This window comes from Melanotaenia boesemani, chromosome 21 (assembly GCF_017639745.1).
Source record: "Melanotaenia boesemani isolate fMelBoe1 chromosome 21, fMelBoe1.pri, whole genome shotgun sequence".
In the NCBI taxonomy this organism is placed as follows: Eukaryota; Metazoa; Chordata; class Actinopteri; order Atheriniformes; family Melanotaeniidae; genus Melanotaenia; species Melanotaenia boesemani.
The window spans coordinates 29,869,119-29,991,014 of NC_055702.1; the positions used below are offsets into that span (position 1 = coordinate 29,869,119).

At 44.5% G+C, this 121,896-nt stretch overlaps 2 protein-coding genes across 3 annotated transcripts in view; one reads left to right on the plus strand and one right to left on the minus strand.

Annotated features, from left to right (window-relative positions):
* The window catches only part of mtr (5-methyltetrahydrofolate-homocysteine methyltransferase), a 119,857-nt gene extending 79,944 nt beyond the window's left edge, over positions 1 to 39,913 (minus strand). Inside the window, exons 1-14 of the mRNA XM_041973173.1 lie at positions 39,666 to 39,913; positions 38,937 to 39,148; positions 38,775 to 38,864; positions 36,970 to 37,039; positions 36,790 to 36,882; positions 31,684 to 31,790; positions 31,448 to 31,507; positions 28,290 to 28,384; positions 28,097 to 28,197; positions 27,927 to 27,988; positions 19,993 to 20,060; positions 19,832 to 19,911; positions 19,552 to 19,664; positions 18,571 to 18,711 (exon numbers count right to left, since the gene is read on the minus strand). Of these exons, the coding sequence (XP_041829107.1) occupies positions 18,571 to 18,711; positions 19,552 to 19,664; positions 19,832 to 19,911; positions 19,993 to 20,060; positions 27,927 to 27,988; positions 28,097 to 28,197; positions 28,290 to 28,384; positions 31,448 to 31,507; positions 31,684 to 31,790; positions 36,790 to 36,882; positions 36,970 to 37,039; positions 38,775 to 38,864; positions 38,937 to 39,148; positions 39,666 to 39,708 (1,335 nt within the window). The 5' untranslated portion in view covers positions 39,709 to 39,913. The remainder of the gene's footprint in view (positions 1 to 18,570; positions 18,712 to 19,551; positions 19,665 to 19,831; positions 19,912 to 19,992; positions 20,061 to 27,926; positions 27,989 to 28,096; positions 28,198 to 28,289; positions 28,385 to 31,447; positions 31,508 to 31,683; positions 31,791 to 36,789; positions 36,883 to 36,969; positions 37,040 to 38,774; positions 38,865 to 38,936; positions 39,149 to 39,665) is intronic.
* Positions 39,914 to 59,600: 19,687 nt separating this feature from the next.
* tmem94 (transmembrane protein 94) lies at positions 59,601 to 119,496 on the plus strand. Of its 2 annotated transcripts, XM_041973171.1 has the most exons (32): positions 59,601 to 59,733; positions 61,577 to 61,958; positions 69,746 to 69,865; positions 70,513 to 70,640; positions 73,950 to 74,086; positions 74,657 to 74,862; positions 79,126 to 79,277; positions 79,624 to 79,726; positions 80,407 to 80,493; positions 86,517 to 86,633; positions 95,876 to 95,932; positions 99,614 to 99,718; positions 100,482 to 100,655; positions 100,732 to 100,953; positions 101,138 to 101,450; positions 101,630 to 101,803; positions 103,162 to 103,264; positions 103,353 to 103,561; positions 103,644 to 103,825; positions 111,086 to 111,218; positions 113,483 to 113,598; positions 114,030 to 114,129; positions 114,274 to 114,382; positions 114,460 to 114,649; positions 114,724 to 114,801; positions 114,885 to 114,970; positions 115,095 to 115,176; positions 115,326 to 115,489; positions 115,631 to 115,725; positions 115,813 to 115,906; positions 115,995 to 116,165; positions 116,893 to 119,496. In XM_041973171.1, exons 2-32 carry the CDS (start codon positions 61,935 to 61,937, stop codon positions 116,963 to 116,965), a joined length of 4,104 nt encoding a protein of 1,367 aa, XP_041829105.1. In that variant the 5' UTR covers positions 59,601 to 59,733; positions 61,577 to 61,934; the 3' UTR covers positions 116,966 to 119,496. The 2 variants fall into 2 exon arrangements, with proteins under 2 accessions (XP_041829105.1, XP_041829106.1); XM_041973172.1 differs by lacking the exon at positions 95,876 to 95,932.
* The last annotated feature ends 2,400 nt before the right edge of the window (positions 119,497 to 121,896 follow it).

The window sequence follows — 121,896 nt, forward strand, 5'->3', positions numbered from 1 at the left end:
CTAAAACAATAACAATAATAACAAAATAACAATATTGAAAAGTCAAATTGACAATTGAGAGGGTGTTAAAACCAAGAACTCAGGCAGTGAGATGTAAGTGTAGTGTTTGATATCACTACTCAAGTGTATGATTCTCTTGGTATGTCTGTCAATTGAGGCCTTTCTTCATAGTCTGTGCATTTGCAGAACCAATGTAATCCAAGAAAGTGGTCCAAGTGTTGTAAAACAGTGAAGGTTTGTCTTTAGCACATTAAGTCACTGCTTCCAGAGGGATACGTTCCATTATACTTTGTGTCCACTGTGAGAGTTTAGGAAGTTTGTCAGCAATCCACTGAAGCAGAACGGACCTTCTGGCACTAAGCAAGAGCACATCAAGCAGTCTTAACGAATGAGGTGGAAGATTCAGACTGGAGTGTAATCCGAGGATACAAGACATAGGAGATCGAGATCGTTGCCAAATATTGCAGAGTTCTCTTCGCATACATTTCTTCAGAAGCTTCTAAAAAGGGGACAGTCAAAAATACGATTGTATGTACCATCAGAGATCTTGCATTTGTTACAAAGTTTGGAAAATGTAGGGTTAAATTTATTCTATAACACTGGTGTAATCTGGAGCCTGTGTATAATTTTGAACTGTAATTCTTTAACTTAATGAGTGGATAAACAGCCAGAGGAACTCAGCCATACAGCTCCCCACTCACCATCTGCAATCACTACACCTAGGTCAGCTTCCCAGAGTAATTTAAGATGCCCTGCACCCCCTCCTGGACAGAGCATTATAAAACCTGGAGGTCAATTTTCCGGGCTTGGGATCCTGCAAAAACCTGGCCTCTGAGGAGATCAAACTATGAATCTGCAGATACCTGAATAGATGTGAGGAGGGGAGGTCGTGTTGCTCCATTAGCTTGTTAAAAGATTTTATAATACCATCCGCCACAAGATCCCCTATAGTACAAATACCTTTATACAAATGCACAGTTGTTGAGACCAAGGGGATAAATCAGGATTTAAATGAATAGGGGAGAGGAGAGAGTGAATCCTCTCGAGACTGTATATTGTTAACAGATCTCCAAACCTTCAATGTATTTTGGAGAAGAAAATTGCCCCTTTCTTTGTCTGATACTTATTTCTTAGAAACATATATTACATATAGTGGGGGTCATTTCTAAAACATTCCCAAAGATGGTGACAGAGGCAAGCTAGCTGGTAATATTTAATATTTGGCAACGATAGCCCTCCTTCTCCCAGGGGAAGTTGCAATTTTTGTAATCTTAATCTGGCCCGTTTATTCTTCCACAAAAAGAAAGATAATGAGCTATTTATATTGGAAAGTGACTTTCTAGTCAAAAGAACAGGAACCATTTGGAAGACAAAGTAAACGAGGAAGTATGTTCATCTTAAAAAGGTTCACTCTACCTATAAGAGATAATAGGAGACAAGTCCAGTGGGCCAGGTTCTCTTTAATTTTATGGATCAAAGGTAAAAATGGCCTTATAAAGGCCAGAAAGGGACAGATAGATGATCCCAGATGGTGACCATAGAAAAGAGTCAGCGCTGGACGTGGAGATATTAGGTGTCAGAGGTATAACCTCTGACTTCGAATAATTAATGTTGTAGCCCGAAAACTGTGCAAAAGTTTTTATAATCTAAACACTTCTAGCAATAGATGCCTCAGGACCACTTAGAAAGAGCAAGCCATCACCAGCATAAAAGGAAACTGTATGGTTTGGGGGGGGGCTATATTGATGCCTGCCACCAGAGGGTCACTCCGCATTGCCCCCACCAAGGCTTTAACGGCAAGTGCAAACAGAAGAGGCGAGACTGGACTGTACCCCAAAAATTCAACTGATAGCCCCATTTAAAGAGGAGATATTGTTAAAATCGAAGTATAAAAGAAGGGGCGAGACTTCACCACGAGAAATCTTACTTTCAGGTGGATAAGAAGTACATTTTCTACGCTCGACGGTCAAAGGCTAACTAGCACCTAGCAAGAGCCGACTTAAAAAATGGCTGATTTGGAGTTAATCTTGCAAGAATTGAAAGGATTTCGACAAGAAAACAAAGAACAGTTGGGGGAAATAAAAGGCGAAATATCAAAGATCAATGCAAGAATGGAAGAAGTGGAAAGTCGTATAGAAAAAGCCGTAGAGAGGAGACAGACTACAGAGGAACCAACAGCGGAGACGCTAAAGCTATGCGTGAAGCTAGACGAGAAGCTAACGGACTTGGAGAGTCGCTACAAACTCGAAAATATAAGGATATACGGGGTACGTGAGGGTGCTGAGAAGGACTGTACAACTATGGCCGCCTTTGTGGACAAGCTGCTCCGAGAGGGTCTGGAGCTGTCTGAGGACGTGCCGGACTTGCACATTGAGAGAGCGCATCGCTCACCAGGCCCTCAGCCACCGGCGGGAGCGCCTCCGCGCTCCATATTGATGAAGTTTTTAGGTTTTACAACCAAAGAGATGACGCTCCGGAGGGCCTGGCAGAAGAAGGGGTTTAAGTGGAAGGACAATCATATAAACCTGGATCATGATTACCCACCACGTATTATAGGTAAACGGAGGGAATACGCCAAAATTCGCAAGGTTTTGAAAGAGAATCAAGTTCAGTTCCAGACCCTGTTCCCTGCCAGGCTTCATGTGAGACATGAGGACGGGACTCAGGTATACGACTCAGCAGCAGATGCTGCAGAAGACCTCACGAAGAGAGGCTAAGCGGTCAAGACGATGAAAACACCGGAATCACTTATGGAGCGGATTAAACAGCTGACGTGGACGAGACCGGACCAACGCGTAAGGAGGAATGCACCAGAACCAAGCCGCGACGCGACATACAAAGAGAAGCTTCGCGCTTTCAGGAGACCTTCTCCAGGCACAAATGTGGAGTGATGTTCGGGTCCGGAGTTCTCCATGTTGTATTTACCCATCGTGAATCACTACAACCACATTGGTGACTGTTGAGTGGGTGAGTAGACTGTGGATTAGGTTAAGGGGTTCAGTTGGGACAACCTTCATGACACTGTGTTAGCCAGTAAGGACCCCCTCTACCTCACACAGGAGAGGGGTCTTTGCCTTATAGCGCCTCTCAGGGTCTATCTATCGTTCAGACTCCCACATAGGGAGTCACATGCTGTATTTTTTTGTTTTGTTTTTGTTCAGTCTCATTTTGTTGGATTTTTCCATGTTTTATATGAGTGTTACATACAAGCTGTTCATCCTCTGCTGTTCTGTGAAGAGAAGGGGAAGAGTACCATGTTAATTAGAGCTGTTAACCTCACTGGTAGGCTGCAGGTAGGAGGTGCTGCAGGTAGGTGACGCTGGTGGCAGGTAAGTGTTGTGGGTGACGTAGTTCCGGGGAGACGGCAGATTCAAACTAGGCATGCCCAAACATTTATACTTTCATTCAGTTGTATTTTGTGCCAGCCTAATCAAAATATTCTTTAAAGTAGGAAAATAGTGTCTTTAAAAGGTACACTCTGGAGCACAGCAGGGAGGATTTGGCCAGCCTGACAGATTTTATAGATCGTTGATACGACAGAATAGTCATGGGGAAACCAAACAACACGTCCACCCCCTCCACCTCATCTAAATCCAAGAGACAGCGAAATGAGGATTCACCTGGAGCTACACCACCGGGGAACGACTCAACGGATGTTCTGATCTCTATAGATAAGAAACTCAGTAGTTTTGATGCATGTTTGAGCCTGGTAGAAATTCTCCACAAAGAGTTCCAGGCGCTACGTGAATCATTAGAATTCAGCCAGAAGCAGGTGGAAACTCTGGCTGTAGAAAATGCTGGTCTCAGAAAGTCGGTAAAATCCCTCACCGAGGGCTTGACCCGTCTCTCGGAGGAAAATAAGAAGATGAAGGAAACGGTGATCGATCTGCAGGCGCGGAGCATGAGAGAGAACCTGGTATTTGCAGGGATTCCAGAGCAGATGGAGGAGGACCCTGAGACCACGGTGAAAAACTTAATCAAAACCCACCTGAAGCTCCCGGAGGAAACGGTGAAAAACATCTCCTTTCACAGAGTCCATCGGCTCGGCGGGAGGAAACCCGGGTCCAGCAGACCAAGACCTATTGTAGCGAAGTTCGTCAGCTTCAAACAGAAGGAGCAGGTGAAGAACCAGGGCCACGAACTGAAGGGAACCAACTTTGGAGTAAACGACCAATATCCGAGAGAGATTCTGGACCGACGGAGAGTCCTGTTTCCCATCAGGAGGAAATTTATCGCTGAAGGCTCTCGCCCTGTCATCGCGGTGGATAAATTATTTATTAATGGACAGCTGTACCGCGACCCGGACATCACTCCGTGGCTCTACTGACTTGGTATGTGCTTTAATTTTCCTGTTTTCTCACTAGATCATGTTATATCCATAAAACTGCCATAAAAGATAATTTAGTTAACAGTAAATCCACTGCTCGTCTCCACTACACTGCTCTCAGCACAGATGAGTTTTTTAAATTACTTTTAATTAATAACACTTTATCATTATATTATATACACATCAGCCCTTTTTATGATTCACAGGATCACACACAGAACAGCACAAGCGCACACACATCCCTGTCACAACCAGCTGGCATACACACATGCACGCGGAGAAGCAGTGGGATGCACGCACACACGCTTCAGTAATATGCATATAGCCTCATTTCTGTGGTTGGTTCATGAACGAACTCACATTTGTCACTTGGAATGTGCGTGGAGCTGGCACAAGGGAAAAGGTTAAATTTTGACATAGATAATACAATCATAGATCCAGAAGGCAGATTTATAATAGTTACATTATCTATTAAAAATGTTAAGTTATGTATCGCAAATATATCAGGTCCAAATGTAGATGATCCTCCTTCTTTCACTCCCTCTTCGCCTCACTCTATGGTCACTCAGATAACACATTAATTATAGGAGGTGATTTTAACATTATACTGGACAAACATAGTACCACAGGAGCTCATCGAGTCTGGAAATCCTCAGAAACTGTAAAACAGTACATGAAGGATTTTGGTCTCTGTGATGCTTGGCGCTCTCACCATCCCACACTAAGAGAATACACCTTCTTCTCTTCAGTTCACCATTCCTATTCTAGATTAGATTATTTCTTAACTAGCAGCTCGCTGATGAATGACATGTCAGAAATCAAGATCCATCCTATTAGCATTAGTGATCACGCACCAGTATCATTCACTCTGAGAAGTAAGAGCAATAAACCAGCAACTAGAAACTGGAGATTTAATACGTCATTACTTAAAGATCCTGAGTTTATCAGCTACTTTAAAAGAGAATGGTCCTTATATCTAGAAAATAACGACTTGCCAGAAACTTCAGCGTGTGTTCTTTGGGAAGCAGGAAAAGCAGTAATGAGAGGGAAAATTATTTCCTTTTCTTCTCATAAGAAAAAGAAGGAAACTTTGAGAATTTCAGAGTTAGAACTCAGAATTAAATCCTTAGAGGACGCTTACCATGTCTCCCCAGAAGAACACACACTAAATGCTATAAGGAAAGCTAAACTTGAACTTAATGACATAATAGATAAAAAGACGCAATTCTTGGTGCAAAGACTTCGCTTGGAGAACTTTGAGCATGGCAACAAATCTGGAAGGTTCCTGGCTAATCAGTTAAAAACAAACAAGGAGAAAACAACCATCTCCTCTGTCAGAGATCCAGAAGGAAACATCAGCCACGACCCTGACAAGATAAATAACACTTTCAAAGAATTCTATAAAACATTATATACATCACAACTAACTACAACAGATGACAATATTGATAAATTTCTTAGTAACATCAATCTTCCAAAAATAAAACATGAAAATAAAATGGTCTTGGATTCCCCCCTTTCAGTCGGCGAACTCCATGAAGCTCTCCAGCATATGCCCAACAATAAAGCTCCAGGTCCAGATGGTTACCCAGCAGAATTCTACAAAGAATTCTGGACAATGCTGGCACCCACTTTCTACAATATGATATTAGAAATAAGGGAAAAACAAAAAATACCTTCAAATATGAACCTAGTCAATATTACTCTACTATTAAAACCAGGTAAAGACCCGACACTTCCATCCAGTTATCGTCCAATTTCATTAATAAATGTAGATCTCAAAATAATTAGCAAACCTTTGGCCAGAAGAATAGAAAAAATAACCCCTCTAATAATATATCCTGACCAAACAGGCTTTATTAAAGGTAGACATTCCTCTACTAACATGCGTAGATTAATTAACATCATAGATTATTCTACTCTACATAACCTGGAATCCACAGTAATTTCTTTAGACGCAGAAAAAGCATTTGACTGAGTAAACTGGAAATTTTTATTTGCAACGTTAAACAAATTTGGGTTTGGGTCATCTTTCATAGATTGGATAAAAATATTATATAACAACCCAAATGCATGTGTGAAGACCAATGATCAAACTTCTCCAAGCTTCTGTTTGCAGAGAGGAACCAGACAGGGCTGCCAGCTTTCTCCATCACTCTTTGCTATTTTTATTGAACCCCTAGCTGCTGCCATAAGACAAAATAAAGAGATTAAAGGAATCCATGCTAAAAATATAGAACACAAGATAAGTCTTTATGCTGATGACGTATTACTTTTCCTCCAGAACCCACCGACGTCTCTCCCCCAGACAATCACACTTATTAACACATTCTCATCAATATCTGACTACTCTATTAACTGGTCTAAGACTATTGTTATGCCCATCAACTGTGACCTACAAAACATACCCAATACTACAATACAGTCTGGAAACATTAGATATCTAGGCATAAACATTTCCCCCAGGCTATCAGAACTAACAAAGCTAAATTATGTCCAGCTACTTAAAGCAATAGAGGATGATCTCTCATGGTGGAGGCGCTTACCCATATCACTCATGGGGAGGGTTGCCACAGTTAAAATGATGGTTCTATCTAAAGTAAACTACCTGTTTTCAATGATACCCACTAAACCATCCTCCAGCTGGTTTAAGTCACTGGACTCACATATATCTAAATTTTTATGGAAAAATATGCCATCACGTATCAGTCTAAAAACTTTACAACAGACTAAAGATAGAGGCGGCTTGGAGCTACCCGACTTTAATCATGTTTTCTTAGCTAACAAGCTGCAGTATATCTCCAAATGGCTTAAACCTAGCAGTCTGGATGAATCATGGTTAGATGTAGAGCAAGCATTGTGTGAGGATGTGTTTATCTCTGACCTGCCATTCATCAGCTCAACCATCAAAACACATAAGTGTTTTAAAAGCATCAATATCAGTTCCTCCTTAGTGGCTTGGTGGGATTTTCTAAAAATAACCAAATCCTCACTTTTTCCATGTAAGTTTACACCCCTCTGGAACAACCCTGACATCCTGCAAAACAAAAAGCTTATCAATTTTACTCAATGGAAAAATAAAGGAATAAAACAGTTAGAACATATAATAGAAAATGGAAACTCCTTCTCATTTAATATTCTCACTTCACAATATGGAATCAGTAGCAAAAATTTTTTAGAATATCACCAGCTTAAATCTATTATATGTAAAAAATGTACCATTAATCAATTAAACTTACAGCTACCTATTAGGGTGGCAGAATTCATGAATCTCAATGCCCCAAAGCTATTATCAAAAACATATAGACTACTATCTAAACTAGAAGACTCAATCTGTCTTCCAACTTCAAAATGGGAGGGTAACTTATCCAGTAACTTTAATAAATATAATTACACAAATATGTTTAAACACCTTTAAAATGACTAAGAATTCAAATATGCAACTAATACAATTCAAAATTCTGCATAGAACTCATTATACAGGACAAAGGATGTTCAGGATGGGTCTGTCACAATCAAACATCTGCCCACACTGCAATGAAAACACACCTGACAACTATCTCCATGCCTTGTGGTCCTGCACACCTGTCCGCAGGTTCTGGCTTCAGGTATGTGTGGACATGTCAACATGGTTTAAATGTAATATTCCTACAATCCCTGCACTATGTCTACTAGGTGAGTTGGGTGACATTAATATGGTTATTAACTCTGCACACATGATACGCACAGCATTATGCATCGCAAACAAAAAACTATCCTTGTGAACTGGAAAAACAAAAATAATCTGTGTATTCAGCAGTTTAGGAATCTCTTAGTTGACCACATCAGTAGTGAGACAAAGTCTGCCTCCTCAAAGAACTATTTAGCTGAATCTCATTCCCTCTGGTCCCCTGTGCTTAGTTCCATCACTTAGTGTAGGTGGAGGACTGTGGACCGGGATGCTTGTATGTAGTGTGTGTGTCTATACTTTGGATGATGTTTGTGTGGATGTGGGGGTATGTTTGTGTGCGTACATATGCATGTGTTAGGATGAGTGGGGGTGTGTCTGGGGAGTGAGAGTGGGAGGGTTTGATGCTGTGTGAGTGTTTATATTGTGTGGGTGGGGCTGAGAGTGCATATATGAGTTAGGATGAGTGGGAGTGTGCAAGGAAATAGGTGTGTGCATGTGTTTCTGGAGCCATGCGGGGTGGAACGGAGGAGACCATTCAGTAGTCTCCTTGGATGCACCCCGTGGCGACTCGCCTCTCAGTTTTAATTGCACCAAGACACCAAAACACAAGAAACACAACACACAAACAACACCTGGGGGGGGGGGTTGCTTGGGGCTCGCTGTCCTCTGGTCCGCCTGGGGTGTCCCCAAAGGGGCATGGTGGGTGGGTTGGGTGTGGCGTGACTGTGTTGTGGTGAGTGCTTGTGGGTAAGGCACAGGGGAGGCTGTGAGTGTGGGGTTATATGGGGTGCAGATTGGAGTAGGTGGGGAGTGGGCTCGGACATTGGGGTGTGTGCTGGCCTACGCCGGGTGGTTGTCTGGGGGGGCCTGGTCCTCCTAGGCATGTTGCGGGCCCTCTGCCTTTGGGGGGTGGGGCGGCCGCCTCTGGGCTCCTGGGGCTGGTCCTTGGCGAGGCCGGCGGCTGCTGAACTTGGCCCACTGGGACCTGTGCCCCAAGACCGTGGGGGGCTCTTGCTGGGGCTCTCCTCTGCCGCCCTTCGGGTGGGGCTGGAGTCATCTTCGTGGTGGGGTGGCTTGGGTTGGTGCTCCGGGTCTGCTGCTGAGGGCTCGGGCCTCTGGCCCTGGTCTGCCTCTGGCCTCCATGGAGGCGTGGTCGCATTTGCATGATCTCACTCACCACTCTTCATCACTGATCATGCTGACACAGTCACTGAGTTGTCCAGTGGGTTTTAATACTAAGCGACAATTATATTTTTATTATTTTTTTAATTTTTCCTGTGAGTTAGTATCTGGTCGCTGTTATGTCTTTTTGATTTGGTTATTATTTAAAAACTCTTGATGACTAATTTTTTTCTGTGTGTGTGTTTCTGCTTTTGTAAAAGTTGTAGGAAATTTTCTGGTGTGTTCATGTACAGGTGTAACAGTTTGTTGTCTGGTGATGGTGTGGATTGAAGGGTCGTTTCCTTCTGTCTGTGATCTTTTTGTCTCCTTTCTTCTTTCCCTTTTGCTCTTTTTGCTATTTTCCATCTTTTTCTGTCCCCTCCGGTCAGGTCCAGCAAGATTACATAGATTCCGTGATTCAAAGTAAATAAATAAATAAATGAATCAGATTATCAAGAGGAGCCTTACCCATAGGCCTCCCCTTGGCAGAGCAAATTTGTTCAGCACGATACAGAAACCAGATTATCATTTTGCTGCTATGATGCTGGACAGGACAAGTTAAAAAAAAATCTCACTGGTAAACAGCTCTAATAAACAATGTTTAGATGTCAAACAGGCCTATAAAATTTGTCTCACTTAATATAAACGGTATACTCAATCCAATTAAAAGATGGATAATGTTGTCACAATTGAGACGAGATAAAGTCCAGATAGCATTCATTCAAGAATCTCACCTTAGTGATACGGAACATGCTAAACTGAGTAAAATGGGGTATAAAAAAGTGTATTTCTCCTCCCATGGCTTGGGAAGGCGGAGAGGGGTGGTGATTTTGTTGTCCAGTGTGGTGGATTTTGAATACATATCTGAACACAAAGATAAAGAAGGGAGATATATCATGGTAAGAGGTAAAATAGAAGGTGTTCTGGTGAGTCTTCTTAATGTATGCATCCCTCCCGGTAGTGACTGGTCCTTTTACAAACATATACTTGAAACTATGACAGCTAAAGGCCAGGGCATTGTAATTTTGACAGTTCAAATGGGAAACCTGACGCTAAAAATATTAGTAAAAAAATGAACAATTTTATGAAAGTATTAGGAATGGTGGACGTATGTAAAGAAAAAAACCCAACAGCTCGAGACTATACGCATTATTCTGCGGCACACAATGTAAATTCCCGAATTGATTTATTCTTGATGTTTAAAAAGGACATTTTTAGATTGGATGGGTGCGAAATTGGTACTCGTACTTTCTCAGATCATAGTCCCGTTTATCTATCAATTGAACTTAATAGTAGGATCAAATCTACTCTTTAGAGGATAAATAAGAACATTTTAAACGATAAGGAAATCAAAGAAAAACTGAAATCAGAAATCAAATCATATTTGGAATTTAATGACAATGAAGAGGTCTCGCCAGCGGTGCTATGGGACGCTTTAAAAATAATAGCTATCTCCTAGAAAGAAATTAAGAAATTAAAAAAGCAGAAATTGAAAGACTTACAGGACAAGCTTAAGGAGCTACAGAAAGAGCATACAAATTCTCTACAGGAGACAACTAAATTAAAAATAAGAGAAGTGAAGAATGAGATAGACAAAATAAACACACATGAGATACAAAAGAAGCTCCTTTTTACAAAGCAACAGTACTATAATACAGGGGGGAAAGCACTGAAACTTTTGTCATACAGATTAAGAAAACAAGGAGCGGAGAGGACGGTACATAAAATAAAAAATCCACTGACAAATAAAATTGAAACCAGTCCTGAGAAAATACAGAAGAGTTTTGAGGAGTACCACCAAAAACGATATTCTCAACCACAACTATGTGACAAGGACCAAATTGATGCCTTTTTGTCTTCTTTGAATTTACCAAAAGTCACAATCGATCAAAATGAGAAACTAATTTCAAAAATAACTAAAGAGGAATTTTTATCAGCAATTAAAAGATTAAAAAAGGGGAAATCTCCTGGTACTGATGGGTTTAATTCAGAATGGTATAAAAGTACGCAAGATCAACTAGTGCCAACATTATTAACTGGGTACAGGAGACGAGAATAATTCCCTCTTCATGGAGAGAGGCCATAATTTCTACAATTCCTAAGGAGAATAAGGACAAAGTGGAATGTGGAAATTATCGTCCCGTAAGTGTACTGAATATTGATTATAAATTGTTCACCTCTATATTATCTAAGAGATTAGAAACCATCTTGCCAGGACTCATAAATAGAGACCAGACCGGTTTTGTTAGACAAAGGCAGACTCAGGACAACATCAGAAAAACATTACTTATCATGAAGCATGTTCCCCAACACAATTTGGAAACTCTTATAATAAGTTTGGATGCAGAAAAAGCGTCTGATTCAGTTAGATGGACATTTCTATGTAAAGTATTGGCCAAATTTGGTTTTCACTCATCTGTGATTGATATATTTGCCGCACTGTACAACCAACCTACTGCCAGGATTAAAATTAACGGGGATCTGTCCAAATCTTTTACTTTAGAGAGAGGGACGCGACAAGGGTGCTGTGCATCCCCGCTCCTCTTCGCTCTGTTTATGGAACCCTTGAGTCAATGGATAAGGCAGAGAGCGGACATCAAAGGTGTTAAAATGGCATCTGGGGAACAAAAACTGGCTCTTTTTGCAGACGACGTGTTGATATTTTTAACACAACCCACTCAGACACTTCCCAACTTAATGGCTATGCTGGAGGACTATGGGTCACTTTCAGGGTATAAAATTAATATTAATAAAACCCAGGTACTGAAACTTAACTATAACCTGCCAACTGAGATTAAAAACGCATACAAATGGAAATGGGACATAAAATACATAAAATATTTGGGTGTGGCTTTGGCAAAGGACCCATCTAATATGTTTGATGTCAACTATGGGCCTTTAATTTCAAAGATGAAGTCAGACTTACAAAGGTGGAACACTGTCCCCTTCCTGAACCTATATTCCCGGGTGGAATCAATTAGGATGAATATTCTTCCACGTATATCTTTTCCAATGTCTACCAATTCATATACCACAGAAGTACTTTCATGAGTGGGACAGGTTACTGGCCAAATACATCTGGCAAGAGAAAAAGGCAAGCATTAAATACAAAACATTGCAATTGAGGAAAGAAAAAGGGGGAATGGGCCTACCTAATTTTCAGGGATATTACTTTGCTACTCAGCTTAGACCTCTGATCTGTTTATGCACACCAACCTATTCTGCAGGGTGGAAAGATGTAGAGGGCACTACTACTGCAAAAGGTATTCCGATAATGGCTCTATTGGCGGATAAAACATTACAAAGCAGCATTAACATTACAGACGATTTTATGTATGGTGCTCTATTAAAATCCTGGAATCAAACCATTCAAATCTGTAAATTTGGGGAAGTGGGCTACCTATTATTCTTTTATCCCCAAGGGGGCCTTTGTGAGCTTTGAGACGTTACAGAACAAAAATGGATTGGATCAGGAAGACTTCTATAGATATTTGCAGGTTAGGCATTATTTCAATCAAAACCTTAAAGCAACATGGGGAAAAATGTCACTTAGGTTTCTTACAGACGTTTTAACACTCACTAAATCCAGATCACCGAATAATATCATATCTAGGTTGTATAAAGCCATTCAACAATGTAAGCTGGCTGACACAGAATACATTAAGAAGAGATGGGAAGGAGAAGGTACTATGTCTATTTCTAATGAAAGTTGGGAGAATATATGTCAACTACAATGGACCACTACAGGGTCCAACACATGGCGAGAGTTCTGTTGGAAGAATATTGTGAGGTATTTTATTACACCGATGCAGAAACAACATCGAGGTGGTGGAGATTCATGTTGAAGACTCTGTGGGGCTTCTGGGGCTAACCACTTTCATATTTTCTGGGACTGTAAGATTTTAAAACCTTATTGGACACAGATATGTGAACATATAAATAATGTTTTTGGTACCAAAATATCCTGTAGTTGTGAAAATGTATATTTTGGTGATGTAAATGTAACAAATTGGAGAAACACAGATTAAAGGTTATTTGTGGTGTTACTGGCAGCGAGCAAGAAAGCCATCACAAGAAAATGGCTAAAGGCGGAGCCCCCCACCATAGATGAATGGGTCAACATAGTACACAAAATTAACGTTATGGAAAAGTTGTCTTCCTCCCTCAGGATGCAAAAGGACAAATTTGACAGAATCTGGACCAAATAGAGTATGTAAAACCTATAAGGCCGGACTTTGTGTAAAATTGCTATGATTGTGGAAATCTGCTCTTACATATTGGATGATAGGTACTCTTCCCATGTATGTTTTGTTCATACTGTTGAAAATGTTTTAAATAAAATAAAAATTATAAAAAAAAAAAAAAAATATGGCCACTTGATTCTGTCAAAAGCCTTCTTGCTGTCAAGAGAGACTATGACAGCCTTGTCTTTTAAATCAGCACTGCGTTGTACTAGGTTTAGCAGTCTCCTAACATTATTGCAGGAATTACCTCCTAAAATAAAATTAGTTTGGTCCACTAAATAAGGTGTGGACGAGTATACTCTAATCTTCTAGCTAAAGTTTTCGTAATAAGTTTTCTATCCACATCCTGCAGAACAATTGGTCTGTAAGGGGAACAATCTTCTGATGGTCTACCTTTTTTCAGAATCAGTGAAATGTTAGTGTCCATCATAGTAGTTGGGAGATGACCAGATGCAAACGAGTGAAACAACATTTTAAGCAGGGGATTGACTAGCCAGCTCTGGAAAGATTTAAAAAACTCAGCAGCCACGCCATCAGGCACCAGGGCCTTGTTGTTTTGCAGGTCTTCAATAGCTGACTGTTCAACAGCTCTCTCTGGCTCTGAGAAACTTGAGGTAGTTTAATTGCTGATAAAAAGGTTTGTTTGGGACGTTGTTCTTTAGACGACATGACCAGAAACAATGGGGAGTGGTCTGAGAAGACTATACTACCCATTGAGCATGAGACCACTTTATGGAGGATATAATTTGGTGTGAAAAAAAAGTCTATTCTGGAGGAGGATTTGTGGACCTAGAGTAAAAAGAACACTGTTTATCTGTAGGGTGGAGGGTCCTCCAAGTGTCACTAAGACCCAGATCTCTGCAACAGCCCAAAAGGGTCTGACCAGCTTTCAAATTAGATTGTCACCTAGTGTGAGATTTGTCCAGATGAGGATCAGGACAGCAGTTACAATCCCCCGCAATTACTGAAGACTCGACAAGCCAGTCTGAAAACAGAGAGAAAGTCTCAATGTAGAAGTCAGGAGAACACCCTGGAGGGGCATAGGCATTTAAATATGAAACCTTGTCGCCACAGTGTCCCAGAGATCATTACATAGTGCCCAAATGTATCCCTGCTAACCTCCACCTGAGTAAGATGCAAGGTTTTATGAATTAATATTGCAACCCCTCTGCTCCTTGATGTGAAGGAGGAATAAAAGACCTAGCCAACCAATCTCTTTTTAATTTTTGGTGTTCCTCGTTATTTAAGTGTGACTCCTGAATACAAGCTATTTGAATCTTTTCCTTCTTTAAAAAATAAAAAAAATTTCCACTTAATAGGACTCTGGATCCCATGTACATTCCACGAACAAAATTTAATTGTTGCACTATCCACCTTAGCCACACGGATTTTGAGTGGAGAGATGTATAACTGAAACACTCACAGGAACATGTTCCACACCCAAGGTCAACTCCAGATGAGCATTAACAAAACTACAACTGAAGAGAAAATGTGAAGCATACAACTATGAAAAGATGAACAACAAAAATAAAAATGAATTAAAGGAAAAAATAATAATCCTGACAGGCCGATCAGCACACACAAACAGTTCGATATGACAGGTTATCACACAGATTATACTACAAATTTGTAAAATTAAAAAATAATAAAGACGTGACCACAGAATAAGACAAAAAAAGAGAAAAAAACATAAGGTGGTCTGAAATATAAGTCATAGTCACAAACGGAGGCGCCACAATAGTTTGTAGTGTCACATTATCGAGCAGAGATGGGCCAGATCTGTCAAAATAAAAGGAGCGACTCATCACCAAACACAGGGCTGTGGTGGATTATGCGCAGCCGTCAGCTCTAATGACGGGTTCACAAACCCGGACGGCCGGGCTGTAGATGAAAAGGGAAGTCCAGAAAACAAAGAACAGAAGAAGTAAGAGAGTAAATACAAGCCTCTCATTGTTGAATGGAAGCTGCAGCCGTGCGGGAAATAAGAGGCTGTATTGGACATTGGCAGCCCAGAGTTTCTGCTTGATGTTGCTGTAAGCAGCCCTCTGTTTAGCAACATGGTGAAGTCTGGAAAGATGTGCACCTGATGGCCATAGAAGATCATAGCAGCCCTCTCCCTCGTGAGCCGGAGGATCCATTGTTTAACCTGAAAGTGATGCACCTTGACAATCGCCGGGCACAGGGGTCCTCCCGATTTGGGCTTGGCCACTAAAGAACAGTGGGCAGTATCCAATAAGGCTCGGTCCCAGAGTTGTCAATAACCAGCAGCTCGGCAAAAAAGCTGGACATAAATTATGTTATCTGGGACCCCTCTGTGTTTTCTGGAATCCACGGAAGCACGCCGTTGCTTTTGCTCAGTGCTTCATATTTGGCCTCGAGCTCACTGACTCTGGTATATCTTGAAGTGAAGATTCAACATCCATGAGATGAGAGGCATATAAGTCAACGGGGGACTGGAGAGTGGCCATAGAACAAGTCTCGTTTCGAAATGATTTGATTAGCCTGAAGTCCCATCTTCCTCCATGGTGTCATTCATCGCCATGTAGTGTCTGTGGGTTAGCTTTAGCCATCTCCGTGTTCCGTGTCTGGCGGACCTTATCTGCTCGTTCCTGGCGTGTACTGCCTTTCCCAGTCATCTCGTGGACCTTACTGACTGAGTTCAGATCATGTAGAAAAACGAGTAGTTTGTAAATGTATTTAAATAGAACGTGCAGGCGCTGGTCAGGGCGCGTCTACTTCCTATTCATGCTCCAGCTAATAAACTGGATATGTGCTAAATAATTTCAGTATGTTTTCAGGGCTGAACTGTGTTGCTTTTCTGTTTTATCCAGCCCTGTTCTTCTGGAGCTGTGGGACAAAAAGAGTCTAAACTTTAATCCTGCAGGAGTAAAAACATGTGAGTCTTGATTTATTTTGTAAGTCTCCCAAGAATGTGTTATTTTCTCAGGACCACCAGCACCACTTCAATCTAACTGAAGACTTTCATGGCCTAAGCTGACCGGGCGTGTTGGACATCTGTCTCCTATTCTTGGTTTTTACACCCTCAGCAAGATTCAGACAACCAAGTTTACACAAACTCTTCCTTCCTGATGTATTATCACAAGTCTTTAAAAACAGAAGTCACTGCCTTTGTTGTTGATGGCGGTGCTGTGTGGTGGTGATACAAACGTTGTGTTTGTTGGACTTTTCACAAAAACACCTCTCTAAGAACGTGTCCCGCGAGTTCACCAGGACACCTGTCCAGGTGAGCGGTGGCTAACTGCTGAGTCTGGGAAGCTACTTTAAGCTTCCCAGACCCAGCAGATTTATAATGATCAGTCACTCTGCACAGCATCGCTGTGAATAACGTGCACGCTCCTGCCCACAAAGCTTGACCATATCACGAAGTCCAGAAACAAGGACATGGAGACAAAAAAATGTTCACGTAATGACCCGAGAAAACCACAACCAGATGCCGAAGCAACGCTAGCAACGCACCATGCTAGAAACGCAACACGCTAGCAACATACCACGCTAGCAACACAACACACAAGTGACGCACCACGCTAGCGATGCAACATGCTAGCAACGCAACACGCTAGCAATCCAGGACACTAGCAACGTACCAAGCCAGCAAAGTACCACGCTAGCAATCACCACACTAGCAACGCAACACGCTAGCAATCCAGCACACTAGCAACGTACTACGCCAGCAACATACCACGCTACAACGCACCACGCTAGTGACGCACCCCGCTAGCATGGCAACACGCTAGCAACGTACCACGCTAGCAACACAACACACTAGTGACGCACCACGCTAGCGATGCAACATGCTAGTGACCCAATACACTAGCGATTTACCATGCTAGCAACACAACATGCTAGCAACACACCAAGCTAATGCACCGTGCCAGCAAAGCACCACGCTAGCAATGAACCATGCTAGCATTGCACCACGCTAGCAAAGCACCACGCTAGCAATGAACCATGCTAGCAACACACCACGCTAGCAACACAACACACTAGTGACACACCACCTTAACGATGCAACAAGCTAGCAACGTACCACGCTAGCAACACAACACGCTAGTGACGCATCATGGTAGCTATGCAAGACGCAAATGACACAACACGCTAATGACGCACCACGCTAGCGATGCAACATGCTAGCAACGAACCACGCTAGCAATGCAACACGCTATCAACGCAATACACTAGTAACGCACCACACTATCAACGTACCACGCTAGCAACACAACATGCTAGTGACACACCACGCTAGTAATGCAATACACTAGTGACACACCACGCTAGCGATGCACCACACTAGTGACTCACCATGCTAGTGATGCATCACGCTAGCAATGCAACACGCTAGTGATGCACCACGCTAGCGAACAATATAAACACAGCAGCCGTTCTCAACACACAGCATGGCTGATTCAGCAAAGACATGCAAGAATACGTTGTCAGAGGAAGAAAGAAGAAAGAGGGAAAACTTTCACTCTGGAGTGATGTCAGAGGTCAGATAGGGGGTTAAGCTGGATTTATGCTCGTGCGGCGTCTGCGTGCGGTCGGCCACGGCGTAGCTGATGCTGGTGAGTTTGCTCTCCACTCGAGCGTAGAGGGAACGCATCGTTTTGATGTCGTGTTGCTTTAGTTTCTCCTCCTAATCTCAAGGTGGCAGCAGGGGTGGTAATGGCCAGTAAACTCACCAGGTTGGAGTTCTTTTGATGGTTCAGTTCGGTAGGTGTTTTCTGTTTTAAAACAATAACTTCCAGTATGGTTAAGTGTCTTCATGAGCTTGTGGAAGCAAATGAAGAAATAATTCGATCAGCCTAATCAACTTGATCCAAAATGGCGGTTATTACACAAATTCAGCAAGAAGATCCAGAAATCCGGAAACTCGTAATCCCAAATTGACCACTCATAAGGGAGTACTTCCTCGTAACAGTCTGCATAGCAGGGTTGCACGTCAGGTCTGGAAGAGTTGCGCGTCAGGCTGTGCAGCGCCTACAGTGGCAATGCCGCGCAAGTATAAATCCACCTTTAGCCGTCGTTGGGGGGGGTCTGTAGCGCATCTTTAATCTCCAGGGGGAAATTATCATTTTCAAGGACTCATCTCATACTAAAATATTGCACAATATATAATATCAGAAGAACATTAGTAGTTTCTAAACTCCTACCCGTGCGATATCTGGCTCAGAAGCAATAAAGTTGCAGAATCGGGCCATCGCTGTTTCCCCCTCCAACATGCCTTCATCCATGTTTATATCCAGGACCTGGGCTCCCATCTGCACCTGGACTTTGGCGATGGTCAGAGCTTCCTGGAGAGAAAATACAAGATCCCACATGTAATAAAGAGAAGTGTAGAAACAGAGACAGCTCCAGTACCTGTGAAGCTGAGAGAAAACCGTGACCTAGGAGCCAAAACCGGCCCGCCACAGGGTCCAATTTGGCCCGCAGGAAGAATAAGGTAAATATGAAAATAACATAAGATATTAACTGCAATAACTTTTCAATAAAAGGAACTATAATAAAAGTAATATTCTAATAAAAGTAACTGATATATTAATTTATTTAGCCTTTATTTTAAAGGGGAGTCCCTTTGAGATTACATAATCTTTTTTTCAAGGGAGTCCTGACCAAGACAGCAGCAGTCTGTCCAGGTTCCATTACAGACAGGAAGCATTAAACAACCAATCAAATACCAAGATGCTCCAGATGCAATAAAATGTTCATTAAAACCTTCTAACATAGCAGATTTTTATAATGTAATAAAAGTAACTAATACTGCAATAAACATTAGTAAAAGTAACTAATGAAAGTAACTAACACTGAAATAAAAGTAACTAATATTTTTAGTAACTGAAATCTCCTATGTGTCCAGGTGAGGTTTAATATGTTTTATATTCAGAAGTTGCATGATCAGTTAGAAAGAAGTTAACCAGCATCAGTGTCACATGACCTCATTTTATAACCACCTGATCTGGGGGGCATGGTAGAAAACGTTTGGGAACCACTGCATCAGTCTGAGTCTGGGAAATATCTAAAACCTGCTGAACATGATCTGGGGAGCTGGGGTCTGTCTCCATATATAAAAACAACCCGTACACACAGAAACAATCCTATATGGTATTACTACTAACAGTAACGATCGGACACACCTCGTAGTGTCCAGCCATGATCAGTTTGGCAAACCTGCGTGACCCCGCCACATTGCAGCGCTCACCGATGTTTACAAAGTTGGTGTAAGGACCGATTCTGAACGCCTCCAACCCTGAGAAGACAGAAACTTTTTGGTTTTCCTTTTAAAACACATTCATTCAGTGTCAATGTACAATCTGACTGACAGTCCACCTCTTTCTATCTATGATCGGCAAACATTTAAAGCCAAACGCTGCGCTAAAATAGGACCTGGAGAGTGTTAAGAGAGGCTTTAAATACCAGACAGCAGCAAGTAGTCCTGATAAATATCAGCAGCTGGGACCCTGGGATGGCAGGATTTCACCGCTTCACATATGGCTCTGTGTGGGGAGAAAGGGTTGAAGTTCAATCAAAGTAATACCCAGAAAAAAACATTCAGTTTTTAGAAACATGATATGGACCTGATGTGCAGAGGAGTGGTCCCACAGCACCCCCCCACAATGTTCACCAGTCCTTCCACAGCAAACTCCTGGAGACACAACACAGTCCTACATGTAAGCCAGCACAAAACGACCATGCTTATATTCACACACACACACACACACATATCTATATCTATATATACATATATCAAGATATACAATAGATGCATATATCTATATACATTTTATATATATACACTACCATTCAAAAGTTTGGGGTCACTTCCCTATTGAATCCCATGGCAAAGTGACCACAAACTTTTGAACGGTAGTATAAAGAGAGAGGTTAGAGCAGTCAAGTGATAAAACTTTTAATCAGATTTATAACAGCTTACAAATTAATCATGATTAATCACCATTCGTGACTACGCCTGAAATCTGCCTGTTTTTACTGTATCGTATGAACAGAATGAGTCAAAGCTCACTTGTGTTTTTCTTCCCTGTTTGACATCAGATGATCACTTTGGTTGTAATAATCTGTTCAATATTACATAAAATCAGGACCTTATGAAATGTATCTCCTTTGTGCCCTCCTCTTCCTGGTCAGGGCTCCTGGCCCCCCATCAGAACTTTTCTAGACCCGTCCCTGCATAGCTGAAGTATAAACCCGGTCTACCACCAGCAGCTACTGTGTTAGAGAAGGTCCTGCTCTGGTTGTATCTCAGAACCTGTTCATAGTGTCTCTCTCCACATTCAGCCCCTAAATGATCAGACCTGAGTCTCCAACATCTGCACAGCAGCAAAGATCTAGAGGAGACGTCTCCTTGCTTCCTTTAGCTGTTTTACCCTCACCAGATATCTGACCCTGACCTGTCTGCATAGATGTGTTTGATGACTAGTAGATTTTACAGCTCTGTCACTAGCAAACCTCATTAATACTGACAACGGACTCAGCGATCACTGCAGAGCAAATGTGTGACAGCAGGGTAGTTGCTGCGCTTACAGTCAGACATTCTGACGTCTATGAAACCATTCCACTCTCGACGTGGCGCTGACCATGTAGCCGCCACAGCTGGGCCAATGCAGGGGAAGCATGATTCTACCACAGTGCTTCTCAATCCTGGTCCTTGGGGACCACTGGCCTGCATGTTTTGGAGGCGTCCATCTTTAACACAACTGACTCAAATGAATGGCTCGTTAGCAGGCTTGCAAAGAACAAGCAGTTAGTTCTGTTAATCTGAATCAGGTGTACTAGAGCTGGAAAGAACTAAAACATGCAGGGCAGTGGACCAGGATTGAGAACCACTGTTCTACCAGACCAGAGGATTCCAAGAATGTGGTCTAAACAGCAAAGAGCAGAATATGAACTTCTAGCCTAACAGCTAGCTGAATGTGCATTTCCCATGAGCCTTGGAGGTACCTTGGTTCTGTGGATCTGGAGAAAAGTGCCATTAGGAAACTAATGTTCTGTTAAAGTTACCTGCAGAACTTTGAGTAGAAACTGGTCTGAGACAAGTCCAGAACACAGGACATGCTTAGGTCTGAGTTTTTGTTCCCAGGATGAAAGATGAAAAAAAAAGGTAGAACTAATGTAATAGAGATATTAAAGATAACACATTGGATTTATACTGAGGCCTGATCTCACAGGGCTGCAGGCTGAAGACGGAAAAATAAAAAAGGACAAACTTTATTATATTAAAAGTAAAAGCCGGACTTCCGGTGGAGCGGCAAAGATGGAGGCAGCATAAACACTGAGCTCCCCTTCCCCGCGATTTAAAAGTTAACTTTCTTGGCATAGTAAGGTACAAAGTTCAACTACGCAAAACCAGACAAGATAACTATGCCTAAGTGTAAATACAGGAGTACAACTTCTGCTGTTAAGCAGCCTTTAGCAACCGCAATGAGCAAACTCCCGGAGGAGGACGCTAGTAGCAGTCACTCTTGACTCAGAAGCTACACATAGTGCTAATGATGCTAATTTGGAGCTAATCCTCCGCGAATTGAAATGCTCGTGTCGGGAAAACGCCGAGAGCTTTTAAGAACTGAAAGAGGAAGTGAGGAATATTAGTACCAGAATGAGTGAAGTCGAGGCCCGTGTGTGTGACATGGATGAAAGAACGATGTTGGTAGAAGAAGCCACGACGGAGCTAGCTAAACAACAGAGTAAACTGGATGCTAAGCTAATGGATTTGGAGGGGAGATCAAGACGGGAAAATGTACGCATTTACGGGGTGCCAGAGGGCGCAGAAGATGACTTGAAGTCAGTGGATGCGTTTCTGGAGAGTTTGCTGAAAGGGGCTTTGGATACTCTTCAGTCTACTGACTTAAACATTGAAAGAGCACATCGCTCGCTCGGACCGAAAGCACCGCCGAACGCCCCTCCACGTTCTATTGTGGTCAAGTTCTCGAGCTACAAGGTTAAAGAGGAAGTATTGAGGCTGGCCTGGCAGAAACGGGGTCTCTCTTACAAGGAGAAGAGGATAATATTGGATCACGATTATACTCCGGAAGTCCTAAAACGCAGACGTGAGTATACAGAGGTGAAAAAACTGCTACGTGATAAAGAGATCCGTTTCCAAACCCCTTACCCTGCCAAGTTGAGAGTGTTTTTTGAGGGGGAAACCCGCATTCATACCCCAGCAGAAGAAGCCACGAAAGACATGGTGGAGAGGGGTTTTGTTGTGTCAATAGTCCAGACACCCACTACTGCTCTGGACAAAATATCAACTCAATGTGGCAGAGAGTTAAGGCCAGGGATGGCGAGAAGAGGACGGAGGATGCATCAAGAGATAGTTACAAGAAGAGACTTGCTGCCTTTCGGAAAGAGTGAGGTTCTCCCACCGGGCCGTGAGTAAGATTTGTTAAGATTTCTCAACGGAATAATACATTGACCGTAGTTATGTGGAGAAAGTGCCAGGTTAATCCAAAGTCAGGATTTATTCTCACTGCGGACTAGGAGAGCTGTTATCCATGAACGGATAACATCACAGGGGGGGGGGGGGGCCCTATGCCAGAGAGGTGTGGGGACTACCTTCCCAAACCCACCTACCAAAGGGATACACCGAGGGTCACAAGGACGACCCCTGCCTTGGAAGTCACGTTTTTGTTCAAATTATCTGCTTCTGTTGAAGCATCTGTTCTACAAGTTTTGCATGTTGTGGTTTTGTGTTTTGTTGTGGTTACAGTTAATTTGATTTTGGGTAACAACGGGGGTACAGTGGTAAGATTGATGGTCCAAAAGCAAAAGTGTAAATGGAAAGATCTTCGTTACTGAAAGTGGTTTCGTACAATGTAAAGGGTCTCACAAGTCCGATTAAAAGAGCTAAAATTTTAACTAAAATGAGGTGGGACAAAGGTAAAGTTCTTTTTCTGCAGGAGACGCATTTAACAAACCAGGAACACTTGAAACTTAAAAGACAAGGTTATAATCAAGTTTTCTCTTCTTCATATGAGTCAGGGCGTTGGAGGGGAGTGGCAATTTTGGTTTCAACTGATGTTACTTTTGAAAAGATTTCTGAAATAATTGACAAAGAAGGACGGTATATGATGGTCACTGGTAGACTGGGTGGCATTGAGGTTACCTTTTTTAATGTATATGTCCCTCCGGCATCAAACTGGGCGTTTTATAAGCATGTTATTGATCTAATGATAACCAAGGCCCAGGGGTTGTTGATTAGTGGTGGGGATTTCAATCTGAAATTAGATCCTATAAAAGACACTTCCAAGATAGCTTGTAAGTCTACCAGTGCCCACAGTAATCGACTGCAAAAGATGCTGAGAGAATTTGGAATATGTGATGTATGGAGGGAACTGAACTACTCTTTCTACTCTGCGGCTTACAGGACTTATTCTAGGATTGATTATTTTTCCATGTTAAACAAGGACATTGGTAGAGTGAGGTCTTGTAAAATTGGTGTCATGGACATTTCAGATCATAGCCCAGTCTATTTGAATTTGGAGGTGAATAGGGAGAAATTGGTCTCACTATGGAGGCTCAATACAAGTATACTTAGGGGTCACGTGAGGAACGAATTGGAGAAAGAAATACAAACCTATTTGGATGATAATGATAATGAGGAAGTATCTCCAGTGATATTATGGGATGCGTGTAAGGCTGTTCTTAGGGGCAAAATTATAGCCAAATCTGCATTACAGAAAAAACTGAGAAATGAACAACTTAAAGGACTAACACAAGAACCACGAGACCTTGAGAGAAGAAATATAGACAAAATAGATGCAGAGACAATAAACAAAATTAGGGAAACAAGAAGTCAAATTAATGAAATACTCTCAGCAGATATACAAAAAAAATAAATGTTTGTAAAACAGAGATATCAGGAAGTAGGAAACCGTTCAACAAAACAGCTTGCATATAAATTGAGGAAACAACAGGCTGACAGAGATATATACAAGATTAAAGATCCAACCTCTAAACAAATCAAGTATAAAATGGAAGAAATAAGAGGATGTTTTGAGACATATTATCAGAATTTGTATTCTTCTCAGGCTCGGGATAATACTTTCTAGGAAACATTACTAAAATCATTGAAATTACCTAAAGTCTCAGATGAACAGAATAAGAGCTTAACTGCGGAGATAACTAGTGAGGAATTACAGAAGGCAGTAAGATCACTTAAGATGAACAAGGGCCCAGGTACTGACGGGTATTCAGGAGAATGGTACCGAATTTACTTAAAGAAGTTATCTCCGATTCTATTGCGGGCATTCAATTGGGTTTTGAAAAATGGTGTGATCCCTCCCTCTTGGAAGGAAGCTATGATCACAATGATCCCAAAAGAGGGCAAGGATAAATTAGTCTGTCCCAATTTTAGACCGATTAGTCTGCTAAATCAAGATTACAAAATATTTACATCAATATTGGTGAGGAGATTGGAAGTAATTTTGTCTGAAATTGTTCGGTTAGATCAGACGGGGTTTGTAAAAGAGCGGAAGACACGTGATAACATCAGATGTACTCTACATATTATTGACCATATTATTACTCAGAATGAACAAGCTGTGATATTGGGGCTGGATGCACATAAGGCCTTTGATTCGGTAGACTGGGTCTTTTTACAGCAGGTGTTAACTGAATTTAGCTTTAATAACACATTTGTGACAACAATAAAAGCCCTGTATCAGAATTCCACGGCCAGAGTCAAGATCAATGGAGGGCTCTCAGGCCCATTTGACATACAACGAGGTTGCAGGCAGGGATGTCCCATTTCCCCCCTGCTTTTTACATTGTTCATTGAGCCCCTGAGTCAATGGATTAGACAAAATAACAGAATACATGGGATTACTATTAACCAGGAAGAGCACATAATAGCTCTCTTTGCGGACGATGTGCTATTATATGTGCGTCAACCCAGTAACTCACTCCCAGAGATTTTTGAGGTCCTGTCAACATATGGTGCTTTATCAGGATATAAAATTAATTCCAGTAAATCTCAAGTTCTGACTTATAAGTACACACCTGACAGTTTATGTAATGCATTGTTCGAAATTAATTGGGAAGCAGACAATTTAAAATACTTAGGAATCATTATACCAAAAGATATTGATGCCATAGTTGCAGTGAACTACGATCCCCTGATAAAAGCTCTCAAATCAGATATAGCTAGATGGAATATGGTGCCGTTTCTGAGCCTGGCCCAAAGAATTGAAGCAGTGCAGATGAATATATTACCGAGGTTGTTATACTTGTTCCAATCCATACCTGCTGAGCTGCCTGATAGTATGTTTCAGGAACTCGATAAAATTATTTCAAGATTTGTGTGGCAGGGCAAAAAACCCAGGGTTAGATATAAAACACTACAGTTGGCAAAGAATAGAGGAGGGCTCTCGTTGCCTAACATGCAAAGCTACTTTCAGGCAGCCCAGATAAGCCCCCTGATTGACAAATGTGACCCATCATACAGGGCAAGATGGAAGGAAATCGAATGTGCAGAGTCCAGTGAAATTCCTTTACAAGCAGTGATTGGTATTGTTACCCTCAAAAAACCCGTGGACTGACTCGTCAATTAATACCTGGTTCAAGACAGTTAAGGAGTGTAAGGAGCCATACTTACCAATAACTTGGATTGCTTATGACCCGAGATTTAAACCCAATATTATGGATGACAAATTAAACAGTGGGCAGGGCATGGGCTTACAATATATGATGATTTATATGATAAGAAAGGAAATCTCAAAAATTTTGGGGATCTTAAAAATAATTATAGTTTGGATAATAAGGATTTTTACAGGTTTCTCCAAATCAGACACTACTTAGAGAGAACCACAAAACGATGTTTAAAATCCCTTCCAGGAATAATGGGTTTTTTCCTTAAAGCCTACAGAGCTGAACCGAGATCAAAGGTCATTTCTAAGTTATATACTGAAATACAGAGTATGGTGGGCACAGACACAAAATACATAAAGGAAAAATGGGAAAAAGATGGAGGCTTTACGATTCAGTGGGAAGAATGGGAAGAAATATTAGAAAGCAATTCGAAATGCACAGCCTCACTTTCTTGGAGAGAGTTTGTTTGGAAGACTATAATACGCTTTTTCAAGGTACCCTCATAGGGGGCATCTATGGGGAGGGATACCTCTTGCTGGAGACTGTGTGGGGTAAAACAGGCCAGTCATTATCACATATTTTGGGGCTGTCCCAAAATCGCTTCATTTTGGCTTCAACTTAGAAATAGTATAGAAAAAGTAATAGGGGTGCCTCTACCACATGATTTTGAGACTTTGTACCTCGGGAAGAGACCGGCCCAGTTAGTGGCACTTAAGAAAAAATATATGTATAACATACTGCTGGCTGCTGGGAAGAAAACTATAACAAGGAAATGGCTCACTGATAGTGCTCCTACTTCTGAAGATTGGATCAGTGTTGTCCACGATATTTATGTAATGGAGAAACTGACATATGCGGTGAGACTTGAGCAAGACAAGTTTGATAAGTATTGGAAACCCTGGAGATTGTTTGTAGAGCCAATTCGGTCAGATTTTTGCTGAGTGTAAATGACTGTACCTACTGTAACCCTGTTTTATTTGTGACATTCGTTATTAATTTTTTATTTTTTACTTCTCTCTTTTTTGTGCTATATGTCTGATTGCTTGTGATCTGTTCTCTTAGAGTTAATACATGCACAAGTTCCCCCTTTTTTTTTTTTTTCTTTCTTTTTCTTTTTTCTTTCTTTTGTTTTTATACCAAGAAAATATTGGACTGTATAAGCCTTTGTTGAACAGAGGTGTATTTGGCATTGTGTATGTTCCTAATAAAAAATTGAATGAGAAAAAAGTAAAAGCCACAACACAAAAAACCTTGATCCTCATGGTCCTGAGCTTGGTTCTGGGTGTGTGGAGCTGGTTTGAGTGAGTGGAAGCTGGGGATGGGGGGGCATGTCCATGGGTACGTTGATGTGAGGAGGTAAACCTCGTATTCAGTCCTGGTGGAGGTGGGAAGCCAGTGGAGTAGATGGAGAACGGGCTCACATGGCCCTCAGCTGCAGTTCTGGATGTGTTGCAGCCTCTGCAGGCTCTTGCTAGGGATCCCAGGCAGAAGTGAGATGCAACAGTCCAGTCTGGAGGAGATTAAGGCATGGAGCTTGGAAATGTGTGGACATGTGGTCTTTTCTTACAGCGTACTAACCCAAGGCAACTCTGTCTCAGTTCCACGTTGTGGGGCTGAAGTCGGAACTCAGACAGTGATGGAGGTTCTGTTGTTATAGTAACCGTATCCTAGGAGGCTGTGGCTGGTTCATTCAGGCTCATACAGCATAAATCCACTCTGGAAAAGGCTTTGTCTTTTCTCTACAATGAAACCACCAGTAAGCCAGCATCTAGGAGACGGTAAGTCCCACGGCAGAGCGCCTCAAGTGGTCAGGAAAGGTAAAACAAATAAAAGCCGCTGTTCAGGGCTGCGCCATCATCTCACCAGCCCCACCACTACTGAACCTTTTATTAACAGAAGAAAGAGTCACCTTCAGATGGGAGGCTGTTACTTCAGGACTTTCATCATAACCTCCAAATGCATTGGGAAGACCTGAAAGTACACAGAGATGACATCAGAGCTGGCTGTGTGCTGATTGGATGAAAGCAGCTGGGTGTGGACATCGCTGTTACTGTAGTTCATGTGCTGAGTGCTGTTTACCTGCGTTGGGATAACAAATGATGAACGCCGGGCTGCTTTTTCCTATGGCCTCAATGAAGGGCCTCATTTCTGTGGCCCCCAGGGCACAGTTCAGGCCGATGCTTCAGCACAATGAGGGACAAAGAGCTGCGTTACTGCCAAGGCTGGGGTCAGGACTACTTTGCTGCTGCTGAAGGTAACACCAGTTACTCACCACAGAGGCTTAGCATGGGACAGACTCACTACAAACGCTTCTCCAGTCTGACCCGACAGGGTTCGTCCACTCCGGTCCACTATGGTCCCCGAGATCTGCACAGCCGTAGACAACACCCACAAGGATTAGTTCGAAAAACAGGATTAAACGTTTAGTCTCCCAGTAAGACCAGAAGAAACTCCTCCATGATCTATCTCCAGTAGGCTGGATTACTGTACTGGTCTTTAACAGGACTTCCCAGTAAGACCAGTAAACATCTGCAGCTCATCCAGATGCTGCTGGAGTTTTAACCAGGACTAAGAGATCTGAACACATCACACCAGTTTTAACATCTTTACACTACTTGGTCAACTAGTCCAGATGAGAGTCCAGACCAGGGTCCGGACCAGGGTATGGACCAGAGTCCTTACCAGGGTCCAGACCAGGGTCCAGAGTAGACCTGGAGCAGCAGGTAGGTGTTCTGCTGCAGCGGAGATGAAACTTTACATGCAGGTGAAACGTTTCTCTCTGCAGGAAACTGCTGATTTCAGCTGATCTGCTTCCAATCATTTTAATGTAGTTTATAGTTTATGGTTTTACTGTAACTTTTGTTGCTGCCTTTTCCTACTTTTAATGCTTTCTTAGCTCCACCTGTAATGCTGCTCATGTTTTATGTGAAGCAGCTTGAATTGTCCTGAGGGGTATTGCACAAAACCAGAATGAAGAAATCCAGGATAATTAAGCAAGCCCAGCTTGACCTAGCTTGCGCGGCCTATCCTGGCTTAATTGGTTGCACGTTTGCTGAGCCAGGATGAGAAGGTGCGGCTAGGTTAAGCCAGGTGAAGATAGTTGGGATAAGTGTGTGTGCACGGCATACTGAAGCAGACCTCGCGATCGCTCACAGAATCACCGATGGGGAAATGGATAAAAGTCGCGCGTCCTACGTCACGGCCGCTGAACAACAGCTCCTGACGGAGTTCTCTGACGAAGTTAAGGATATTATAAGGAAAAAAGGCAACACCAATGCCATAAGTAAAGAACGCGAGAGAGCCTGGCAGACAATATCCGACCGGCTCAATGCGTAAGTAGTCAAAAACTGTACAATTAATAAACAGTGCTCCACTGGAACTGTCATAATTAGGCTACAATTAAAGGATTACTTTTCAAATCCACTAACTGTTGTATACTTTAAGAGTGACAAGCAGGTGCATGTTACTCAGGAAATGTAGAGTATGATTAGGTGCAAACAATTATCCACAATGTGTCATTTAATCTATTTTCCTCATGTAACGTTTTTATCTATTTTATCTTTCTGTCCTTCATAAAGGACAAACCTGTCTGGCCATAAAAGGACCTGCAGCAAGAAAAAATTAAATATAAGAACATTTTGCAGGCTGGTAAGTGACTCCAAAGTAGATAACCGTGAACAAATGAGGTGAATAGATGAGGTGTCTGCTGACATGTTCAATGTCTGTATGATTGTAGCAGTTAAAAAAAGGCCTATAAACTGGCACAGGGGGCGGCCCACCAAGCCAGGATGTGACTCCAGCAGAGGAACTGGCCTCCATTTAAATAAAGGGAGGCCAGTGATGGAGGGGATCCAGGGAGGGACAATAACTGACTCTGTCCCAGCCACAGAAACTGTCCGCTTCATACAAGGTACACAAAGTACTGCAATTCTACTGCACATAGAACACAATCAAATATAATATAGTGTCTGACTTTGGATAACCTTGCAGTGTCTGGGAACACAATTACACTTTTGGAGCCACCAGAAGATGATCCGGTTAGTACAGTGTCTCGAAATCACAGGCTTGGTATGTTCTGTGAAATCTTAATCCGAGTCCTCTCGCTGCATGTATACGGCAGGGGGAAGGCACATCTGCAGCTGCAGAATGCACGTCTGCAGATGAGGAGACTGTCAGTGGAGTCCAGAAGGCTTGATGTCAGTTTTATGGGATTGGCCTGCTTATTTATTCCATGAAGGATATGAAGTCAGTGATGTGGTGCTAATAGAAAATGTGTAGCAGGACCCGGATGCTGCACAGTCTCCTAAGCGGCCTGGTAACATTGTGAGTATTGGCTAAAGTACATCTACGTTATGCACAAATCCTGCTGTGCTAACTGACATTTCCTTTACAGACTTCACAAACTGTCAGAACGCTTTATTCAGGGCACCTGGAGAGAGAGAGAGAGCTGGCAGATGTTAAAAGCTGACTCAAAAAGAGCAAGCTCCAAGGAATGGAGCTGGATCTTGAGATTAAATGCCGGACACTCAGAAAACTGCTGGAAATCCAGTAACCGAAAATCTGTATCTCTCAATGACATAGTCATCTCCAAAGGCCAGGGGATGTGAGCTGTCCCTGAAGACTCGTTCACGTCTGAATGCTCTTCTGAGGATGCGGGCTTCCTCGTCCAGCACATCCTCCGAAAAAGGGCAAGCCACTATGAAGAGGGAACAGGTGGAGGGGAGTTGGACCTGAATATTCTACTTTGCCCTCGTCACGGATTTCTTTGAATACACCTTTGTAACCTCATCCACTGTGTTTTGTAATCTCAATTAATGCAATAAAACACATATTTATAAAACCTCTGACAGCACTTTGACGAGCAGTCTTCATTAGCATAGCAATATAACACTTGGCCTGAGTAATAATACTACAACTCGAATCCATATAAAAAGGCTGTTGCGATTACGAACAGATTTGGATTAAATGTACAGTGACTGTATTTGTAATATTTTAATACTGGATGATTAAAATGACGCGCCATACTTAGGAAGACCATGGACATGCTGTAAAACACATTAATTCCTCACAGAATTGACGTTGGACATGCAGGTGACTCGCTAGGATTAATCTTAGCCTGAGCAGTTAGCCTGGTCTGGAGCAGGCTAGCTGCAGCGGATAAATCACCACAGTAACTTGGCCGGGTTTAGTTTGAGCTGCTTTCATGCAACCGACTTAGGGCTAAATTCAGCCAGGATAACCAACATATCCCGGCTTAATCCCTTATCTTGGTTTCGTGCAATACCCCTCTGGACATGAAATGTGCTGCAGAAATAAACTGCCTTTTACCTGCACATGCACAACTAACGTGATCACATCTAAGGTGAATCTGCAACTGCAGACAGACATGGCTCTCGGTTTGTATCTGATCAGAATATTGTAAAGACGTACGAATATTGGCTTTCTTTCGTAGCTGTTTTCAAACAGCATGTTGATGGCGAACAGGGCAGCCTGCAGACAGAGAGGAAGAAGATGTCAACATGGAGTAGAGTGGACTCAGATAAACTACGTTAATATGAGAAGTACACCATAAACTGCTGAAGATTCCAGTATTTTATCACTAAATATTTCATAATAAAAGTACATGACACAGTGTATAATACGTATGTGAGTCAGAAGAGAGCTACCTTAGCATTAGCAGTGTCAAAGATGGTTTCTACTAGAAGGACGTCGACTCCTCCATCCAGCAAGCCTCTGATCTGCTCCGAGTACGCCTCCAACAGCCCATCAAACGCTGGTAACAACAACACACCTGGATTCAGCCTTTACATTATCCATGAAGTTAGTAGCAGGTCACACTGAGAACCCAGCTGGATACACATGTATGTACACTACATCTATACACAGCTATATACATACATAAGCACACACACACACATATATATAATATATATATATAATGTCGGAATGCAGCACAACATACCCACAGAGCTGAGGAGGAGGTACAGAGGCTGCAAGTCAGGATCTAAGCTAAAGGCTGCTCGACGACGTTTTAAGCCAGTGATCCCCTCTGTACTAATGGGGAACGTCAACTCACTACCTAACAAGATGGACGAGCTGTTGGCACCGAACAATCAACAGAGTTATCGCGAGTGCAGCTTATACATCTTCACAGAGACATGGCTCACTGATGCGATACCAGACGCTAATGTGGATCTACCGGGTTTCACTGCTGTGAGAGCTGACAGAGACATTAATGCCTGCGGTAAGAGCAGAGGTGGGGGGCTCATCATATATGTGAACAAACGTTGGTATTGCCCAGAACATGTCTCAGTGAAAAAGGAACTGTGTTGCCATGACTTGGAACTGTTAGCCGTTAGTCTGCGGCCATATTACTTGCCGAGGGAGCTTAGTCACGTGATCGTGCTCTGTGTTTACATCCCGCCCAGCGCGGAAGCATCAGCTGCCTGTGAGAAGATACACACAGTAACAGCAAGGCTGCAGACAAAGCACCCCGAGGCGTTTATGGTCATATCTGGGGATTTTAATCATGCTTCCCTGGACTCTACCTTGGCCTCCTTCTACCAGGCTGTAGACTGTCCCACAAGGAACAACAGAGCAATAGACCTGCTGTACTCCAATGTGAAGGATGCCTACAGAGCCACCCCCCTCCCCCCACTTGGAAAGTCTGACCACAACCTGGTTCACCTACAGCCACAGTACACCCCCCTGGTCAAAAGGATGTCTAAAACCACACACTCGATCAGGAAGTGGTCACCTGAGGCAGAGGATGCCCTGAGAGACTGCTTTGACATCACTGATTGGGATGTACTGCTGAGACAACATGGTGAGGACATAGAGGAGCAGACTCACTGTCTGACGGACTACATCAACTTCTCGCTGGACGTAGTCTCCCCCAATAAGACTGTCCGTTGTTATCCAAATAACAAACCTAGGATAACACAAGATGTCAGAGCTGCCCTCAACAGGAAGAGGGTGGCTTTCATGAACCATGACAGGGAGGCAATGCAGTTAGCACAGCGGGAGGTGAAACAATGCCTGAAGGTGGCGAGGGACACCTACAGAAGGTGGAGGATAAACTGAGTGAGAGCCGTATGAAGGAGGTCTGGGGTGGTGTCAACACCATCACAGGCTTCAGATCAAAGGCCATAACAGCGGGGGGGACAGTGGAAGAAGCAAACAGGCTGAACATCTTGTTTAACCGCTTTGACCAGCCCACTGTCCCCCCTCCCCCACTGCAGTACACATCCTCCCTGACTTCATCCCCTGTGCAGCCCCCCTGCCAACCTTTACCCCTCCCCCCATCTCAACACCCTCCACACATAACAGCAGAACAGGTGAGGGGAGAATTGAGGAAGCTCCACCCATGGAAAGCAGCAGGCCCTGACGGAGTGCCTCCTCGTCTGCTTAGGACCTGCTGAACTGGGGGAACCACTCCAGCATGTCTTCAACCACAGCCTACAGCTGGGGAAAGTTCCTACCCTGTGGAAAACATCCTGTATTGTTCCAGTTCCAAAGAAAAACCGTCCTGGTGAGATGAACGATTACAGACCGGTGGTACTTAGATCCCAGCTGATGAAGACGATAGAGCTGCTCATCCTCAATCTCCTCAAGCCCCAAGTGCAACAGGCCCAGGACCCCCTACAGTTTGCCTATCGTGCAGGTGTGGGTGTTGAAGATGCTATTCTCTACCTCCTACACCATGTCCAAGTACATCTGGATAAGGGGAGGGGCACAGTGAGGATTTTTCAAGTGCCTTCAACACAATCCAGCCCCTGATGCTTCTGGACAAACTGAGGGAGATGCAGGTGGACCCCTGCGTGGTGTCCTGGATTGGTAACTACCGCAGACCGCAGTACGTCAGGCTAAAGGACATCACATCTGACACTGTTATTAGCAGCACAGGAGCACCCCAGGGGACGGTGCTGGCCCCCCTCCTCTTCACACTCTACACCTCAGACTTCTGTTACAACTCAAAGCTGTGTCACATCCAGAAGTTTGCAGATGACACATCGTGGGGTGTATCAGGGATGATGGAGAGGACGAGTACAGGAATCTGGTCAGTGACTTTGTGACCTGGAGTCAGATGAACCACCTCCAGCTTAACACCTCAAAGACTAAGGAGCTGGTTATTGACTTCAGGAAGTCCAGCCCACAACCACGTCCAGTGACCATCAGGGACGATAAGGTGGAGATTGTAGACAACTACAGGTACCTCGGGTTGTGGCTGGATAACAAGCTGGACTGGACATGCTGTACAGATCACCTGTACAAGAAGGGCCAAAGCCGTCTGTACTTCCTGCGAAGACTGAGATCTTTTAACATCTGCAGGAAACTCCTGTGGATGTTCTGTCAGTCCGTGGTAGCTAGTACACTTTTTTATGCTGTTGTCTGCTGGGGGGGTAACATGACAAAAAGGTGTGCTAACAGGCTGGAAAAACTCATCAGGCGGGCGGGTCTGTGGTTGGCATGAAGCTGGACTCCCTGGTGACAGTGGCAGAGAGGAGAACACTAAAAAAACTACTGGCTATTGTGAATGATGCCAGTCACCCTCTGCACACTGTCATCAGTGCACAGAGAAGCCTGACCAGTAACAGGCTGCTCCTCCCCAAGAGTAGGACCAACCAGCTCAGAGACTCCTTTGTCCCCCGAGCCATCAAACTGTACAACTCTGCATTAGGCAGGAGGGGGAGAAGGAGGGGGGGGAGGGAGGGGGAGAAGGAGGGGGGAGAGGGAGGTGTGCAGTCTGCCTGATACAACACATGCACAATAACCCATACAAACAGTTGCTATAACTTATACGTGCAATAGTGAACTGGGAATCTGTACCACCTCTACTGTGTGCAATGCTTGTTTTTATTGTTTTATTAACTTATCTTATTGTTATTATTGTTATATCTATTGCATTCTACTTGCCTCTATTTTGCTTTGTACCTGTATATATTCTGTTTTGTGCTTGTCCTGCTTTACTGTATATATATATATATATATATATATATATATTAGTGTTGGGCAACTATTTAAACTTTTTAATCACACTGTAATACACAAAATGTCTCTTTCCTTTAAAAGAAGGCCTACAACTTTATAAAGAAAATACAGTAAATTTTGGTTTACAAACATCAGGGGTCTGCAACCTGCGACTCTGGACCTTCCACAATGTCTCTTTTACTTTCCATCATTTTCCACAAATATCTACGTCCCTTAGAAGAAAGTCTGTTTATCCTCTTTTTATAAAGGTTTTATGTTTTTCTTTATTTTAAAACCTAAAAATGGAAATAAAAATGTGGTTCTTCTTAAATGACAACAAATGTCCTATAGTAGTAGTAGTAGTATAGTAGATATTTATCAATAATTCTAAGTTGTCTTTTTGAAAAGTCTGGTAACATCTGCGTCTCTAAAGTAGTTTTATTTAGCTGGCTGAGGGAAAAATGTCTCTTTGGATTGGAAAGGCTGCAGACCCCTGCACTAAACACATAAACAGGTTTAGCAGCAGTTTTCTCTTTAAACACCAACAGTTAAAATATTTCTTCATATATGTTTATAAAATCAAATATTTACGAGAAAGAAGGATGAAATGTTCAGGATTTACTAACTAAAAGGTAAAAAGTCAGCAGGATGGATTTAAAGCTGTGAAGCTGCTTCCTTCTAAACACAGAAGGAACAATATGTGATGAATATCAGCATCAGGTGAACAGACAGAAAGCAGGATGAGAATCTCACAGCTTCTAGATGGTGAGGAGAGAGAAATATTCACAATATGCACAATAACTTCCATCCATGCAGCTTCAGTGTTTCATTATGGATATAAATTCTCTAAACTTTCATTCTTAGCTTGACTGTTTAGCTTCACCTCTGCACCTGCAGCCTCCGCTACCGGGAGTTAAGGGTTAACATCTGGTTTCCGGGTGTAGCATCAGGTCTGTAGATGTAACTATAAACATGTGTGGTATCCACAGAAAGTCCAGAATCTCAGCTACCAGCTCAGTAAAACCATTTCTATCACCAACAAACACAGTTAAGACAGCAATAATTAAAAGACCAGGTACACAAAGTCTGAAAAACATGTAAACACAGATGATGTTTCCCCATGAACACGAACAAACGGCTCCTCTACTGAAAGCTCACATCTCACAGATTCCACAGCTGGAAGTTTCATCTTAATATGACCAAGATTCACCGAACCAGAGGCAGAAGAAGACCCGATTTATGCTTCACGTTTGTAAAAGTCAGAAAACATGTTTTACCTTTGTTATCCTGCCTAAATTAAAATCGCATTTATTAAAAAAATAATAATAATAAATAAAGTTTCCCGTCCAAAAATCACAATGTTCTACCATCTGCAGGTTTAGACAAAGAGAAACATCAGTTCTTCTTCTTTCTTAAGTTCCAGACAGAAAACGTGTCTTCATGTTAATAAAGCCGCTCTCTCCTGATTACATCATCACCGCTGCAGCAGGGAAGGAAGACATGGACGCCATGTTTCTGTCATCAAAGCCAGCGGCCAGAAAAAAAACAAAAACAACCTTAACGTGCAATTAAAAAAATAACGGTGTTAATAAAACGTTGCGTTAACGTGCCCAGCGCTAGTATAAATATACAGAAAATTGTATGTATGTATGTATGTAGACAGACAGACAGACAGATAGACAGATAGACAGATAGATAGATAGATAGATAGATAGATAGATAGATAGATAGATAGATAGATAGATAGATTTTTCCAGTGTAATGACAGTCAAATTCAGTAAAAAATATGTCTCTAATCTTACTGATGTTCCTGAGGTCTGGTCTCTCCACACTCGGTGACACAGAGAGGGTTTTATTGGTGGGACCCAACGCTCCGGCTACATATCGTTTACTACCTGTTAACACACAAAGGTTACAGCTCCTGTTACACACGGAAAGTCCAGTAAACACTAACTGGCTGTACTGGTGATCAGTCCACCAACCAGACTGCTTGGTGACATCGTCGGCTGCCTTCCTCGCCAGCTCTGCTGATGTCCTGTTGAGACGATATGCCTGCACAACAAACAGTCCGCCACATTATCCATCTATGGTTACCATGGTTACCATGGTACCAGTTTAAAAGCACACATGGGCCGAGGTACTACACTCATACGCTAACATAACTCCAATCTCTCACCACCTTCACATCTTTACAATAAGAATAAGTTCATAATATGTTTCATTATTCTAATTATTAATTATTCTTATTCCTAATTATTTATATGATTTAATGATTTGATATGTTTGAATCAGATTTACTATCAGCTCCCATTTCATATCATATCGCTAGATTCTTGCCAATACACACCCCTAGTTAGCAGTAGTAGCGTTAGCAGTAGTTAGTGTGTGACCTATGGACAGCATGATAGAACACACAGAACACAATGTATGTAGACAGCTGTCATTTTAACAGCTTATCAGTGGTTAATATGTTACAGAGGTCCCTCCACTGGCTATGCCTGCATGGGTGACTGGTGCCTAGACCTGTTTCTGGACTGATGACTGGTACCTGGATCTGTATCTGGGCTGGTATCTGATACCTAGATCTGTATCTGGGCTGTTAACTGGTACCTGGACCTGTATCTGAGCTGGTATCTGGTACCTGGATCTGTATCTGGGCTGGTATCTGATACCTAGATCTGTATCTGGGCTGGTATCTGGTACCTGGATCTGTATCTGGGCTGGTATCTGGTACCTGCATCTGTATCTGGGCTGGTAACTGGTACCTAGACCTGTATCTGGGCTGGTATCTGGTACCTGGATTTGTATCTGGGCTGGTATCTGGTACCTGGACCTGTATCTGGGCTGGTATCTGGTATCTGGACCTGTATCTGGGCTGGTATCTGGTACCTGGATCTGTATCTGGGCTGGTAACTGGTACCTGGACCTGTATCTGGTACCTGGACCTGTATCTGGTACCTGGCCCTGTATCTGGGCTGGTATCTGGTACCTGCACCTGTATCTGGGCTGGTATCTGATACCTGGACCTGTATCTGGGCTGGTATCTGGTACCTGATCAGTATCTGGGCTGGTAACTGGTACCTGGACCTGTATTTGGGCTGGTAACTGGTACCTAGACCTGTATCTGGGCTGGTATCTGGTACCTGGACCTGTACCTGGGCTGGTATCTGGTACCTAGACCTGTATCTGGGCTGGTAACTGGTACCTAGACCTGTATCTGGGCTTGTATCTGGTACCTGGATCTGATCTGGGCTGGTATCTGGTACCTGAACCTGTATCTGGGCTGGTATCTGGTACCTGGACCTGTATCTGGGCTGGTAACTGATACCTGGATCTGTATCTGGGCTGGTAACTGGTACCTGGACCTGTATCGGGGCTGGTAACTGGTACCTGGACCTGTATCGGGGCTGGTATCTGGTATCTGGATCTGTATCTGGGCTGGTAACTGGTACCTGGACCTGTATCTGGGCTGGTATCTGGTTCCTGGACCTGTATCTGGGCTGGTATCTGGTATCTGGATCTGTATCTGGGCTGGTAACTGATACCTGGACCTGTATCTGGTATCTGGACCTGTATCTGGGCTGGTAACTGGTACCTGGACCTGCATAGGTGCTGGTATCTGGTATCTGGATCTGTATCTGGGCTGGTAACTGGTACCTGGACCTGTATCTGGTATCTGGACCTGTATCTGGGCTGGTAACTGGTACCTGGACCTGTACCTGGGCTGGTATCTGGTACCTGGACCTGTATCTGGACTGTGTGCTGCAGTCAGGCAGACCTATCTTACCAGGTGCTGTAGGCCATAATCTGCCTGAGCGATGGAGGTGCTGCTGAACGTGTTGGTCTCCACGAAGTCGGCACCAGCCTGCAGATACTCCTGGAACCACAGACCAGACTCAGAAACCCGCTAGCTTAGCATGAAGCTAACTGGCTGCACTGGATGAAGTACCTTGTGTATTTTATAAATGATGTCAGGCTGAGTGACACTGAGGAGGTCGTTGTTGCCCTTTAGGGCCAGAGGATGGTCTTTAAACTCGTCTCCTCTGAAATCCTCCTCCAGGAGATTGTGCTGTTGGATCATGGTCCCCATCCCACCGTCCAGGACCATGATCCTTTGCTGCAGCAAGGCTCGCAGCTCCTGCTCCAAAGGACAGCTCCATTCTGGGCAGAAAAACACCACGAAAGCAGTTAAAAACCAAATATGTATGAAAGTTACTAAACTCCCATATCCCAAAGACATCTGAAGAGAAATGCTCCTTTATTTAAAGACTGGGCTGAAGCCAGGAGGAAAACCTGTCCCCGTGCCAGCCCATAATAACCCTGCTGATTTATACAGGGTCGGGGTTCTGCGAGTAAAACGGGACTGGAAGTTGCAAACTGCACCAGTTTGAAAAGTCCTGATGAATCTTCTCTGACCCGGTCTGCTAGACTCGGTCTGCTGGACCCGGTCTGCTGGCAGACTTCAGACCTCTACAGCTGGTGGTTTCTGTAAGGGTGGGGGAGCAGCGGAGGCTTCAGCTGGAAAGAAAGTACAGGTTCTGCCTGGGTCGTGGATAAACGGGTCAAAGTTTAGCCCCGTCAGTCCCCGTCCTGCAGTCTCGTGTCTGTGACCACGTTGCCGTGGAGCAGCTCTTCCTCCTCTTCCTCCTCCTCCTCTCTAACAGCTGTCGGGGTTTACCTGTCTCTGAGGAGGTCTGGTGACAGGCGTTAGTTGGAGACATTTGCTTCTCAAGGCTAGAACTTAATCCCACAGGTCGTCTGAAGCCCACGGGGACAGACTGTCACGCACCGGTAGTATTCCTGGAGCGGTCGGTTTGAGGCGGAAGTCGGATATGGAAATGACGTCACATCCCAGCTGAGCGAGTTATTGGTGACAAAGTCGAAAATTAACTAAATCAACGTGAACGGCTCGAGGAAGCTGTTTGTTTGGCTCGCGCTGGCTCTTTACAGAAGGTTCTTCAGCCTGTCTGTGGACGTCGTCACGGAAGTACGTGACAGTCTGTCCGCCTGGCTTCAGACGACCTGTGGGGTTAAGTTCTAGCCTTGAGAAGCGGATGTCTCCAACTAACTGAACCAGGACTATGCATCAGAGAAACTGTGACGGTTTCTAGATGAAAGAGCGCGCGCATGCTTTTTCTAGATATCTCTGGTTGAAAATATGTTCTGTAACATCTGGGAGCTTTTGGAATATGAACTTGGTCATTTTTTTTAGAAAATACAGCTCTGATTTGGCAAAGAGAAGAAAAGCTGTGGAAACAGAAGTGTTATGTTAGATTTAATGATTACCTCCAGAGGTCAGGCAGGCTGGTGTCTGCTGAAGGACACTCCCTGTCTATCTACCACTGCACCACCCCGTCTATCTACCACCTCACCACCCCGCCTATCTACCACCTCACCACCCCGCCTATCTACCACCTCACCACCCTGTCTATCTACCACCTCACCACCCTGCCTATCTACCACCTCACCACCCTGTCTATTTACCACCTCACCACCCTGTTTATCTACCACCTCACCACCCTGTCTATCTACCACCTCACCACCCTGCCTATCTACCACCTCACCACCCTGTCTATTTACCACCTCACCACCCTGTTTATCTACCACCTCACCACCCCGCCTATCTACCACCTCACCACCCCGCCTATCTACCACCTCACCACCCTGTCTATCTACCACCTCACCACCCTGCCTATCTACCACCTCACCACCCCGTCTATTTACCACCTCACCACCCCGTCTATCTACCACCTCACCACCCTGTTTATCTACCACCTCACCACCCTGTCTATTTACCACCTCACCACCCCGTCTATCTACCACCTCACCACCCCGTCTATCTACCACCTCACCACCCTGTCTATTTACCACCTCACCACCCCGCCTATCTACCACCTCACCACCCTGTCTATCTACCACCTCACCACCCCGCCTATCTACCACCTCACCACCCTGTTTATCTACCACCTCACCACCCTGTTTATCTACCACCTCACCACCCTGTTTATCTAACACCTCACCACCCTGTCTATCTACCACCTCACCACCCCGTCTATCTACCACCTCATCACCCCGCCTATCTACCACCTCACCACCCCGTCTATCTACCACCTCACCACCCTGTTTATCTACCACCTCATCACCCCGCCTATCTACCACCTCACCACCCCGCCTATCTACCACCTCACCACCCTGTTTATCTACCACCTCATCACCCCGCCTATCTACCACCTCACCACCCCGCCTATCTACCACTTCACCACCCTGTTTATCTACCACCTCATCACCCCGCCTATCTACCACCTCATCACCCCGCCTATCTACCACCTCACCACCCTGTCTATCTACCACCTCACCACCCCGTCTATCTACCACCTCATCACCCCGCCTATCTACCACCTCACCACCCCGCCTATCTACCACCTCACCACCCTGTTTATCTACCACCTCACCACCCTGTTTATCTACCACCTCACCACCCTGTTTATCTAACACCTCACCACCCTGTCTATCTACCACCTCACCACCCTGTCTATCTACCACCTCATCACCCCGCCTATCTACCACCTCATCACCCCGCCTATCTACCACCTCATCACCCCGCCTATCTACCACCTCACCACCCTGTCTATTTACCACCTCACCACCCCGTCTATCTACCACCTCACCACCCCGTTTATCTACCACCTCACCACCCTGTCTATTTACCACCTCACCACCCCGTCTATCTACCACCTCACCACCCCGTCTATCTACCACCTCACCACCCTGTCTATTTACCACCTCACCACCCCGCCTATCTACCACCTCACCACCCTGTCTATCTACCACCTCACCACCCTGTTTATCTACCACCTCACCACCCCGCCTATCTACCACCTCACCACCCTGTTTATCTACCACCTCACCACCCTGTTTATCTACCACCTCACCACCCTGTCTATCTACCACCTCACCACCCCGTCTATCTACCACCTCATCACCCCGCCTATCTACCACCTCACCACCCCGTCTATCTACCACCTCACCACCCTGTTTATCTACCACCTCATCACCCCGCCTATCTACCACCTCACCACCCCGCCTATCTACCACCTCACCACCCTGTTTATCTACCACCTCATCACCCCGCCTATCTACCACCTCACCACCCCGCCTATCTACCACCTCACCACCCTGTTTATCTACCACCTCACCACCCTGTTTATCTACCACCTCACCACCCTGTTTATCTACCACCTCACCACCCCGTCTATCTACCACCTCACCACCCCACCCTGTTTATCTACCACCTCACCACCCTGTTTATCTAACACCTCACCACCCTGTCTATCTACCACCTCACCACCCCGTCTATCTACCACCTCATCACCCCGCCTATCTACCACCTCATCACCCCGCCTATCTACCACCTCATCACCCCGCCTATTTACCACCTCACCACCCTGTCTATCTACCACCTCACCACCCCGTCTATCTACCACCTCATCACCCCGCCTATCTACCACCTCATCACCCCGCCTATCTACCACCTCACCACCCTGTCTATCTACCACCTCACCATTCTGTTTATCTACCACCTCACCACCCTGTCTATCTACCACCTCACCACCCCGTCTATCTACCACCTCATCACCCCGCCTATCTACCACCTCATCACCCCGCCTATCTACCACCTCATCACCCCGCCTATCTACCACCTCACCACCCTGTCTATCTACCACCTCACCACCCTGTCTATCTACCACCTCACCACCCCGTCTATCTACCACCTCATCACCCCGCCTATCTACCACCTCATCACCCCGCCTATCTACCACCTCACCACCCTGTCTATCTACCACCTCACCATTCTGTTTATCTACCACCTCACCACCCTGTCTATCTACCACCTCACCACCCCGTCTATCTACCACCTCATCACCCCGCCTATCTACCACCTCATCACCCCGCCTATCTACCACCTCATCACCCCGCCTATCTACCACCTCACCACCCTGTCTATCTACCACCTCACCACCCTGTCTATCTACCACCTCACCATTCTGTTTATCTACCACCTCACCACCCTGTCTATCTACCATCTCATCACCCTGTCTATCTACCACCTCACCACCCTGTTTATCTACCACCTCACCACCCTGTCTATCTACCATCTCATCCCCGTATCTGCCACCTGATCACCTGTTTACCTGCCATCTCATCCCCCTGTCTATCATCTCATGGCTGTCTATCAGTCAGACTGGTCTGCAGCGGGGATCTGGTGGACCTCCAGCAGGCTGGGTGTCTGCTGGAGGTCATACGGGCCTCCAGCGGCGGGCTGGGGGTGTGTGAGGGACTCTGGTGGTCCTCCAGAGGCTGGATGTCAGAGACTCTGTGAATCTGATGAGTTGGGACTTGCAGGTCGGAGGAGATGTAGAAGCACAAAGCTGAAGGTTTATTAGTTTGGTCTCGTTAAAAGAATGGAAATATTTTAATCTGTTTACACGAAACACTTTCTCACACACTTATTTACTTTCTTTATTTAATCTTTTTCTTTCTTTTATGTATGTTACCAGAATGTCTTGTTATTTTCTGTATTTGCTGTTGTTCCTATTTTTGATTGTATTTCCTAGTGAGTCAATAAATAGAAAAAAAGTTTTTCTTGATAATAGAGCACACTTGTTTTTAAAGAGCTCTAATGTGTGCAACTTGTTTTTGTTTGGCACAGCTACCCAGATAGCAAAATGATTTGGCCCGGCTCTGTCCCAGAGCCCACCAAAGATCTGGCCTAGATCCGGGCCGGTACCGTTGTGCTAAAGGACACTGATCCATTTTTCCAAACTGAACTGGAACTGGAACTGAACCAGCTCTGGGCCAGATGTGGATTCTTAAATCATAATTAAGCCCCAGTTGTGGACCAGATCCGATATGGTCCTGGTCCAAGTTTGGGCCAGATCCGGCCCAGATTTGGAAAACAGATCCATACCAGTATCTGACTCAAGTTATACGGATCCAATAGATAGTTCAGTTCTGCATGATAACCCATTAGTCTGAGTCTGGTGTGTTGAAGATGGGAACATCTAAAACCTGCAGGACCGTGGCCCTCAAGGACTGGAAGCCCTGCACTAAGACCATAACAGCTGTAGCTGTAAACATGGTCAGAAATCTGCTTTTTCTAGGTACAGATTTATAATCTTACCCTGAAACAGAAATACTCTACAGGTGATGTCCAGAGAAATGGTTCCGTCTCAGACCTTCTGACATGAACCATTAAACCACAAAAGTTCCAAATATAAATCACAATGGGAGACAATTGACAACTGTACTACAGTTTTTTCTAGTACACCAGGAACAGCTTGTTTTTACAAAAATACCTCAAGATCTGACTGTTTTAAGTTTTCAGATCTTTATTACTACAATCATAACAACAGGACAGGGTTCTATAACACTGATCAGGAGCCTCATTTCTAAAGCTGGTGTAGGTGGCGTAATAATGTCGGTGGCGCCCTGGTTCCCGGGGTGTGCAGCTGCAACATCGGGGTGTGTCCTGGCCTACGCCGGTTGGTTGTCTTGGTTCACCTAGGCATGTTGCGGGCCCTCTGCCATTGGGGGGGGGCTTTGGGCTCCTGAGCCATCATGGAAATGATGTGATGAATATGTATTACAGGCGTCCACCTGACCATTTATAGCCACCGTGTGGGCGGGGCAAGGCATTTCCTGCTTAAGAGTTGATTCTGGTTTATTAACAGAAACAGGTGTAGGGCTTGCATGCACATGCTTTGATAAATCTGAAAGTAGAAGTGCAGCATTTCCTTTTTGCACCGCAGACGCCGCCTGTAGTTCACTTGTACAGTGTACAGTTTGATAAATGAGCCCCTGGTCTTACTGAGAACAAATACCAGTCTAGGTGCTTCCCCCTGAGTTTTCATCCATTCAACACATGATCTACACTTCAGACTTCTGCTCACAGTTTTCTCTTCTTGCTCTTAGATTGTTCCACAGTTTTCAAGTGTAAGAGATTCCGCCAGAGTTCTCATCACTTAGTTACCCATAAAAATCCAGACAAAAAAGATTCAACACATAATGAGCTGGTTTTAAACTACTGGTCTGGATCACTGTTGGAACACCAGGCCTGCCTGTACACCTGCAGGAAAGCTGTCAAGATAAATGCATTCTCAAAGGTTCAGAACACCAAAAGCAGATAATTCTGTCCTATTTTCTAATATTGTCTAACAAGTAAACCAAGGAACTTTAATATCACACATCTGATAAAGTTGGTATTAACTGATTCGCATCCAAAACAGGAAAACATTTAGGGTTTGAAACAATTAGACGTGTGATGGAAGCAGAATGCTGTGGCTCAGCTTGCAGAGGTCTTCTTACCACTACCTGGACACCAGGTGTGTGTGTGTGATGGCCTCTAATACACTAAACTAACATGGACAACCAGTAGGTGCTGACTTCGGCCACGTCGCTCTTGTTGGAAAAATCAAAATGAAAACGTGCCTGTCTGACAGTTAGCCATTAGCTTTCCTGTCCTCACCGTCTTCCTGTGCATAAGTTTGCCATGTTCAACAACCAATCAGAGTGAGCAGTGAGCTCTTTCCCCTACAGCAGCACCCAATGGCCTACTACGTCAAAGACAGATGTTCCCCAGAGTTCCAGATGTGCCCAACCACCCATTGTTAGCTTTGTGTAGAAGAGGTTAAAATGTGCTCTACAAGGATGGAGAATTAACCAATTACATGCAGCAGGTTATTATGCTACATTCTTATAAAATCCATTATTATCTTCGCAACACTAATACAAACCAAACTTAACAAACAAATAATTCTTTATAAATACCCAAACACCTCAGAAAAGAAAAAATAAATCAGATTTGGGAACTAGAAGCAGTCGCCTCCTGATTTCTCTGCAAAAATATTAAGACAGGTTGGAAGGAAAAGGCGAGGAGTGGTCCCAGCTGAAACCCGGCTGCATCCTGACTGAATCCCGGTTGAATCCCGACTGAATCCCAGCTGCATCCCAGCTGAATCACAGTTGAATCCCGACTGCATCCCAGCTGCATCCTGGTTTAATCTTGGCTGCATCCCAGCTGCATCCCGGGTGAATCCCAGCTGTATCCCGGCCGAATCCCAGTTGAATCCTGACTGAATCTCAGCTAAATCCTAGTGGAATCCCAGCTGCATCCCAGCTGAATCCCAGTTTAATCCCAGCTGAATCCTGGCTGAATCCCAACTGCATCCCAGCTTAATCCTGGCTGCATTCTGGCTGTATCCCAGCTTAATCCTGGCTGCACCGCAATTGAAACTGTCATGGCCCACGCTCATCCTCATCCCATACTTCCTGATGACTATATTTGGAGTCACCGCTATTAGGACGGCGCAGCCGGAGGACATCAAGCCATCATTTCATCCACATATAAACACCACACGGACCTCAAGTCATCGCTGGATTATACTACTCATCGTGGTAACCAGTCACCACCGGGCTTTGAACAAAATCACCGTCCGCAATAAATAACCTTCTCTCCCTGATCGACTCTGCATTCGAGGCCCTACTGGATTCCACGGTCTTCACCAAACTCGACCTCCAAAATTCCTATTATCTGGTCCGCGTGAAGGAAGGAGACGAGTGAGACCGCCTTCAAGACCCCCCTAGGCCATTTTGAGTACCTCGTCATGCCCTTCAGCCTAACTAACGCCCCTGCGGTATTCCAAGCCCTCGTCAATGACGTGCTCCGAGACTTTCTCAACCGGTTTGTCTTCGTCTACCTCGATGACATCCTGATATACTCCAAGACCCTGTCCGAACACAAAAAGCACGTCCGCTTGGTTCTCCAGAGACTACTTAAAAACAAGCTGTATGTGAAGGCGGAGAAGTGTCATTTCCATTCAGACACAGTCAGCTTCTTGGGCTACGTTTTCACGAGCGGGCAGATGAAGACGGACCAGGCGAAGGTTCAGGCGGTTCTGGACTGGCCCACACCAGACTCTGTGAAGTCTCTGCAGCTCTTTCCGGGCTTCGCGAACTTCTACTGACGCTTCATGTAGAACTTCAGTCTGGTGGCAGCTCCGCTCACAAAATTGACTTCCCCCAAGATGCCCTTTCACTGGTCGGACAGTGCAGACTCTGCCTTTCGGGAGTTGAAGTTCGCCTCTGCTCCGGTACTCACTTAGCCTGACCCGTCCCGGCAGTTCGTGGTCGAGGTGGATGCTTCCGATACTGGGGCAGGGGCGGTCCTGTCCCAGCAATTGGAACAGTTGGGCCAATTACACCCGTGCGCCTTCTTCTCCTGGCGCCTCTCCCCGGCGGAACGCAACTATGATGTGGGGGAACGCAAGCTGCTGGCCGTGAAGTTGGCGTTGGAAGAATGGCGCCACTGGCTGGAGGGAGCAGCTCAACCTTTCATCGTTTGGACAGATCACCGCAACCTGGAATACATTCAGTCAGCCAAAAGGCTGAATTCTTGTCAGACCTTGGAGAAGGACGTCCGGGAGTTCGTGGCCACCTGTCCGGTTTGCACCCTGGGAAAGACCTCCTCCCAGGCTCCCGCGGGACTCCTAGGTCCGCTCCCCATCCCCTGGAGGCCCTGGTCCCACATAGCGCTGGACTTTGTTACCGGACTCCCTCCATCCCGAGGTAACACAACCATTCTCACCATAATAGACCGGTTCTCCAAAGCCGCTTATTTTGTGGCACTGCCCAAACTGCCCTCTGCTTTGGAGACCTCTGATATCATTTCCGACCATGTTTTCCGCCTTCATGGCATCCCTGCTGACATTGTCTCAGACCAAGGACCCCAGTTCGTGTTTCGGGTCTGGAAGGCATTCTGCACGGAGCTGGGTTTCAGCTCAACCCTGAGTTCAGGGTTCCATCCTCAGACCAACGGTCAAGCAGAACGCCTTAACCAGGAATTGGAATCCGCCCTGCGCTGCATGGCTGCCGATAACCTCTCCGCCTGGAGCAGCCACCTGTGGTGGGTGGAATACGCTCACAATTCTCATGTCTCCTCAGCCACAGGTCTCTCCCCCTTCGAAGCATCCCTGGGTTATCAGCCTCCTCTCTTCCCGGAACAGGAGGCTGAGCTCGCTGTCCCCTCAGTCCAGCGGCATCTGGGTCGGTGTCGCCGGCTGTGGCGGGCAACCAAGGCGGCCCTGGTCCGGGCTGTGGACAAGAATGGGAATGGGAATCTGGAATCCCAGCTGCATCCCGGCTGAATCCAGGCTGAATCCCACCTGAATCCTGGCTGCATCGTGACTGCATTCTGGCTGCACCCAGGCTGAAACCAGACTGCATCCCGGCTGAATCCCAGCTGAATCCCTGGCTGTGTTCCAGTTGCATCCTGACTGCAGGATGATATTAGAAAGCAGCTCCCTTACTTTCTAATGAGCCTGTGTTTATGGTGCACTCATGAATTACATTTCAGAGGAATAATGGGGGGAACAAAGTTGTACAAAGAAAAGCACCTGGAGTTTGGTTTCTTGGTGATTGTGGAGGTCTGAATAACCACAGAGCAACAATCCTTTAGCAGATTGGGTCAGAACCAAAACAAAGTGGATTTAAGAAGAAAATTTGATAAATGAAGAGAGATTTGTCAAGAAGAGATTACATTAATGTAAAAAAACACCGAGCTTCACACCCTATCTCTAAGGGAGAGCCCGGCCACCCTGCGGAGAAAACTCATTTCGGCAGCTTGTATTCGCAATCTTGTTCTTTCGGTCACTACCCACAGCTCGTGACCATAGGTGAAGGTAGGAACGTAGATTGACTGGTAAATCGAGAGCTTTGCATTTTGGCTCAGCTCCTTCTTCACCACGACAGACCGATGCAGAGTCCACATCACTGCAGACGCCGCACCGATCCACCTGTCCATCTCCTGCTCCAATCATGAAGATTAACTTCATATAAAATATAAATAGACTATTAACTATTTACCTTAGGTTTTCAGATTTGTCTTGTCTTTTAATATTCTGACTTCACGACATGGAATCAGCAGCACTAAATTTCTAGAATATCACCAGCTTAAATCTATTATATGTAAAAAATATACCATTAATCAATTAAACTTACAGCTACCCCAAAGCTATTATCAAAAACATATAGACTATTATCTAAGCTAGAAGACTCAATCTGTCTCCCAACTTCCAAATGGGAGGCTGACTCATCCAGTAACTTTAAGTTAGTTCATAAATATAAATCTTAAGTACACTCTTACAAATAAAGGTTCCAAAAGGGTTTTCCATGAAGGACACAGGTTCTACCCAGAACCATTTGTGTCTGAAAATCCTTTTTCATTGAAAGGGTCCATAAAGGGTTCTTCAAGGGTTCTCTGTAAGAGTATGGGTTCCTATAGGAACCCTTTTTTGGGAGAAAGAGTTCTTCAAGCCTTGGTGAAGGTATGGGTGTTAGGAGATCATCACCCTCAAATACTGATGTTTTAAAAAGTATTTTTAATGTATGTGTCTGGAATGCTCTCATCGATTCATTTCACTGATTCTAACAAAGTCTGAAATTTCATGTCTTGTCATAGACTAGTTAAATGTATTTTATTTAGCAAAACAGTGTTCCAGGACTGGCTTTGGAACCCGATCTCCATGATAGACAACTGTGCTGACCAGTCAGGTGAGTTAAATCATGAGGCTGACTTCCGGCACCATTTTTACAGTAGAGCCAATCAGAAGGCACGGTGTAGATGAGACAGGATGCACAGCGAAGCTCGCTCAGGAGGCAGAATTTTAGGGGTTTGCTTCTGCCAGTTAGCCTGCAATTTAGCTGCCCTCTTAGCCCATATTATATTTGAACATAAAGTTTTTAGTATTGATTAATTATGATTTTGTTTCATATAAAAAGTGTCTCATTAATAAAGCAAAGCAAAGAAAACTGAACATGTTATGGTTCTGTCAGAGGGGGCGGGGCTACTTTCAAAACTTAACATAGCTGGACCACAAAGGCTCATGGGAGATGCAGATTCAGCTGAAATTGAACCTTTTTTTATTGCTGTGCTATACACTTGAGTTCTGTGCTCTAATTTTTGTGCTGTGTTAACAATTAAACAATGTTATAAAGTTCTGCCCTGTTTGAATTTTAAAGTTGGTACCATGAGTGAAACGGACAGTACAGGAAAAGAAACCACCACCAGCGCCCTTGTTCTGTTGAAGAAATGGGACAAATGGCTCTTTGAAAGGAGTTGGGTATTGACAAGCCATTCCTTTCAAAGAGTCATTCAAAAGACTGGCTTGTTCTAACAATATCTTACAAAAGTTCTCAATATGTAAGAATGACCAACAATCAAAATATGTACCTATAAAAATCTACTCTTTAAGATCAAACAATTATAGGATAAATATAGATAAAAAAGGATAAGCCTGAGCAGTCAGTGCAAATTCTAGTAAATATTTTGGATAGAACTCACAGTATTTGTTTCCAAACAAAACTCTCTGCCCATAGATGCTTCACATGAATGGAGAGTGTTGGACATCAGACCTCTATGATGTCACATGTTATTTATTTTATTTTCATTTTACTCACCTGTACTACTTCTTATTTTCTTATTTATTCATTTATTTATTCATTCAGTCATTTTTAGCTGGGGGGGTTGGGCTTGGCATGTGTGTGTATAAGTGTGTGTGTGTGACTGTGTGAAAGATTTCATTGAGTGTTTTTATTCTTGTGTTTTTAATCATGTGAATAACTTTTTGTTGCCTTATGGCATGAAAAGCGCTTTATAAATAAAGTTTTATTTGATTTGATTTGATTTGATGAAGGCGGTGTCAAATATATGTATATAAAAAGAACGGCTCACAGCTGTGAATCGGTTTCCATTGTTCATTTAAAAGAATCGTTCAAAAGAATCGATTCATTCATGAACGTCACATCTCTGTTCTATTCAGAGTTGTGACCTCCGTTGACTTAGTTGTAAGAGCGGGCACGTGGGTCATGGGGCCTCCAAACAAACCCCGCTGCTAGACTCTACTACAGAACAGAGCAGCGACCGTTTTACTGAGGATGAAAACTAAATGAACACATACACGTTTGGCAATGAATGAATTATGTTCATGTTGATTTAAGTGATGATCAAGTTTAACAATAGATTAAATAAGTGGAACCAGCACAATGATTTCATACATTTTAGAGGGAAATATTCATCTCAACCAACAAGCTAGCATTTATTAAAGGGGTCTGGGGTTCGGAGATCTCTGGCCTGAAATAAAATAATTTAATGCCCATGACCACACTTTTTCAAACTAAACAAAAAAGATGGGAGCCATGTGGTAAAAGAACAATATCTATAACATATAAAGACAAAATACATTTAAACAAAAACTTCTCACATTGAACAGACATAATTATTTTAATGCAGGACGTCTGACAGAATGTATATGCATTTTCTTGACTTATAAGCCTGATATTGCATCGACTTCCCTCTGAAAACGAATGGAACGCAGTCTGATCTGGTGTTTGGAACTATCAGACATCTACAGTAACCCGGAAGTGTCGCGACTCTGAGTATATTGAGGGCTCTGCTCTCACTGGTGGTTGGTGGTTGCTGAATGGCCCGGTCATGGGGGGCGGCCTCTCCTGGCCTGTCTTGCCCTGAGGGACCTCCCAGGGAGCGGGGGTGCCTAATGCCACTAGAGGCTCAACATCCAGAAGGAAGTTTGCTTCCCTCTGGACTTACATCCCCAGACCCCTCTTCTTTCTGCTCTCTCTCTCTCTCTCTCTCTCTCTCTCTCTCTCTCTCTCTCTCTCTCACACACACACACACACACACACACACACACATAGGGACTTGGGAGGTGTGCACGCCATGCGGGGTGGAGCAGAGGGGGCCATTTAGTGGCCTCCTCGGATGCATCCTGTGGCGACTCGCCTCTCAGTGTTAATGATGGAACATCAGTGGCTCAAGTGGTGGAGCAGGTCAACCAATGACCGGAAGGTTGGCGGTTCGATTCCCACTCCTGCAGTCATCTGTCGTTGTGTCCTTGGGCAAGACACTTAACCCTCCTTGCCTCCAGTGTTGGCATCACTGGTGAATGAATGTGGATGAATTTTTGGTGATGGTCGGAGAGGCTGTAGCCATGTTTCCGTCAGCCTGCCCCAGGGCAGCTGTGGCTACACACATTGCCTAGCATCACCAGGTATGAGTGAGGAGTGGATGAATAATGGATACACAATGTAAAGTGCATTAAGTGCCTTGAAAAGCGCTATAAATCTAATCCATTATTATCATTATTAATTGCACTTAGACACCAAAACACAAGAAACACAACAAACAAACAACTTCTGGGGGGCGTGTCATGCAGTGTATGGCGGGCGGGGCCACTAAGGTGTTGTCTGGTGACGGTGTGGATTGAAGGGTCGTTGCTTCTGTCTGTGGTGTTTTTGTCTCCTTTCTTCTTTCCCTTTTGCTTCTTTTTGCTGTCTTCCTTCTTTTTCTGTTGGGTTTTCTGACCTATCAGGTCCAGCAAGATTACATAGATTCCATGATTCAAAGTAAATAAATAAATAAACGAATCACGTGTCCTGACTGTTGTTTGTGCTTATGCACCAAATAGCAATTCAGAGTACCCACCCTTTTTGGAGTCCTTGGAGGGGTGTTGGAGAGCACTCCTTCCAGGGACTCCCTCGTTCTCCTGGGGGACTTCAATGCCCACATGGGAAATGACAGCGAGACCTGGAGGGGCGTGATTGGGAGGAACAGCCCCCCTGATCTGAATCTGAGTGGTGTTTTGTTGTTGGACTTCTGTGCTCATCATGGACTATCCATAACAAACACCTTGTTCAGACGTAGGAGTGTCCACATGTGCATTTGGCACCAGGACACTCTAGGCCGCAGTTCGATGATTGACTTCGTATTGTCGGACTTGCAGCCGCATATCTTGGACAATCAGGTGAAGAGAGGGGCGGAGCTGTCAACTGGTCATCACCTGGTGGTGAGTTGGCTCAGATGGTGGGGGAGGATGCCGGTCAGGCCTGGCAGACTGTGACAAGTGTCGCGACTCTGAGTATATTGAGGGCTCTGCTCTCACTGTCTTTCTCTACCTCCTCTCAGTCCCCCCTAGGCATGTGGGGGGTGTGTGCCTTCTGGGGTCGGTGGCAGTTCATTGGCTGCAGTCCCTGTATGGCCCAGTCGTGGGGGGCGGCCTCGCCTTGCCTGTGTTGCCCTGGGGGACCTCCCGGGGAGTGGGGGTGCCTAATGCCACTAGCGGCTCAACATCCAGAAGGAAGTTTGCTTCCCTCTAGACTTATATCCCCAGACCCCTCTTCTTTCTGCTCTCTCTCCCTCTCTCTCACACACACACTTAGGGGCTTGGGAGGCGTGCATGCCATGCATGGCCTCACTCCCAGCACATTGCGGTCACTGCCCCTCAATTTTAATTTCAAACAACACACACTTCATAAACAGTCAGGAGCAGGGTGGGAGGGGGTAAAGGGGATCTATCACATCCCTGTTCCCCCTGGGTGTGGCTGGGGGCGGGTGGGGGGAGGTGGTTGCCCCAGGGGCCTGGACCTATTTTGACTGCACTGTTGGGCTGCTGGCTCTGGGGGGTGCCCGGTCTGCCGCATTTGTGTGGGGTGGGGGCGTTGCTGTGGGTGGCGGTGTGGACAGTGCTTGGGGCCCGCTGTCCTCTGGTCCGCCTGGGACGTTCCCCACGGGGCATGGTGGGTGAGTTATGTGTGACGTGACTGTGTGATAGTGAGTGCTTGTGAGTACAGTGCAGGGGACGGTGTGAGTGTGAGTTATACTTGGCCCTGCTTTGCTGCTGTACAGATTCTTCCTGCTTTTGCTCTCCCTGCTGCTGCATTTTTCCTTTTTTTTATTTTGATTTGTACACTGATTTTTCCTCTTTTTTTACCTACAAACCCACCCACAGTAGTTTTTTGATACCTATAAGTCGCTGGGACTAAAGAATTTTTACCAGAAACCGCAACATCTTTCATAGCTCTTTTATCTGCAGCGCTCCGTGTGCACGGCCTACACACAGCTGAAGCCTACACATAGCACTCAGCTAAAGCTAAGTAGCTTGGAAAGTAGTGATGGTAAGTTCCACTCTTTTCACTAACCCAGGTCTTTTACTCTCGAACAGTAAGTGAACGAATCTTGAATGAGTCATGTCGTTCATTTTTACAGCAGGTAGCGTTGTAAAAAAGTCCGCGATTCTCAAGCAGTAAATACTGAAGGCAACAAAACTACTGGTAATGCCACAAGCAATTCAAACCATGTGAAAACGTAGGGAAGCAAATACACACTACAATGAAGTGATTTGTGTCCTACATCCTCCCTGCCATTGTTTAACAGTGCAACAGTGACTCGGTAGCTATCACGTGACAAACGAACAAGAGACCGAGCCGAGAGCGAACGTACTGCTGAGCTTGATACAGCTTGAGCTGTGAACGAACGAAGAAAGACCCGTTCAGAGACCGAGTTGCCTGTCACGTGACAGAGAGAAGCACTAGAGAGACCAATCCGAGAGCGAACGTACTGCTCGCCAAACAGCCTGAATGATGAACGAGAACGAGACCGAGAACGAGACCGTGCAGCCCGACTTGCTGTTCGCCACACAGCCTGAGCAGCCTGGCTGTCACGTGACAAAAGAACGAGGACCTGAGGATGGACCTGAGCGAGTCCTGAACGAATCATTTCTGTTTCCTGTCCTGACCTACTGACTGAGTTTATGTAGCTGCCTGCCATGTGGCGAGAGGAGGTATCGCATGAAAATGAACGAATCGCTCACTGAGAGGACCCGTTACTCCCGAGTCATATAAAGGATTAGTTCATACTGAACGAATCGTTCGTGACGACACATCACTATTGGAAAGGTGCTAACGCTAGGCTAACAAGCAGCACGATGCCTTCCATCTCCACAGACAACTACCAAGACCTATTTAAGAAAATAACAGCGATGGAGGCGAAAGTTTGTCGCCTTGAAGTCAATATTGAAGTAAATGGACGGTGTGGAAAAGAAACAACCTTTTCATTGACCCACAACAGCGGAGGTGAGCAAGCTAACAGATGGCTAAAAGGCACAGATAACACTACTAAAAAAGAAGCAGCCTCTATAAATTACAATAAATCATCGGGTAAAAATCCTCCCTGGAACTGTCTTGGTGTAAAGATAAAAAGTAAGTCATGCCTTCTGGAAAAGGGAGGACAACGTATCACAGGCCGATGCAGCGAGCTGAATTCTATGATGAGACCGAATGGTCTCTGCTCCCTACAAAACAAAGGTCCACTTTTACCCCTCTACATGGTAGGAAACAGGACTGGACAACCCAGACTGGGAAAGCTGACAACAAACCTCCAAAGCACCTGAATGTGGAACTACAGAACAGATTTGCTCTGCTTTCAGATGACTCTGGATCTTCACTGAACGGCCATCTATCCCAGGACTGCGAGGTGAGGACTAAAAGCCTGTCAGAAAGGAAAAGGCCCCAGGGAAAACTAAAGGCTGGACCTGAAACTCTCATTCTTGGTGATTCTACTGTAAATGATGTTCAGTGGATGTGTGGAAAGAACACCAAAGTCTGCAGCTTTCCTAAAGATATGATCAGTGACCTGCAGGAGAGAATTCTGGAAGCCGTGGCTGATTACCCAGATGTGAGAAACATGGTTCTACATACAGGATCACATAATGTGTCCAAGCAACAACCTCAGGTTCTGAAGCAGGACTTTACTGGACTGTTAAACACAGCGAGCTCTCTGAAAACAGCTGTTTTCATCAGTGGACCTGGTCCTCCATCACAAGAGGAAAGATTCAGTAGATTACTGCCACTAAATAATTGGCTTATTTTAGCATGTGCTGACAACAAACTGCATTTTATTAATAATTTTTACATCTTTTGGGAACGCAGACATTTTTTTAAGGCAAATGGATTAAATTTGAACAAGTCAGGGGTGAAACTTTTCACCTCCAACCTTTTCCGCTTCCTCCGTCATCCCTCTGTATTCAGTGCCAAGACTGGGATACAAGAGACTTTTTCTCATAAGATAGACCAAACAAAACCCAGAGGAAACCCAGAGGAGGATCTGCATCTGCCCCCACTCTGCCTCGAAAAACAGACATCAGCAAAGACAAGAGGATGGATCTTTATTTGCCCCCAATCCCCTCAACAGCACCAAAAACCAGGACAATGATCCTTCGCCCCACCAAACCCCAAACAGGTCATTGTTGCCCATACCCCCCCATCTGAAATCCACTAAAGAGATGATGGACCAGGTCCATGCCTGACTCAGATCTACCCCCCAGGCCAATATGTTTCTGCTCCCCATAAACCCCCCACCACAGTGACTTTAAAGTTCTGCTGCTGGTCTAGAAAGCTCTGAATGGTTTAGGACCAACATACATCAGAGACCTCTTGACCCAGTATGAACCTACCAGAACCCTCAGGTCATCTGGATCCAGTTTCTTATCAGTTCCCAGAGTCAGAACCAGACATGGAGAAGCTGCATTCAGCTTCTATGTTCCACATGTCTGGAACAAACTCCCAGAAAGCCTCAGATCAGCTGAAACATTCAGTTTTTTTAGATCCAGGTTAAAGACCCACCTGTTCTCTGCTGCATGGACTAGTTTTTATTTACAGTCCAGATCTACATTTGTGAGTGCTGAGGTGTAGTCTGATTACTGAGGTGTATTCTGTTTACTGAGGTGTAGTCCGATTACTAAGGTTTATTCTGTTTACTGAGGTGTAGTCTGATCACTGAGGTGTATTCTGTTTACTGAGGTGTAGTCTGATCACTGAGGTGTATTCTGTTTACTGAGGTGTAGTCTGATCACTGAGGTGTATTCTGTTTACTGAGGTGTAGTCTGATCACTGAGGTGTATTCTGTTTACTGAGGTGTAGTCTGATCACTGAGGTGTATTCTGTTTACTGAGGTGTAGTCTGATCACTGAGGTGTATTCTGTTTACTGAGGTGTAGTCTGATCACTGAGGTGTATTCTGTTTACTGAGGTGTAGTCTGATCACTGAGGTGTATTCTGTTTACTGAGGTGTAGTCTGATCACTGAGGTGTATTCTGTTTACTGAGGTGTAATCTGATCACTGAGGTTTATTCTGTTTACTGAGGTGTAGTGTGATTACTGAAGTGTAGTCTGATTACTGAGGTGTAGTGTGATTACTGAAGTGTAGTCTGATTACTGAGGTGTAGTGTGATTACTGAGGTGTATTCTGATTACTGAGGTGTAGTCTCTTTACTGAGGTGTATTCTGATTACTGAGGTGTAGTCTGATTACTGAGGTGTATTCTGTTTTAATGAGGTGTAGTCTGATTACTGAGGGGTAGTCTATTTACTGAGGTGTATTCTGATTACTGAGGAGTATTCTGATTATTGAGGTGTAGTCTGTTTACTGAGCTGTAGTCTGATTACTGAGGTGTACTCTGATTACCGAGGTGTAGTCTGATTACTGAGGTGTACTCTGATTACTGAGGTGTATTCTGTTTACTGAGGTGTACTCTGATTACTGAGGTGTAGTGTGATTACTGAAGTGTAGTCTGATTACTGAGGTGTAGTGTGATTTCTGAGGTGTAGTCTGATTACTGAGGTGTAGTGTGATTACTGAGGTGTAGTCTGATTACTGAGGTGTACTCTGATTACTGAGGTGTAGTCTGATTACTGAGGTGTACTCTGATTACTGAGGTGTATTCTGATTACTGAGGTGTATTCTGTTTACTGAGGTGTAGTCTGATTACTGAGGTGTAGTGTGATTACTGAGGTGTATTCTGATTACTGAGGTGTATTCTGTTTACTGAGGTGTACTCTGATTACTGAGGTGTAGTGTGATTACTGAAGTGTAGTCTGATTACTGAGGTGTAGTGTGATTACTGAGGTGTAGTCTGATTACTGAGGTGTACTCTGATTACTGAGGTGTAGTCTGATTACTGAGGTGTAGTCTGATTACTGAGGTGTATTCTGTTTACTGAGGTGTATTCTGTTTACTGAGGTGTAGTCTGATCACTGAGGTGTAGTCTGATTACGGAGGTGTACTCTGATAACTGAGGTGTATTCTGATTACTGAGGTGTAGTCTGTTTACTGAGGTGTACTCTGATTACTGAGGTGTAGTGTGATTACTGAAGTGTAGTCTGATTACTGAGGTGTAGTGTGATTACTGAGGTGTAGTCTGATTACTGAGGTGTATTCTGTTTAATGAGGTGTAGTCTGATTACTGAGGGGTAGTCTGTTTACTGAGGTGTATTCTGATTACTGAGGAGTATTCTGATTATTGAGGTGTAGTCTGTTTACTGAGCTGTAGTCTGATTACTGAGGTGTACTCTGATTACCGAAGTGTAGTCTGATTACTGAGGTGTACTCTGATTACTGAGGTGTATTCTGATTACTGAGGTGTAGTCTGTTAACTGAGGTGTACTCTGATTACTGAGGTGTAGTGTGATTACTGAAGTGTAGTCTGATTACTGAGGTGTAGTGTGATTACTGAGGTGTAGTCTGATTACTGAGGTGTAGTCTGATTACTGAGATGTATTCTGATTACTGCGGTGTAGTGTGATTACTGAGGTGTATTCTGATTACTGAGGTGTAGTGTGATTACTGAGGTGTAGTCTGATTACTGAGGTGTAGTCTGATTACTGAGATGTATTCTGATTACTGCTGTGTAGTGTGAACACTGAGGTGTAGTGTGAACACTGAGGAGTAGTGTGAACACTGAGGTGTAGTCTGATTACTTAGGTGTAGTGTGATTATTGAGGTGTAGTTTGTTTACTGAGGTGTGGCGTGAACTTTTCTCACTCTGCTAGGCCCTGTGTATGTGTCTAGTGAAATCTTGATTAATGTAATTGTATGTCAGTGGAACTCAGAGACTTTTCAGGGTTAAATCCAGTTCCACTGTTTCTCTCACATCTGTGTTTAATCTGTGTCGTCCAGGTGGAAATCTCCTCTATAGTCTAGTTCTCTGTGCAGGGTGGTGGATCAGCAAGCCGGTTTCCTTCATGTAAATGTGTAAATCTTCTACCTTTTTTTGTATTGCAAATAATTGTCACTTTCATGTCCAAGATGTTACAGACATTGAACTGAATAATGAGAATAATGTATTATAAATATATTATAATGTGTTATGAAATTCCTAAATATTGATTTAACATAAATACTTTGTGCATGTGTACATTCATTGCACCTATCTGTTTATTTTCATATGAAGGTCCATGGTTACAGCTCCGCTATCTTTGGCTGTAATTATTCATTATCATTATTCATGAATATTATTCATAAGTATGCATTTTCATAGCCACATCTCTGGCGTTTATAACGAACCAAACCCATTAAAAATCGCTATAAAACTGAGCAAGTTCTGGTTATTTATAAAGTGCATGCACCATTAAATCAATGTTATTAGTGAGCGAGCTGACTGTGGCAAGATGGCCGCCAGAGCGGTCGAGACTCTTTCCTTTATTGTAGATATCTATGCGTCTCTCCCCCAATGAGGCGACGTCTAGGTATATACATGTATATGGTAGTGGCTTATTTAAGTCATCATATGATATCATAGACGCCCTCGCCATCATAAACTTATTCAAGTGATTTATCATGGATGTGTGAATCCTACTTTTGTAACAGGGTCAGTAGAGGGCAGTAAGAAGTGTTGTAGTTGCTTCTACAACCGCATTGAAAGTGCAACTATAGCGAAGAAGAAGATAACTACCGAAGAAGAAGAACCGCTGCGTAACGTCCGTGCTGCTGTTCGGGAAGCAGATACAGTTGATCAGTATCAAGGGAAATGTGGACATTTGGAGGGGCATGGAACAGGTAAAGGTGAGTTATCAGTGATGTAGATCTCTAACACGTAGAAGATATAGAAGTAGAAGATGTAGATGTTGTCAGTGCAGATGGATGTAGCCTCTGTTAGCATGTAGAGGACATCCAGCCGTACTCAGCGTCTAGACGAAAAATAAAATAACCACAAACTCTGTGACAAACTGCTTTTTAGTTGTTTCTATGTTCACATATTGCATGTATTGATTGATTTTAAATAAGATAGTAAAGCATTGGCAGCGCTGCAGCAGACATGCTCTCAGGCTGCTTTAGCATGTTGAACTTTTTATCCTAAAGATTGTAATTAGGGCCCATGGGTCATTCTTGACCTATGGGCCCATTTAGTCATGTTCTGGGTTCCCATGGTGTGATGTTCTGGTTCCCATGGTGTGATGTTCTGGTTCCCATTTAGTCATGTTCTGGTTCCACATGGTGTGATGTTCTGGTTCCCATTTAGTCATGTTCTGGTTCCACATGGTGTGATGTTCTGTTTCCCATTTAGTCATGTTCTGGTTCCACATGGTGTGATGTTCTGGTTCCCATTTAGTCATGTTCTGGTTCCACATGGTGTGATGTTCTGGGTTCTCATGGTGTGATGTTCTAGGTTCTCATGGTGTGATGTTCTGGTTCCCATTTAGTCATGTTCTGGGTTCCCATGGTGTGATGTTCTGGTTCCCATGGTGTGATGTTCTGGGTTCCCATGGTGTGATGTTCTGGGTTCCCATGGTGTGATGTTCTGGTTCCCATGGTGTGATGTTCTGGGTTCCCATGGTGTGATGTTCTGGGTTCCCATGGTGTGATGTTCTGGTTCCCATGGTGTGATGTTCTGGGTTCCCATGGTGTGATGTTCTGGGTTCCCATGGTGTGATGTTCTAGGTTCTCATGGTGTGATGTTCTGGTTCCCATTTAGTCATGTTCTGGTTCCACATGGTGTGATGTTCTGGGTTTTCATGGTGTGATGTTCTGGTTCCACATGGTGTGATGTTCTGGTTCCCATTTAGTCATGTTCTGGGTTCCCATGGTGTGATGTTCTGGGTTCTCATGGTGTGATGTTCTGGTTCCCATGGTGTGATGTTCTGGGTTCTCATGGTGTGATGTTCTGGTTCCCATTTAGTCATGTTCTGGTTCCACATGGTGTGATGTTCTGGTTCCCATGGTGTGATGTTCTGGGTTCCCATGGTGTGATGTTCTGGGTTCTCATGGTGTGATGTTCTGGTTCCCATGGTGTGATGTTCTGGGTTCTCATGGTGTGATGTTCTGGTTCCCATTTAGTCATGTTCTGGTTCCACATGGTGTGATGTTCTGGTTCCCATGGTGTGATGTTCTGGGTTCTCATGGTGTGATGTTCTGGTTCCCATTTAGTCATGTTCTGGTTCCACATGGTGTGATGTTCTGGGTTCTCATGGTGTGATGTTCTGGTTCCCATGGTGTGATGTTCTGGGTTCTCATGGTGTGATGTTCTGGTTCCCATGGTGTGATGTTCTGGGTTCTCATGGTGTGATGTTCTGGTTCCCATGGTGTGATGTTCTGGGTTCTCATGGTGTGTAACAGAAGCTTCATCCCTCTCAGACTGTTCGTCCCCCTCCCCCCAATCTCTTTCTCCTGTGTCATTGAGCGCTGTCCGCCAGTTGTCTATGAGGACTGCTGTCTCTGGAGTTTAGCTGCTTTTTGTTCCACACAAAGCTGTTTATGTCTGTCAGTATATTCTGGGCCTCAGTCTGCTAAGCGGGGCTGTTTTGCTAACAGCTGCTGCTTTTCCTGACAGACAGGCTCAGATCTGTAGACAGTATCAATGGAAAAGTTATTCCAGTATAAGATGACGTATTTTGCTTTTTGTCCACAGACGTCTTCATGGATGTTATAAAGAGGATCTCTGTGCAGCACCTTAGCAGGAGTTAGCTTGTCACAAAGCCTCCCAACCTGCGCTTGCTGCACCCTGCAGGTGTTGGCGTTTCTCCTGTTACTCTGGCTGAGGTGGCAGGTCAGGAAGTGCTACCAGGTGGGTGAGCATAACTTCACTTGCCTACCCTGTCCAGCTTCTTCCAGCCTGAAGTGCAGCTCAACAGACAGACGGAGGGTCCAGCTAAGAAGCTTGGGGAGGAGCATCCAGTCAATCCAGACTTTTCAGGGTGTCATTGACAAACCGCCCAGGTGGCGTTGGCTGGAGGAAGAGCAGAGCATGTGGAGTGACTGTGGTTGCTATGGAGATGCAAGATAACAAGAAGGTCAGTTTGAGTGCAACGCTCAGCATAAATTATAGGTGTATCCCACTTCAGGGTCGAAGTGCAGATTCGTCATCCACATTCGTCATTGTGGTCCGAATCCACCCTTCAAATCCGCACTTCATCCTTCGCGGTGTCTTTCCTACCAGAATTCATTTCGCATGAGATGGTGGCGAATCAGCAACCAATCAGCAACCAATCAGCAATCAAGTACAAAAACAAACAAAAAAAAAGTTTTTTAAATGGTGACATTAAAATTCTGTAATATTTCATATTCGTGGATTTTTAAGGAATTAATAATGACGTGTGGAAAACAACAGAGCCTCAGAGCGTGTTTTTTTTTTTTTTTTTTTACTGTCGGTGTTGCCGGTCAGTTTTAATGTTCACTGAAGTGTCCTGTGAGTAATTTCAGAGGTTTAAGTGATTCAACGTCTTGTGTTGTTGTTGTGGGAAATTCTTGTTGTCTAGGTAGGCTGTCCCATTTCACGAACATTAGGCAGACTCCGAAGTGTGCAGACCCTTAATTGGAACACACTTAATATTTACATACTCCATGTACAGTATTTATGTGTGGAGGCGGGTGGTGGGGTAGATGGGATCTTTAGGATTTAGAATGGCCTTCATGCTGCCTGACAGGGTTAGGTTCAATCATATGAACTGGGGATGTGATACCCCACCATTTAAGTTGATTCAATATCCTTACACAGCCAGTGATACATCAATCATAAAATGAAGTTGATTCATCCCTGTTCACGATACAGTTCCATTCATCCCTGTTAACGATACGATTCCATTCATCTCTGTTAACGATACGATTCCATTCATCCCTGTTCACGATACGATTCCATTCATCCCTGTTAACGATACGATTCCATTCATCTCTGTTAACGATACGATTCCATTCATCCCTGTTCACGATACGATTCCATTCATCCCTGTTAATGATACCATTCCATTCATCCCTGTTAACGATACGATTCCATTCATCCCTGTTAACGATAGGATTCCATTCATCTCTGTTAACGATACGATTCCATTCATCCCTGTTCACGATACGATTCCATTCATCCCTGTTCACGATACGATTCCATTCATCCCTGTTCACGATACAGTTCCATTCATCCCTGTTAACGATACGATTCCATTCATCCCTGTTAACGATACGATTCCATTCATCCCTGTTAACGATACGATTCCATTCATCCCTGTTAACGGTACCATTCCATTCATCCCTGTTAACGGTACCATTCCATTCATCCCTGTTAACGATACCATTCCATTCATCCCTGTTAACGATACGATTCCATTCATCCCTGTTAACGGTACCATTCCATTCATCCCTGTTAACGGTACCATTCCATTCATCCCTGTTAACGATACCATTCCATTCATCCCTGTTAACGATACCATTCCATTCATCCCTGTTAACGATACCATTCCATTCATCCCTGTTAACGATACCATTCCATTCATCCCTGTTAACGATACGATTCCATTCATCCCTGTTAACGATACGATTCCATTCATCCCTGTTAACGGTACCATTCCATTCATCCCTGTTAACGATACCATTCCATTCATCCCTGTTAACGATACCATTCCATTCATCCCTGTTAACGATACCATTCCATTCATCCCTGTTAACGATACCATTCCATTCATCCCTGTTAACGATACCATTCCATTCATCCCTGTTAACGATACCATTCCATTCATCCCTGTTAACGATACCATTCCATTCATCCCTGTTCACGATACCATTCCATTCATCCCTGTTCACAATACGATTCCATTCATCCCTGTTCACGATAGGATTCCATTCATCCCTGTTCACGATACGATTCCATTCATCCCTGTTCACGATACGATTCCATTCATCCCTGTTCACGATACGATTCCATTCATCACTGTTAACGATACGATTCCATTCATCCCTGTTCACGATACGATTCCATTCATCCCTGTTCACGATACGATTCCATTCATCCCTGTTCACGATACGATTCCATTCATCCCTGTTAACGATACGATTCCATTCATCCCTGTTTACGATACGATTCCATTCATCACTGTTCACGATACGATTCCATTCATCCCTGTTCACGATAGGATTCCATTCATCCCTGTTCACGATAGGATTCCATTCATCCCTGTTAACGATAGGATTCCATTCATCCCTGTTAACGATAGGATTCCATTCATCACTGTTCACGATACGATTCCATTCATCCCTGTTAACGGTACGATTCCATTCATCCCTGTTTACGGTACGATTCCATTCATCCCTGTTAACGATAGGATTCCATTCATCCCTGTTAACGATACGATTCCATTCACCACTGTTAACGATAGGATTCCATTCATCCCTGTTAACGATACGATTCCATTCATCACTGTTCACGATACGATTCCATTCATCCCTGTTAACGATACCATTCCATTCATCCCTGTTAACGATACCATTCCATTCATCCCTGTTCACATGAATTATATAAATAAATATTAAAGCTGTCAAAAATAAGGCATTAACTGCGGTAATTTATAAAATTGAGTTACATTTTTTTAATGCTTCCTCATCGCCCACACCTTTCCCGGTGAGAGGGTTGCACAACTTTTCCCGCTGTTCCGTACTAAATTCCTCCTCCCTCTTCTGTTGCTCCGTGACCAGCTGCTGGTGATTAGCTGATTGGCGTTTCTGTCGCTAGCGTCTTTCGTTACATTTGTTTAGTTTTCATCTGAGAAGGAGGGAAACTAGTGGCTCGTGATTCATCTCATATTTACCTCCAAAGTATTGTTATTGGACATGCTAGCAACAGCAAAAATCGATCAGTCTCTTGTCAATCAGGTCCTTGTTGCTTTCAACTTAAGCTGAAAAATTAAAAAAGGTTGATAACAGCCTATCTCTATTATATATTGTTTTTTTTTATTCATCTTACTTTTCATGAGCTTTTCTGGGGGGGTCTGGGCTCTCCCACTCAGAGCCCTCGATATACTCAGAGTTGCGATCTCCGTTGATTTTGTTGTAAGAGCGGTCACGTGGGTCATCGAGCCCCCAATAGTACCAAAAAATCCCGCTGCTAGACTCTACTACGGAACAGACAGCAGCGATCGTTTTACTGAGGATGGAAACCAAATGAACACATACATGTTTGGCAATGAATGAATTATTATGTTAATGTTGATTTAAGTGATGATCAAGTTTAACAATAGATTAAATAAGTGTAACCAGCACAATGATTTCATACATTTTAGAGGGAAATATTCATCTCAACCAACAAGCTAGCATTTATTAAAGACCAGACATGATGCTCCTCATTAGCCTCTATATTTCTTACTGATAACCATCCTTACAATACACTTTAGTAAGGTTAAATGATCAGCTTGTTAGGGCTTACTTTCATCTATTAAAGCCAGCCGTGTGGTAGCATGTAATGTCCCAACAGTACTGGACTTAAAGTCAAAGACACAATGCAGACAACACCAAAGATCCTCTTCAGCGGGACTGTGTCTCTCAGCTGCATTTCAGTGGTTTGTATGTAAATCCAAATCTGCAGCGTCTGTCTTAAGCTGGATTAAAATAAAAAACTTGATCATGCTTAGTTTATGTTCTTCCCTTTTTGTATTTTATTTTAAATGATGCTTCATATATTCTTATTTGAATGTCTTTGTAAAGCCCTTTGAATCACCATGTTGGTGAATTGTGTTGTACAAATAAAGTTGCTTTGCTTTGAATGTAAAAGGAAAAGTCTCATTAACAACTTGGTTTAACTAAAAACTCACCTGACCTACTGGTGGGACTGGCACCGACAGGACAAGAAAACAAGTGAAACCTTAAAAAAACAAACTTTTTATTAACATAAGACATAAGACAGTAAAGTAAATAAACCAGTTTCAGTTTGCATAATGAAATCATAAAAATAAACCTTCTGTCCGTCTGAATAAGGTGGAAGCAGGACCCAAATAGCAGAGGTGAAAACTTAAAAAACAGAGCAAACTTTATTGTTCACAGTTTGAGCAGCCGGGGGGGTAAAAGGACAATATCTATAACATACAAAGACAAAATACATTTAAACAAAAACGTCTCACATTGAACAGACATAATTATTTTAATGCAGGACGTCTGACAGAATGTATATGCATTTTCTTGACTTATAAGCCTGATATTGCATCGACTTCCCTCTGAAAACGAATGGAACGCAGTCTGATCTTGTGTGTGGAACTATCGGACATCTACAGTAACCCGGAAGTGTCGCGACTCTGAGTATATTGAGGGCTCTGCTCTCACTGGTGGTTGGTGGTTGCTGAATGGCCCGGTCATGGGGGGCGGCCTCTCCTGGCCTGTCTTGCCCTGGGGGACCTCCCGGGGAGCGGGGGTGCCTAATGCCACTAGAGGCTTAACATCCAGAAGGAAGTTTGCTTCCCTCAGGACTTACATCCCCAGACCCCTCTTCTTTCTGCTCTCTCTCTCTCTCTCTCTCTCTCTCTCTCTCTCTCTCTCTCTCTCTCTCTCTCTCTCTCTCTCTCTCTCTCTCTCTCTCTCTCTCTCTCTCTCTCTCTCTCTCACACACACACACACACACACACACATAGGGACTTGGGAGGTGTGCACGCCATGCGGGGTGGAGCAGAGGGGGCCATTTAGTGGCCTCCTCGGATGCATCCTGTGGCGACTCGCCTCTCAGTGTTAATGATGGAACATCAGTGGCTCAAGTGGTGGAGCAGGTCAACCAATGACCGGAAGGTTGGCGGTTCGATTCCCACTCCTGCAGTCATCTGTCGTTGTGTCCTTGGGCAAGACACTTAACCCTCCTTGCCTCCAGTGTTGGCATCACTGGTGAATGAATGTGGATGAATTTTTGGTGATGGTCGGAGAGGCTGTAGCCATGTTTCCGTCAGCCTGCCCCAGGGCAGCTGTGGCTACACACATTGCTTAGCATCACCAGGTATGAGTGAGGAGTGGATGAATAATGGATACACAATGTAAAGTGCATTAAGTGCCTTGAAAAGCGCTATAAATCTAATCCATTATTATCATTATTAATTGCACTTAGACACCAAAACACAAGAAACACAACAAACAAACAACTTCTGGGGGGCGTGTCATGCAGTGTATGGCGGGCGGGGCCACTAAGGTGTTGTCTGGTGACGGTGTGGATTGAAGGGTCGTTGCTTCTGTCTGTGGTGTTTTTGTCTCCTTTCTTCTTTCCCTTTTGCTTCTTTTTGCTGTCTTCCTTCTTTTTCTGTTGGGTTTTCTGACCTATCAGGTCCAGCAAGATTACATAGATTCCATGATTCAAAGTAAATAAATAAATAAATGAATCACGTGTCCTGACTGTTGTTTGTGCTTATGCACCAAATAGCAGTTCAGAGTACCCACCCTTTTTGGAGTCCTTGGAGGGGTGTTGGAGAGCACTCCTTCCGGGGACTCCCTCGTTCTCCTGGGGAACTTCAATACACACATGGGAAATGACAGCGAGACCTGGAGGGGCGTGATTGGGAGGAACAGCCCCCCTGATCTGAATCTGAGTGGTGTTTTGTTGTTGGACTTCTGTGCTCATCATGGATTGTCCATAACGAACACCTTGTTCAGACGTAGGAGTGTCCACATGTGCACTTGGCACCAGGACACTCTAGGCCGCAGTTCGATGATCGACTTTGTAATTGTATTGTCGGACTTGCGGCCGCATGTTCTGGACTCTCGGGGTGAAGAGAGGGGCGGAGCTGTCAACTGATCACCACCTGGTGGTGAGTTGGCTCAGATGGTGGGGGAGGATGACGGTCAGGCCTGGCAGACCCAAACGTGTTGTGAAGGTCTGTTGGGAACATCTGGAAGAGTCCCGTCAGAAAGAGTTTCAACTCCCATTTCTGGCTGAGCTTCAAGGTTAGAATAGCTTCAAAAAGTATAAATAGTGTCCTTCTGGCTTAAAACTCAAGACAAACAATGCTTGATCAGTACCAACATTATATAGACGAAAGTCACATCACGTGATCCAATGTTTACTCACTGCAGATGCAGTAGAAACACAGCCTCATCTGTGGCAATACAGACTAGTTTCTTTCCACCAGGTCCTGGTTTGTCTGTTTGTCTCAGACCAGCAGCTATGTTCTGCCCGGTGTGATCTAGAAAAAATGAGTCTGGAGACATTTTGTTTTCACGTTGAAATCCACGTCAATAAAATGTAGCGTGACATTTATATCCGACTCTATGATGCATGCACAGGTCTGCAGTGGTGGCGAAACATTGGACTGTAGCCACGTCCTTCACACCACCCTCATCATCCAGGGCAGGAGAGACTCTCCACTAACATGGAGGCGAGATGGCGGTGATGCCATTTGTCCAAAGTGTTGATGAGTTTCTTAAATCCGGGTTGTTCTCTGTCTTAACTGAGAAAAAAGTTCTGTTTGTGTATAACGTTTATCTCTCTGTGTCTCTGGATTATTTAGTCGCGACTCACAAAAATTGAACATTTTTCTATTTTCTTGTGTCACGTCGCCCCCGTGTGCACGTCTGCGTGCACAAGCGCAACATTTCACATGCATGAATGTCGCCTGTCTCTTGGCTGGAGGAGGGCAACCATTTTCACCTCATCGCGTAAGTTCGATAGAAAATGATGGAGAAGGAGCGACGTCGCCTCCCGTGTGTCCAGCCCATAACTGGCGAAGTATTTGCAACTCGTGCTGAATAAAATTAAAGCGTTGAGGGCTGTGCGAGGAGTCTGCAGCTGTGGGAGGAGTCTGCAGCTGTGGGAGGAGTCTGCAGCAGAGTGCTGAAATTCCTGCTGCGCTCGATTTGCAACTGAAACCAGCACAAGAGGAAACTGCGAAGGACAAAAATAATCTGATCCTTTCATTTTTATGATCGTTGAATCATGTTAAAAATTCGATTAATCGACCAGGTTTCACCTCTAATTTGAGGGTGTTTTTTATTACGCTCATTGTAAGTTCATCTGTGTTTTCATGGTCGTTTTCTGGAACACCAAATCCGACCAGACAGTTATGTCTAGAGTACTGCTCTTGTTCGTCTAGGACGTCCTCCACGTCATCGTATTTTCTCTTTAAACTATCCAGGCTATCAACCGTGTTCTGCAGTTCGTATTTAATGACTCTTTTACCGATTCAGTAATGGAGTCTGTAATAGTCCTCTTGATGGTTTCAATCAGCGAATCCACCAAAAGTTCACTAATTTTAGAGATAAAGTCACAGTCCTGAAATAGTGCATCAATCTGCTTGCTTACTGTGTCTTTGATGACTTCTCCAGGTGTTTGTTGTTGATTCACTTCCCCCGGTGAGACTTAGCTGCACCTTTGACCTGTGGCTGGATGGATAAATGGATGGATGGATAAATGGATGGATAAATAAATGGATGGATGGATAAATAAGTGGTTGGATGGATGGATGGATGGTTGGATGGATAAGTAAATGGATGGATGGATAAATAAATGGATGGATGGGTGGATGGATGAATGAATGGATAAATGGATGGATGGATGGATGAATGGATAAATGGATGGATGGATGAATGGATAAATGGATGGATGGATGAATGAATGGATAAATGGATGGATAAATGGATGGATGGGTGGATGGCATGACAATCTTAATCATCTTTATTAACTTAAAATTAATATTTATGTCATATGAATCCCAAATTTCCCTGAGGACTCTCCAAAGGGATTAATAAAGTATTTCTTTTCTATGAGGACTGCATCTGTTATGCATCATAATGACATGTGGGACTCTTTTCTGTTTTGTATATGAGAAATGATGATGGCATGGATGTGTTGTTGCAGGGGGAGAACAGTGTGTCTCTGGGCCTCTCAACCAGTCAGGCCCTGGAGAAGCTCCGGGACCAGCTCAGCAGTCTGCTGGAGCAGCACCATAGGACTGCACATAGAAGAGCATCACCATCGGTAAACTCAAATAATAACTAAATACTTCATTTCATAGCTTAAATCAATGGTTCCCAAACTGCGGGGGCCAGAGTTATGATATCATCATCCTGCAGCTTCCTCTACATTTCCTCTACATTTAAGGCTGGAAAACTTAGAATCCTCAGAAATACGGAGGATAAAGTGTTTTTTGGTGGATTCTGTTCACATCTATGACGAAGCACCCACATGCCTGAAATCTGCTTCTCTCACAGAGTTAATGCCATATTATAATTTTAACATGGCATGAGTAATAACTTTATCGTCTTAATAAATTAACGTGTTAATTCTGAGATCGATTTCCAGTAACGTGTTCATCTTAACAGCTTGCTTTGTTTTACATTATCAGGTTCTGTAGTATAGGGACACTTTCATGAGTACATGCAAAGTATCCACTGACACTTGATGGGTTGGGGGGCTGCAGAAAAAGTTTGAGAACCACTGCCTGAAATGATCATTTCCTGTTCTGTATTTTAGTTAGATGCCTTGATACAAGCTAAATGTGGAAAGTCACTTTTTACTCGTGCTCTGTTGTAAAAAGTGATAGCCATGCAGTTATTGGTTAAATCTTTAGTGAGGTCACATGGTTGACTTTCTGCTTCCTCCTCCTCGTTTTTCTGTTTTAACAGGAGCAGTGGTTGAATAACTTCCTTTACCATGGCAATCGTCAGTCTTGCCTCCATTGGCCAGGAGGTGCCCTCACTCTACTGGTTGTAGTAGGATTCTTCTGTTGCCATGGTAGCCAGCCTAAGGGCAGGTAGGTGACCTGTTACCTGGTAGGTGATAAGTTAGCTATGAACTTTTTTGCAAGTCCAAGTCAAGCCTCAAGTCAGTTAGTTGTAATGAGTAATCTGCCATCTGATCTGCTTAGAAGATGCTTTATAATAGCGTAGCAAGGCAGACTGCAGGTGGCGTACGAAGGGAAAACAGGATATGCAGCGCGCAAAAACTTCCAGATTTATAAAAGCATGCGTATGTCCCACACCTATTTCCATTTATAAATCAGAATCAACTCTGAAGTTGGTGCACATGAATGCTTTGCCCCGCCCACATGGTGGCTATAAAAGTTCAGGTGGACGCCTGTAATACATATTCATCACATCATTTCCATGATGGCTTGGGAGGAAAACGAGGAAAGAAGAGGATTTCTCTGAAATGTGGGACTGAGATCCTGATGGACCACGTTGGAAAACCAGAACAGGTTTTATCTGGTGGGGACGGCGTGGTCATCACCAGGTCAAAAAGGTGGAGGAGGGCTGCAGGTGGAGATGCTGTCAACACCGTTTCAGAGGGAAGACACAACAGAGAGGAGGATCAGCTCATTTAGTTCTTTGTTTTCATCTAGAAAATAAACATGTACAGATACATCTGAGACTGGTAGCAGTTTATTTAGGGGTAAATAATATTTCTTTCTAGTTCCTGGTGTTCCAGCTGGGTGGGCGGTGCTGCAGTTGTGATTGGAGAGGGTGAGGCCAGAGACTCCACCCAGTACCGCAGCAGCCGTGTCCTCAGAGGAAGTCCTGCAGGTGCAGAGGGACACCATCACCGCTATTAACCAGGTGGACAAGGAGATAAAGGCCTTTTGGACGGAAACTGGGACACCACTAAAAAAAGCTTTGTGGAGAAATAAAAACTCCTGTACATGTTTCCTAAATGTTGCATCACTTCTAGACCTCCAGCCGCCATTCTGGTCCCACTCTGCTGGGTCTTAGAATGAATGAGTCATGGTGGACCCAGACTGACCAGCCTCTACATCCACCTGGTTCTCCTGCAGCTTTAGAGCATCATCAGCAGAGATTCCATCGGGGAAACCGGACGTTGCTACAAACTACATCGTTGTGTTTCCTGTTCTCCCCCAGTGAAGGAAAGTTCATGTGACGTTGGGATGAACCGATGATAACAAGACTGAAGGCTGGCTGTGAGATCCCCGACCTGTCAGCCTGGTCCCTCTGGAAGGTGCCGATTGCCAGAAAACCCATTTAGCACCTGCAGAGGGACTGTCCCGGCCTGGTTTCTGCTGGCACAGGCTGGTTCCTCCTGGCGGGGCCTGGTTCCTTCTGGTGGTCTCTGTAATGCCGGGCCCAAAGCATCACAGAGGTCCAAGACCATCACAGAGGTTCGAGACCATCACAGAGGTCCGAGACCATCACAGAGGTCCGAGACCATCACAGAGGTCCGAGAGCATCTCAAAGGTCCGAGAGCATTCCAGAGTTCCGAGACCATCACAGAGGTCCGAGACCATCACAGAGGTCCTAGAACATCTCAAAGGTCCGAGAGCATTCCAGAGTTCCGAGAGCACAGCAAACCAAAGTCAGAACCAGTTCATGAGCCATGCAGTAAGTCTTGCTGGTGGTTGAAAACCCGCTCAGTCCAGACTCTGCGGTCATATCGTTGTACGTATTTACGCTCTGGGCCTGGTACACGCATAAGAGATTTTTTGATCTGATGAACGTGACGATAAATACTCATTTAACAGCTATGACGGTACTCTGTGAACACGGACTTTTACATCGTTCCTGGTTCTCTAGTCAGCTTGCTCTCTGATTGACTACATTCCGTTCCACTTCACAACCCACACAGTCATGACTCAGGAGTCGTCGGCTTTCCTCGCACACGAAGATTTTTGGTCATAAATATTGAACATGTTCAATACTTCTGATTGTCGGTCGATTTTATAACTTGGAAGTTTTGTTTCACAATGACAGAACATGAGTCAGGACATGAAGTTTATCCAGAGTAGTAAAGATGTTCCAAACTCATCCAAGTTTTTAATGTGAACCAAGATCCATCTGGACCAAGAGAGAACTTTTCTCAACTAATCCATCAGTCTAAACTGATCTACGTCACACCCGATCCACGTCACACCCGATCCACGTCACACCCGATCCAATTCACACCTGATCCACATCACACTTGGTCCACGTCACACCTGATCCACACCACCTGATCCACATCACACTTGATCCACGTCACACCTGATCCACACCACCTGATCCATGTCACACTTGATCTACATCACACCTGATCCACACCACCCGATCCATGTCACACTCGATCTACATCACACCTGATCCACACCACCCGATCCATGTCACACTCGATCTACATCACACCTGATCCACACCACCTGATCCATGTCACACCTGATCCACTTAACACCCGATCCAATTCACACCCTATCCACGTCACACCCGATCTATATCACAACTGATCCACTTCACACGCGATCCACACCACCTGATCCATGTCACACCCGATCTATATCACAACTGATCCACTTCGCACGCGATCCACACCACCTGATCCATGTCACACCCGATCTATATCACAACTGATCCACTTCGCACGTGATCCACATCACACCTGATCCACTTAACACCCGATCCAATTCACACCCTATCCACGTCACACCCGATCTATATCACAACTGATCCACTTCACACGCGATCCACATCACACCTGATCCACTTAACACCCGATCCAATTCACACCCTATCCACGTCACACCCGATCTATATCACAACTGATCCACTTCACACGCGATCCACATCACACCTGATCCACACCACCTGATCCACGTCACACCTGATCCATGTTTTCAGTTACATCTTCTTCTCTTCTTTTCTAACAGGTTCTTACCTGCCTAATAAATTTTGAACATGTTCTGAGTGTTAGCGATGCAGTCAGCTCTAGATGGTAATGTGGTGCTCCTCACCTCTATCAACCACACATCGGTCATCAGGCGACCTCGCGCCTACTGAAGTGTTCTCAGAAAGCTGAAGAGGAACAGGCTGTGAAACATGTAGTAGAAAGTTTTCAAGGTGTCAGAGAAACGGAGCAGATTAGAAAACTGAAGGACCAGATAAGTAGTTTTACTCTGTGGAGACCGGTCCGGGTCTCCTGGAAACGCTGCTGAACCCAGCATAGTGGGAGTGCTGCTACAGTAGTTATCAATGCTGCAGAATCCTTTTCCATGGTGGGATTAGTCAATGCGATTCAGATCTATGCCAGATAATCTTTATTTAAATGTCTGATCATTCTGGCATTTTCTCTTTATTTTTCCCAGTTGTGGTTTAGAGCTGGTAAACGCTGCAGCTCTACTCCTCCTGCTGTTGTTGAACCTGCTGCTGGTGAGGCATCAGGAGAGGCTGAGGAGGACTGAGATGGTCCAGCGCCTCAGAGGCATCGTCACACAACTCAGCGGTGAGTCACAGCAGCTCCCAGCCCTGATAGGTAGATCCAGCATCAACTAAAGGTCTTTCACAAGTGAAATCTGTGTTTTATTTCTGATATTTTTGCTTCAGAAGTGACAGGGTTTGGTGTTAATGACACAAACCTGGAGACTCATAGTTATTTGCTTTTGCACCCTCAAAGCTTCCAGATTGCATGCTAACGGTGATGTATAGACCTGCTGTTTAACTTTACACGTTACTGCAACTTGAGTCAGCATATGTGGGAGTTTGTGAATGAATGTGAGAGCGTGAGTAATGGGTGTGTGTGTGTATGCACACCGTGTGCGTGTGGCTCTCAGTGTGTGTAAATTTATTATATTGTCTGTATTGTTTACTGCCTTTTAATGGTCTGTTTAACACCAGTTGCTTCCAGTGAAACGTTTCCTCTCACTGTGTGCTGTGTATGTGGCTGAAACGACAATAAAGACTACTGCTGCTACTACTGTTGTCTGGTTTCAACTCCTAATGTCCACCATGACTCATCAGATCAGTGAGACGTCTCTCATGTTAGTCCCCTGTTCTGTCCTATGTTTCATCCCAGATTACCTGTCAGGATGTGATGGGGATGTGAGGTGGGCTCCATCTCTTTATCCTGACCTGTACACTCCGTCGTCCCCCTCATGGTCCCTCCACTGGACCTACCGGGACTCTCAGCTGGTTAACCTGCCTGTCAGCCTGCTGGTGGAGGGAGACATCATTGCTCTGAGACCTGGACAGGAGGCATTTGCTTCGCTCAGAGGAATCAAGGTGACCATTACTTAAATTCATGTGTTGGAAATGCATGAGTTTGGGCCTCGAGCACAGAATATCAAGTCTAATGGACAGCAGCACCTCTTTCATCCACCTGCTAGAGATGGAGGTTGAGGAGTACGAGTCGCCTGGCCAACAGGGCGGCAGAGGCTAGAACAGTCTCATGACTTTAGAGGTAAAAGGCTGCTGGGGCACCGAACACAGCCAAAAGAGGATCAGGAGGGATAGCAGTGTTATATACTGTGCTAAGAGAAGATTTCAGATCAGAACGTGGCAAGCCTGGGACAGAACCAAAGCCTATGGGAATGGGCCCATTACATGAGTCAGTCACGTTGGGGTAGATCCGGGACAGACTCGTGTTAGTGTACAGAGCTTTGTGTACAACTTTACACTGCAGGAGCTGTGCCTCGCACAGATTGGAAGGACTGAACCAACCATAAGACTTGTTGCCAATAACTGTCCAGCAGGGTGGTTCCAAGCTTTTGCTCCTAAGAACCGGATCCTGGAGTCTCAGTAATCAAAACGATGGCTGTAAATTCTAGAAATGAGTTGCAAGAGCCAGTAACAATTCAACCTGAGTTTCCAGGGGAATTTAGGGTTCTGATTCTGAATAAAATGCCTTCTCTGAAACAACCAAAACAGGTGGGATTTTGGCAAGTCATTTTCTTTGAAAGCCCAGAAAAGGACATAAAAGTCGCTTGGTGTTCAAGGTCCTTACGTTTAGTCATCCCCTTGTCAAACCAAGTCTCATTGGTGGAATCAGTGCATGAGAGCAGAAATAAGTAAAAGTTTACAATGGGGGTGAGGTCTGAGGCCCCATGGAGACGTTTCCTAATTTGAATCCAGATTCTCACAGAATTAGCTACCACTGGGTTTGAGGTCAAATTGGAGGCAGTCAAAGGAGCTTGGAGCAGATCCGGGGAGGAAGACAGAGTTTAGAGCAGTGCTTTTTAAACTTGGGGTGGGGACCCCAACGGGGGTCGCCAGATGAATCTAAAAATTACGTAGCCTACATTTATTAAATAAATTAAGGATTTTTTACCAGGGCTGTCAAAATTAAATCATTATTGAATATGCAAGGAAATTTTATTTGCATAGCACAACCCAACGACAGGGTGGTCCACAGTGCTTTACAGAACCACAGATGCATAACTTAAAATTAAAACTAAAGAGAAAGGAAAAAGAAAGACCATTAGATAAAAACAGGCCTCACAGCAAGAAGGTCGCTGGTTCGAGCCTCAGCTGGGGTGGGGATTGGGGGTTCGAACCTGGGGGGCGAGACCTTTCCGTGTGGAGTTTCCATGTTCTCCCCGTGTATGCGTGGGTTCTCTCCGGGTTCTCCGGCTTCCTCCCACCGTCTAAAGACATCATGTTAGGTCAACTGGCCTGTCTAATTTCTTCCTAGGAGTGAGTGTGTGTGTGAATGGTGTGTCTCTTTGTGTTGGCCCTGTGATGGACTGGCGACCTGTCCAGGTGCACCTGCCTCTCCCACCTGTTAAATGCTGGGATAGGCTCCACCTTCCCCCGTGACCCTTAATGAATGCAGCGGTTCAGATAATGAATGAATGAAGGAGTTTTCAAACATGATCAAGTTTAAAAATTCCAGCTTAAAAGAAAGAAATGCAGATTTGGGCTTTTTTGGGCATGTAGGTGCCTTGTTACAGCGGTGAACCAAAAGCGACTTCATCCTCTATATTTATGAAGATTCTGACAGTTTCCCAGCCTCACTTTTAGAGGATGCTGCAGGATGACCCATCTGATATCACACAATTAACCACTACGTCATTGCATGGGGTTGCAAACAACAATGCATTTTATGATGGGGGTCGTGGCTTAACAAGTTTGAAAACACTGGTTTAGTGGGTGAAGTTCCATATCCATATAGGTGGTGAGGAAGGCAGGCTCTGTCGTTGGCATGGATCTGGACAGTCGGACGTCTGTGGCAGAGCAACGGGCGCTGACCAGGCTGCTGTCCATCACTGACAATCAGTGTTGCTTTTAGCAGCATCGCACTTTTAGTCTTAGTTTTAGTCTTCAGGACGAAAATGTTTATTAGTTTTAGTCACATTTTAGTCATTTCTAAGTTTGATAGTTTTAGTCCAGTTTTAGTCAAATAAAAAAAAGTATTAGTTTTTAACAAATTAATTTAGGTTAATAATACGTATTAAAAAGTGGAATCTAGGTTGACAGGTTAACAAGTAATTGACAAAACAAGTTAACCTCAATGCTTTTACATAATAACCAGATCCTTTACCAGACTGAAAGCTTTAGCCGAGACTTTCCCATCAACAGCGACGCGATGCTGCCGTGTTACTTACCTGCTGCTGGACAGAAACTTTTATTTCTATATTTCAACATTTTTCATGATACAAACATGTCACACAAGAAAATAGCTGCTCTATAAGTTCAACATATAGCAACACATTGTGAGCTTGTTGTTTGGTTATTTTCATCAATAATTACTAAATTAAAAGGAATGTTTTAGACTTAGAAGGTTTCTATCCAGCAAATACTGGAATCAGTTTCTCCTAAAAAGCAAAGAGCAACAACATCCTGATTTGGTAACTGTGGCTTTATTTCTGAGACTTTTCTGAAGTGTAAAACTCCACCCTGAACACACACATGTCCAAAATATGAGCAAAGGATGAGGAACACATGCTCAACGTGACCTGGTCTGCCAGTAAAATGATGATGGATTATAGTTAAAATATGTCCATATATCGTTTCCTCGCTTCCACCGAAAACCCCTTCATCCACGCTGCCGCCATGATTCCTCTGTGTTAGAGATGTGACGTTCATGAACGAATCGATTCTTTTGAACGACTCTTTTAAATGAACGATGGGAACCGACTTACAGCTGTGAGCCATTCATTTGTGAGCCATTCTTTTTATATACAAATTTTTGACACTGCTGTCATCAAACCAAATCAAATCAAACTTTATTCATAAAGTGCTTTTCATGCCACAGGCAACACAAAGTTCTTTACATGATTAAAAACATTTATGCATATCTCAGTTCGTATCTCATTGTTCAATAAAACAAGCCTTTACATACATCAAAGTAGAATAAGAATAAGAATAAAAACACTCAATGAAATCTTTCACACAGTCACACGCACACACGTTTACACACACACACACACACACACACACACACACACACGCCAAGCCCAACCCCCCTCCCCCCTTTCCAGCTAAAAAAGACTTAATGAATAAATGAACAAATAATTAAATAAGAAGTAGTAAAGTTGAGTCAAATGAAAATAAAATAAATACCATTTGTGACATAATATAAGTCTGATGTCCAACACGCTCCATTCATGTGAAGCATCTATGGGCAGAAAGTTTTGTTTGGAAACAAAAACTGTGAGTTCTGTCCAAAACATTTACTAGAATTTGCACTGACTGCTCAGGTTTATCCTTTTTTATCCATATTTTTCCTATAATTATTTAATCTTGTATAGTAGATTTTATATAGGTACATATTTTGATTTTTTGTCATTCTTACATATTGTGAAATTTTGTAAGATATTGTGAGAACGAGCCAGTCTTTTGAATGGCTCTTTAAAAGGAACGGCTCCTCAAGATGCGGCTCCCTCCAAAGAGCCATAAATCCCATCTCTACTCTGTGTGTTATGGGATGTGTCTAACTGCTGTGTGTGTGTGGTTCAGCCAGCTCAGTGTGTGTGTGAGCGTGAATGAACGTGCACGCGGAGGGAAACATGCATCTTGTAATAAAACCGTTTCTCAGCGCAGCCGCTGCCTTCCTTTCCTTGTGTTTCACCCCGTTAACACGTGTAGAGGAGGGAGTTCACCCCGAAGAGAAAGCTGCTTCAGCCCTGGAGAAGAAGGATCTCCGTGTCTTCCAACCACGGTCAGAAGAGGAAAACAGGAAAGGTTAACGTATGAATGAATGAACTGCTCGTCTGTGTGACGCTGTACGTCAGGTGGTGGGCGTGGCCAAGGTGCCGCAGCATCGCTGACTGACAGATCGCGCTCGCAGTAAGCAGAAATGTCGTGTTTTTAATGTCGGACAATTAGCCCTGGAACATTTTCATCTCGTCTTGTCATGTTTTCGTCATCAGAGAGCCATTTTAACTCGTCACCTTCTCGTTATTGTCATGACAAAAAGGTTCATCAATGAAATAAATTCGTCATCGTTGACGAAAACAACACTGCTGACAATCCAGATCATCCACTGCACAGCGCCCCCTCCAGGCAGAGGAGCAGGACATTAAAATGCAGCTGGTTTTTTCTCAGGACGATGAGCACATAGTGTTGGAACCAGGAGATTTGTTCCCTCCATTCTCTCCACCTCCTTCACCCCGAGCCACGGAGAGGAGAGGACCTCAGAGCCCCCAGCAACACCGGCTCTTCAGAGTGATCCGGACCCCTGTTCTGGACCTGGTCAGGTAAAAAGACGAGGCCATGCCTGGTCCGTGTTTCCTTTTTTTCATAACAAAGGTGTGATTGGCCGACATGTGAGTCCAAGTCATCAGCTCATTACAGAATCACCTGACTCAGCGGTTGCACATGTTCCTGTGCTCATACCTCCCTGAATGTAGTTATGATAGAGCAGGTTTCTGTTCACATCACTGCCTGGAACCCTGAAAACAAATGAATAAATATTATTCTGGGTATTATTCTATTACCAAACAGACCAAACAGAATATCTATGCTGTTATTATACAGATTATCTTCCAGTATTTCTTCTGAAAAGCTTCACTTTTGTTTGTTTTTGTTATCTTTTGCCACCAGGAACAGCTTGGAGTCTGCTCTGTCCCGTCCAATCACAGCGCTGGATAATGAGAGGTTTACTGTCCAGTCCACCATCACTAAACTCATCTGTCCTGTCGTGTTGGTGAGATTTCCCTCCCGTTTTCCTGCTGGATGCCTTTTCTGTAGTGGGGGTATAATGAAGCCCCGTGAATGTGTTGAGTCTTTCTGACCAGTTGCATCGCCAAAAGTGTCGTTACACAAGGCCCCTTTTAACAGCTGATTGGGCGGTACTGCCACCTGCTGGTCACTTGATGTCCAGCAGTCCACCTGGTAATGTGTAAACTACTATTGTTGGAAATTTAAACACAATGATGCAACTGTATTGTAAATCTATAAATATATTAAAATATATGAATAAAGTAATATATTTTTATCTATCCATTCATCCACCCACCCATCCATCCATCGTCCCCCCATCCATCCATCGTCCATCCATCCATCCATCATCCATCCATCCATGTCCAGCTATCAAGAAATTATCCTATCTGCTGATGTCTTCTGCTTCCTTCATGTGCATGTGTTGTAACACAATTACACTGAGCATTTCTTGCATTTTCCGCGGCTTTTTCAACAGCTGAATCACACGAGACAGTTGTGTTATTCAGGGGAAACGGGGCCTCATTTGTCTTTGGTCATGTGATGTTCAGGAACATAATATGGACTTTGCTTCATTTGGACACGCCCCTTTACTCGATGCAGGCTTTGGGGCTTTTGTGTCAGGCGTAACGTCACTACTTCTCTGTCTGCCCATCTCTCCTGTAGGTCGCCTTTCTGTTGGTCAACACGGTCCGGTTCTTTTGTGATGCCCCCAGCCTCACTCCTGGACCCTACAATTTCATTCAGCTTCAGGTAAGAGGATGAAAAATAATAACGAACTGACAGAGACTCTGCTCTGCTCTGTTCACTGCTCACATCTGAACCACACATATATATATATATATATATATATATATATATTTATATATATATATATATATATATATATATATATATATATATATATATATATATATATTTATATTTATATAAATATATATAACAGTGCTGGGCAATGATTAAAAATTTTAATTGCATTTTAATACGTAAAATGTTTCTTTCCTTTAAAAGAAGGCCTACAACTTTATAAAGAAAATACAGTAAATTTTGGTTTACAAACATCAGGGGTCTGCAACCTGCGACTCTGGACCTTCCACAATGTCTCATTTACTTTCCATCATTTTCCACAAATATCTACGTCCCTTAGAAGAAAGTCTGTTTATCCTCTTTTATAAAGGTTTTATGTTTTTCTTTATTTTAAAACCTAAAAATGGAAATAAAAATGTGGTTCTTCTTAAATGACAACAAATGTCCTATAGTAGTAGTAGTAGTATAGTAGATATTTATCAATAATTCTAAGTTGTCTTTTTGAAAAGTCTGGTAACATCTGCGTCTCTAAAGTAGTTTTATTTAGCTGGCTGAGGGAAAAATGTCTCTTTGGATTGGAAAGGCTGCAGACCCCTGCACTAAACACATAAACAGGTTTAGCAGCAATTTTCTCTTTAAACACCAACAGTTAAAATATTTCTTCATATATGTTTATAAAATCAAATATTTACGAGAAAGAAGGATGAAATGTTCAGGATTTACTAACTAAAAGGTAAAAAGTCAGCAGGATGGATTTAAAGCTGTGAAGCTGCTTCCTTCTAAACACAGAAGGAACAATATGTGATGAATATCAGCATCAGGTGAACAGACAGAAAGCAGGATGAGAATCTCACAGCTTCTAGATGGTGAGGAGAGAGAAATATTCACAATATGCACAATAACTTCCATCCATGCACCTTCACTGCTTCATTATCCACATTTCTGGATATAAATTCTCTAAACTTTCATTCTTAGCTTGACTGTTTAGCTTTACCTCTGCACCTGCAGCCTCCGCTACCGGGAGTTAAGGGTTAACATCTCGTTTCCGGGTGTAGCGTCAGGTCTGTAGATGGAACTATAAACATGTGTGGTATCCACAGAAAGTCCAGAATCTCAGCTACCAGCTCAGCAAAACCATTTCTATCACCAACAAACACAGTTAAGACAACAATAATTAAAAGACCAGGTACACAAAGTCTGAAAAACATGTAAACACAGATGATGTTTCCCCATGAACACGAACAAACGGCTCCTCTACTGAAAGCTCACATCTCACAGATTCCACAGCTGGAAGTTTCATCTTAATATGACCAAGATTCACCGAACCAGAGGCAGAAGAAGTTTATCGTTGTCTTTTGGGAGCAGTTTCCCGTCCAAAAATCCTGATGTTCTGTCATCTGCATGAGTTTAGACAAAGATAACATGCATGTTACAGCATGCTGTAACGCAAGACTCGGCAGGATGAAAACAAACGCCCCAAGCTATCAGAGAAAAGTTAAAATAATAATATATATTTATATATATTAAAAAAAGGGGGTCGATATTCCAAACCACAACAACCCGGTCACACTGGATCACAGCGAAGAAGATCTCACCAGCCTGACGGATTTCATTGAAGAAAGCTTCCAGCGGATCGTGATGGGGAAGTCATACGCTACGACGACGAGCTCCAAAACCGGCTCCTAAAGGGTTCGCCCGGAAGATTCCCTTGAAGCAACAAGCCCAGTTTCTCCAACTGGCAGCGATACGACTGATATCCTAATCTCAATCGACGGGAAGCTATCCAGTCTTGATGCCCGGCTCTCCCTGCTGTAAGTTCTTCATCGTGAATTTCAATCTTTAAAAGAAAGTTTGGAATAAAGCCAAAAGCAGGTGGAAGCTGTTGCTACGGAGGACAAGGCCCTCAGAGACTCGGTGGAAAGCCTCACCGAAGGAGTAAGCCGACTATCAGTGGAAAATAAACAAAATGAAAGAGTTAGTCCCAGACCTTCAGGCTCGTATTATGAGATTTAATAAATAATAAATAAATAAATAATTTAGTTATTTCAGGGATCCCTGAGCAGGTGGAGGAAGATACAGAGGCAGCTGTTAAAACATTTATCAGAACCAGCTTGAAACTTCCAGAGGAAAAGGTAAAAGCCATCTCCTTTCATCGAGTTCACCGCATAGGGAAAGAAACCGGAGGGTAGACCCAGGCCGATAGCTAAATTCGTTCTCCATAAAGAAAAAGAGGAGGTGAAGCGTTGCGGCAGACAGCTTCGTGGCACTGACCTTAGCATGAGTGATCAGTTTCCCAGAGAAATCCTGGAGCGTCGCAAGATCTTGTTCCCCATCAGGAGAAAATTCCTGGACGGAGGAGCCCGCGCTGTCATCTCGGTGGACAAGCTTTACGTCAATGGACAGCTACATCGTGGCCATAACACCACTCCCTGCTCTACTGACCTCAGATATGTATCCACACTCAGTGATATAAATGCTAATCAGACTCACTGGACTTAAATCATAGAATTTAATGTTTGTTCACAATAGACAATAATGCTGCCAGTTTCTAAAGTTCACAAATATGGGCTTATTTTTTATGGATTCATTTTCTTTTTTCAGCTTCCTCATGTTTACTCAGCCTGTTATAACTCCAGACAGAGAGGGGTAGCCATTCTGATAAATAGAAAAGTAACATTCACAGAAATCAGCGTCTTTCACTCTTTCTTCACCCACACACAGATAGCACACGAACCACAGGAGGGGATTTTAACATGGTTCTGGGCTCAGCTGGTAGATTTATTAACACTGTAAATCATCGAAACTGGCAATCCACAAACACTGTTAAACAATATATGGAGGATTCTGGACATTGCTATATATGGCGGTCTTATCACCCTAAAATCAGAGAGTACACCTTCTTTTCCTCAGTTCACCATTCATACTCTAGGCTAGATTATTTTCTGGTTAGCAGCTCTTTGGTGAGATTTCAGAGACCCAGATTCACCCCATCACTATCAGCGACCATGCACCAGTTTCCTTTACTTTGAGGAACACGAGAATCACACCATCAGCTAAAAGCTGGAGATTTAATACAGCGTTGCTTAAAGATCCCGACTTTATCAGCTACTTCACAAAAGAATGGGCTATATACTTAGAAAACAATGACAAACCAGGAGTCCCAGCATGTGTTCTGTGGGAAGCAGGGAAGGCGGTAATGCGAGGTAAAATCATCTCTTTTACATCACATAAAAAAAAGAACGAAAACTCAAAAATATTAGAATTAGAAATAAGAATTAAATCATTAGAAGACGCCTACAGTGCTTCACCAGATGAAGCAACGATGACCCAAATAAGGAAGGCTAGACTGGAATTAAATTAAATAATCAACAAGAGAACAGGATTTCTGGTGCAAAGATTCCGCTTGGAGACATTTGAACACAGTAATAAATCTGGAAGATTTTTAGCTAATCAGTTAAAAATAAATAAGGAAAAATCTACCATATCAGCTGTTAAAGATTCAGTAGGTAATATTACGCATGACCCAGATGCAATAAACAACATCTTTAGAGATTTCTGTAAAACTCTGTATACATCACACTTAGATCCATCAGACAATGATATCCATCATTTTCTTAACAATATAGATCTTCCAGGTTTACAGCAGGAACAAGTCACAGCCTTAGATTCCCCCGTCACAGTGGAGGAGCTACATGAAGCCCTTAAACATATGCCCTGTAAAAAAGCCCCAGGTCCGGATGGCTTCCCAGCTGAGTTCTATAAAGAATTCTGGTCTACATTTTTCAAAATGGTGACACAAATAAAGGAAAATGGTTACTTACCCCCAAACATAAACTCTGCCACCATTACTGTACTATTAAAACCAGGTAAAGACCCCACAATACCATCTAGCTACAGACCCATATCACTGATAAATGGTGACCTTAAAATAATCTGCAAAGCATTAGCTGGAAGGTTAGAGAAAGTAACTCCTCTCATTATACACCCTGATCAAACAGGCTTTATAAAGGGCAGATATTCCTCTGTTAACATGCGGAGACTAGTTAATATAACAGATTATTTTACCATCAATAACCTGGAAACAATAATAGTTTCTTTAGAATTTGATCGTATTAACTGGAAATATTTACTTTAAACAGATTCGGCTTTGGACCATCTTTCATTAACTGGATTAAGATCTTATACAGTTCTCCTAATGCGAGTGTCAGAACAAATGAACAAACCTCTCCAAGTTTTAATCTACAAAGGGTACCAGACAAGGTTGTCCACTATCCCCCTCACTTTTTGCTATATTTATTGAACCGTTAGCTGCTGCAGTTAGACAAAATAAAGCTATTAAAGGCATTCAGTCCAAAAGTATATTTCATAAAATAAGCCTTTATGCTGATGACGTTTTACTATTCCTCCAGAACTCACAAACCTCTCTATCTGAAACAATCTCACTAATTAATAAATTCTCATCACTCTCAGATTACTCCATTAACTGGTCTAAGAGTACAGTTCTACCCATCAACTGTAGCTTTCATAATCTACCCAACATCACCTTACAATCAGGTAACATTAGATACCTGGGTGTAAATATTCCCTCCAGGCTCTCAGAACTAACAAAACTTAATTACATCACACCTTCTTAAGACCATAGAAGATGATCTTGCTCGCTGGAAATCTCATTTCACTCATGGGGAGAGCTGCCACTATAAGGGGAAAAGGGTTTTGTTTTTTGTTTTTTTGTTTGTTTTTTTTGAGGGGGGACACATGCGGACATGATCTTGTCCCTGGGGTGCCTAGCCTTAGTGTTGGGTTGATGTGGCCGGCGGTGGTTTTGCCTGGGGTGGTCGGGCCTCATCGGGCTCCTGGGCAGGGCTCTGCTGGGGGGAATGGGTGGCCCTTGGGCCTGTGGGGTGCCTGCCCTCCATGCGGCCGGCACCTGCTGGGCCTGTTCACCGTCGCCCTGTGATGCTGGGTGCCCCTGCCCCGTTGCGCCGGGGACTCCAGTCTGGGGGCCCCGTGCAGCACACGTGCTCATCTCTCCATCTGCTTCTACGAGATGTTGCTGATGTGTGTGTGTTGGTACTTTTCTCTGCAGCTACGTTTGATGACTACTGTACTTTTTCATATCATCATTATCCTATGTTTTTATGTATCATGTAGTACTGTGGTAGTTTATATTGTTTTTTAGGTGTGTTTTAGGCAGCCTAGACAACTGTTATTACACATTTTAATCCTGTACTTTTCTCCGTTTTCTCCCTCTTCCTCTAACTTCCTGTCAGGTTCGGTACTGACATATAAAGACTAAAGAAAATAAGATTACAATAAAAATAATAAAAATATTATTAGCAGCCATTTATATAACATGTCTCCCTTGGTAGAGCAAATCTGTCAAGCAAAATATGGCACACAGACCACCGTTCTGTATGTTAGGATGCTGGACAGCACAGGGTTAAAAAAAAACAAACAAAAAAAGACAAAGATAAATGTTGGTTCTTCTTCTACAGAAAACGTCTCTTCATCTTAATAAAGCCGCTCTCTCCTGATTACATCAGATGCACCGCTGCAGCAGGGAAGAGAGACATGGACGCCATGTTTCTGTGGTCAAAACCAGCGGCCCGCAAAAAAAAAAAATTACGCGCGATTAAAACAATTAACAGCGTTAATTAAGCATCGCGTTAACACGCGATTAACGCTTAAATGTGCCCAGAGCTAGCGTATATACATATATCTATATATATGTGTGTGTGTGTATATATATATACATACACATATAGAGTACATACTGTCAGTCTGTGTAGCAGCACATCATTGCACTGTGGCTTATTTGTTTATTGTCTTTTTAATTGTTGCTTTTGTTTTTTACTGATGGTAAAGGGTTTGCACAACCTCAGATGCATGTACGACTGCATTTCACTGCCATCTTACACATGACAAATGACTTGAAACTACTAACATGTCAGTCTGAATTATATTTAAAGTTGATGGGTGTCCTGCCAATCCTGCCCCTGCTCTTCCCGCTGATGTGGGTGCTGGTTAATGCCTTTGGAGAGGCCAGGGTCCTCGCCGAGTTCAGCCGAGCATCTCCAGCTGGCCTGGTGAGAAACACTTGGTTACTAACAGAGATTTTTATGTTCAGTAAAACGTCATCTGGTTCTTCCAGGTAATTCTGTCCTTAGTCCATTAGTCAGCTATGTCTTTTTGTTAAAAATATAGACCAACACTTTTTCCAGTTTGGATGAAGTTAGAAGATAAATGTTCGTGAAAGAATCTGGGGAAATATAAGCTAAACTAAGACAAGATTGAGTTATAATATCAAGAAAAGTGATGAAATGGCAACTTTAGTAGCGAATGGATCAGTCAGCGTGGGGAGGCTAATGGGCATACCAACATGAACGTGCTAGCATCACCGCCACCCATGCAGATATAAAAGCAGGACACGAAGAAGGAGTTAAATGGTATCTGTGAAACTGGATAACTTAACCAGAAGCTGAACTGAAAAATCCGGAGGCGAGGATGGAGGAAGTGGAGAATCCAGTGACAGAGGCTTCTGCAAACAATGCAGGAACAACGTGTTCAGTCCAACATTTTTGCTCCAGGAAAAACAACCTCAGAACTTTAAGGATGGAGGGCAGCAAATCTTTTGTTCAAAACTGAACTCCTGATTCCAAAATCCACTTGGATCACATAATCCAATCCTGGTCCAGATAAAACCCTCAGTTTGGGTTGTTCAAAACTTTTGAGCAGAATCCAGATAACTTTGATTCAGAAAAAACAGGATTATCCTGATCTCAACAGAGGGCAGGATTACAAGGCGGATTTCATGAAGAAACTGTGGTACAACCTAACGGCTGATCAAATAATATAACTTTTTATTCAGTGCATATGTTTATATTTGTTTTTTACATCTGGCTTGTTTAACCGTTACAGTGATAGAGGTTAACATAGGGACAGGGCCTTTTAGCATAGTAAAATAAAACAATAGAATAAGAATAGCATAAATTAAAAACATGACATCATGTCCCTGCGAAATAAACCCTAAAACAAATCCAATAAGAAACACAAATAAAATATTTAATTTTCCTGTTATTCATTACAGCATAATCAGAAAAGAACCTGTCAAAAAAGAAATGTCTAACGATGCATCGCCCTACACGCCCTACACGCCCCATCCGTCCCTCATTCTGACAACATGCCAGAGGTTGGGCCTCCACGGGGCTCAGGTAGATGGCTTTGTGCCGGTCTCTCTGCCAGATCTCACAAAGCTAGTGGGCTCCATGAAAACTTCTTCTTGCTGTCTAGATATTTTGCCTGCAACCTGTTTAAAGATGTTCTTTGTGTTACGTGCCCCCGTAAACAGACTATTGTAATTTTGTCCTTGGTCCAAGTATAGACCCTTCTCTATTGATCACTTATCAACCAATTTATAAACTACCATTCCTGTCCAAGGTCACGTCGTGGTCCATGCTTTTGTTTCCTGTCGAGATTGGATTACTGTAACTCCTTATTCATGTTCTTAAACAAGGCTTCCTTAGACCATTTACAGATGGTACAAAATGCTGCTACAAAAAGCTCTGACTAGCGCATTGGGCTTTTACTCATGTTACTCCTTTACTGGTCAGTTGCTTTTGCTCCCTGTTTCTCCCAGAGTTCATTTTCAGATTCTAGTACTAATAGGGCCCTAAATGGTCAGGAGCCAGCTTATATCAGGAAACTCTTAGTGGTATCTTCCCAGTAGGTCCCTTAGATCTTGCAACCAGGACTTGCTGGTTGTACCTCGTACGAGGCTAAAAACCAAGAGTGACAAAGCTTTTTTGGCAGTTGCCCCAAGACTCTGGAACGCTCCCCCCTTGGATCTGCGGACTGCCGACTCAGTGTAGCTTTTTAGGCAAGACAAAGGCAAGGCAGTTTATCTGTACAGCACATTTCATGTACAGGACAATTTATTTACATAAAACAAAAGCATTACAGATAATAAGAAATAGTAAAAGGCAGCAGCACAAAGCAAGAATCACAATAAAATCATAAATTACAAAAAAACTATTAAAAGCAAGATGAGTTAAAAAGTTTCCGTGTAGATTTCATGCATAGACATGAGAAAAGAAATGTTTTAACCTGGATTTAAAAATGTCTACATTTGGTGAAAGTTTAATCTCCACTGGCAGTTTGTTCCACTTGTTTGCAGCATAACAGCTAAATGCTGCTTCTCCATGTTTAGTCTGGACTCTGAACTGGACCCTTGTCTGGACTCTGGTCTGGACTCTGGTCTGGACCCTGGTCTGGACACCGGTGTGGACTCTGAACTTGACCCTACTCTGGACTCTGGTCTGGACTCTGGCCTGGACTCTGGTCTGGACTCTGGACTGGACCCTTGTCTAGACATTGGTGTGGACTCTGAACAGGACTCTGGCCTGGACTCTGGTCTGGACTCTGGACTGGACCCTGGTCTGGACACCGGTGTGGACTCTGAACTGGACCCTGGTCTGAACTCTGGTCTGGACCCCGGCCTGGACTCTGGTCTGGACTCTGAACTGGACCCTGGTCTGGACTCTGGCCTGGACTCTGGTCTGGACCCTGGTCTGGACACCGGTGTGGACTCTGAACTTGACCCTACTCTGGACTCTGGTCTGGACTCTGGCCTGGACTCTGGTCTGGACTCTGGACTGGACCCTTGTCTAGACATTGGTGTGGACTCTGAACAGGACTCTGGCCTGGACTCTGGTCTGGACTCTGGACTGGACCCTGGTCTGGACCCCGGCCTGGACTCTGGTCTGGACTCTAAACTGAACCCTGGTCTGGACTCTGGTTTGGACCCCGGTCTGGACTCTGGTCTGGACCCCGGTCTGGACTCTGGTCTGGACTCTGGCCTGGACTGTGGACTGGACTCTGGTCTGGAACCTGGTCTGGACTCTGGACTGGACCCTGGTCTGGACTCTGGCCTGGACTGTGGCCTGGACTAGGTGACCAGAGTCTCTGGATCTAAGAGCTCTGCTAGGTTTAAATTCTCTGAACATATCAGATGGATTCTGGGCCTAAACCGTTCTGAATGTAAACCATCAGAAGGGTTTAAATCTTTTCTGTGACTAACTGGAAACCAGTATAAACTGGAAACCAGTGTAAAGATTTAAAAACTGGTGTGATGTGTTCAGATCTCTTAGTCCTGGTTAAAACTCCAGCAGCATCTGGATGAACTGCAGATGTTTACTGGTCTTACTGGGAAGTCCTGTTAAAGACCAGTACAGTAATCCATCCTACTGGAGATGGATCATGGAGGAGTTTCTACTGGTCTTATTGGGAGACTAAACTTTTAATCCTGTTGATGGTAAAAAGCTTCTTAGTGAAGCTTTGATGTGGCTGCTGAAAATCAGGTCTGAGTCTATCAACACTCCAAGGTTACCAACTTGGTCGGTGATTTTAAGAGCCTGAGTCTCCAGGTGTTTACCAATGCTGACCCTCTTCTCTTTGCTACCAAACAGAATAATCTCAGTTTTGTCTTCATTTAATTGTAGAAAATTCTCCTTCATCCAGGTGTTTATTTGCTCCAGAGTCTGAGACAGTAAGTCTATTGGACTACAGTCATCTGGTGACAGAGACACATAAAGTTGTGTATCATCTGCATAACTTTGATCATTAATGCTATAGTTCTGTAATATTTGACCAAGAGGGAGCAGATACAAGTTGAACAGAAGAGATCCAAGGACTGACCCCTGGGGGACTCCACAAGTCATGGCCACTCGCTCAGATTCATAGCTGCCAATCGGAACTAAATAACCCCGGCCTTCTAAATAGGACCTGAACTAGTTAAGGACCGCTCCAGAAAGTCCAACCCCTGAAAGCCTAAACACAGGATTCTGTGATCTACAGTATCAAACGCAGCACTGAGATCCAGCAGAACCAGGACTGATACTAGACCAGAACCAGGACTGATACTGGACCAGAACCAGGACTGATACTAGACCAGAACCAGGACTGATACAGTACCAGAACCAGGACTGATACTAGACCAGAACCTGGATTGATACTAGACCAGAACCAGGTCTGATACTAGACCAGAACCAGTCATTTAACACTTTGACCAGAGCTGTTTCAGTGCTGTGATGAGGTCAGAAGCAGGACTGAAATTTATCAAGATTTCCACTTTCATTTAAAAAGTCATGAAGCTGGTGAAATACAACTTTTTCAATAATCTTGGAAATAAAAGAGGTTAGAGACGGTCTACAGTTGTTCATTATAGAGGCGTCTAGAGTCCTTTTCTTTAGGAGGCTTAATAGCAGCTATCTTTAGTGACTTGGGAAAAATGCCTGATGCCAGTGAGCTGTTAACTATCAGTAGGAGATCACTTTCTACTGAGGTAAAAACTGTTTTTAAAAAGTCGGATGGGATCATGTCCAGAGTGCATGTTGTTGATTTCAAATGCCAAACTGTTTCTTGTAGGACTTTTAAATTCACCATTTTAAATTGTGACATGACATCAGAATTATTTCTGGGTTTTAGACACAGACTAATTTTCTTGTTTGACTGTGTGGAATTAATATTTTGCCTAATTGTTTTAATTTTTTGGCTAAAAAAGTTTGCAAATTGGTTGCACTTCTCAGTGGAAAGGAGCTCTGGGCTCAGTGAATCATTAGGGAGGTGTGTATGTGAGTGTGGTGTGTGTGTGTGTACAGTAAGTGAGCCTGTGAACTTTCTCCCAGTTTCTTTCTCCAGTCTCTGTCACCTGATGATAGTGGGGCGTCCTTGGGAGCTGATCCAGAAAAAGTCCACTGCCCGAGAGGAGGGAGGGGGGAGGGCGGGAGGACTGAGCATCCATCAACATAACCTTCCAGGAGAACTTGATAACCAGCCATCCAAGGCCAGTACAGGAAGCCGAATCAGATAACAGCATTTGTTTTAGTTTCAGGCCAGAGCTGTTTCGTCTGCCTTGAGTCTTTCAGTGGTCTCGCTGGCTCAGAATTTGTGGGTCAGTTTCCATCCAGCCGAGCCGACAACTTCTCCAAGTTGGTGTCCACCCCGCGTACGAGCTCCGGAACCGCAACCAGCTTGCTGTTCTGAGCTAGAATAGCCTCCAGTTTACGATTAAGCTCCTGCAACACCAAGTCTGATTGTTCATAGCTCGACACATACGGCACAGAAATCCGGCAGCTTGCCAGTGGCTGCCGACAGTGTCCGAATTTTGCGATACACCAGGAAACCGCCGCTTCAAACAGCAGAAACCCACTTATCATGAATCCAAATGTATAGTTGTCCTATACATCCTCAACGTAGGAATGGACAGACACATGACCTTCCACACTCCCCAGGAATCCATCACATATCCAGCCGAAGGAGAGACCAGCTGATCAGATCCATGGTTCTAGATTCTAGATTCAGAACAGAAATGCAGAGAGAGGCTCAGAGATGACAGGACAAGTAGCAAGGCAGAGTGGGGAGGAGGGAGAAGAAAAAGTGCCTGCCTTCGGCAAGAGCCAGAAGAGAAGGAACCCATAATTCCATAATACCAAATAAATAAGATAAAAACGATATATTTAAACAAATAAAGAAATAAAAAAGAGATTAATAGGAGCCTTGTACCCATAAAGCTCCTCTTGGCAAAGCAAATTTGTTCGGAACAACACAGTGGCCAGACCATCATTCTGCTGCCACCATGCTGGACAGGACAAGTTAAAAAATGAATAAATAAAAAATGGTTTTCAGATTGAAATGATCCACGAGTCAACTGACTCTGCACTGGTTGTTGGTAACTATGTGGGGTGATCAGGGAGCGGAAAGTTCTGTGATGATGGGAGGTCCTTTGGACAACAGTCAGGAAAAAGCTTGGAGGGGCAGACCCAGGAGACGCTGGACGGACTACATCTCTCGGCTGGCCTGGGAACGCCTCGGGATACCTCCGGATGAGCTGGTGAATGTGGCCGGGGAGAGGGAAGTCTGGGTTTCCCTGCTTAGGCAGCTGCCCCGCAACCCGACTCCAGATAAGCAGCAGAAAATGGATGGATGGATGGATGGATGGATGGACGGATGGAGGGAGGGATGGATGGATGGATGGATGAACGGATGGATAATGGATGGATGGAAGGAAGGACCATAATCCATCACAGGCCAATGGTTAACATAGAATTTCTCCCGTCCGTATGGGATGATGGTTTTAGACGTTGAAGATCCATATTTATTGTGTTATTGATTATTTAATGTACAAATTTATCTATCTTCCAATGACCTCATGGGTAGTGTGTACTGATTATGTATACACATTGCACTGTCTGTGGTAACCTACAAATATATTGCCCGTAAGGTATAAATAAAGTTTGCTGAATCTGAATGACAAAGGCCTTTGTACACTTAACCAATTATTTAAAGAAACAGACATAAAATCTTGTTTCCAGCTACAGAAACAGCCTAGTAATTTTCTGTAGTGATCTAGTGATCTTCATAAGTACTTCCACATGGGACACTATATCACAACCCATGTAGACAGTAAACCCAATGCAGTGGAAGAGGACTTTTATCAGTACGTTAGAAAAAAAGATTTTCCAAATGTTTAGAATATCTGCAAAAGACATCTGACAGATGCTACATGAAAGGAAAATGGGAAGTGGAACCAAACACTGTTATAGAAGACGATGTTCGGGAAGCATAACAAGTTCTACTTGTTATGATAGACTAAACAGCCAAATGTGGAGGGAGTTCAACCAGGAAGGAACAACCAGATACTTTAATTGGCCTCTAGTTTTTTCTACACTGTCCTGACACATTTCTTTGTGTCCCTTGCCCCTTAATCCAAGATTACTGGAGAAATGTAAAGGCAGTAATAGAAAAGATTTTCTAGAAATCCTTTTCCACCCACTACGATTTCTGTTAAGAGCTGCTCAGCAAACAGAACTAAGTCCAGAACAAATCTGACTGATTAACAGCTAAAAAATGATTAGAACTGGAAAAAGGAGGAGGCACCGACCTTGAAGCAGTGGATCCAGAAACTTGATGAAGATGGACTTGTGGTTACCTTAGAAATGAAATGGACTGCAAACGTCGCCCTATCTTCATTATATTTTATTGATTTATTATTCCTGTACATGTAAAGAAGCATTGTTTATAATGTGCCACCAAGGATTCTCCTTTTCTTGTCAACTTAACAAGAACAAGAAAATGAAAGTTAAAAAAGCTGAGCTGTACCCGTTCAGTACCTGACCCGTTGCAGGACTCTGCCCAGGACTGCACCGTCTGGCTCCCAGTGGAAGATTTCCTCTTTTGGTCATGGCCAATCAGAAAGTCCTGTCTTCTTCTTCCTCCTTCTCTTCTCTTCCTGTTTCATTATTGATCAGTGGTTGTTTTGGGAGAATCACCCCCCAGCGAGCAGTTTTAACTACGCGTCCAGGTGGTTTGGTCTTCTTCAGTTATTGCAGTTTGAACACAAACCAAACGAAAGGAAGTCTCCACCCAATTGAACCGAGTCCCCCAGACTGTGCTGTTGCGAATGCCCCCTTAAGCATGTTGGATGACCTGGTCAGTTTTCGAACCTCATGATGGACCCTATCTAAGGTGGAGTAATTCAGTAATTCAGTAATTGAGAAACAGAAAAACGCCTCTAGATGTGTAGATTTGCCAAACTCAGGTACATACAACTCCAGTTCGCTAAGACCCCATTTATACCAACACAAGTTTAGTTGCATTCCGGCCTCTTGTTTCCATGGTAACGGAGCTTTGGGTGGATAAAACCAAGGCGAGTTGACAACATCCTCCAGAGTGACATTTTTCTGCAACCAAAGGCGAGTCCTGTCAGTGGAAACTGGAACTGAAATCTTTGGGCAGTGATGATGTCTTTTACTCAGATCCTGTCTAACCTGCAAAAAGAACCAACGGTGGACATCTTTTTCATTTATTAGGTCTATTGAAGCAAAACCTGTTTCTAGTAGAATATTTATGCCTCAGTGAAACAGAGCTTACATGCTCCAGATAACCAACAGTTAGCATGCAGCGCTTCTGTTGTGTTTTCTGGTCATATAAGGAAGTGGTTCCCACTGCCCACTAGAGGCCTGGCATGCACACCACATGGTCTCTGGTCCTGTTTGTGTTTTCCCTGCATGGATAGTTTTAATTCCTCTGTTGTGTAAATGCATTCTTTTAAATATGCAAAGGAAATGTTTGCTGTTGAAATGATGTGTGAACAGGAACTACCAGCCAGGACTGTGACATGGAAATGAAACCACAACTCAGTCATTTATAAACCATAAGGTCACAGTCTACTCCCAGGAGCAGATAACCAGATAACTGATGCAGCAACACGGTGTAAAAAGTAGTTCCAGGGTGATGTTCGGCATGGTGGAAGAAGTAGTTTCAGGGTGACGTTCGGCACGGTGTAAAAAGTAGTTCCAGGGTGATGTTCGGCACTGTAAAAAAAGTAGTTCCAGGGTGACGTTCGGCACGGTGTAAAAAGTAGTTCCAGGGTGACGTTCGGCACGGTGTAAAAAGTAGTTCCAGGGTGATGTTCGGCACGGTGTAAAAAAGTAGTTCCAGGGTGATGTTCGGCACGGTGTAAAAAGTAGTTCCAGGGTGACGTTTCGGCACGGTGTAAAAAGTAGTTCCAGGGTGACGTTCGGCACGGTGTAAAAAGTAGTTCCAGGGTGATGTTCGGCACGGTGTAAAAAGTAGTTCCAGGGTGACGTTCGGCACGATGTAAAAAGTAGTTCCAGGGTGGTGTTCAGCATGGTGTAGCAACTCTTCTTCTAACATGTCTGGAAACTTCTGGGAAGTGAGGAGACCAGTTGCTGGAGTTTTAGGAGAGGAATGTTGTCCCATTCTGGTCTGATGCAGGATTCTAGCTGCTCTACAGTCCTGGACCTTTGTTGCTGGATTTCTGCTTCCATGATGCTCCAGACTGAATGTCTAAATGTAAAGATTACTCATACTGGATGGGGGGTCCACAGCTTTGGTAGTTGCATGAAGGGGTCTGAGGTTGATTTAGTAAATAGTTGTTGATCTGACTGTTGTAGGATTTAGACTTAGCCTAAACCAGGGCTACTCAATTCGGTCCTACGAGGGCCGCAATCCAGCAGGTTTTCCATGTATTCCTGTACCAACACACCTGAGTCAAATTAATGAGTTATTGTGTAGAACCTGATTGGCTGTTAGAGCCACCTAATTTGACTCAGGTGTGTTGGTGCAGGGATACATGGAAAACCTGCTGGATTGCAGCCCTCGTAGGACCGAATTGAGTAGCCCTGGCCTAAACCCATACGAGTCTAAGCTTAATGTGCACACTAATACATGTTCACGTGCACACACATGAAGAGAGAGAAGATGCAGTGGCACCCCTCTGTGTTTTAACTAGACTTTTCTCTCGTCCCAGCTTGCTAAGTTCTCTGAGGACACTCTAAGCAGCTACACCGAAGTGGTTTCCTCCCAGGTATAACCTTCTCTGTTCACACTTGCTTGACCCCCAGCTCCACCTGAATCTGCCTGCTGCCCCCTAACCCCACCCCTCCTAACCGGAGGGTGGAACCAATGCCTCTTGCTTCAGATCACCTCTTCATTTCCTTTATTTTCTGTGTTTTTCATATGCATGATGTCTTACTTTCTTCCCTTTAACTCTTTTGGCCATCTGTGGATTATCAGTGTAAACATCAAGCAGCTCTGGATGTGAGTTATCCCTTTATTTTGTCCATGCTGTCCTGTCTGTCTATAAGGGAGGACATGATTGTCTCCCCTCATGGACAGATGTTAACCCTCCTCTGTAGCTGAGTTGTAGAGCAACAGGCAGCATATCAGGCATCAACACCCTGCTCCTCTATAAACACATAGATGTGGATTTTAAATGGAGGTGGACATGGGCGTGCCTGGCTCTCCACCTCTGCCTGCTTGCCTGCATGAATCAGACTGTTCTGGTTGGGTTTCCTCTAGTCCTTCTACCTTCCTGACGCGGAACTGCTGCAGGTTTGCTCTGGAGTCTGAACTTGGACCCTGACCTGGTGGAGTGAGGACATTAGACCCCGTCCCCTTAATTTTTATTTCATCTTTATTTATAAAGCACCAGTTCACAACAGTCATCTTTTCAATGAGCTTTTATTTAACTTTAATCAATTAGTCATAATTAAGTAAAACATAATCAGTCCCATTTATTGTCATCCAGTTAATCCACAATAGTCCAGAAAACCTCCTTCAGGACCAGGAAAGAAAACCTCTTTCAGGATCTTCCTGCACCGGTTGGGGGTGGAGAGGACAGGAAAGAGGGGTCAACCAGCAGTAGAACTGTAACCAGGGATTCCTGCTGAGAAAGAAGAGAAACACACAAATGACAAAACAGATGTTTCTACATGGAGAGTAAAGAGAGCAGCCCAGTGCGTCACGGGACATCCACAGCAGCCCCAGCCTCTACACCACCTCCAACTTTTTTCCTCACCTGGTGCCCTGCAGCACCAGGACCAGGAGAGGAAGAAGGAAATCGGAGGAGGAGGAAGGAGGGCAGACATGAAGAGGAGGTGAGGTAACATCAGTAAAATATTACACCATGTGAAGAGTTTTCCTTCTTCCTCTACACTCAGCTCAGCTTCCTTAGCCGGGTGGTCATTTTAGGAACTGGTTTCTATGAACACAGGTGTTATAAACTGGACTGATGTGGATCATAGGGTGGATGTGTTTTAATTTGATCGCAATGAATCGGTTTGAACTGATTACTTTAGTAAAGTTGAGATGGCATTTGTGTGAACTGGCACTGTATAAATGAAGCTGAATTGAATGAATAACACTGCATACATTTTTCATGACGTTGATGCTGCCAGATGGAAAGAAGAGTTTTCAGTTTTCTGCTGAGCAAGAAGGAACCACAATGAGCTGCAGTAGATGCCACATCCTGGCCTTGTGCGGTAAACGGCATATCTTGACCTTGTGCGGTAGATAATACATCATTGCCTTGTGGGGTAGACGCCATATTCCAGCCACATACGGTAGACGCCACGTCCCGGCCTCGTGCAGTAGATGTCCCGGCCTTATGTGGTTGATGCCACATCCCGGCCTCGTGTGATAGTATCCCAGCTGCGTGCGGTAGATGTCCCGGCCGTGTGCGGAAGACGCTACATCCCGGCTGCGTGGGGTAGATGTGCTGGCCGCGTGGGGTAGACACCACGTCCTGGTCGCGTGTGGTAGATGTCCCAGCCTCGTGTGGTAGATGTCCAGTCCTTGTGCGGTAGATGTCCCGGCCGTGTGCGGTAGACATCTCGGCCGCGTGGGGTAGATGTCCTGGCCTTGTGCGGTAGATGTCTCGGCCGCGTGCGGTAGATGTCCTGGCCGCGTGCGGTAGATGTCCAATCCTTGTGTGGTAGACATCCCGGCCGTGTGGGGTAGATGACCTGGCATTGTGCAGTAGATGTCTCGTCCCCGTGGGGTAGATGTCCTGGCCTTGTGCAGTAGATGTCTCGGCCGCGTGCAGTAGATGTCCTGGCCTTGTGCAGTAGATGTCTTGGCCTCGTGCGGTAGATGTCCTGGCCGCGTGCGGTAGATGTCCAATCCTTGTGCGGTAGATGTCCAATCCTTGTGCGGTAGACATCCCGGCCGTGTGGGGTAGATGTCCAATCCTTGTGTGGTAGACATCCCGGCCGTGTGGGGTAGATGACCTGGCATTGTGCAGTAGATGTCTCGTCCCCGTGGGGTAGATGTCCTGGCCTTGTGCAGTAGATGTCTCGGCCGCGTGCGGTAGATGTCCTGGCCTTGTGCAGTAGATGTCTTGGCCTCGTGCGGTAGATGTCCTGGCCGCGTGCGGTAGATGTCCAATCCTTGTGCGGTAGACATCCCGGCCGTGTGTGGTAGATGTCCAATCCTTGTGCGGTAGACGTTCTGGCCGCGTGGGGTAGATGTCCCATCCTTGTGCGGTAGACGTCTCGGCCGTGTGGGGTAGATGTCCCATCCTTGTGCAGTAGATGTCTCGGCCGCGTGCGGTAGACGTCTCGGCCGCGTGCGGTAGACGTCTCGGCCGCGTGCGGTAGACGTCTCGGCCGTGTGCGGTAGACGTCTCGGCCGCGTGCAGTAGACGTCCCGGCCTCGTGTGGTAGATGTCCCGGCCGCGTGGGGTAGATGTCCTGGCCTTGTGCGGTAGATGTCCCCGGCCGCGTGGGGTAGACGTTTCGGTCGTGTGGGGTAGATGTCCCACCCTTGTGCGGTAGATGTCTCGGCCGCGTGCGGTAGACGTCTCTGCCGTGTGGGGTAGATGTCTCGGCCGCGTGCGGTAGACGTCTTGGCTGCGTGGGGTAGATGTCCCATCCATGTGCGTTAGACGTCTCGGCCGCGTGGGGTAGACATCTCTGCCGCGTGCGGTAGACGTCTCGGCCGCGTGGGGTAGATGTCCCATCCTTGTGCGGTAGACGTCTCGGCCATGTGGGGTAGATGTCCCATCCTTGTGCGGTAGATGTCTCGGCCGTGTGCGGTAGACGTCTCGGCCGTGTGCGGTAGATGTCTCGGCCACGTGCGGTAGACGTCCCAGCCTCGTGTGGTAGATGTCCCCGCCGCGTGGGGTAGATGTCCCATCCTTGTGCGTTAGACGTTTCGGCCGTGTGGGGTAGATATCCCATCCTTGTGCGGTAGATGTCCCATCCTTGTGCGTTAGACGTTTCGGCCGTGTGGGGTAGATGTCCCATCCTTGTGCGGTGGACGTCACGGCCGTGTGGGGTAGATGTCCCATCCTTGTGCGGTAGACGTCTCGGCCACGTGCGGTAGATGTCTCGGCTGCGTGGGGTAGATGTCCCATCCTTGTGCGGTAGACGTCTCGGCTGCATGGGGTAGATGTTCCATCCTTGTGCGGTAGACGTCTCGGCCACGTGCGGTAGATGTCTCGGCTGCGTGGGGTAGATGTCCCATCCTTGTGCGGTAGACGTCTCGGCTGCGTGGGGTAGATGTTCCATCCTTGTGCGGTAGACGTCCCGGCCTCGTACGGTGGACCCTTCCTTCTTTACATTCTCATCTCAGCTGACATCAGGCTGGGGCTTTGCTTTCAGACGTCTGGAGTGAATAAATAATTTTTAGGATCCTGAGATCATAAATTCATCAGCTTGTTTGGCATGAAGCAGTTTTCTGACTTTGTGTGTGTGTGTGTGTACAGGAAATGCTGCGCTGTGTGTGGCGACACCTTATGGGCATCCTGAAGGGAGAATCTCAGACCCTGTGTTATACTTCCAGCCTCCTCCACACTCTGGGATCGGTCACTGTGAGTACCCTGGAGGAAAGCCCTTCATCCTGACTTTAACTTGTCTCTCAGTGTGGGCTACTTTCAACCTGATTTTACAAACATTAAGGTTTTCTACAAAGTATCATATCAACATCAATCCGACTGGCTTGAATTTTACTTGGTATCAGATTGAAAACCTCACTAGTCAACACCCTAAACCAGTTAAAACTATGTCAGATATCTGACTAAATAGAAAATTAACAGCTTTTGTAAAAGTTTGAAACCATTTCTTTGATAATTCATAGTAAGTAGTATACTCTGTAGTGGGTTTTCAGTTATTAGAAGCAGTTAATGTCAGATAAATGCTCTGATGTCCAACTAGATCTCCAGATTAGTTGCCCTTATCAGTACCTAGACCTCTGTCTAACACATCAGTCCGGATCTCCATGCTGCTGTCCATGTTACCAGCTAAATAGGACTGGACACCTCAGTAATGGCGGTGTGGAGGAGGCGACAACACACAAAACGCTCGCCGGATTAGTCTATATTAACATAGACCCAAGCGTCACTCTGGATGAGGCATCTTCTTCTGCGTCATCATATATCCACATAATTATTGAAAAAGTAGGATGTGAGCGGTTTGCTTTTTTTTCCTGCACTTCCACATTTTCCAGGTGGATTTTCCAGGCAGGTAGAGCAGCACACTGTCTGTGCAGTTTTTCCAAGTCTGATGTTCGGTGGGAGCTGGATGAATCAGAGGCTACCCCCTACCTGTTAGCAGTAAATGATTTTTGTGTTGAAGGTGCTGTGTTGCGTGGACAAGCAGGGGATCCTGTCCTGGCCAAACCCAAGTCCAGAGACCGTCATTTTCTTCAGCGGCCGAGTGGAGCCACCCCACAGCAGCCAGGATGACCTCCGAGACGACCTGTCGGTCACCTCCTACTGCAGGATGGAGACGGATGAGGACAGGGATGAGGTGGGTGGTGTCTCCTGGCTTTTACAGGACTGTTCTGGGTTTGGTAGACTTTAGGATTATTCTGACCGCTGCACAGGCCCAGGAAGCAGAGGCTCTCCTCTCTCTGCCGGAGGAGGTGGCCGCTCCGCTGGCAGAGCCTCCGGAGCGCGGTGAGACATCACGTGACACGGCCCGCTCGTCTGAAACGCTGCGGCCTCGGCGGCCATGCCAGCCCGCTCACCCTCGAATCAAACACCACTCCGGATCCAACGTTAGCTTCAGCCACGATACCGTCGGAGGAGAGGACGATCAGGGCCAGGTGAGAAAGTTTATCTTTGAACGCCATTTATTTACCAGATCACAGAGAGATGGAAACACACATCGTCTGTCTTTACCTGTTTCTCTGTTTCCATGGTAACATGATATCCACTGATCTTTGTGTGGGCTGATGATAATCTGGACCAAAGCTGCTGTCCTCAAGTCTGAATGTCACCTTGTTTCAGGATTTTGCTGTGAACTGCTCAGAAGCCGAGGCTGAGGACTTTGTATGCGACTACCATCTGGAGATGCTGAGTCTGTCTCAGGACCAGCAGAACCCAGCCAGCATCCAGTTCGATGACCTCTCCTGGCAGTTTCACCTCTCCTCCCTCAAGCCGCTTGGCCTCAACATCATGCTGAACCTCTGCAACGCCAGCGTCACCCAGCAGCTCTGCCGCTTCTCCGACCACCTGTCCAACTTGGCTCTGCAGGAGAGCAATGGCACCGTGCTGCCCGTCAACGTCCCCTGGGGGCTCTGCGAGCTCTCCAGGCTCATAGGTAAAGGAAAATATGCTGCTCTTTTAGGACATAATCATAAAGGAGCCGGACTGAGCAAACCTGTTAATCAGAAACAATGAACATGTACGCTCACATGCTCCTCTGATCACGTTTCATCTGTGTGAGTGGTTACCGAGTTCGGACAGCAACGCTGACTCCATCCATGACTGTGTTTCCAGGCTTCACTCCGGGAGCCAGAGAGCTGTTTACACAGGAGAACCACTTAGCTCTGTACCAGCTGCCATCTGGAGAGAAGCCCAAAGAGTTCACATCCCGCCGCCTCCACTACTTCACCAAACGCCAGCCTCCCATTGCCCACCTCATCTCCCTGTTTGTACGGGACTCCTCCTCCAGTGAGACCAAGCACTTGATTTTTTCTGTCAGTGTTTGCTTGGATGAGTCCTTCACTCCGTGGAGGTCTAGGCTAGTTTTAGCATGAAGACTAATATTAACCTCGCTGCTAATATTAGTTTCCGCACCACTAATTTTGGCCTCATTATATAAACCTAGCTTAAAGACGCACTACAGAACTTTTATTTTCTCAGTGATGCGCTCCTATTGATGACACATTTGGTGGCCATACCTACCTGTATTGTGAGATCTTTCCATCCAGTAAAAGTCTGATCTTGACTCTTGTCTTATCTCATGCTCTCTCTTTTCCTCTCTTCCTCCAATAATGTCTTCTTGCCTTTCTTTGCTGAGTCAGCCACAGTGTACGTTCCGACTGGCTGGTGTTTTATATTGTTTGCTAGCGGGTGAAGCAACATTCGGCTGCAATGTCCACTGTGTTTCAAAGGAAAAAGGTGGATAGTTCGGTTTTTCAGCCTTATTTTGCTGCGTAGCGACGGCTTCAGAATCACACTTAATAGACGTCACTGCCATCAAACCAGTCCGGGACGAGATTTTTTAAGGTCGGAAAGTTAGTGGTTAATATTAACCTCCTGCTGATATTAGCCTTTCTGACAATAACTTTCTGGGTGTATTCTGATGGTTGTTGTGGTCCTGAGCACCAGTCAGTAGTTCATGTTTGGCATGATGATTGACGAGAATGGTGTGTGTGGACTAGGGCTGCAACTAATGACTATTCTGATGGTGGACTAGTCACCGACTATTAAAACGACTAGTCGACCAGTCGGATTTTGTGGATCATGATTATTAAATGGATCTTATTTCACTTCCAGCTTTGAAATCTTGGATGAGGTTGTTAAGTCCGACGTCCCTCCTCTTGAAATGTTCGAGCGTTGCAGACGTACTTCTGTGGTACACAAGTTCCGCTTTACAAACCTCACATGTATTTAATTTATTTTGTAAGTTTAACGGGAAGTTATTTCAGACTTTTGGCGTCTTCTGCTGCAGTTTTATTCGCTGGTCCACCGCCATATTTCTCCCCTGGCGACGCATGTGCAACTCTCAGCAGAGATAGGGAACAAGACGATATCTCTGTAGTTTTTTTTTTTTTTTTTTTTTTAGTAGACGGGTAATTCATTGACTATTTTTATTGTTGATTATTGTCGACAACGTTGACTAATCGTTGCAGCCCTAGTGTGGACTGATTTGCTTTGTAATGAGATTTTGTAGATGTTTCACATTTCAGCAGATTTCCTCTGTTGTGATGTATCTTCGTTGTTTCCAGTCATCACTGTTTTAGTTTTGTTAGCTTTTATCAGGATGGATTGAGTGTTTATGTTTGCTTCTTTTCATCATGCTGTAGATAATGTCCAGATGCTGTCCCACGGGTCTGCTGACCTGATCCTGGAGGCCTGCACTGACTTCTGGGATGGAACTGATATCTACCCCCTTTCTGGCTCAGACAGGTCTAGAACTTTGATTTAAATGTTAAAAGTCTCCTCCTTTTATTAGTCTTTGCATTTTTAACTCTTGATTTTGCTGCTCTGTGTCCAGAAAGAAGGTTCTGGACTTCTACCAGCGTGCCTGTTTGTCAGGCTACTGCTCAGCCTTTGCCTACAAACCCATGCAGGTATCTCTATCCAGCCAGCTGAATGGGAAGTGTGTGGAGTTGGCCCCAGGCCCCTGCCTCTTCTCTGGGGTTGAGTTGCCTTCCACCACCCCCATCAAACACAGCTCCTGCAGGAACAGCTGGAGCTCAGATGGTATGGGTTGATAGCAGAGGAACGTAAAACTGAATGAAGAAAAAGGCCCTTCTAACATCCCCTCTTCCTTTCACATCCACAGAGGGAATCGGTGAAGGCGTGGAGCGGGAAGACTGTGTCCAGGCCCTGAGTGGGCAGATCTTCATGGGCATGGTTTCCTCCCAGTTCCAGGCTCGGCTGGACACAGTGCGGCTCATTGACGCTCTGGTCACTGCTTGTATCCGTTTTGTGTACTTTTCCATGGAGGATGAGCTGCGTAGCAAGGTGAGCTAACAGTCTGGTTTACCGGAACATCCTCTCTGAGCATTCCTACGATTACTTTACTCATTCCTACGATCACTTTATTCATTCCTACGATTATTTATTCCTATGCTTACTTTACTTATTCCTACACTTACTTTACTCATTCCTACGATTACTTTACTCATTCCTACGATTGCTTTACTCATTCCTGCGATTACTTTACTCATTCCTACGATTACTTTACTCATACCTACGACTACTTTATTCATTCATACGATTACTTTATTCATTCCTACGATTACTTTATTCATTCCTACGATTATTTATTCCTATGCTTACTTTACTTATTCCTACACTTACTTTACTCATTCCTACGATTACTTTACTCATTCCTACGATTACTTTATTCATTCATACGATTACTTTATTCATTCCTACGATTACTTTACTCATTCCTACGATTACTTTATTCATTCCTACGATTACTTTACTCATTCCTACGATTACTTTATTCATTCCTACGATTACTTTATTCATTCCTACGATTACTTTACTCATTCCTACGATTACTTTATTCATTCCTACGATTACTTTACTCATTCCTACGATTACTTTATTCATTCCTACGATTACTTTACTCATTCCTACGATTACTTTATTCATTCCTACGATTACTTTATTCATTCATACGATTGCTTTATTCATTCCTACGATTACTTTATTCATTCCTACGATTACTTTATTCATTCCTACGATTACTTTATTCATTCATACGATTGCTTTATTCATTCCTACGATTGCTTTATTCATTCCTACGATTACTTTACTCATTCCTACGATTACTTTATTCATTCCTACGATTACTTTATTCATTCATACGATTGCTTTATTCATTCCTACGATTACTTTATTCATTCCTACGATTACTTTATTCATTCATACGATTACTTTATTCATTCATACGATTACTTTACTCATTCCTACGATTAATTTATTCATTCCTACGATTACTTCATTCATTCCTACGATTACTTTACTCATACCTACGATTACTTTACTCATTCCTACGATTACTTTACTCATTCCTACGATTACTTTACTCATACCTACGACTACTTTATTCATTCATACGATTACTTTATTCATTCCTACGATTACTTTATTCATTCCTACGATTATTTATTCCTATGCTTACTTTACTTATTCCTACACTTACTTTACTCATTCCTACGATTACTTTACTCATTCCTACGATTACTTTATTCATTCATACGATTACTTTATTCATTCCTACGATTACTTTACTCATTCCTACGATTACTTTATTCATTCCTACGATTACTTTACTCATTCCTACGATTACTTTACTCATTCCTACGATTACTTTATTCATTCCTACGATTACTTTACTCATTCCTAGGATTACTTTATTCATTCCTACGATTACTTTACTCATTCCTACGATTACTTTATTCATTCCTACGATTACTTTATTCATTCCTACGATTACTTTATTCATTCCTACGATTACTTTATTCATTCCTATGATTACTTCATTCATTCCTACGATTACTTTATTCATTCCTATGATTACTTTACTCATTCCTACGATTACTTTATTCATTCCTACGATTACTTTACTCATTCCTACGATTACTTTACTCATTCCTACGATTACTTTATTCATTCCTACGATTACTTTATTCATTCCTATGATTACTTCATTCATACTTCAGGACTACTGGCCGTGAACATATACTTAATTTATTTTGGGTATGTCATTTCAGACAGGAGGAAGAAAGTTAGGCCTGGTTGAGAAGAGGTTACCAAGTTTTAGTTTGTAGAAAAGGCATATTTTCCGTCTGTTCCACAGCTTTGTTACAGAGATATGACATGTAGTAAGGAAACTTTAAGGATTGTGGTGTTTTCTGGCTCTTTCATCATGTCTGAATGAAGTGTGAAGGATGTTGAAAGTGACCGATGTGGGGAATGTCAGTAACTATTACACCAGTATTCAAAAGCAGTATTTATTTATTTTATTTCTTTTAAGAACCAAGAAAGTCCCACTGGGATTAAAAACCTCTTTTCAAAGGGAGTCCTGGCCAAGAGGCAGTAAAAATTCAACACACAGTTACAACTATCAAACAACAAACATTAATATAAAACAGGTCATGAACAGACTTGCACATTATTGAGGCAGTCTCTGATGCTTTCAGCTTGGTTTTGAAGGCATTTAAGGTTAATCAATTTCCAGCCTTTCTGCAACATATTCCAAGCGAAAGGAGCTGCGTGAACAAAGGCTTTCTTAATGAGCTTTGTGCGGGCAAAAGGAACAGAGATCAACAACTGCTCATTTGATCAGATAAAGAGTATGAATCAACATTTCTCTGTTTGATAAAAGCACAAATGTAGGGAGGTAGTAGTCCAAGCATAGCCTTGTAAGTAAATGTGTAGCAATGAGCCTGCCTCCTAGTGGCCAGAGAGGGCCGTCCCACTCATGAGTACAAATCACACTGATGCGTCATAGAATTCAGTTAGTAATAAAGCCAGAAGAGCATGTGTCCTCCATTTCAAGACAAGAAGACAAAGCATTCATATAAAAGAGGTCACAATAATCTAGCACCACTACAAAAGTTGCAGTGAAAAGACGCTTTTTTACTTCAATAAAAAAAGACAACTTATTACAGTAAAAAAAAAAAAAATCCTACACATAGAAAAACCCAAGTTTTTTCTATGTGCAGTTTAAAAGTGAGGGAGTCATCAATCAAGACTCCAAGGTACTTGTATTCATGAACCACTTCTGATATCCCCTCCAAGAGTGGAAACTACTGGAATAGTTTCAGGCACATTCTTATTAGAAAAAAACATTAGCGTAGTCTTGTCAGCATTGAGGACGAATTTTAACTGAAGAAGTGCATACTGGACAGCAACAAAAGCTTTCTGCAGGGTTTCAATGGCCTCAATGGGAGATGTTCCATAGCAGTAAATAACTGTATCATCGGCATAAAAATGCAAATTAGCATCAGATATATATATATATATATATATATATATATCAAGGGGAGCCCCAGGGCGACACACCAGAGCGGGCCCAATGGAAAGCCAGAATGAGACTAGCGTCCAAGATGAAAGACCGAGGAACCCAGGAATGTTCCTCAGGGCCATAACCCTCCCAGTCCACTAGATACTGCAGCCCCTGACTGTGACGGCAAACATCCAGGAGGCAGTGAACAGAGAAACCCGGACTACCACCAATGACCCTGGGGGGGCGGAGGCGGCCTGGAAGGAGGGACCAAGGGGCTGGAGGAGACCGGTTTCAGCTGAGAGACATGGAAGGACGGATGGACCCTCATGGACCTCGGCTGCCGAAGCTTGACAACGGCAGGATTGATGACCTCCAGGATCTCAAAGGGGCCAAGGAACCGGTGGGACAGCTTGTGAGAGTCTGTCCGCAAGAGGATGTTCCTGGATGATAGCCAGACCTTTTGTCCCGGAGCATACGAAGGGGCGGGGGTCCGACGGCGGTCAGCCAACCAGCGGTTTATGTCGGACGTCCGAACCAGCACCGCCTTAGTAGCTCTCCAAAGTTTGCAGCGCTGACCCAGGTGATGTTGGACGGAGGGAACTGCAATCTCCACTTTGTGATCTGGGAAGAGCGGAGGTTGATGCGCGTATTCCACCCAACACAAATGACTGCTCCAGGTAGATGGATTAGCTGCAGCCACACAGCGCAGAGCAGATTCCAATTCCTGATTTAACCGTTCAGCCTGCTCGTTGGTTTGGGGGTGAAATCCAGAACTGAGACCGACCGAAGCACCCAAGGCTGCACAGAAAGCCTTCCACACCCGGGACACGAACTGGGGTCCACAGTCCGAGACGATGTCCTTCGGGATCCCATGAAGACGAAAAACATGTTGGGACATAATCTCTGCCGTTTCAAAAGCCGTGGGCAGCTTAGGCAAGGCCACAAAATGGGCTGCTTTGGAAAACCTGTCAATTATTGTGAGGATGGTGGAACTGGAAGCGGACGAAGGAGACCGGCGGGAGCCTGAGAAGATGCTTTTCCTCGTGCGCAGATGGGACAGGCAGCCGCATATTCCCTGATGTCTTTCTCCAATTTAGGCCACCAGAAATGCCTCCGGATGAGCGATGTAGTTCGTGCCACGTCAGGATGACAGGCCACTCGGGAAGTGTGCCCCCACTGGATCACCTGGGATCGGACATTGTCAGAGACAAACAGTCTATTTGGGGGACCTGTACCTGGATCTGGATGAGTCTGTTCTGCCTCTCAGATGTTCTGTTCGACCTCCCAGGGTTTTGGTGCCACTGAACGATGACCGCAGTCGAGACGTGGAGTCGTCTCCAATCCCAATATCTCCTTCAGCACGTTGGCGCAGAACTGTTGTGGGTTTGTCCCTTCCTCGCCCTCTTCTATTCTGATTAGACAGATATTCTGACAACGGCTGCGGCCTTCCAAGTCCAAGCACTTCTCTGTCAGGTTGCACACCTTTAATTGCAGACATTTCACTGTGGTTTCAAGACTCATCCCTGTTTACGTCCACTCGGTGGTAACTCTTATCGACAGAGTCCGGAGAAAACAGGGTAGCATCAGAGTCAGTGGGAGAGCTAGCTACCTTCTTATTAGCAGTTGAGTTAGCAGCCTTGGCACAGCTACTTTAGACATGTTTTAAACAAGCGTAATAATTTTCTGCCCGACAAGACCAACTGACCTCATATAATTCTGATTATATATATTATATTATATTCTATATTAAAGTTGCATGCAGAGCTCCAGAACATCAGACCAATCAGTAGATAAGTCTGTTTTTCTTGCCTTGTCCCATGCTTTGGTATGCTCATGTATGATAGCAGCTATTCCCAGTGAAAACCTTAACCCTGCATCTCTTAAAAGGAGCATGTCTATTCACAATTTGCATAAAAATGTCCAAGCTACCGCTACATCTGGTAGTAGGTCAATATTTTTCCATTTAACTCTCAACAAATTATAATGAAAAGCTTGTTCATTAAAATGTTTAAGATTAAACGACTGTGCATGTTTTACATTTTGGCATTCAAGTATTTCTGCAAGCAGTAACAACACAGTGATGACTCCAGTCATTGCTAAAGACGAAGAGAACTTGTGAAGCACATTTGTTGAAATCAGATCAAAGTGGACTTTTGAGGACTTTTAAAATTAGGCCTAGTGGGTAAGTTGACAAATCTAGATTAATAGAGTTACAAAAACATTTAATTTCAACAGAAGTTCCCCTGGGTGTGGGGCCGGGTCCTGTGGTGGCTGCGCTGGTGGCTGCGCTGGTGGCTGCTTTCTCTGTGGGGGGGGGCTCGCTGTCCTCTGGTCGGCCTGGGGTGTCCCCCACGGGGCGTGGTGTGTGGGTTATGTGTGACGCGACTGTGTGATGGTGAGTGCTTGTGGGTACGGTACAGGGGAGGGTGTGAGTGTGGGGTTATATGGGGTGGAGATTGGAGTAGGTGGGGGGTGGGGGGGAGGGGGTCGATGGCGCCCTGGTTCCCGGGGTGTGCGGCTGGAACATCGGGGTGTGTCCTGGCCTATGCCGGGTGGTTGTCTGGGGCGGCCTGGTCCTCCTAGGCATGTTGGTGGCCCTCTGCCTTTGGGGGGTGGGGCGGCCGCCTCTGGGCTCCTGGGGCCCTGGGCCTTTGGCTTGGGCTGCCCTGGGTGGCCGGTCCCTGGCGGGGCCGGCGGCTGCTGATCTTGGCCCACTGGGACCTGTGCCCCAAGACCGTGGGGGGCTCTTGCTGGGGCTCTCCTCTGCCGCCCCTCAGGTGGGGCTGGAGTCGTCTTCGGGGTGGGGCTGCCCTGGTCTGCCTCTGACCTCCGTAGAGGCGTGGTCGCATTTGCACGATCTCACTCACCACTCTTCATCACTGATCGCTCCTCTTCCTCATGCTCTGCATGCTGACAGTCACTGAGGTGTCCAGTGGGTTTTTATACTAAGAGATAATTCTTCTTTTTTTTTTCTGGGTTAGTATCTGGTCGCTGTTGTGCTACTTTCATGATATGTCTTTTTGATTTGGTTATTATTTAAAAACTCTTAATGACTAGCAGCTCTGTTTTTGTGTAAAAGTTGTAGGAAACTTTCTGGTGTGTTCATGTACAGGTGTAACAGTTTGTTGTCTGATGATGGTGTGGATTGAAGGGTCGTTTCCTTCTGTCTGTGATCTTTTTGTCTCCTTTCTTCTTTCCCTTTTACTCTTTTTGCTATTTTGCATCTTTTTCTGTCCCCTCCGGTCAGGTCCAGCAAGATTACATAGGTTCCGTGATTCAAAGTAAATAAATAAACAAATGAATCAGATTATCAAGAGGAGCCTTACCCATAGGCCTCCCCTTGGCAGAGCAAATTTGTTCAGCACGATACCTCAACCAGGTTATCATTTTGCTGCTATGATGCTGGACAGGACAAAAAAAAAGAAAAAAAAAAAAAAAGATAATTTCAACAGAAGTTGAAATTAAAATCTCCAGCCATAAGTATGAGAAGAGAAGCAAGTTTTTAGTTTTCAGGAGCAGCGGCTGCAGTGGACTGGAAAGGAGGAAGTGAAACGGTGTTTCGGGAATGTTCTTCGAATTTTAGTTGCGACCTTCAGCTGTTGTTCGCAGAATATTTAAAAACAGTTTTCATCTCAACAATCCAGGCTACTTTCTCTGAGCATCACAGCCAGCTTCATCAGAACCTCCAGCCTGTTAGCTGTGCAGTCTCTCAGGTACTGATCCACACCAAACAGGAAACAATAATCCGCAATTGTTCACCTAAAAGAGAACATCCTTTACAGTCTCCTATTGAATTTCAGCCACTTCTGCCGACTTAAAACCTTCATTTCCCTCCAACAGCCTCACTTGGCCAAGCCAGGCAGTCATGCAGGAAGGCTCGGCTTCACAGCACATGCAGCCGGTCACCTGCTCAGTCTAGATTGACCAATAGGCAAGGATCGGCCGTATTGGAACATCTTTATAACATGCTGAATAAAGTGGAGGGTTTTCTCCTGAAATGGAACCTTTATCTTCCCAAAATCAAAGGACCTGAAAGTTAGAGTAGGATGGGCCATGAGACTGAGACTGAAGGGAGGTCCGTCTGTCGACATGGCGTGGCATAGTGAAAGGCTGGCTTCTGATGCCATCTGAATGTACAGTGGACTGTGGTCTTAGGAACATTCAGTAAATTGTTAATCATAAAAGCAACAGTAATCCATCTTCTATGGAGACGTATGAGAGCACATACAGATTGATGTTGTCCTCTACCTGTACAGGTGTTTGCTGAGAAGATGGGTTTAGAGACGGGCTGGAACTGTCACATCTCCCTCACCCCAAATGGAGACAGTCCCTGTGACGGATCACCATCCAGCCCCAGTCATGGCTCCCTGCATGAAGACCTCCACCAAGGTATCGGTCTGCATGCACGCCAAGTTTCTAATGTTTACCTGTGGAACAAAGGATATCAGAGCAGGGTCCCCGCTACATGTAAATAATGGAGGCGCACCGCCACGGCAAAGCAATGAATAGCTCTAGGAGTAACTTATTTTTGTAAAATGAAATAGTCTCAACCTCCTGTCTGGTTCTACTGCGACTCACTCCAATGGTGGAAAAGAGGTGACAGAGCAAAGTAAAGCTTGTTACATACTCCACAAGAATCAAGAACTTTGTTCTTGTTTTCAAGGCGGCAAGACCAAGAAAAACTGGTTTTGGTCCGGTCAGGTCATCCTCCACGAGAAGCTTTGTCCACAGTGGGGGGGGGGGACAATGAACAGTCGGCATGGTTATTTCATTTATATTTAACGTGAAACTTGGTCACACGACATTGTCGGTGTCTCTAAATGCTAAATGTGATGTATACATTTTCCTACTTTCTCAGCACCCAGGTCAGGCCTGGCAGACCCAAGCGTGTTGTGAGGGTCAGTTGGAATTGTCTGGCAGAGTCCCCTGTCAGAAAGAGTTTCAACTCCCATCTCCGGCAGAGCTTCAACCATGTCCCGGGTGAGGCGGGGGACATTGAGTCCGAGTGGGCTGTGTTCTGTGCCTCTATTGTCGAGACGACCAGCCGCAGCTGTGGCCATAAGGTCGTCAGTGCCTGTCGTGGCGGTAACCCCGATCTCGTTGGTGGACACCGGCAGTAAGGGATGCCGTCAAGCTGAAGGAGTCCTATCGGGCCTTTTTGGCCTGTGGGACTCCAGAGGCAGCTGATGGGTATCGGCGGGCTAAGCGGAGCGCAGCTTCGACGGTCGCTAAGGCAAAAACTCGGGCATGGGAGGAGTTTGGAGAGGCCATGGAGAATGATTTCCGGACGGCTTCGAGGAGATTCTGGTCCACCATCCGGCGGCTCAGGAGGGGAAAGCAGTGCTCCATCAACACTGTGTACAGTGGGGATTGGGGGGCTGCTGACCTCAACTCAGGACATTGTGAGGTGGTGGAGGGAATACTTTGAAGACCTTCTCAATCCCACCAACACGTCTTCTGATGAGGAAGCAGAGTCTGGGGTAGCTGGTGTTGGCTCTCCCTTTTCTGGGGATGAGGTCCGCCCAGAGTTCCTTAAGGCTCTGGATGCTGTAGGGCTGTCTTGGTTGACACACCGCTGCAGCATCGCATGGACATCGGGGACAGTTCCCCTGGACTGGCAGACTGGGGTGGTGGTCCCCCTCTTCAAAAAGGGGGACCAGAGGGGTGCTCCAACTACAGGGGGATCACACTCCTCAGCCTCCCCAATAAGGTCTATTCAGGGGTGCTGGAGAGGAGGGTCCGTTGGATAGTCGAACCTCGGATTGAGGAGGAGCAGTGTGGTTTTCGTCCCAGTCGTGGAACAGTGGACCAGCTCTACACCCTCTTCAGGGTCTTTGAGGGGGCATGGGAGTTTGCCCAACCAATCTACATGTGCTTTGTGGACTTGGAGAAGGCATTCGACCGTGTCCCCCGGGGACTCCTGTGGGGGGTACTCCGGGAGTATGGAGTGCTGGACCCGCTTGTACGAGCTGCCCGGTCCCTGAACGACCGGTGTCAGAGCTTGGTCCGCATTGCCGGCAGTAAATCAGTCATTTCCAGTGCGGGTTGGACTCCGCCAAGGTTGGCCATTGTCACAAATTCTGTTCATAACTTTTATGGACAGAATTTCTAGGCGCAGCCGAGGTGTTGAGGGAATCCCGTTTGGTGGCCTCAGGATTGAGTCTCTGCTCTTTGCGGATGATGTGGTTCTGTTGGCTTCATCGGGCCGTGATCTTCAGCTCTCACTGGAGCGATTCACAGCCGAGTGTGAAGCGGCTGGGATGAGAATCAGCACCTCCAAGTCCGAGACCATGGTCCTCAGCCAGAAAAGGGTGGAGTATTTTCTCCGGGTCGGGAATGAGGTCCTACACAGAACGAGGATGATGTATTTCCAAATCCATCCCAGCTGTGAGCAGCAGAAAGGAGAAGCACAAATAGCCGACTACAAAACTAAAGTGAGTCTGGAAGGAACGAGCAACAACAAGCTTCCTTGAAACTCAGTGGAGTCGAAAGTACGGTATTTAAGTAAATGTTCTGCGTTACTGTCCACCACTGGTCACAAGTTACACGTATTAGTCTTTATTTTCATACTAGACTAAATCATTCATTCAGAAACATTTCCATCAGTCATGAAATGTGTAAAAAGAAAAACATTTTTTTGCTGTGTGACGAAGACTCCCGGGACGAAGCTGAGGGTCCGCTGCTGCCAGAGGAGGAAGTCCACTCAGACCTGGCCAGCTTCCAGCCCACAGACAGCGATGTGCCCAGCTTCCTGGAGGACTGCAACAGAGTAAGGATTCCAGATTAAAGATGGGCAAGTTTTACTGTCAGCCCCAAAACTCTGGCTGTTCTGTTCGTTGATGGTTGGTTTCTGTTGGGTGTTTTTAGAGGATTATTTTAGGTGCTTTTTTCAGAGTGAAGGAAGGGTTATCAGTGCTTTCTGCATCTTAACATGGACTCCCGTCGTAAAAAGCTGCTGCAGCTGTACCGGCTCTGAGGCGGGGTTACAGAGTGCAACCAGTCCAGCTGATCTTCACTAGAAAAGAGTCAAACTCTGATGATTCAGTCTTTCCTGAACAGTGCTCCTACAGCTTTATTAATCCCAGAGGGAAAATCTAAACGATTTGAATTAAAAGAGAGTTTAAAGTTTTTATTTCCTATTTGTTTCAATCTGTTTCCTGTTTATTTCCTGTTAATTTCCATGTGTTTCCTGTCTGTCAGGCGAAGTTACCTCGTGGGATCCACCAGGTTCGTCCACACCTGAAGAACATTGATAATGTGCCTCTCCTGGTGCCGCTCTTCACCGACTGCACCCCTGACAGTGAGTCCCGTCGGCGTTTCCATCAGTCCCTCAGGGCTGAGTCTGACGGCAGGCCGTCTCAGGCTGACTCAGCTTCTCTGGGAGACATATTCAGTGCTTGTACTGAGTCACATCCTGATGTTGTTTTTCCACTCGTCTTTGCAGCCATGTGTGAGATGATAAAGATCATGCAGGAAAACAGGGAGGTTACCTGCTGCCTGGGAAGCTCTGCTAACTTTCGTAACAGCTGCCTGTTTCTGCAGAGCGACCTCAGGTAAACATGTTGAATATCGCCAACCACAAAGCAGTAAATCCTGTCGGTTCTCGTTTTCAATTGTTTCACCTTTGCAGCATCGCTTTGGACCCTCTGTACCCATCTCAGTGCTCATGGGAAACATTTGGCTACGCCACCAGAGGAGGGTTTAATGGAGATGCTGAAGGACTGTCTCCTCTGAGACTATCTGGACAGCTCAACAGTCTGGGCTGTTCGGTCTCCTTCCACCAAGGAGACAGCGTGAGCATGGTCAAACTCATAGAGCAGGTCAGAATCGCACCTTCACACATGAAGTCAGAGATCTTCTGTTTCTGAAAGTATTTTTCTTTGAACCTTTTCAGGCTCGACACACAACATCTGGCATCCGGAAGTGTTTCCTGTTCCTGCTGCAATGTCAGCTCAGTATGGTTATCATCCAGGTGCGACTTCAGCTAAATTCTCCTATTCCTGTAAAGTATGCTTCTTAAAACCTGAATGAAGTACTTCTGGTGTTTCTGTTCAGTTCCTTACATGTCTCGTCCAGCTTCCTCCACCCATGAACACCACCGACATCCTCTGGGTGTCCTGCTTCAGCTGTCCCCTGCTAAGGTACAGACTGCTTATTCCATGCATCAAGATGGGTCCTGACCAGTGGTCTGGGTCTCTCGGGACGGATCCTGACCAGTGGTCTGGGTCTCGTAGGATCCAGTTGTGATGTCTGTTGTTCTTTCAGTGTGTCTCTTTTGGGGAAGCCCCCCGACAGCTCCGTCATGACTGTGGCCACAGGGAAGAACCTTGATTCAATCCCGAGGAAGGTAAGATGAGCTGGATCCTGATCTGATTCCAGATCCTGGAAATGTGCTGTCAATCATCCACCAGTATGTTTAACTGGACTAAGTGGATGGCAAGAAGCAGCTCCAATTTTGTGAAATGTGACTGACTTCCCGTCATCCTCTCTGAACAGACTCAGAACTACTTCCTGGGCTGTTTCCTGTTGAAGTTCGGCCTGACGGTGTGTACCTATCTGCTAGCCTTTGGCTTCACCCTACAGGCCATCTGCCCTGTGGGCAGTAACCTGACCTTCAGCGACAACACCACCTGGACCTGCAGGTCCATTTATACAGCCAGGTACCAGAGCAGCTCCACCCACAGGAACCCTCCAGTCCACTCCTTATTTCTAGACTGGGTTCTGATGAATCTGAGGAAGATCAGCTGACATCCTCCTCACCAGGAAATTGTGTCTGAACTGATGTCTCTGTGTCCCTGCAGCTCATCAGAAGAGGCTCCTGATTGGTTCAGAAAACTGTCCAATGGTCTGCTACTGACCCAGAAGGTCATGGCTGGCTTCCTGGTGTTACACACAGGTCTCACCTCGTAAACATAAAAATTTAGAGTCCTCTGCAGTTCTAGGAATAAGGTTCTCACATGGTTGTTGTTCTCACTGTTTTCAGTTGTTATCTCCATCAGCTACGTCCACCGCTCCAAGCCTCTGTGGAGGAAGAGTCCCTTCAGCAACACCTGGTGGTGTCTCACCGTGCCCGTTGTGTGAGTTATCACATCCTCCAACCAGCAGCTGTCTGAGATCAGAGAGGCATCTCCAGCTGAATTAACCCCGTCATCCTGTTTGTTCCAGCCTGCTTGGCCAGATCGTTCAGGCCACAGTGGATTATCAGCTGTGGCGTGACCGAGACAGTGTCCTTACCTATGACCTGGCCAGCATCCCTCTGGAAACCTGGCTGCTGGCCTCGTTGTCCCCTCTTCTGGTGGTGGTGGTCAACGAAGTCGTGAAGCTGCATCAGATACGGTAGGAAACTAAGAGATGGATGGCTCAGAGATTGTTTTATATTTAAGGCTGGGCACTTTAACGTGGTATCGCATTAACACATTAATTAGTTAATGCCGTTCATTTTTTTACCATGTCTTAACAGTTTTTATTTTTTGTTTGTTTTGTTTTTTTGTTTGTTCTTTTGTTCAAAACTTTTTGGTATTGGCTCTGAACCAGAGGAACCTCATACAGAGGCTGCATCAGGCCTCTTCCTCCATGTCTGGTCCTGCTGCAGCAGTGATGATGGAATCAGGAGAGAGCGGCTTTATTAACATGAAGACACGTTTTCTGTCTGCACTTAAGAAAGAAGAAAAATAATCGACATTTCTCTTTGTCCATCATATTTTGTATATATATATATATATATATATATATATATATATATATATATATATATACATATATATGTATATTATTATACTGTTTACTATATTAGTATATGATTTGCCATGATGTAATAACATATTCTGTCCACATCATACTACTTGCACAATCCTCTGTTATTCTGTATATTACTATGACGTTTATTTATTTAGTTTCCATTTACGCTGTTTGACCGTTACATGCTACCTGCTTTCTTTCTGCTTCAGTCTTTCCTTCCTGCCCTCGTACTGTGAAACCTGAGCTGCCCGTCTGGGCCACGTAGTTCTCTGACCTGGACAGCGTAACAGCAAACCCTGTGGTTTCTCTCCTCTCATGGTTTCAGGGTCCGAGTTCGCTACCAGAAGAGACAAAAGCTGCAGTTTGAAACGAAGCTGGGGATGAACTCTCCATTTTAATGCTGGTATCTGCAGCAGACATGAAACCATGGACCAGTTCTCCAGTGGACAGACTCCAAGAAGAAACCAGGGGAGGTTCACCCTTCTCTCGCTACGTTCCTCTGAGCTGGAGAGAAATCTGAAGGAAGACCAGGCCGGCCTTCATTACTTAAAACATGTCAGGTTTTTTCTTTTCATCCAATTAACTGATGAGTCAGCTGTTTAGATGATCTTTAATGATCAAATGTTCCAGAATAACAGAGACAAGAACTCAGTTTCAGTATTTTATTTTCTCCTTCACCTGTACGGTTTTTTACCTGTTTCTATTCTTTTAACTGGGCTACATCCCTTCATTCTCATCCTGAATCTGGGTTATGGTCAGGTTGTATTTTACAGCTGCTGTGGAAGAAAAGAAAAAGTCTGAAGACATTTATGGATTTTCTGATGTCTCCTTCAGGTCAGAGATGGACATGGTTTTAGTTCACAGACTTTTGGAGCAGACTTTGGACGTTCAAGAAGTTGCCATGGTTTCCAAGTCTAGATGATGATGTCAGGAGATTTTATTCTCTCCATCATATCTTCTGACATCCGGTTACTGTGGTGGGATGAACTTGACTGCTAGCTGAAGAGAAAAAGCAGCAGAATTTAGCTTTAGCTGCTTCATCCAGATGTACCTTCTGATGGTGGCTGAGGTCTGATTTTACATGTTCCTCAGAGAAATGATGAGCTTGGGTTGTTTGGTTCAGCTGCCGTTAGCTAACCTTGTTAGTTAGCTAACGTTACATCGCTAACTGTCCAGTAACTGTATAAAACAAAGTCACGGTGGAGATTTACAGAATGTGAACTTGCTGCAGCTAACAGGCTAAATGTTTTAGTGCCTGTGGAACTTTGGAGGAAGGTTAAAAACACTGCAGGCCGTTTATTCATGATCAGTTTTTATTCTGATGCTGCTTACGTTTACCTCTGAAAACAGGATGCAGAAACGTTGCTGTGCTGACCTTAAATCTGTGGATGAATTAAAGGTCAGATCTGCACAGGAAGTGGAATCATTCTCTCACTCTCAGAAGATTTCCTCTGAAATGACTTTAGTCCCTGAAAACAGGGAGATCAGAGGCTTCTGAGAAGATGTTCGTGTTCACAAGAGAAGAAGAAACTGTAGTTCTCTCACCTGCAAGAAGCAAAACCAATAATAATCCAGAGGGATGAGATGAGCTGAGATTAGATTAGATTAGATTAGATTAGATTAGACATATCTTTACTCATCCCTCTTGGGGAGATTTGGTTGTGTATGTGGTATACACAGAACCGAAATAGAAAAAAAAATCAGGAGAAAGAAGATTCAGAGGGAAGTCTGGGGACGGGTCTGAACAAGTCCTCAAACTAACTTAAACTATCAGATCCAGCTCCAGAGACCAGACCACAGGATCTCCAGTGATTCAAAGCAAAGTCAGACTTCCCAGCACAGGACATGACCGGCTGGGAATGCTGTCTGGAAAAGCCAGCAGTTTTATTCATTCACAGAAGCAGCGTCTTTCTTTCCAGTGGATGCAGCCGTTTCCTTTCTGCTGCTTTTGCTGGTCCAGACCTGTACAGACTGGATGTCAGGGTTCATCAGTGCCTCCCCATCAAACTAACGTACATGCAGGGATCCTCCTTCCTGCTTGGGTGCAGAACCAACATTCTTCCATCCCACCTGCCCGATAACGCGCCATCACGATTCCAGACTTGATTTCAGCCGTAAAGCACACGGATGATCTGTTTTACATGGAAGGGTCATATTTCTAACATCCTTCACACCAGAGTCCTTCCTGATCAAAACCTGCATTCTAACATTAAGTGATCCAGGTTATTTTCAGAAAATAGGAACGTCTTTAACGTCTGTGCTTTTCTGACGAATGTCCCGAGTGGTTTCTGGGTCATCAGCTTGACCTGGTCTGCTGGTCCGGTTTGTCCCCCATCCCACCTGCAGCTGAAGAAGCTTCATGCTGAGAGTCGGGAGGATTTCGTCAGCTTAAAATATTTATACTTTTACAGCATGGATGGAGTTTCATTCATAGAAAAGAAAGAACTTTTTAGTTCATGTTTGTTTTATATTGTATGGAAGAAGTTTGAATGATGTGCTCAGGATATTTAACCTGGTTAACCTGGTTTACGCCATATTTACACCTGAGTTCAACCACCCTCTAAATGTTTTCACAGGTTCCAGATTTAACGTGAATTCGTTTTTTTCCCTCTTCTCTGATGTTGGGGTTGAGCATTTCTCCTGGGGATGGGTTTTTAACCTTCTATTTAGGTCTTTCTCTGCCATGACAACATGGATGTTTCTGCATGACAAAGCTCCGGTGAACACTCCGCAACCATGTCAGCTGTCACCGTTCATTTGCTTCCAGAGTCTGAAGCTTCTTAGTGGACTTTCAGGGTGTTTTTGTGGACTGATGGAAAACAATGTTCACAAGATGCAGAAATGTATATTTTATATTTTCTCTGTTCAAGGCTTTTGACAGTTTGTGTATTGATTATATAATGTTAATAAAAATCCTCTTTATTTATAATATTGCTGTTTTGATATTCTTCAGAGCAGTGTTTCTCCATCCAGGACCCACTGCCCTGCAGGTCTAGACATGTTCCTACACACAACACTTGATCCAGATTCATGAACTTCAAGGTTTGGTAAAGCAATGTTCCCTCTAAAACCTGCAGGACAGCGGGTCCCGAAGACCAGGGGTCTCATTTTTAAAGGTGGCGTAGGTACAAAAACCGGCTTTTGGGATTTTGGGATTTATAAAAACCAGACTTGGGGAGAGAATGTTCCTACCTCCACGGAAACTCTGACCCAGGCGTACGAACAAAATCTGGGGAAACGGCGACACCACCAGTCCAGAATAAAAAGATGAGGTGGAGAGTCTGCTGTCAACATTTAGCGGTCAGTACAAGAAGATGTGAGAAGTAGCTTTGGTCATTTATTCTGAGGTCCAGCAGAGCAGGATAGACTGGAGGTCTAGAAGCGATGCAACGCTTATGAAACACACGAGGAGGATTTCCTTTATTTATTTATTTACTTACACAATCCTTCTGTAATTTTTGTCCCAATTTCCGTCAAGATCGTTTCCATTTCCTGCAGCTCTTTGTCCACCTGGTTAATAGCGGTGATGGTTCCCTCTGCACCTGCTGGACTTCCTCGGAGGACACGGCTGCAGCCCCCCGCCCACCAACCCAGCTGGAACACCCAGCAACTAGAAAGAAATATTATTTAACACTAAATAAACTGCTACCAGTCTCAGATGTATCTGTACATGTTTATTTTAGACATTCAAACCAAAGACTACATTACCAGCATCATTACTGTCATCTAGCAGCTTTTCTCCACAACGATCTACTGTGGGCTGCAGCGTCTTGCTGAAGGCCCCGATTGGAAGGTGTTACTGTTAACCCCTGTGAGATTCGAACTTCGGTCTCCTGCATGCAGACGGATGTTCTACCGACTGAGATATCCAGCCGGACGTTTCGATGCCTCTGGCGTTTCTTCCCTTCTGACACTGTGATGACAGCATCTCCACCTGCTGCCACTATTCTGTCTTTCTGACACCAGTAATGCCCATACCGTGTCCACCAGTTACACATTTTTACCTTTTCTAAAGTGGTCCTTTAGGATCTCTGTCTCACACCCTGAAAAATTTCACTTCTTCCCTCTTTTTCCCTCCCAAGCCATCATGGAAATGATGTGATGAATATGTATTACAGGCGTCCACCTGACCATTTATAGCCACCGTGTGGGCGGGGCAAGGCGTTCCTCACGTGCACACGCTTTAGAGTTGATTCTGATTTATAAACACAAACAGGTGTAGGACGTGCGTGTGCACGCTTTGATAAATCTGAAAGTAGAAGTGCAGAATTTCATTTTTTGCACCGCAGACGCCGCCTGGAGTTTGCTTGCATGAGGCCCCTGTACTGAGAAACACTGATTTAGAGAAAAATAGTCTTAAAAGATGGCGCTTAGAGTCCCCAAACATTGTAAGAATCAATAAAACTTTATTTAAACCCTTCTTTCTTTTATGAAAAGCAAATAAAATAAAATAAAGTACCGTATTTTGTGGACTAGAACTCGCATCAGTCATTATGTGTCACGAAGAGGAAAACATGAGTTGCATTATTCTGAAATTTAGTTCACAAAATCCAAGAACGCAAAGAACAAACACTTAATCTGGAAAGGCAACTACACGATAACACACAGAACAACATGGCCGGTACGTTAACGTTACACCAGGATTCCTCCAGGAGTTCTCTGACCAGTGAGAGAACTCATCTCCTTATTACACTTAATAAACAGCTGATTGTGGTCCTGAGAAAGTAGAAACATGTTTACGTCCCATTTGCCATCTAAAGACACACACACACACACACACACACACACACACATTTTATATATATATATATATATATATATATATATATATACACACACACACACATATAAATTATCCCCTCGCCCTTCGTGGGCGGTCTCTCATCCATCCAAGCTCGGGTCCTCTACCAGAGGCCTGGGAGCTTGAGGGTTCTGCGCAGTATCTTGGCTGTAACTAGGACTGCACTCTTCTGGACTGAGATGTCTGAGGTCTGTCCTGGGATCTGCTGTAGCCACTCTTCCAGTTTGGGGGTTACTGCCCCGAGTGCTCTGATGACCACGGGCACCACTGTTGTCTTCACTTTCCAGGCCTTCTCAAGTTCTTCTTTCAGGCCTTGGTATTTCTCCAGTTTCTCATGTTCCTTTTTCCTGACATTACAATCGCTTGGTATTGCGATGTCAACCACAACGGCTTTCCTCTGCTGTTTGTCCATCACCACAATGTCCGGCTGGTTTGCCATTACCATTTTGTTGGTCTGGATCTGGAAGTCCCACAGGATCTTAGCTCAGTTATTCTCTACCACCTTCGGAGGTGTTTCCCACCTTGACC

Coding starts and splice junctions, on each gene's coding strand:
- tmem94 (XM_041973171.1), top strand. CDS start 61,935: ATGGAGATGCAAGATAACAAGAAG. Junction 113,599..114,029: donor TCCTGGAGGACTGCAACAGA/GTAAGGATTCCA, acceptor CCTGTCTGTCAG/GCGAAGTTACCTCGTGGGAT. Junction 116,166..116,892: donor GTGAAGCTGCATCAGATACG/GTAGGAAACTAA, acceptor TCATGGTTTCAG/GGTCCGAGTTCGCTACCAGA.